Source organism: Abramis brama (assembly GCF_963993115.1).
Source record: "Abramis brama genome assembly, chromosome: 3".
Classification (NCBI taxonomy): Eukaryota; Metazoa; Chordata; class Actinopteri; order Cypriniformes; family Leuciscidae; genus Abramis; species Abramis brama.
The window spans coordinates 32,240,623-32,362,252 of record NC_139965.1 but is presented as its reverse complement, the minus strand read 5'-3'; the positions used below and the strand labels follow the sequence as shown (position 1 = coordinate 32,362,252).

The 121,630-nt window shown below is 36.9% G+C and overlaps 5 protein-coding genes across 5 annotated transcripts in view; 3 read left to right on the top strand and 2 right to left on the bottom strand.

The window, feature by feature from the left end:
- The first annotated feature begins 626 nt into the window (after positions 1-626).
- nom1 (nucleolar protein with MIF4G domain 1) lies at positions 627-9,212 on the top strand. Its single transcript, XM_084110163.1, has 12 exons — positions 627-1,799; positions 2,078-2,190; positions 2,274-2,411; positions 4,043-4,100; positions 5,329-5,655; positions 5,827-5,937; positions 6,236-6,400; positions 6,892-7,013; positions 7,479-7,611; positions 7,915-8,046; positions 8,144-8,253; positions 8,658-9,212. The coding sequence occupies exons 1-12, from the start codon at positions 849-851 to the stop codon at positions 8,833-8,835; spliced, it is 2,538 nt and encodes an 845-aa protein (XP_083966289.1). The 5' UTR covers positions 627-848; the 3' UTR covers positions 8,836-9,212.
- A 3,044-nt stretch (positions 9,213-12,256) lies between these two features.
- On the bottom strand, positions 12,257-14,510 carry mnx1 (motor neuron and pancreas homeobox 1; the record flags this gene model as incomplete). Its single annotated transcript, XM_084110413.1, has 3 exons — positions 12,257-12,535; positions 12,755-12,915; positions 14,012-14,510. The coding sequence occupies 3 exons, from the start codon at positions 14,508-14,510 to the stop codon at positions 12,257-12,259; spliced, it is 939 nt and encodes a 312-aa protein (XP_083966539.1).
- Positions 14,511-19,902: 5,392 nt separating this feature from the next.
- Positions 19,903-55,075, top strand: ube3c (ubiquitin protein ligase E3C). The gene is made up of 24 exons (XM_084108080.1): positions 19,903-20,026; positions 21,032-21,164; positions 21,372-21,425; positions 21,716-21,790; positions 21,902-22,048; positions 22,273-22,388; positions 22,519-22,676; positions 22,836-22,989; positions 25,432-25,652; positions 25,818-25,969; positions 26,067-26,254; positions 31,600-31,686; positions 31,787-31,944; positions 32,121-32,347; positions 35,666-35,770; positions 37,079-37,166; positions 42,619-42,716; positions 42,965-43,097; positions 44,219-44,466; positions 47,780-47,992; positions 48,883-49,071; positions 49,334-49,400; positions 49,827-49,957; positions 52,470-55,075. Exons 2-24 carry the CDS (start codon positions 21,099-21,101, stop codon positions 52,638-52,640), a joined length of 3,246 nt encoding a protein of 1,081 aa, XP_083964206.1. The 5' UTR covers positions 19,903-20,026; positions 21,032-21,098; the 3' UTR covers positions 52,641-55,075.
- A 4,303-nt stretch (positions 55,076-59,378) lies between these two features.
- Positions 59,379-89,206, top strand: dnajb6b (DnaJ heat shock protein family (Hsp40) member B6b). The gene is made up of 11 exons (XM_084107906.1): positions 59,379-59,675; positions 64,816-64,933; positions 66,788-66,897; positions 68,043-68,096; positions 68,178-68,291; positions 75,070-75,198; positions 75,318-75,474; positions 75,693-75,763; positions 87,114-87,269; positions 87,598-87,686; positions 87,973-89,206. Exons 2-11 carry the CDS (start codon positions 64,869-64,871, stop codon positions 88,096-88,098), a joined length of 1,071 nt encoding a protein of 356 aa, XP_083964032.1. The 5' UTR covers positions 59,379-59,675; positions 64,816-64,868; the 3' UTR covers positions 88,099-89,206.
- A 28,851-nt stretch (positions 89,207-118,057) lies between these two features.
- The window catches only part of ptprn2 (protein tyrosine phosphatase receptor type N2), a 253,693-nt gene continuing 250,120 nt past the window's right edge, over positions 118,058-121,630 (bottom strand). Inside the window, exons 22-23 of the mRNA XM_084108170.1 lie at positions 121,426-121,499; positions 118,058-118,791 (exon numbers count right to left, since the gene is read on the bottom strand). Coding sequence (XP_083964296.1) covers positions 118,720-118,791; positions 121,426-121,499 — 146 coding nt within the window. The 3' untranslated portion in view covers positions 118,058-118,719. The remainder of the gene's footprint in view (positions 118,792-121,425; positions 121,500-121,630) is intronic.

Sequence of the window (121,630 nt, the reverse complement as noted above, 5' to 3'; positions counted from 1 at the left end):
ATTGTGACTTATAAAACCAGTTGAATGAATGTAATTGAAAATATGAATTAATTCATATGCTGTTGGTATGCTAATCCAAGATCAGCATAGACTAATAAGAATGAAGCGCAACCTCTTGTGTACTTGTGAACTGTGTTTGTTTTAATCTATAGCTCCAAAGAAATTAAAATATTTGCATAATATCAGGTGTCTGAAGATCAAGATCTCAGTCATTCAAAGGTGATGTGTCTGAACAAAGTAAGATTCTTGTCTGATATGGACAGTGGGTCTCTAGTACTACCATTCCATCCTCTGTGTCAGCATCAGAATTTTGCTTATGGAAAAGTTTCTCCACTCCCTGGATAATGAGAAAGGAAATGTATTATAATCTAACAATTCAAACTGCTTTGAACTCCCACATAACAAATTAAAGACTTAAAATATTGATTTCAAACAAGTATATTGTTAAGGGATTTTACAGTACTAAATAAAATAATGCACCATTTATTATCTGTAATACTGTTGTGTAACCAGTAGATGGCTATATATTCCATATTTATCAGGCTCTCTCTCTCACACACACACACACACACACACACTAAACGATTCATACGATTAAATTGTTTGGTTCTCAACGAGTACGCTCCAACTCAGAAGGTGGCGATAAAGCCACTCAAATGTGTTTTCTCTGCTGTAATATCCTGATCATCTAACGACGAGTCAACATCAATGGCTGCCTCCAGCTTCTGCATGTGTTATTTTTCCAAAACCTATTTTATGCGATATTTAGCGAATTTCCGTCTGTAAACACGTAACTATCGACAATAAATAAAGAGTTTATGCACCGTCAGATATAGTTCGCTTTGAAAATGAAGGGAAAGGCGCAGCGCAAGAGTAAAGGCAAAGGTGGAAGGCAAAAGCACAAGGAGAAACTTCAGAAATTCATGGATTCAGTTAATAACTTTGTGAAGAGCAAAGGCGGCTTCGATGAAAATGAAAACAACCAAAGAGCAACCTTCGTAAAGAGGAAAAGCAGAAAAGAGCTGCGCAAAGAGAAACGTAAGTTAAAGAAATCTAAGATGAAAAGTCACTACATGGGTCAATCCCTCCTGAAGCCCAGCGAGGAGGAGGAACCTGCGCAAAATGAAGAAAATGCACAGAAACCAGCTGCAAAGCCGACTGGAAATCTTAAAAATGCCGCTCAGAGACAGCAGGAGACCAATAAAGACAATATTAATATGAAAGATGGTGTAGAAGAGACGACTAAAAGGAAAGTCCACTTCTCCGAGCATCTGCCAAAGCAGAGAACGAAATCTAGTCTGCACGAGAGCAGAAAGCGGGCTCTGTTAGAGGCAAATATCGAAGAGGACAAGGAAATAAAGAAATTAGAAAAACGCCTTGGACTGAATAAAAGAAAGAACAAAAAGAGCCTGCCTCAGTCATTCGCCAACGATGGACTCGATTATATTTTAGGAATCCTTGAGCCTGGAGCATCTGCGACAGGACTGTATGAGAGTGATGAAGAAATGGACGTTGACAAAGCGAAGGATAACTTTGATGAGTTAGAAGAGGACAGCGACAGGCAAATGACAGATGATGAGAACAACGGTGAGGATGAAGATGACGCTGATGAAGAGCTAGGAGATGGAGAGGATGACACAATTATGGAAGAAGAGGAGGATGTAGAAGAAGAAGACACACAGATAGAAGATTATGTGGAAGGAGATGAAGAAGAGGAAGATCACACAGATGCATCAGAGGAAAATGATCATGGGGAGGAAGTTGAATCTGAACAATATACACCTGAAAGCCAGGAACTAGTATGTCATTGTAAATCTTTCATTATTATTGTTTAGGTCTAAATTCAGTCTTGTTCTCTATTAGTCGAGTCACGTTTATTTATAGAGAAAATTCAGATTGTTTTAAAGCAGCTTCTCAGTAATAAACACACAGAACATGAACCGTGTTAATGTTGAAAAATTCATGAATTATAAAACTCAATTCAGCTATAGCGGCTCTAGTGTACTGTATGGCCATTACTCATTACTAATCAAAAGTATGTTTTGAAGCTGATATTTGTGGTTTCTTCTTTTTATAGAATTCTGTCACTGTGGGCAAATATGTTCCACCTCACCTACGAGAAGCCATGGACAGCAAACGCAAAGCCGAGCTGGAGAAACTGAAGCGCCGTGTAAAAGGTCTGATTAACAGGTAAGGTGCCGTGGAAGGTACTATGACTACATAAAAGCTTCATTTTTGTTGATCAGTTTGATAATCCGCCTTTTGCTTGGCAGATTAAGTCAGCCCAACATGGCTTCTATCAGCAGTCAGTTGGAAGAGCTGTACATGAGCACCAGCAGGAAGGACATGAACGATACACTCACGGACATTCTGCTGGCTGCCTGCGTCACACCTGCTCTCATGCCTGAAAGGTTACCTTATTATACTTCATTTTATAACCCAGTCTTTGATAATTTGTGTAGTGTTTAATTTAATTATGTTGACTTGAGAAAGCCCACGTACTGATGTTCTTCTTCTGAGACTAAAAACCCTAGTTCTTTCAAGCTACGTCCACCAGGGTCAAGGGTCGGATGTTCATTCTGTTCTGATTTAAAGCTGGAATCTGCTACATGACTTTCTCCCTGATGTTTTGGCCCAATTTGCAGTCAATACACATCAATGCTAGTTGCTATTAGTCAGTGCCAATCTGCAGATTTTAAACAGTCTAAGTTGACAGATTTTGCAGACAGATGCGTAGTGTATATGATGTGCACAGACTCAGATTCCATCCAGTTGGAGGATATCAAACATGTTTGATATTTTGAGCCTATTTTAGACCACATTGTTTTCATTGGTCATGCATCTCCTAGAGTTCATTGTGTTCTGAACAACTTGAAAGTCTGTTAGTATGTGATCCTCAGTCGTTTAATGTATGTTGTCTTGTTTTTCTCTATAACCATTTACAAAGTCGGCAAGTGTATGATGCCTGTATGATTTTAAAAGTTGTGTATTGTATTCCAGCATTTACTGTGCTATATCTTTTCTAACTGATTAAAAGAATCTATGTCCTAGCAACCACTCAGAACACCCCTGTGAGCACCCAGAACACACTAGCATCTCCCTAGCAACCGCCTTAAAAAACACTCAACTTAAACACTCAACTTAAAGTTCACCCAAAAAGGAAAATTGTGTCATTAAAGGGATATTTCACTGCTGGAAAGATGAATGTGTATTTAAATTGGGTCATTTATGTAGTAGAAATAAGAAATTATTTTAGAAGTTGGTGCCTTCTAGACTGAGAAAAGCCAGAAAATGTATTTTTGGCTCATGTGGATGAAAGACTCCCAGAATGCACTTGCTTCGCTGCCCTACAAGGCCACTCCCAAGCCACGCCTACCGGTTACAGAGGGCAGTATCGGAAGAAATGATACAACTAGGCTACTAGCTGACTCGAAAATGAAAAAATGAGGGAGGGAAGCACGGTCATTCGAAAATACTACCGGGTTTCTACTGATACAAAGCTTAATGCTAATTGGTGAAGTATCCCTTTAATTACTCACCCTCATGTCGTTCCATACACGCAAGATCTTCAGATCATGATACTTTAATGCTTCAAAAAGTTAATTAAGAGATTGTAAAACATATATATGAATCGAGCTGTTAAGTCCAAATTTTCTGAACAGACTCGGATCTCTTTATATGATGAACAGATTGAAGCCATCCTAGGTGTATATGACATTCTTCTTTCAGACAAATACAAGTTGGAGTTACATCAAAGTGCATCCATCCATGATAAAATTGCTACACGTGGCTCTGGGGTGGTTAATAAAGGCCTTCTAAAGTGAAACGATGAATTCGTGTAAGAAAAATATCCATATTTAAAACTTTACCAACTAAAATAACTAGCTTCTGGCTTGAGGGTGAGTAAATCATGGGTTAATTTTCATTTTTGGGTGAACTAACCCCTTAAATATGACCTCAAAATGTATCAGAGGCTCTGCTACAAACACACTAATAAATACCTGTAAATTATTATTATTAACACTAACACTCTCTCTTCCAGGCTTTTAATGGAGCACATCCTACTTGTCAGCATCCTCCACCATAGTGTTGGCCTGGAGGTATCTAATATTTACTTTACTACATCTCACAGATTCATACCCTTGTCATCATGGCAATATAGTCCACACTTGCTGCCAGGAGCAGACTTAGTGATTTGGGGGCCCTAAGCAATTCCAGATATGGGGCGCTAACACACCAATTATGCGCCCTGTTAATTTGTAGCCCTTTTTTTCTGCCTCTCTCTCCAAGCACAGAACCCCCTTTTTTCAAGCGTTTACACCAAGCTTAAGTGAGAGGGGAACAACTAAGCCTGACTAATGCGCACAGATACTCAATAATAAAGCAACTAATAATAAATGGAACACATTTATAAATAAACTGTAAATCTTAAAGGGCTTATCTTAAATTATGGCTATGCTAATTACATTACATTAAAGGGATAGTTCACCAAAAAATGACAATTCTGTCATCATTTACTCATCCTCAAGTTGTTCCAAACTTGTATGAATTTATTTCTTCTGCTGAAGACAAAAGATATTTTGAAGAACGTCGGTAACCAAATAGTTGACTGGCCCCATTGATTTCCATAGTTAATTAATTTTTTTCCAGACTATGGAAGTCAATGGGGCCAGTCAACTATTTGGTTACCGACGTTCTTCAAAATATCTTCTTTTGTGTTCAGCAGAAGAAAGAGAAACATACAGGTTTGGAGCAACTTGAGTGTGAGTAAATGATGACAAAATTTTCATTTTTTGGTGAACTATCCCTTTAATGTAATGTAATTAGCATAGCCATAACGTATAAGAACATTACAGATTCATTAAATAATCAACAATCATACAAATCTTACATGGATAGACTACACTAGAATATCATGTATTATATACGGCATATATATCCCAACTAATTTTTTACTAATATTAAAAAACTACTTTTTATTTTCTTATTATGGTGTCTTCACTGGTGATTGAAATCTCAGTGCATTATTTTTTTTTACTCCAAACATTTTATAATACACCTCATTGAATAGTAATGAACAAATGCGGCTGATTGACAGATAAACCGCGCCCTCTTACAGTGTTGTTCATCTTGTGGTTATTTCAGCAAACAATTTAATTCGTGCAGATGTAGTAATAATGTTGAATGTTGGGTTTTTTATGGGGCCTCCTGATTCCTATAAACACTAAGCGGCTGCTGTTTTCGGTGGCATACTCTGAATTTCTGTCATAGTTTGTAGATTTGCTTGACACCTGCTAATTTCTCACTTTCTCTCTTGTTTTCTTTGAGGTTGGAGCTCATTTTCTGGAGACTGTAGTCCGTCAGTTTGATAAAACTTACAGTCAACTCGATGCTACAGACAAAGAATGTGACAACTTGTTGTCCATAATTGCCCACATATACAACTTCCATGTGGTTCATGCTCTCCTAGTGTTTGACATTCTGAAGAAGCTGGTGACACGTTTCAGCTCAAAGGATATAGAACTAGTTCTGCTGCTGCTGAAGAACGTTGGGTTTGCTCTGAGAAAGGATGATCCGCTAGCTCTTAAGGAGCTGATCTCTGAGGCTCAGCGGAAAGCCAACGCTGAAGGAGAGCGTTTTCAGGACCAAACAAGGGTAAGACTCATTTGTCCTGTGAAGAAGCTGTCTTCTAGTGCTTAGAAATGATCATATTATATTTACATTTAATCATTAAACTCTTTTATCCAAAGCAACTTGAAGTCAATTGTTCTATAGTCGGTCTCAAGTTCTACAAACAGACGTTTGTTATGTTGGTTTGCTTGTCAGATTCGGTTTATGTTGGAGACTATGCTGGCACTGAAGAACAATGACATGAGGAAGATTCCGGGTTATGACCCTGAACCTCTGGAGAAATTAAGGAAACTGCAGAGGACTTTGGTGAGAAAATGTCTGATGTTACTTACATTGGTAGATTTATAACGTGGACTTGCGATGCAAAAGTGCTTAGAGGGGATAACTAGTTAATGTTCACATTATTATCAGCCCTAAATTCATTGGAGCCTTAATATTAAAATAAATGTTTGGTACCGAATTAACTTCTCGCTGTGGCCACTAGGGGTCAGACTAACTCCATACTTTGGTGTGGTCACACATTGATCTGAGTTTTGTCCAGTATTTTCAGAGAAATGTTGAATTGTTGCCCGTTAGTCATGCACTAACACAACCCTCTTAATAGATTCACAGCAGTGGCAGTGATATGAAGTTGAGAGTCTCACTAGACAATCTTCTGGAAGCTGAACGCGTTGGTCGCTGGTGGATTGTGGGATCTTCCTGGAGTGGAGCACCCATGATTGATGACCATGAGAACAAGACAACCACCACATCCACCAAAGGGGAACAAGTACGTTTTTTTTTTTTTCTTCTTTTTTTGCTTATTTAGAAATGTTTGAAATGTATAAAAATATAGGGTAACACTTTACAATAAAGTGTCATTTGTTAACATTAGTAAAGCATTAACTAACAAAAACTAACAATAAGCAATACAAAAAACATTTGTTAAAGTTGGTTAAAAAAAATTACATGTTGGTTCTGAGTGCATTAACTAATGTTAACAGATACAACCTTTTTAAAATATGTAGTAGTAAATGTTGAGATTAACATGAACAAAGAATAATAAATTCTGTAGACGTATTGTTTATTCTTAGTTCATGTTAATGCACGTAGCTAAGTTATGTCAACAAATAAAACCTTATTGTAAAAAACAAAAAAAGTGTTACCAAATATAGTTATTTCTGTTTATAGAATCTGTCACTTTTGTGTATAAATTGGCTTTATGAGAGTCAAATTGTCATCTGAAATGGATTATTCATGAATTTATTTATGAATTTGCAGTACAGCACAAAGATTTTGGAGCTTGCACACAAACAAAGAATGAACACTGACATCAGGAGGAACATTTTCTGTGTGCTTATGTCCAGTGAAGACTATTTGGATGCCTTTGAGAAACTTTTAAGGTTTGTCTGCATAGTTTCTGTTTCTCCTCATAGATTTTCAGCGACATAGGCCATGTTGACACATTTAAGTGTTGTTTTGATCACAGTGTCATGTAATGCCAGAATCTATAATAATGCACTTTTTATTTAGTTGCAGAATGTAAAATAATTATATAAAATGATTAGAAAAGTGTATTTACAGATTAACAGATCTGCTTTTTTAGCAAGATAACATTTATTTTATGTTAGGTTAAAAAGAGAACAAGAAGAATGTTAGATCTTCTGAAATGATATCCTTGGTGTGTGATGATACCACACACTTAAACATTTTAGTTAATGTTATCACACAAATCTTTCTTTAAATTACTTGCTAAGAGACCCGCCTGTTTTCTTCTTGTGTATTTCAAACATGATGTATTATATTTGTAATGTTTTTCATAAACCATAAATTACCCAATTCATACAGTGGATTATTTTCTGTCTCAGGTTAGGATTGAAAAACCAGCAAGAGCGGGAAATTGTTCATGTTCTTACGGACTGCTGCTTGCAGGAGAAAATGTTCAATAAATTCTATGCGGTTCTGGCAGAGAAACTTTGCTTGCATGACCGTCGGTTCAAGGTAGAGTAGAGCTGCAGTGATTCTTACAGTATGTCTCAGTCTGTTAGGAGTGTGCTTTTTTCACTAGGTGTTAGCTAAAATTGATATTGATTTTATAAATGAATATTACTCTTATCATGTGCAGTATGATAAGATCAGCTATAAGTTTTTAATATACAAATAATATGAGTCAGTCTGTTTACACCCATTTCTGCTCTATGTAATGCCTAGTAGCTTGTAGCTGTTTACTATAGATCAATTACAATTAAACATAACATCCATTTTGTAAATGTAAACCCTCTGTGCTTTTGTTCTGTTCTCTAGATGACCTTTCAGTTTAGTCTGTGGGATAAGTTCAAAGAACTGGCAAACCTTTCCAGTAGGTCTTTCAGTAACCTGGTCCAGATGGTCACTCATCTTTTACACAGGAGGAGTCTCTCTCTTTCTATTCTCAAGGTAATATTTGGTAAAGTTAAAGTTCCTCTTTATGAATCATTTACATATTAGTTAAAGGATGGCTTAATTTTCTGATGGTCTTTTGTGTTTTAATAAGGCTATTGAGTTTGGGGAGCTAGATAAGCCCAAAGTCAAATTCCTGAAGCAGATTCTCTTGAAACTCCTTAAAGAAACTGAGCCAGAAGATCTTGTGAATATATTTGGCAGGTGAGTGTTATTTGTCTACAAAAAATTTATATTAGTCATGTAGATAAATGTTCATAATGTTCAATGGTTTGCAAGCGTCTAATTTTTATAAAGGCATAAATCTATATTTTGTAATCAAAGGCAAAAGTGTGACATCGCTAATTATACATTAGTCTTGTTTCAGAGGCATTGTTCATAATGTATAAATGAACTTCAAAAGAGAAATGAACTTAATTAGCTATAACAATTCTTACATTAATGCTTAAATATTTATTTGTGAGTGCAAATTTTTTAACACTTTTTAATTTCAGTAAAATGAGTAAAAAGACCAGATGTGCAGAACAGCCTGAGTTCACCTAAAATGGCTTGTGTGTGGCCTAGTGTGTGGCCTAGTGTGTCAATATCTGTCTACCATTGTGTCCCAGGATTTCTGGAATTCCCGAGCTAGGAATGCTTCGGGAAGGCTTGAAGCTTTTCATCAGTCACTTTCTGCTCCGGACCATTCAGACACAAGAACCATCTGAGCAAGCCAAGGCACTCATGGACCGAGCCGAGGTCGCCACCAAAGCTATGGAGGCCCGAGACGCCCAGATCAAGCTATAGAGCACACAGATGTGCGCATAATTCATCAGACTTAAAAAAGTGACAATTTCTACACGAGGCAATATGCAAACCTGTATGCAGACTTTAAGACACATGCAGATCACTGACATGCATTGCATTTTCTATTAATGGCATTCTGTCGAAAAAATAAAAAGTAAAATATATAAATATGAAATTTGTGTTTTAAAAAGTTACATATAAGAAAACCTCAATGGCCAGCTCTTCTATTCTGATGTGTTATCACTAGTTTTATTTTATTATTATTACATACATGACTGCACATTGACCAGAACAGATCTCAAGTTTGGGATTTATATTGTATTGACTCGCATACCTGAGTAAGAGAAATAAGAATATAACATTTGTGTGATGCATAATTATGTTTGGTTTTATTACGTCTCTTTTAATAGTAAGTCAGGATTTCTGTAATGTTTATTTAATTGAAAGGGAAAAGTGATCTTTTATTTGAAAACTATAAGAGCAGAAAATGTAAATATAAAAAAAGGAAAGTAAAAATACCAAGTTTGTAACAGATATTTGAGTGCGTTAAATCACAATGGCCTGTTTAATATTTATTTGGGGGTTTATGCCAGAGTCTGTCTCAAGCAAAAAAAGAATAACTTTCATTCCTTTAATGCGCAAAAACATTCAATGTACATTAACTGTTGTGTTAACAAATTCAACCTGTGACTCTTGAGTTGAATAGCTTATCCCATGAAAACAAAACTGTATTAATTTAGAAAAGAGCACAAACATGCATTGTTTGCTTAATTTGAAATATGGATTCATTGCAGTTGTTTGGAACAAATGCAGCAGTCCTCTGGACGTGACCAACTAGCATTACATAGCAGAGGGTTACCGTTAGATTTGATGCCCATGGTTAATTCATTAGCAACATTGGCATTACTGACATCAATCCACAGCATGGAGTGATCAGAGGATGAGCAATCATCATCTGGGGTCAGGCAGAGGAAACATCACCCTTGCAGCTCTACAACAAAAGAGCTAAGTGTTCAATTATATTTGATTAATTAAAATCGGTGTGAGATCAAACAGACTGTCACGTTAGAACCTGTAATGATGACACATCAGTCTGGCTGTTTTTTCTCTCGCAGTTTTTGAGCTGGAAATGGGAGGGTTACCTACAGATGGTCTGCTTTTCCACCCTTTGACAAAGACAACATTGTCACCATATGTGAGGAGAAGCGTATAATGTGGGTCCAGCCCACTAAGACACACACAGGTGACTGTAAATAGTGTGTGCTATTGTCTGTCTGTGTGAGACCATAGGAAAGTTGATACTGACCTTAGTTTGAACTGGTAATAGGAAGCAAAGTTGCCATTGAACTGATAACAGCACAGTTAGAATACTGTTGGTGAGGATGTTACATGTTCCTGTGCAAAGGACCATGGGAGATTCATACATGTGCATAGGCCTGAGCCAAGTGTTAAATAAAACCATGTGCACTGGCCCCTACTGACAAATTACATAGCGCACAATTTTAACAATTTATATTATGTGGTTTATTATGCACTCATGCTTAGTAATGTATTTACCCCTCACCTTTAACTGTCTCATCCAGTCCTTCATATAGGCCTTCATTCTATGTGTCCCACCCTGCTCACTTTGGTTTTCTTTCCCAATGGTTAGAGGGTGATAGTGGCACTGATAAGGTTCTGAGTTCTTTGTACTTATGCAGCTGGGTAAACGTACAAGTAGGGTAAATTAGGCGTTACTTAAATCAGTAACTAATGTTTCAAATTGACTGCTACCTGTTCAGGGTCAAATTAATTCTGTATAAATCATTGCTAATTGTTGCCCATTAGAGTATATTTGGATAACATTATACATTTATGTATGTATGGTCTTAGTTCTCATAACCATCATAATGTTTTATATCTGCATTAAACTGAACCACATTTCAACATTCTTTAGTTACTTCACCCCTCTGAATTTCCTGTTTCTGTTCCTGACTACCCTACAAGCCTTTTAGGACCCAAGGATAATGCCAAGTTTAATAGATTAGCCAGATTTTAGTTTCTGCTATGCATTGCAGTCACATCATAGGGCAGGTAAATGCTATTTTTGAGTAATGAAAGGGGAGTCTGTCACAGAGAATTGATTCACCAGAATACACTGCATATTATTCCACTGAGAAGGTGTCTGAAAGTGGCTTAGTAAATGAAAACAAGAAGCATTTCAGATCACATTCAGTGTCCGAGTATAGTTCTCGTGGCCCTGGACTGATAGGAGTGGATAGTGATTATATTTAAATGTCCTCTAATTGATTCGAAGAAGCTCCTTGGCAAAGACCAGATGGATCTCTGGGTTTATTACCCAATAAAGCATGTCGTTATTAATAAAGGAGGGAATGCACTTATGCGAAATAGACCTCAATTAGATTGCCGAAAAGACCATTAAAATAGTCGTGCTGTAGAGTAATCCAGCATACTCTCTTTCTTTATCATTTTCATTTCATATCCTTCCTAAGTACTATCGCTCTGTCTTTAGCTAATAGCTACTATAGGCTAATTTTGAACATTACTCTGTGAACATGACAGAAACAGACTTCCGGATAGATATAACATGAAGTGTCTAAAATCAGCGGAAAGGTCAGTCTAATTTCACTTCACTTAAAGTCTAACATAAATATAAAAGACACTTAGAATAGTCCCTGTGATGTGCTCTGATGATGGATGGGCTTTGTCTCAAAGGTTCATTATTGGGTGGCCATTGCTGCAGTGGTGAGAAATGTTTGGCCATATTCGAGTATGCTTACTCGCACATTTGCACGGATATGAGAGCTCTATAAACAGCGATTCCCATGACCCGACCATGCCACTGACAAGAGACAGAGACCGCTTCACATCCAGCCTTGTTGAGGAGGGTTTTCCTTCACGCTTGTAATGGAATATAGAGTTCAACATTGTTACAAATAAAAAAGGCACCCCCCAAAATTACAAAACCAAAAAATAATTTTATTCACAAAGTGTAACTGATAAGCCTAAACAATAACATGCATTTTAAAAGCAATTTCGTTATAAATACATTGTATAAAAATAAACATCACATATGGTTCTGGCTGTAGATTATTATTATTTTTTTTATCCCACTCGAGTTCAGAAAATAATAATAAGTGGTTATCGAATAGGATCATCTTATTTTAATGATGCTAATTATTATTACCGATAGTGATAGGCCTACTCACTATGATGAGATGCGATTTTACCACATGCTCTGCAACCATACATCAGGCTATAGCCTACCTTCAGGAAAGTATCCAGTCAATGTTTGTAAATGGGATGCCTATACAAACAGCTCATGTGGACGCGTCCACCTCAGCATTTCCATAATGACTGCAAGATGATAACATGCATTTCACATACTTAGCTTTTATGGGTGTTTTTTGTAAAAGAAGTCTCATGGTTGTGGACTTATATCACTGGCATTGGTTCGTTCATCCTCGGAGGAACAATCAGATGAATTTAGCATGTAATTTTCTCCTTCTTCGTCGTCACTGTCTCTAAAGTCCCGTATTCTGTTACTTTTCACTGAATCTACCTTCTGGAAGTCCTTCTCTAATCCGTCCATTTTGTCCTGGTTTCCTTTGCCTTTCTTCTCGGCCTCCTGAGCGGCCTGTTCTTTAGCCTTTTTACTGCGCTTCCATTTCATACGCCTGTTCTGAAACCAGATTTTCACCTGGAAATAAAAACATGACATTTCTCATTCGTAAACACTTAAGTAGCTAATCGAATTTGGCATTTTTATTTAAATTTAAATTTAAATTAAACAGATTTATATTATTATTTATTAAAAACATTTAATAGCCTATTATTTATCACAAGACATTTTTTTTTTCATTACAGAAGTGTTTTTCCAGGCGAAGCGTAAAAAAAAAAAAAAAAATCTGAAGATTACCTGCGTCTCTGTTAGCATTAAAGATGTAGCCACTTCAAAGCGTTTTGGTCTCGATAGATATTTATTGAGCTTAAACTGATGCTCAAGTTCAAGGAGCTGCTGGCTTGTGAACGCGGTTCTTGGTCTTCTGCACTTCCCGAGTAAGTTTGACTGCGCCTGGCCTAGAATGACAAAATTTATAATTCATCATATTTAGCCTATATTTCATCATATGTTTCGTAAAACAGCATAAATAAATAAATTAAAAAGTTTATAGGCTAGCCTACTATGTTGCAAATATTGTTTTAAAAACAGAACTATTCCAATTAGAACCAACACATATTTAGCTACATGTTTATACAACATAATAACATTCTGCAAATAAATAAAATAAAGTTCTGCAAATATTTTTTGTAGCCTGCTCTAGGTTTTTTTATTTTTATTTTATTAAGAAAACCACCTACAAACTGATGCTGTAAAGAACCCAGATATACACAAAACTATAATGCAATACCAAGACATCAACATCAATTTTCGTAATCTCCAAAGAAAACCAGAAAAAAACTGTTAGGCTATTTGATGAAAATGCTACTGCACTGAACCGTTAAATAATTTCTTTTTGAGAGTGGTACGGGCAGGACTTCTTTTCTCATATATATATATATATATATATATATATATATATATATATATATATATATATATAATTATTATTATTATTATTTAGGCCCAGCAGCAGTGTTAGTGCGCACTCAAAACGGATTTTTTAACACACAATGCAATTTATACAATGGTACGGCAAGAAATGTTAAGAGATCTCATTCTTAAAAGCCCCCAGAGCAATTCCCAATCACACATAGCCTCTATGTGCCACGGCATTGTCAGTACATCTGGTAACATTTCCACCCTGTCTGATTTGTTTGGGAGAGGTTTGAGAAAATCTGCAGACGAGCAGCGGAACAGAGAGACAGTGTCTGCAGTGTACACAGTTGGCAGGCTGTGGTTTTCACACTCGTCCGCCACTTTCCCTCTGTCCATTATCTGTCCATTTTAGCCCCTCTTTGAAAGAGAGTGCTCGTTCAGTCTGTCAAAGAACAGCTTTACTGACCCTGCACGCGCTTGTTAGACCAAGCTACTGTTATCCGTTGCTCTGTGCAATCTTACATGATACAATTTGAAAATAATAATAATAATAATAATAATGGGCTAATAATAACTAAAGCCTATAGCCTACCTAAGACTATATATTTATCCACATGCAATTCAAATTGAACTCACCACTGAAATCTGCCATTTTGGGCAGCATCATTCCCGCAGTTGAGACCCTCAGCCAGTGATCGAGCTGAAAGGAGCTGGCGGTGAGTTTGAGGGGGTCATTGGGATGATGATGATGGTGCGACCCATGCGGATAAGAGTACGACAGCGCCGGGTGCTGACCGAGCGCTGCTGCTGAATATGTGTACATTGGATGACCGTAGAGAGCTTGAGGAGGAATCCCGGCGCTGCTCTGAGGGTGTAGTCCGACCATGCCCGAATGTGGAGAGTTTAAGAAACCCGGCTTAGGAATCAAGCCGCAAGATGATATCCTGGGGGGCGAAGGAGTCTCGTTCCGAAGTGCTTCGGAGTTCGTGTTCAAATCTGACGCCTGGACACTTTCGGAGGAGGATGATATGGAAGATGTGGGCAGGGAGGTGACCAGCGCCAGCGGCGAGGTCTGCACTTTTGGTGGATCGACAGCTAGAAGCGCGTCGATTCGAAAGTTTTTAGATTTCTCCATCTGGCCCACCTCACAAACAGATTCACGCGTCGTTCGCAACTTTACAAGGCTGTCACAAGTGTCACCGTTCCTCTCCTTAAAGTTATGATCTTGGCCAAGGTGTGCAAGCCAGGAGTGCACTTGTCAACTGCTGCCCGAAAGGGTGTGGATTGGTCATTCACGTCATCCTTGTGGATTTCCGATTGGACAGTGATTTCACCTTGTTCACGGTGCGCTTAGAAATTCAATAGTCCTCAAAAGATAAGAATTTTCTCGTATCGTCGTGGAAGTTAAGGGTGTGTGAAAAAAAACAAAAAACTGTGTTGACACAACACTATTTTATATCCATAATTGTAGACTAATTGTTTTAAGAAAGCATTAAAACGCAATTATTAACATGCTATCAAATTACAGATAGCCTACAGAACAGAAACATTTTCATTGTATCCCTTAAAAAGAGTTTAATACAGTGTAGCTTATTATCACGATATAGCCTGATTTTTTTTTTTTCGATGCAAAAAGCTTAAGTATAAACGAAGATGTCTAAATAAATGGCTAAAACTGGTGGAAGCCTAGTAGGCTATCCTGTTAATACGTGGATAATTTAGTCAAATATAGTTTATATCCTTATAAAGATAACGACTAGGCTATATGTGTTTGAAAAAGAGAATGACAAATACCAGAGCAACTGAATGGGCATGCAAAAACTATGGGCGTTTTTTGTTGTTGTTGTTTTTGTTTTTTACTTCGATGATAAGGCTAGGCCTATGAATTAATAACAAAAGTGGGATATAGGCTAGTCTATACGCATTTGATATTAAATATATGTTTAATTCTGAATCACAAGAGGACAAATTTGTGGAAAGTCTGTCCTCACACCAACCATATAGGGCAAACATTGTCACACTTTTTTGTACTCCAGTGAATATTTCTGAACAGCCAATGATAATTTTTCTGCAAAGATTGAAGCAGTAAAACAATGATGAAACGTAAAATAATTTGCCTAGGGAAAATGTGGTATCGGAGAAGTGTTTTGAGCAACAAATATTTAATAAATTATACATTTAATAATAGGCCTATAGATTTTTAAATGTAGCCTTAATTTAATAAATTATTTTACAATATTTAAAACTTGTGACAACTTGCCCGCCACATGATATATAAAATATCTTTGTCCTGAGAACACAGGTCAAACTTTCTTTTGAAATCGACCTTGATTTTATTTGACCCCTGCCTAAAAATATGCCAGTTTCGGTTTGACATTATTGTGATTATTTGTTTACTAAACAGCTACAGAAATAGCCTATTAGATGTTAAAATTCACAACATTATTTTAATTTAAGATCATTTTTAAAACTATAACCACTGCGAAAACACATTTTGACTTTTGACTCAAAACCTTGACAACTTTTCCGCGTGACACATAGCGCTGGTCTTTATTTATGCTGTAAAAAAAAATCGTAATTAGCCTACGTGATTATAACAGTTACATTATTCTGTTGTAGCCTATTCTGGATTTTTACATATTTTAGCAACTTTGCATCCATAACAACAAGATAATGTGTAGGTTATTTCAATGTTAGATTAGACCTATATTTAATAAATAGCCGAATAAGCTACAAAGTATAGGTGCCACACTATTATAATCAAACTGTCACATTTATCATGACAGCTAACTTCTGATAATATTGTAACATGTTGGTACATATATATTTTGTAGGTTATTTATTCTGCATAAACATTGGCAAATCAGACCTTTGTTAGTTTGATAAAATTTAAAGGAAAAAATTAAGAAAAAAAGATGGGACCTATATGGCTTTCTTATGTCTAATGCAAACGGTGGATCTCGCTCTTAAAATCTAAATTAGCTAGCCTATATATTTCTTCAAGCAGCTGGGCACATGGGATGGGGTGTGGAAGATCTGTGTCCTGTTGTGGGGTCTGTTGCTCTTATAAGCCTCTTTAAGCTAATGGAGAAAGAGGCCAGAGAGAGAATTATTGACACTCTGTTGCCCTTAACCTGTCTACCAATAAAGCGGATTAGTTTTCCTCAATTCATCAGCTAACCACTCTCTCGAGACTGCTCGCATGCGTTTATTTGCTCAGGGGAAATCAACAAGTCACGAACCAAAAGGAGAAAAATAACAGGGTGTCGTAATGATGAAGTTACCCACCATTTCTGAAATAATAGGACTCATATAGCCTCAGGTGTAATTGCTTCAACTGCAATGCAATGCATAGCCTGTATAACCTATTTAGACGATCATGGACTGCGAAAAAGAAATGGTTTTACGTGATTTACAACGCAACAATAACCACATTTATTTTTATTTGAGTTTATCTGGAATCTTCCTATTTGAGGTCTTCAACATTCCTCCCAATCAAATGTGCTTGTGTCTTTAAACGCGGTTAAACGTTCTTGTGTCTTGCCGCTTTGTCTGCTTCCCATCAGTTGTAATTTCATTAAGGGATCGCATGAATATTTCTATTAAAGCAGCAGTGAAATATGAAGCCATGGACCTGCAGCGATCAGAGAGATTTATGGCTCTTTTTCATCACATCAGGGGAGAGTAAAATTATTATTATTGCACCCTCAGATAGAAGGGCCTGAAACCAGGGACTCTCCTCAAAGCTGCTCATTCGTTCGGTAATTACTTTCACAATTAAGTGGAACACATATCACAATGACAAATCGAAATAGTTTATATATTAATTAGCCCTATCCATGGTAAATGTGTTCATTATGAAAAGCCAATTTATCGGGACCTCCACTGTCTCTTTTATTGCAATAGCCTAAATATTTTCGATTGTAATGGCACAAATGGGCAGTGTGATGAAATGTGTATAGCACTGCTTTTAAACACATTTCGGGCCCATAATCTTTTTATCAATTTAATTTGTAGGGAACGGTTACTTAAAACGAATGGCCCTACCAGTAGCCTATCAAAAATCATTAAAGGAAATCCAATTTCAGCGCTTATAGATTCATGATTCTGAACATGGAACTTGAATTCATTTTAAACAAGTCCTTCTTGGCTCTGGCTATATCGAAATTAGCGTTTTTATCAGTTTGCTTTGATAACCCTGATTAGCCTATACCTTGATTCACTGGACCAAACTGTGAACAAGCCCGAAAGCCAGGTGTCACTCAACCGAGCATACTGGTAGACTACACTAATGTGATGAACACACACAATTCAGTCAGTGGTGTAATTTAAAATGTGCTTTAAACGAGATGACCCACGAGTCCCCTCTCTCCGTGTCACGAGCCCGTGATTGACGATGTCACCAGATGTCAGGCTAATTCAAATGAATGCATTTCATACCTGTCAGAAGCACAGCAAAGAGTCAAAGATCTCGCTGTTTATTAAAACGAGTGCCCCACAAAACAAGCTGAGAACCGAGGAAATATTTTAAAAGGATATTTATTAAATCAACAACAACGCTTATGATTTAATATTCGGCTATAAAGTAGACAGGTGAGATAACAGTTTTGTAAAAACAACAACAACAAAAAAACAACAACTTTGTTGCAAAGTAAAACTGTAATGATTTGAATCTGCACACTTGGGCTTACATGATTTAAAAACAATAGGCCTAATAATAAAAGCTACAATGTTGCTTTAGATATCATTACTTATTGTAAGTCTTCTAAACCTGACCTCCCCAAAACATATCCACTTTTTTTTTTTTTTTTTTTAAATGTAAGGCAAATGTGACACAGTGATGGCTGTATTGTGTTTCAGAAAAGCACATGGCCACCACAAATTAATTGGAGGGTGTAATGTTTTTCCTTCTCTCTTTTTCATTACTTTTTCAAAAAAAGGGGGGAGTGAGGTGCATTTGGCCTTAGCATGTTTCAATTATCAACCAACATCACAAGAACTAAACAGCTTTTAGTCAATGAAAACAGTTGCCTGTTTTCTTATGAATGTTTCTCAAGCTCAGCTTTTACATTTGTCTCACTGACTGATTAATGATCAGTCTTGTTTTTGTAGGGAATTTTATCATTTAAACAATGACTGCAAAGTACAAAGCACATATACCTAATAAACAGATTTAATGATGAACATTCAATTGTTTTATAAAAAGTACTTTGGAGTCAGATATAAAATTTGCTCTGTGAATGTTTGTATAAATTAATTATTTATAACCCACATTTGTTTTGAATATTTTTAGTGCCTATTCTGGGTTTAAAAGAATATTGTACATGTAACTTGAACTATGTAAGCATAAGCATATGTAGTTTATATTTAAGACAAATTTAAAGGCAGCGTGATTCGGTGTTCATTATATATATATATATATATATATATATATATATATGTATATATATATATATATATATATACGTATATATATATATATATATAGAGCTATATAAATGGATGCAGGGAATAGCTTAACAACACTTTTTACTTAAGAATACAAGTCCTGAAAGGACTCTTGAACAATTTAGCAATTAACCAGACTCAACAAAGAGTTATGGAGACATATAACTCAGGGAGTTGACGTAAATGTGTGACCCTTTTTTGACATCTTTCAAAATTAGAGACCTTTTGAGATGATGAGACCCCCATTCTGTATTCTGAAGCAGCTCCAGAAGACTTGCTGTAGTGGCTCGTTATACCCTTTTCAGGTCTAAAAGGCAGGATATGATCAATCAATAACTCATAAATCCCTCTATAACATATATGAGAAACTGAGTGGTTTCCTGTCTTGCTACTGCTGTCCAACAAGAATCAGATGCCAAGCAATGAGTGTGAGACCTATTCTGCAATATTTAGCGGGATGTGTGTGAAGTGCCGATGAGTATTTGTAAGTAAAGTAAGTTATTTGGCTTCAAAGTTAGTTCTTCTCCATAAAACTGGAATTCTGTCATCATTTACTCACACATTCCAAATATACATGACTTTCTTTTTTTCTGTGGAACATAAAATATATTTTAAAGAATGTTGACTTCCATTCTATGGAGAGGGACAACAACAACAATAACAACAAAACATCTTATCTGTTCCACAGAAGAAAGAAGTAAGTAAGTAAGTAAATAATAAAAAGAGTTAGACATTTTGGGTGTAGGTAGGCTACTATGCATTTTAATGTTTCAAAACTTTATGTAAATGGTTGCTTTTTGTTTTGCTATGTGTTTGCCAATTCATTATTTACATCACTTACAAAGAAACCAATAAAGAAAGGTATTTTTATAACACTTTTTTAAGAATATGTAATATAAACACGATCCAGTTCAACGTATCGGAGATTAGATCCCTTTCACCGTCCGCAACTGGTTTCCTTTTATTGCTGGGATTCATCCAGGAAGTAATTGTGACATTTTTCACGTGATTGACCTCGTTTTTAACCAATCGTTTGGTAGCCAGTGTTGTGTTGTCCAATCACATTCCACCGTGCTTTTGAGTGGGCGGGCGATTCTCTGTGTTGTGTTTGTTTAGTAGAGCAGGAGCAACGATTTCGGTTTTGTTTTCTTTGATTTCCAGTAGCTGAACTGTATGGTTCGGCTGATCATTCAATAAAACCAGGTAAACAATTCGCATTCATTTACTAACACGACTCATCAGTAGAAAAAGCTGTAAAACCTCACTGAAATCACTAGGTGACTTTAGAAGCGATCAGAGCGACATATGACTGAAGTTTCTGTCAAGCTGAACTAACATATCAGAGCAGAGCAGAGCATTTATGTTTCCAAAATACTGTCTTAATTCTCGTTAAGTGTTGACAGACCCCAAATAACATACAGTTATACGTGTACGTTTCTGGGAAATTGGGAATTGTCGAGGTGAAAGACAATTGACCTGCTGCTGAGTCATTAGCTAGCTAGTCAAAGAACCTTTAGCCAAGAGGCTAACAGAGAAGTTCATTGGATCCGACTGAAGAAAATACCAGAACTCTGTGTCTTTCACAGCGCGAATGCTCATTTATATTTAAAACTTCAAAGAACACGTTCGTAAATTATGATGAACGTCTGATATAGTGATTCTTTACTGGTTCTTTATGTTAGCAAGCCAACTAACGTTAGCCTGGCTTGAGTCATAACAAATGTGTTTGTCTCCTTATGAAACAACCCTTTTCTTGAACATGTTTCGCTCAAATGAGGGTGCGTGGCAGGGCAATTGTTGAACACACAGATATTTGTACACATGTACAATAATGTGCACATAAATTTGAAATAATATTTCAGCGGTCATGTTGTGACATTTCTGATTGGAGATACGCTGGTGTTATACAGCTCTATTTAGTGTTGATCATCGCACCTGCTCAAAGCGGGGTGACAATTTCCATTCACGCCCACTGTAACCTTCTGCACCTCCTCAGTTATCTATCACAGGGATAAAGTTGCTTTAAATATCTTCATCATAACAGCCTGCTTTATTTCACAGTGGTATATGTTTAAGCACCATCTTTACCGGTGCTTATTGTTACAAGCAAACATAAATTCTGTTATGAGATAATGTTTCCGTTATGACTAGTTCATTGACTAGACTCCAATCTCATAATTTTTTGTTTTCTCTGTTTTGCCGGCTCAGACTGCACTTTGTTGCACTGCACACAGAATACTTGTATTGATTGCTGCTCAATGGGAAAATTGTAACCATGTTCAGTTTTGAGGGAGATTTCAGGAGAACACCCAAGGTGTCCCTTGGGGGTGCTAGCAGAAAAGTAAGTTTTCCATTCCTTACTTTCCAAGTAAGTTCTACAATGATTATTACTTTGAAACTGACCATTTTGTATATTTGTGAATATTTGTTTGCTAATTCAAAACTAGTGTAAATAATTTCCACATATGGACAACACAAATCTGGTAATTGTTGTTCCATATTGATATTGGATCTATTTTGATATGTCTAACACATTTTTTTTGTTCAGGAGGAAAAAGCATCTCTTCTTCATCGAACACAGGAAGAAAGAAGGAAAAGAGAGGTGAGTATCCGCCATTAGGGTATTTTACAGATGTTTAAAGCATTTTATTGTGAAAATAGGACCAAAAACTTTATTTTAGTTCTGAGAAAAGCTTGGTTTGACTTTTATTATCTAATGAAATGACATTCATACATTTTTAAGTGTGTCTTGAGTGTCCAAATACTTTTTGGTGTATCACAAAATTCCCATTATGTGTGTCTATTTTTTAGATTAGAGCCAGATATAAGAATGTGAATCTTGCAGTTATGAACAAATAGAAGATTATTTACTTATCTTTGTATTTTGCACAGGATGAGAGGAAAAGACTAAAAAATTCAATCATCATTCAGTCATACATAAGGGGATACCAAGACCGAAAACAGCAAGTATGTGGAATCACTTTAAACTCTACAAGTGTGGATGGGTTTCTTTGAACCCGTTCTTGTAGTTGATAGACAGATTGTTAAATTCATGAATTTTCTCTCTGTTTCATATAGTATGCCATTCAAAGGGGCTGCTTTGACCACTGTGTGTGTCAGTGCCAGTCAGGCTCTGGCCCTCAACTTACAGACAGTGCCATACTCAGCCAACTTGTTCGCCAGCTTCTCTTTTTTTACAGACAAAGTGAAGACAGAAACCGAATGGTAAGAACCAAAAATATGATCTGCATTGCTGGTTTAAAAAGCTTTTGTTATCATATGAGGGTCAATGACGTTTTGTTTTTGTTAATTGCCTTTTTAATGTGAATTGATGAAAAATAAAAAGAAGTTGGACAACTTTGTTCTATGGTGTCATTGTCTTTAATGAATCCAAGAACCTTCATTGGATTTATGTGCATTTAAGGATGTTAATGTCTTAACTGTTGTAGATCTGGATGTGTCAGAGTTTGGTAAAGCATCATGCTCAGTTCGTCAAGCTGCTGACAGGGCCAGAAAGACAGAGCTGCCTGTTTCAGATCAAGAGGATGCTGGGACACTGTTGCAGGTACAACATACGATGTTCCCCAGATACTGTTTTTTGTTGGAGCATCCCTAAAATAAAAAATTCTGGCATAGTAAAAATCTTTAGATCTGCTTGTTGGTTGGTCGCTAAGCATTTTCTCTGTCTCTCTAAGGTTATTGCAAGCACGTGAAGATAACAGTCTGAATGTGACAGTCCCGATGCGGATGCTGGAGGTGTTTTCATCTGAGAGAACCTACTTGCCCTTTTTACAGGATGAAAACTATGTCACTGCACTTATTGAGCAAATTTTGTGCTATATGGTACAGAAAGGTACATAGTTTTGCCCTATGTTTGATTTGTCTTAATCATACTTTGAGGCAATAGATGAATATATTTAGTAAGAGACTGTACACAGAATTCTCTTTTTAATTTAGCAAAAGTTTGCATCTGCTTTAATCATATTATTTTCAATGTCTTTCTGTCTTTTAGGATACTACAGATCTCTGTATGTTTTAGTGAATCACAAGTTGCCATCGAGTCTAGAATATAGTGATTCCCCTTCCATTCCGCTGGCACAAACGCTACTGGAACACACACTCAAGCCTCTGCACTTTACATACAGTTCCTGCCCCCCAGATACCAGGTACACACTTACATGCGTTCATACTGTAAAGAAATCTGACTAGTTCAAATTATTCACAGCCTTTTACACTATATATGCTTTGGAGAGGATTTGATTTAAGCTGTTCGAGGAATGTCTTTGTTTTGGTGTATGTGTGGTGCACGGGTCCCACCCAGTAAAAGGTTGCCCTTATTGCAGACCGTTAGCTTTATCCTTCCAGAGGACCAATGGACAGTAATTCCCTCACTGCTTTGTTTACAGAGAGTAGTAAAATGCAGACAGACTCATTCACTCAACATGTAATGTTTACACAACATTTACCCTCCATTCTAACACTCTGAGAGACGAACAGTGCTGTTTTCTTTTCTTTTCTCTCTGAAGAACGACAAGAGCGCGAGAGTATAAGCTTGTGCATACAGTCCTGTGTTTGTCCTCTCTCTTTCTCTTTCTCACACACACACACACACACACACACACACACACACACACACACTCATACATAGAGGCACGTATCTAGACAAACCAGCCAGATGTTGTTTCGAGTTATCACCTTTTGATTGAAATTAACAATGACACTTTTTTTATCTGTTCTTTCCTTTACATTTTTAGGGTTAATAATGTACACTACCATTCAAAAGTTTAGGGTCCGTAAGATAAAAAAAAAAGAAATTAATAGCAAGGATGCATTAAATTGATCAAGTGACAGCAAAGACATTTATAATGTTACAATGGATTTCAAATGCTGTTCTTTTGAACTTTCTGTTTATCAAAGAATCCTTAAAAACATGGACAATAATAAGATGTTTCTTGAGCAGCAAATCAGCATATTAGAATGATTTCTGAAGGATCATGTGTCACTGAAGTCTGGAGTAATGATGCTGAAAATTCAGCTTTGCCATCACATGAATAAATTACATTTTAAAATGAATGAAAATAAAAAAGAGTTATAACTATGTTATAATTACTATTTGTAATATTTCTGTATTTTTGATCACACAAATGCAGCCTTGGCATAAGAGACATCTTTTAAAAACATTAAAAATCTTACTGACCACAAACCTCTGAACAATAGTGTACATTGTCACCTTATATTTCATTTCAGTGTGGGTTGACTAATTGTGGAGGTGCCACTTCTATTTTAACAACTCTGAAGGCCCGTTCACACCAAGCACGATAACTATAAAGATAAAGACAAAGATAACTATATATGCGTCCACACCAACGAACGATAACGGTCTTTTTATTCTAAGCACGCGCGCGCGCGCCCCATTTTAAATGCGCGAGACCTTTAAATTAGAATGGATTCTGATTGACTGTCAGTGTTTTATCGTTTGACAGCTGAAAAAAAATCGTTCTGAAAGTGATCCCAACGATATCGTTCCTCATATCTTTATCGTTATAGTTGTGGTGTGAACTCTGTTATTCTTTAATATGGAGAACGATTTTTAGAATTATATCTTTATCGTTATCTTTATAGTTATCGTCCTTGGTGTGAACGGGCCTTTACTGTAGAGCAAATGCAAAATACATTCTTTAGAATTGCTTAATTACTGTACTGTTACTTTGAAAAAATATGTATTCTGTGCAGTACCGGTCAAAAGTTTGGAAATTACTATTTTTAATGTTTTTTAAAGAAGTCTCTTATGTTCACCAAGCCTGCATTTATTTGATCAAATAATTTCGATTTTAACAGATATAACAAACATATTTCTATTTTAAATAATTGCTGTTCTTTTTAATTCATCAAAGAATCCTGAAAAAAGTATCACAAGTTAAAAAAAAATAAAATTAAGCAGCACAACTGTTTCCAGCATTGATAATAATCAGCATATTAGAATGATTTCTGAAGGATCATGTGACACTGAAGATTGGAATAATGATGCCAAAAATTCAGCTTTACCATCACAGAAATAAATTATATTTTAAAGTATTTTAAAATAGAAAACCATTATTTTAAGTTGTTTTTGCTGTATTTTTGATCAAATAAGTGCAGGCTTGATGAGCATAAGAGACTTCTTTCAAAAAGATTAAAAATGTTTCCAAACTTTTGACTGGTACTGTATATGTAAGGGTGTAGTCACTCTAGGCGATCTGAACTGTACCCGAGCATGTTTGACCCCCAAAGTCTGGTTCATTTGACTAGTTTGATTGCTTCGTACCGTGCCCAGGCGCTGTTTGCTTAACCATCCATGGCCCGCTTGGAAGAGGTGGGCCAGAGCACGGTTCAGTCGGGCTCGGGTGCGGTACGCATGCAGTGTGATTGCTAACCGTGTCTCATAGATACACAAATGGCCAAAAGTGTGTGTAAATGTATGTTAGTATTGAAGTGGATCTATATTGTGATTATTTAGAAAATATGAAAGTTGAAGTACTTACTGCAGGCTAAAACATTAGCTACAGTTACAGTACATTTTAGTCAATAGAGTATTAAATTCACCAAATTTTCTCTCTTCTCATTCACAGGCAGTTTGTTTTTACAGCCTTCACTGAGGAGTTCATCTCAGCGCCTTTCACTGAACAAATCTATCATTTCTTCGTGCCAGCTTTGGCAGATCCAAAACTAGCTTTCCCATTTCAGAACTTCCTTTGGTCACTCCAGGCCACCATAGCCTCCTCTGCCCAGGCCAGAGCTCAGGCTCCTTGGCTCTTTTACTTTGTGCTGTCAGTTGGAGAATCAGGACTGGGTAAGTAGAGTGTGTAAGAAAGATAAAACTGCACTGCATGACTAGTATAACGTGTGCTTAAAAGGTGACTCCTTTAGAAATCGATTTGCAATTCTTTTTTTAGATATTTTTGAGAGTATATTTAGGGAATCAGGTTTGAGTATTTTGTCTGTTTTATTTGTATAGGTTCACTCTCAGAGGAAGGGTTGCTGTTGTACTTAAACGCTCTACAGACTCTGTTGCCATTGTTGCCAGTGACAGAGTGCAACAGGAGAGCTGACATCAACAGTGATTCAGAAGATGAGGAAGAAATGACTGTACAGCCTCTTGCTGCGCAGGTACACACATTATCTCTTATCCAAATCTTTGCACAGAAGAAAATATTCAGAGAGTAGCATACAACAGGTGGATATAATCCTGTTTCTTTTTCAAAAGGATGGGAGTTGGATTTCTGTGTATTACATAACAGAGGAATGTGTACAGAAGTTGGACACCAAGCAGCAGACTAATGCTCTGCTAACATTAGTGTGGAGAGACTCTGCAAGTGAAGACATCTTCACCATGATGGCTTCCATCTGTCACACGTTGATGGTGCAGCACCGTATGATGGTGCCCAGAGTCAGGTCAGATCACATCACAGACACGCATGCAAACAAAATGAATCACCTAGCATTTTGTGCAACACAACATTAAGGATAACCAATAGAACTAGATGTACTGCACAGTGCACACTTGTGCTCTATCACACTCTCATTGCAAGATAAGTTAATCATGCTGTACCTCTCTAATTGATAAAAAGAGATGCAGTCAAGAAAGTGCTGTAGATCGGAGTCGGATAGGATTGGGATGCACTTTTATAGTAGTATATAAAAGATTCCCAAACATCAAACTGTCCTCAAGTCTGTGACTCTGTTTTTCTGCTGGTTTTTAAAAACAGAAAACAGTAAAATCTCTAATGAAGCAGTCAGACGGTTAAGTCTCATCTTGCTGTGTTTTTTCTATTACCAGGGCAGTTTTAGTTGCTGTCACTCATCAATTAGTTTAATGAGCTCTCCTCTCAATTACCTTTGCTTTTTTCTACTTCTGGTTCTGCTATATTGACAAAATGAGAACAGGATTTCAGCAGAACTTGAGAAAAAAAGAAAGTGATGGAGAGAGGTGGTATGAAAGACAGGGAAGAGAAGAACGTCTAGTTTAATGAGGGAGAGGGACATATTTGATTGGTAAAGCCAGTGTCAATCAGCTAATCAGAACCTCAACACATGTCATGTGTTTAATCTCGCTAAATCATTTCTCGTAGTGTATTAAGCTAAGAACCCTGGCCTATACCTTTTATGTTCTCAGTATTGGTTTTAAAATCTTGTCAGAAAATTGTCTTCACAATTAGAGTAGTAGTTCACTTTAAAATGAAAATTGACCCATGATTTGCTCACCCTCAAGCCATCCTAGGTGTATGATGTGACTTTTTTCTTTCAGACGAATACAATCGGAGTTATATTAATAAACACCCTGACACCCTGCAGTGGATTGCAACCATCAGTTTGAAGCTCGAAAAAGTGAATTCATCCATCATAAAAGAACTCCACATGGCTCCGGGGGGTTAATAAAGGGGGGTTAATAAAGTTTGTGTATGAGAAATATTCATATTTAAAACTTTATAAAGTAAAATAAATAGCTTCCGGCCAAACGGCCATTCGCAGTCTACTTGCGCCTAAAGCGCAAGTTACGCAACTTGTGACGTCAGAAGTAGTGTAAATATCAGCAGTACGTCGCATTACTCGCATAAGTTGTGCTTTACACTTAAGTGGAATCCGTATGTTTGTTTGGCCGGAAGCTATTTATTTTACTTTATAAAGTTTTAAATATGAATATTTTTCATACACAAATTCATCGCTTTGCTTCAGAAGACTTTGATTCATTAACCCCCTGGAGCCGTGTGGAGTTCTTTTATGATGGATGGATTCACTTTTTTTCGAGCTTCAAACTGATGGTTGCAATCCACTGCCATTATCAAGCCTGGAAGCGTCAGGGTGTTTATTAATATAACTCCGATTGTATTCGTCTGAAAGAAGAATGCCATATACACCTAGGATGGCTTGAGGGTGAGTAAATCATGAGGTAATTTTCATTTTAAAGTGAACTACTCCTTTAAGGAGGCAGCATTCACAAGCCTTTCATATCTTAGAAAAAATGTTAATGATCCATCTTGCATATGCTGAAAAAAAGTCACTTCTTTTTTTCTATTTTTATTTTTACATTTTCACATTTTCTTTTGTTAATATTTGCAATGTTTAAATTAACATTGTTTAAAGACCCTCTGTGGTTAAAATATTTTTTGTTATATGTTGTTTATATTTCTATGTGCTGTTTTTTAATATGCTTTAAGACAAACCATGTGCAAATTCATAAGTTAACACCATTGCTGAGTATTTTCTCCTTAAAACTGTAGCGAAAAAAAGACAGTTTCTTATGTCACAAACTACCTTGTTGTAACCAATCACGTCAATGTGTGGGCAGGCTTTAGCATATCATTAACTATGCTCTGAAGCAGGGGAGTCTCAAGAGAAGCCAGGTTATCCCGGTATACTTTTCTGTTGATATGAAAAATCAGGTAGATTTATCAGTATAGCGGGTGAATTATGTATATGATGTATATTACAATATTATGATGAACTATACGGCTTTCTCCACTGATGTTCTAAGTTGTTCAAAGTGTTTCTAAGGATGCTGATTTTTAGAAAGCAGCTGTCGGACTCTGAGGTGACGAACGGGAACATGGTTTGTGTAACATTAGCAACACATTATTAGCTGTTTGATAACGTAGTCAAGCAAAAGGCTAATCATATTAATTACAGTTATGTGTCCGATGTTGTAGAGAGCGATCCATAAAATGCATTACCATTCTGACACATCGTCTTGTAGACGAGCCTGTATGAGCCAGTGGAGGCTGGGCTCATGTGCATATTAATGGCTCCGTGTAAACTAAATAAAGCAAGGTTGTAGAGTTACATTCAAGCTATTTTAAGACATGAATAAAAAAAATATACAGGATTTTTTTTTTTAAATATGACATTTTGGTGATCAAAGATGAGTTTTAAGGTACAAAATTATTGACTACAGGGGGACTTTTAACTTCTGGATAAATAGATTTCATGTTTAGGCTGTTTAACACACATTTAATAATTTTGCACATTATTGTCTAATTAAAATGATGCTTTCATATGCTAAAATTACTGCATATGGGATTTTAAACAAAGTAAAATTATCTTTTAAATACTATTTAATATTATTAATTGTTCTATGGAAATATAGAGTAATCAAAAATATATGAAAAAAATCTAACATGCATCCTCATTTGACTCAACACTCAAGTTTCTGAATGACCCTTTAGGCTTCCTTCTTAATCTTGCTCCTCTGACATCTTTAACATGTTTTGCCTGTTCCAATTACATACATGACATAAACCGCTTATTTCCATTGTTTTCTTTCATATTCTTTACTCATCCTTTTTTCCCTGAATATTTTTTTGGTGGTATTTTTATATTTTACAGCTTCGTCGAGAAGAGAAGGCTTTTATCATAAATCCTGCCTTCACTACTTTATCATTATCGGATATCTGTACAAAATAATTAGCTGGCCTAGGAAGATTAATTCTTGCAGGAGTGGATGGGATAGTTTTACAAGAGGTATAACAGCTGTCCCTGATTTACAACCTTTAAAGAAGCACCCAGTGCGCGTGCAAACTTGGTTGCCTTTTGAACATTATCATATTTTAAAGTGAAGAGTATGGCTGTATTTTACTCTAAACAGGTCATTAAAGAATCAAAAACTGTTAGTGTAAATAGAGTGCTTGCTTCCTGTTCATGGAAAGGTCTCATTAATGTTAAGCCTGCTGTATTTGGTTTGACAATTTAAAATTATCTTCATAGCGTTTTTAAATAATGATTAGATGCAAAGAACAGAAAGACGAAATAAAGAAAAGTCTCATTTTTCGTGTTAATAATAGATACAAGATTTCCAAGTGCAACTTCATTATCCTTGCATATCTTACTTAAATATGTAGTAGCTGGCAGACCTATTTTTTGTTTGTTTTTTAAACCCCCTATAGTCAGTGAAATTGGGTTTTTGTGTGATGTCCAGTAAGGCCATATAGCTTTGTTCACTTTTCAGGCAAACACGCACTGTAAAAAAAACCGCACTGTTTACAAATCTGTTTTTCCAGAATAATTCTGTAAACATACAGTAAACTTCAAACATATTTACAGAACAACCAGTAAATTTTACAATTTAAAACTGTAATTTAGAAGAAAAAAAATGAACCGGTAAATCCAACAGTCATGCGATGCTACTAAAATCTGTCTTGTTCTTTTTACATTTACTGACATCCACCATAATAACACTGGTGGTAAAGAGAAAACCACATGATGAATCATTGTTCATCGCAAGTGGCTTTTCCACAAGCTGAGCTAAATAATAATATATAGAAGCTGCATACAGTGTCATGAACACAAACACAAAACACCCTAATGGTAACACACAACACTAAAATAATGCAATAAACACTCTTTAAACAACATAAGATGTAACATAAAACCCTAATGTAACTGATGAGATAAAAACTAAGAAGAAACATAATTATTACATTTAAAAACCATCAAATGTGAAGTGTCACACACGGAATTCTAGGAATGTCAGTTTACAGTTGTTTTCACTGTAAATTATAAGATAAATTTGTTATTTTTACTTCCATTTAGTACGGGAACTTGCTGTTAACGAATTAACAGGGTTTTTCAGTCTTTTACTGTTAAAATTACAGTCATTTTTTTACAGTCAATTACAGTGCATGCTCTGTGAAGCATGTAAGCAATAAATAATAATAAAACGTTTAATTTAATGTTCTTGCCTAATTTCCCTTGAACCTGTGATGCTGAGATAACTGCTTAATTTGTAAACTCACTTTACTCTATTTGGTCCTTGATTGAATTTATCATAAACTGATATATTTATTTATTTATTTTATTTAGAAAAGACCGGATAGCATTTTGCTTTGTGTGTCAGTTGCACTTTTTTAACATTTGGTCTACTTATTTCCCAGTATTGATGGATTTAATTTGAATTTTTGGACCAGTTACTCTAAGGCTGCCAGCTTGTTCTAGAGTTACATCCATTTCTCAGTGAGAGTTCTGTAGTTGTTTTGATATTTTATTGTAGAAGTGCCACCTTACATATACCATATTGGAGACTAGTGCTTTGTGTGTGTGTAAGGTGCACGTACACATTCCTACCTAACCTTACCCCAACTTTAATCTTATTTTCTCCCTTAATTACTTGCAATTATGCTTTATTTATTCTTTCACCCCTTGACACAAAACAAGCATGCAGTAACCACCAGAGCGATTTCTCACACCCCGGTGTGACGGCTGTTAGGTTTAATGATTTGGGTGGCCTAAGCACAGTATCTAATTTGTGATGGCAGCACTGTTTCTACGGTCAGGCAATTGTAGCCGTGCTACATTGTCTCTCTGGCCGTCATTAACTTAAATGGAGCCCCCACAGGAACCACTGGTCTGTTTACGACCCTGAAGCAGACTGCTAGTTTACTAATGGAAGGTGCCTCACCTAAATAAAGCTTAATGGCTCATTTAATCTTTCCTGTGGTCACATACAAAGACTAGAAATTCCAGCTCACTGGGTTGTTTATATTTTTTTCTACTTTATGAGTCCTGCTGGAAATTTGGGAAGTTCAGGTTTTATGGGCAGGAGATGTGCTTATTTGAACATTTAGAGATGAGCATAGTTCCTGTAGCACCTTTGACTTAAAGTGTTGGTGAATTGTTTAGTAATGGTATTCTGTGAATTGTTTAGTAATGGTATTGTGTGTGTATATAGCCTAGACTACATAATGTTTAGTGGTAGCTTCTTAGCTGGTGTACTTTGTCTAAAAATCTTTATTCTGTGTTTTTTTTAGGCTTTTGTACAGTTTAGCCTTCAATGCTCGCTTTCTTAGACACCTCTGGTTTTTAATCACATCTATGAAGACTAAAATGATCACAGGGTGAGTTTTCCACATTGTTCTTTTCTAATGCATATTTCTTGAATATAATATTAACAAATCCATTTTTCTTTTCTCTTTATTCTCTGTCTCTTTTGTGTAGCTCTATGGTTCCCTTGTTGCAGGTGATGTCCCGAGGTTCTCCAATGTCTCCGGAGGACTCCAACAGGATCATACCTCTCTTCTATCTCTTCAGTTCACTCTTCAGTCATTCACTCATCTCTGTGCATGACAGCGAGTTTTTTGGCAGCTCAGCAGATGGTAATAATACCTATTTCTGCAGAAATGTACTAGAAATAGAAAAAACTAGAAAAAACTGTATAGAAATATTTTGAAGTATTTAACAGATCAGGTCATTTTGTTCTTTTTTGCCTTCTTTTTATTGTGGTCTTGTTAATACTATTACACTCCTAAATGTTTTTTCATTGCTCGGGCAGGTCAGAGCCAGTCGTCGATGATGCCCTTCTCTCTGTCAGAGTTGGTGACATTATCTCGGTGTTTGCGGGACGCGTGTCTGGGAATCATTAAGCTGGCCTATCCTGAGACTAAGACAGAGCACAAAGAGGAGTATGTAGCTGCGTTCCGTAGTGTCGGGGTGAAAACCAACAGCCAAGTACAGCAGCGCATCCAAGCTCAACAGAAACGATGGGTCCAGCTCTTTAAGGTGATTTCCTCTATTTCTCACACTCTCGTATTACCTAGTTAATGCAGAATTCACTTCCATTAGGTGTTGTAGTTGAAAGGAATTAAACTTAACCAGTACTGAGAAGATTCTCACTAGCACTACATTCATTAGCGGTGATAATACCTCCAGTGGATGATGTGCGTTACTTTTAACCGGGCGCTGTATTAGCAGTCCTAACAACGTCTTTGATGACCTAATTAGATGGGTTTACAATTAATGAGGCGAATAGTCTTAGCATCTGTTATGGCCATCAGTGCTGATCAGCCAGGCAGGAAGACCACTCACTCGGGAAATTAATAGGTTGTTTGCCAAGACTAAGTGAGCTGAATAACGGCATTAGGATATTAGTCAGCTGTCTTCACTCTATCCATCTCCATCCTCTTCCTCATCTTTCTCCATCATTTTCTTACTTCCATCCCCATGTCAAGTTTCAGCTTTTTCCTCATTATTTGTTTGTGGTTTAACCAGATCTCTTGCTTGCTTTTGACAGCTCATTTACCTACTTTTCTTTTCATTTAACTAAACTTATTTTCAATAGATTTGTAGAGTTTTTCAACACTGACAGTTAAACTTAGTGTTGTTCTTATTATAAAATAATGTGAATTTATGATTATACAGTACATCTCAGTACATATGTGTCTCCAGGAACATGTTGGTAACATCTACATTTAAAAAAGATGTTCCCCTTGAATGAATGACATCCATCTTTTTCTTGTACTGATATTACACATTTCTCCAAACTATGATTACTGCTATCTAATCCAGTTCACACAACTGTTAGTATAGACTCTTCATTTAGCAAATCAGTTTAAAAAAACATAAAGAACAATAGATTTGTCCACTATTGATTACATCATATACTAAGCTTTATATACTCACACAAGTATACAGATTCCACAATACGTTTACAAAAATTTGCTAAAAAAACCCCCCAGATAATTGTGGAGATCATTAATATTAATTTGGATAAAGTTTAAAATAAACTTGGATTAAAAAAAAAGTAAAAAAACAAGTTGTTATTTGCAAAATTCATTTTTCATTTTTTTGGGGGCATTTTCTCACCTTCCTCATTTGGAGCAACCCTCATTTCGATTTGCTTAGACATAAATGAACAGAGTAATCACGCTCAGATCCGGAGTAAAATAATCAGTCTGAGAACGCCTGAACGAGGGGGTCTTGGCCTAATTGAAAACAAACTCTGGAGCAGTTTACGTATGGTGAGAAAGCAATCTGACCTATTGGACGTAGTGAGCCTACGTTCTGACGTACAACCCAGAAGCGCTGCGCTGTTACACTACGTGAACTCACTCAGAGGCCCACACAGAAGAAAATGAATAGTTGAATAAAGTCGTTATTTTTGTTGTTTTTTGCACACAAAAAATATTCTCGTCACTTGATAAACTTAAGGTTTAGCCACTGTAGTCACTTAATTAAATTAAATGTAATTTATCATTCAGAGTGCTAATCCAGACTAATATACATTTATGCACATGTGTAACCACAACAGCTAGTTTGTGGAGCTAAATTGTCAATCCATCTTGATGGATGACCACTATGAGCAGAATCCCAGAACACAAACAGGTGCACTCTGAAATGAAAAATGTTGCCTTGTGAAAGTGAACCTAACCAAGGAAAAAACAACATTGTAAATATAGCTGCTTGCAGCGATGATGGGCCCAAGTCACTGCCACCTTTAGGACAGCTGTGCATGGTGGGCAATGTGCATTTAAAGCGGATAAATGTAAAAAAAAACTGTCAAAGTTGTTTGAATATGCCTCATTTACTGCAACAGCTGGTGCCATTATGACCAAGAACCACAACAGCCACATCCATGAGATCTTTTACATTTAGATGAATATCATGTCTTAAGATGTTATAGGTCACTTTCAAATAAGTGTGTAAGTTATCATTTGCAGTTAAGAATTTTGTACATTCATAAGTATTTATCTTAAGGTTTCTTTTATTAACCTTAATTAACCTTTAATTAACCTTATTATTAAACTAATTATATAAAACTATGTTGTCAGTGCAATACAAATAAGCTGGTTGTATGCCTTTATTTTGTCATTAAAACTGATAGAAACAAGTCAGGGACAGGCAACATCAGTCCTTGAGTGCAACTGTCCTGCAGAGTTTAGCTCCAAACCTACTCAAACACACTGGAATTTTCTGTACTATTCCAGCAAGACTCTCGTTCTGAGAAAAGCACTTTAAAATACATCTTATTGCTTGGGTTTCACTGGTTGAGTCAGTACAGCACACAAAAGGCTCTGAAAGATTTCCACAAAAGATGGCGGAAAACGCCTCCTGTCAGCTAAAACGACCCATTAAAGAAGTACAAGCAGGAGAAACGCATTTCCCAAATTGAATGTGCAATTTACAGTCAGCTCTAACGCAGTTGACCCCTCACACACTAATGTTTGCCTCCAGCCATGGGCCGTCCCTCCGGATGTTTTATCACTCCTATTGTCGAGCTATCTATTTAATTGAAAGAAGTTAATTGAATGAAAATGATCAACTAAGCTTGTATTAATATTGCTAATGGAACTTTCTTCTTGGCCCTGTTTGGAGAGAGATGTCACCACAGGAGTTTTGGAGAGACCCATTAAGGCCTGCACTTAACCCGATGGGCTAATTAACCAATGCTTATTCATTCCACTTAGACAGGAAGAGCCTTCGGACCCCCTGCCCCCTCAAGCCCACCAGCAACAGAGTTTTGCACTTGCCGTTATTACAGTGACGTTAACATTCCTTGGTCAGAGATTGATAGGCGTTCTCTAGAAATGGCCTTCCCGACGTTTGTTTGACACTGTAATCGGAGAAAATGAGTCTTAAACAGAAGTGTAGATAAGTGAATTCAGATGAAGTCAATTGACTTTAGATGTGACTTACCCAGTGTTCAAAAAGAATGAAGACTTAGAAAAGACATATTTGTTAAATGGTAGTGTGTGTGTTTTTTGTTATTGTTTTGCTTTTCCCTGCACAAGTGAGTGTGTGTTGTCATATTTGTGTCCTGATGCTTTGTTAGTTGTGCTGGCTGCTCCACTTTTGGTTGCACTATTACATAAGCTATGTCAACATAAACTAATTATACTTATTAAAGAAGTAGGACAAACACATGGGGCAGATAGTTTTTTTTCTGGTTGCTGAACTGTTAATGACTAAATCGTAATGTTTTTAATAATATTTTTAGAAGCTTCAAATATGCATGTTTTTCATATATTAGCCATTTTTTAAAATGTTTTTTATTCCTGATTGTGAATGCACATTGTGTTTTTCTTCTTCTAAATTTGTTAGGTGATTACCAACCTTGTGAAAATGCTCAAAGCCCGAGATATTCGAAGACCATTCTGTCCATCGGGTCATTGGCTGTCTGATGAGGTCAACATCAGGGCAGACAAGGTAAAAATAATTAAAGAAATTTAATCATATGATTAAAACCTAATAAACAGAATTACTAGTTTTGCTGTCTGATTAATTGACTGCAATGTATTTGATTGATAAACATTAAAGATCCAATGAAAGCTGGACTAGTTAGATTTTTGCTAATGAATGGCATGCATTTGCATTTTAAAGAATAAATACAATTTATTATGAAAATGTAATGGTTTTATTATTTAATCTAGGGGTGTACAGCAAAGCCAATATTTGTATCTGTGGCAATGGCAAAAATATTTGTATTTAGATAAGGCCAAATGTGGGTAGGACATAAACCGGGGGTTTGTCTAAACTATACGAAAAGCCTGTTTTAAATATAACTTTGTTCCCTTCATCATTTGCATATGCAAGTATACCTTGTATAATTCATAAAATATTTTTTTTCTTGTTTTTTATTATTTAATGTATTTTTTTATTTTTTACAAAATGTTTTAATGTTTTAATAATTTAATACAACAATAATTCAGTTATCCTTTAATTAAAACAATAGTACTAAATGTTAAATAAAAGGAATAAGTTCTTTAGGACAGTTTGTTTGTCTGTTTACCAGAGGAACTGCGGATTGCTCTCCCTCATCAATCATATTGCTTTAATAAGAAATCGCTCATATTGGTCAGAAACTACAAAAACCAACAGAACCCATTATAATTAGTTATACTGTCTGTCTACACTGCATGCGGTGCAGCACGACGAGTCATAGACACAAACGTTCTAATACTTTGACGCGTACAGGGCAGAAAGCCACATGCTGTTGCGCACGCCAGTTATGTCACACGTCTGCTTGCCGCCTCCAGCAAGACAGAAAAAACATAATATTATGTTTCTCTTTTGTAATGTATTATGTTTAAATAGATATGAAATAGTAGAAAATGTGTATATTGCTGTATCTTAGTTGATGTATCTCTTAACAAGCTCTAATTTCTGAGAGACACAATATACAGAAACTGCAACACGGCTGATGGCGCTGCGCTCATAGAGTTTACACTCATTAACTTTACACACTCAATATTGCATTGTAATTTTAATATTTTTCTATTAAATAAGGCTATCACCTCTCTCTGTCTAGCAAGCACAAGGAGTTTTTTCCTATTATTATGTATAATTTGTTTTGAAGTTATTTTTCATGCCTTTCTGAATAAAGCATATGGCTTCGGGCACATCCCTAATATAAACAAAAATACATGTTTCGAAATAAATATGTTTGAAAATGCATGAACTCACTAATAGCTTGTAGTGAACTGACTTGCTTTGTATATTATTGTTTGTGTGTAGGTGACTCAGCTCTATGTGCCCTCTGCAAGACATGTGTGGAGAACCAGGAGAATGGGACGTATCGGACCGCTTCAGTCCACGTTAGATGGTAAGACTTATACATATGGAGAACAACCACATCTAAACTGAAGTGTTGTGGAACACAAACAAAAACATGTTGTAATATTAACATGGCTTCTGTCAAGCAATTTCATTCCAAAGCAAGAACACTCAAGAGGGTCTTAATGTTAACTAGTACCGGTGTGTCTGATATTTCCCATGCCACCCTGGAGCATATGTGCTTAAAAATTCAATCAGCCTAAGGCTGGACACATCTGGCTGCCTGTTTGTCCGGACCTTTTTCATTTCCCTAAATGGACTTGCGAGGTAGTGACGAATGGCTCCTGTATTGACCATGCTGCGCCATATTTCTCCACCAAGATGGCCCCTTGATGGCTGGTTTGTGGAGAGAGGGAGAGAAAGGACTGACTAATTGAGTAGAATCGTTCCACCATGCAAGCAACGTATTAGATGAAAGACACTTCTCATCTGCTGCTATGGCAGTTTTTTTCCCGTGGTCGAAACGTTTGTATAATACAAAACAAACGTCCCTGTAATGGAGGGAGAGGACAGGTGGATGGGCAAATCGCTGCTGAGTTAATTAAAAGTGTATGGCAGGAAAGACAGAGGGGGATTGAGTGATCTTTAATGGGATGCTCTGTAAATATCGCTTTCAGCAAGGCTGGAAGGAGACCTCACTCAAGGTTGTGCAAGTGTACAGATGTAAATGAAGTAGGTCTTTTGCAACAGACATCATTGTCTTGTGCGGGTTAATTATCTCTAACAATTTACTGCCACATCGTTTGACCTTGTTGTGAATGGAAAAAATATGTGGATATACACTACCGTTCAAAAGTTTGGGGTCAGTAATATTTTTTATGTTCTTGAATGAAGCCTAAGGTCCCACCAATTTAATAAAAAAAACTACTGTAAAAAATAAATGAATATTGAATATTATTACTATTTAAAATAGGGCTGTGTGATTAATTGTTATTGATTTTCGATTTTGGCTTCCAACGATTATGAAAAAAAGAAAATCGAGGTAAAACAATTATTGTGCCGCTGCTGCACTTTGTCCAGCGCACCTTCCTTTCCTTCACAGTGGTGCCCATTTGTTCCTCCCTAAAAGCCCAACTTAACATTCAATATTAGCCAAATAAGCGAGTGTTGTAAAATGCATTCTACTGTTGTTATACTGCGGGACGTGCTTGATATTAAACAGTGTTATTAAAAGTGCATTAAGCCACGAAAGAGACACTGGCGGCTTTCTGTGTTAGCGCTGCGAGATGTAGCCAAACGTGGGTAAGCAAAGTATACTTTGAGCTTCAGGTGTGGGCCTAAATGGTCAAATACACACAAATATGCCGTCTTAGCGAGTATTCATGTAACCAGTCGTTGGGACAGTTGGGAGTAAATAGGAGGTGTATCAATATATTGGATCCGTGTAGCTTTTAAAGTGACAGCAGCCTAATAAACCTGCTGCCTTTTGTCTCGTTAAGAGAAAATCACTCACTGCTCTTGACTAAATAACTTAAGTAGCTTTATTAAAGCTGCAGTCTGTAACTTTTTTGGGTTAAAAATTATCCAAAATAAATTGAGCAAGTACATAACCAGCCAGTGTTCAAAACGATCTGCTTGCCTTAGCTCGATTCAAAACGGTAAGCTTGTAATAATGTTTTTAATTCCAGTGGTACTGGTGGATTTCCGTGGGAAATTCGAGCATGTCTTTGCGTCATTACGTCACATCTGTACACATAAAGAAGTGTCTCGGCTAGTAGGCTATGTTGCGTGTGAGGATGTTGGAGGTGGAGATTTATAGCCTTTTCTCACAGCACTTGATATAATTAAACTTATCAATTTGATGGCGGATCCAGAAAGGTTCAAACGACAATCACCAGTGACAACTGGAGATTCACCCGTTGTAAAATGCAAAAGACTTCGGAGTGGCTACATAACAAAAGAGACTGCAACCGGGCCCATGCGAAAACAAGGATAAATGTAAAGTTGATAATTCCGCAAATAACTGCAATTGCAGATTCGTTACGCAACAGAGCCTAGACGTATGATAAATGTCCTATCTTAATCTGCGCTCAGCACTGCCGCTCCCTCTATACACAGAGTATGTGCGATCACAAATTTGAAAGTGAAAGTAAAACACAAGCTCCCCGATGTGCGCAAATTAGGCTGCATACATACAATATGGTCTCTGTTTTGGTCTCTGTTTTCACTTAGAATATTGAGAGAGTACTGTAACATCTTAAGGACAACAGACAAGGGAGCCTCCGTTTCGGAACTTATAATCGGAACGCAAGAACAACTGTAGAGACAAACGCACCATCCTCGTTTCTCTCTATCCGGCCTTTCCGAACTCGCTGCATTAACCCTATAACTGCCGGTGAAAAAAAACACAGCAATTTCACAACAATTATAAAGAGTCTGTGCGCTACAGTACTTTGATTATGGTTGCACGTGCACTTATTGTTTGCACTTAATAAGACCAAAACTGTTATTTATTTTTGTTATTTATGTTGTTTTTATTTCTAGTTAGTTCAGTTAGGAGGTCACACACAGCTTCACTCAGAAGTTCTGGAAGCTCATAATTCATGTACAGTAAGGTCTGAATAGACTTATGTGAAATCATACAGGAGAAAAGCCAGTCAGTAAAAACCTTTTACAGTGCTTGTATATTGTTTTCTTTCAATGCATTTGATCATTCATACTCATAAAGTAGACCTGAAAAGACATGCATTAGAATATTATTAGTTAAAAATGCACCTGCAGAATATTTTTCCGGTCACAAATTTTGTCATTGAGGATTTCTGAAAAATTGTGCAAAAATTGCATCTCGTCTCGTTCTCATGAACCCAGTCTCGTGCCTCATCTCGTCTTGTGAGATAAGTGTCTCGTCACAGCCCTATTAAGTATTAATCTGTATTTAATGTAAACAGTGAAGACTATGCAGTGTTATTTTACATTTGATTATATTCCATTAATTTTTACATCTTCTTTCTATAATTGTTTTGAGGACCTTTACATTAGTTAACCTTGTATTAGTTTATGCTGAAGTATCTATAATTTCACTGATATCTATTTTCTGTATTTTCTGACTGCTAACAGCAAACAATGCCAAGTGTTTGAATGTCAAGCAGCAAGCTTATTGGCTGCTGATGCCACAGCAACCAATCAGCTGCGCTATATAGATAATGATGTGATCGCTAACAAATTGAGTTAAGGACCTAGCAGCCTGTGCCATCTAGAGTTTCATGACAGAACTTTGTATATATCTGATATCTGAAATAAGACTTTGATTAAATCACCCACCAATAATCTTGTTAAATAATCGTGATTTCAGTATTGACCAAAATAATCGTGATTATGATTTTTGCCATAATCAGGCAGCCCTAATTTAAAACAACTTTTCTATTTTATTGTATTTCTTAAATGCTGCTTTGGTGCGGAAGGTGAGGAAGAATTTTTGATTGACTGGTAGTATATGTGTTTGGATGGTGAATAGAGAAGCATTAGCGATCAACAGGATAGATGAAGATGGAGGATGAATTCTGTGCTTGAGTAAATTGCTTGTCAGTTTTATATCTTTTGTTGTCCTTGTAAATTGAACAGCAGATTAATAAAATATTGGGATTGATTCCTAAAGGCGAAAAACACATTGGGTGTTTCATAATTTCATTATAAATGTGTGTATATATACAGTGAGGAAAATAAGTATTTGAACACCCTGCTATTTTGCAAGTTCTCCCACTTGGAAATCATGGAGGGGTCTGAAATTGTCATCGTAGGTGCATGTCCTCTGTGAGAGACATAATCTAAAAAAAAAAATCCAGAAATCACAATATATGATTTTTTAACTATTTATTTGTATGATACAGCTGCAAATAAGTATTTGAACACCTGTCTATCAGCTAGAATTCTGACCCTCAAAGACCTGTTAGTCTGCCTTTAAAATGTCCACCTCCACTCCATTTATTATCCTAAATTAGATGCACCTGTTTGAGGTCGTTAGCTGCATAAAGACACCTGTCCACCCCATACAATCAGTAAGAATCCAACTACTAACATGGCCAAGACCAAAGAGCTGTCCAAAGACACTAGAGACAAAATTGTACACCTCCACAAGGTTGGAAAGGGCTACGGGGAAATTGCCAAGCAGCTTGGTGAAAAAAGGTCCACTGTTGGAGCAATCATTAGAAAATGGAAGAAGCTAAACATGACTGTCAATCTCCCTCGGACTGGGGCTCCATGCAAGATCTCACCTCGTGGGGTCTCAATGATCCTAAGAAAGGTGAGAAATCAGCCCAGAACTACACGGGAGGAGCTGGTCAATGACCTGAAAAGAGCTGGGACCACCGTTTCCAAGGTTACTGTTGGTAATACACTAAGACGTCATGGTTTGAAATCATGCATGGCACGGAAGGTTCCCCTGCTTAAACCAGCACATGTCAAGGCCCGTCTTAAGTTGGCCAATGACCATTTGGATGATCCAGAGGAGTCATGGGAGAAAGTCATGTGGTCAGATGAGACCAAAATAGAACTTTTTGGTCATAATTCCACTAAACGTGTTTGGAGGAAGAAGAATGATGAGTACCATCCCAAGAACACCATCCCTACTGTGAAGCATAGGGGTGGTAGCATCATGCTTTGGGGGTGTTTTTCTGCACATGGGACAGGGCGACTGCACTGTATTAAGGAGAGGATGACCGGGGCCATGTATTGCGAGATTTTGGGGAACAACCTCCTTCCCTCAGTTAGAGCATTGAAGATGGGTCGAGGCTGGGTCTTCCAACATGACAATGACCCGAAGCACACAGCCAGGATAACCAAGGAGTGGCTCTGTAAGAAGCATATCAAGGTTCTGGCGTGGCCTAGCCAGTCTCCAGACCTAAACCCAATAGAGAATCTTTGGAGGGAGCTCAAACTCCGTGTTTCTCAGCGACAGCCCAGAAACCTGACTGATCTAGAGAAGATCTGTGTGGAGGAGTGGGCCAAAATCCCTCCTACAGTGTGTGCAAACCTGGTGAAAAACTACAGGAAACGTTTGACCTCTGTAATTGCAAACAAAGGCTACTGTACCAAATATTAACATTGATTTTCTCAGGTGTTCAAATACTTATTTGCAGCTGTATCATACAAATAAATAGTTAAAAAATCATACATTGTGATTTCTGGATTTTTATTTTTTTTAGATTATGTCTCTCACAGTGGACATGCACCTACGATGACAATTTCAGACCCCTCCATGATTTCTAAGTGGGAGAACTTGCAAAATAGCAGGGTGTTCAAATACTTATTTTCCTCACTGTATATATATATATATATATATATATATATATATATATATATATTTATATTTATATTTATATTTATATTTAAAGAAGACAAGCAGTGACAAGGATACAAGGGGAAACAAGATTGGAAAATAAGGAGATATTCAGAGATGACTTGAAGAATAAAAGTTTAATAAAAGATTTTTGTCCCCCGCACAGTTGGACTGGAGCCTCCACCATTGTCAGTATCGGAGGAGAGACATTTGGCTATCCTGACTGAACTACCGTTTGTTGTGCCCTTTGAGGAGCGAGTGAAGGTAAGAGCCATTACTGGTATGATATGGATTCCGTTTCATGCTCAGCACTGGTCTAAAAATTCAATGATCTATGAATTAAAGAGAAGGTTGAAAGTTGTAATTAGTTGATAGCATTGGGTTTTTACAAACTCTTTCATGTGTTTTTGTGCTTTAGATAAGAAACTGAGAAAGTGAGAAATTAACACATGCTCAAATTCGGATCCGTTAACTGACTTTAATCAGCTAAACTTCTTTCATTCTGTTTTTAGATTTTCCAGAAGTTGATCTATGCTGATAAGCGGGAGGTGCAAGGAGAGGGCCCTTTTTTGGATGGCGTTAACGTCACTATTCGGCGGAACTACATCTATGAAGATGCATATGATAAATTATCCCCCGAGAATGGTAAACCAGGCAAACCTACCCCTTCAAATATGCTGAAAGCTCTTTTAATAAAAAGTGATTAGCACACAGAATGTGATGTTCATAAACACTGGGATGAGACATTAAAGGAATAAGATACAATAATTTATAGCAGCTGTTTTGATAATTTACCTGAGAAAAGTCTTTTTAGTTGTGTAGCACCAGACATTTATAGATGACAGAAGATTTTGTCAAATTTTAGTGTTTGCTTGTTTTAGGGTTAAAGGAAATGTAAACTTAAAGGGTTAGTTCACCCAGAAATGACAATTCTGTCATTAATTACTCACTCTCATGTCGTTCCAAACCTGTAAGACTTTACTTCATCTTCTGAACACAAATGAAGATCTGAGAGCTTTCTGTCCCTCCATAGACAGCTACGCAACTGACACTTTGGTGCTTCAAAAAGTTCATAAAGAGATCGTAAAACTAATCCATATGAATTGAGCTGTTTAATTTTATGAAGAGACTCGATCGCTTTATATGAACAACAGATTTTGAATTTAGGCTTTTATTCACATATAAACATTCATCTACTCACACATCAGTTGTGGTAAACATAAGCTTAAGCATGTTCGCTTGACGGGCGAGAACCAATGAGTTTGTTCTCGTGTTACATAGCACGTTTGAGCTTCAGCAAGAACCAATGAGGTTTGTTCTCACGCATCAAGCAGGTTCAGTTGAGCTTCTGTTTATGTTCACTGATCACTGTTTATATGTGAATAAAAGCCTCAATTAAATCTGTTCATTATATAAAGCGAGTCTCTTCCGAAAAATTTGACTAAACTGCTCAATTCATATGGATTTGTTTTACGATCTCTTTCTGAACTTTTTGAAGCATCAAAGTGTCAGTTGCGGACAGAAAGCTCTCAGATTTTATAAAAAAGATCTTCATTTGTGTTCTGAAGATGAACTAAAGTCTAATGGGTTTGGAACAACCTGAGGGTGAGTATGTAATGACGGAATTTTCATTTTTGGGTGAACGATCCCTTTAATGGATAATGTCCTGGCAGTAATTTATCAGTACCTTTACGTTTTTCTACAGATTTTTTTTTCTTACGGTGCATGTGGAGCATTCTAAATACGTTTGTTTATCTCCATTTCAGAACCTGATCTCAAGAAGAGGATCAGAGTTCATCTGCTCAATGCTCATGGGCTAGATGAAGCTGGCATTGATGGAGGGGGAATATTTCGAGAGTTCTTGAATGAACTGTTGAAGTCAGGCTTTAATCCTAACCAAGGCTTCTTCAAGACAACTAATGAAGGGCTTCTCTATCCGAGCCCCACTGCGGAGATGCTTGTGGGAGAATCCTTCACCCGCCATTACTACTTTCTTGGCAGGATACTGGGAAAGGTAAGACCGATTTCACAGGGATCATGTGATGTATTGCATTACACTATAACATTCTTTATCTCTTCAGTGGTGCAGAGACCAAAGAGCATTACGAAATCAGTTTGATCACCTGCTACACCTGTTCACGATTTAGTTAACATATTTCACTGCAAGTTAATAATTTAATAACACTTGCAGTGGCTTGTCTTTTAATTTTTTTCAAGGTGTCTCATTTGTCTTTGGGGTCAAATGGGGTCATTTGGATCAATGCTGAAGGTCAAAGGTCAGGTTCAATCAGTGGTCTCAGGCTGAGTAGCTTAGTTAACATTATAGATCATATGCTTTATATTTACGAGGTCACTGAAGTTTAAAGTCAAGTTTATTTAATTTTTCCTTTGTCTAGGTTTATTTTTGTAAGATCATTTAGTAAATTACCTTTAATAAACCTCCATCAAAATACTAGAAATTTATGGTTGCATGTAAATTAAATAATTTGCTCACAATTACATTACTTTGTCTAATTGTATGAGGCCTCAAAGTAGTTTAGGAGCTTTAATTTAGCGACAGAAATTACAGTTGACTGTTTCCAAGCATTGCAGGAATCTGTATATACAGTAGCAGTACATCGTTTTTGTTGGAGGATGGAAAGAATCTGATATAAGTGCATGCTAATTTCTTAATGGTTAGAATGGTTCACAATAAGTGGAAAATGTTTTACAATAAAACCCATCTTGATAACTCTTTGATTATCCTAATTTTGCCTAGTGTTTTCCTATAATGGCTCCACCTTGAGCCACAATTTATTGACGCTATTGTTTTTGCCATCTCTTTTGTATGGCCGCTAGCTGGTATTTATTAGCCGCTAATGTTTTTAAAGTTTCATTAATGCGTATGCCCAGGATTGTTTATCACAAAGCACATTGACTGGGGGAAGGGTAGATGAATTACCTCATGCCAAGAAGCTCGCTGCTCAATTAGGCTACTCCATTAGCCCATGATTTCCCGTCTCTGTTTGTGTAGCCATCGCATTTGGCCATGAACGCTAAATCAGCTAGCACCATAAATAACTGGAGCCGTGCCGCTGGTAATAGAGTTTTGATCTGTTTTACAGTCACGGGCATCAACACCACTTGTGAAGAGGCAATTCAGGCCACTTATTAGAGAGCTATAATGAACACACACACTTACACACACACCTTGTATGATGGAAGGGACATAACTGAGCTCCTGCCCTGAGGAATGGCTGGCCCCCTCCCTGCTACTTTCTTGATCTTATTCCATTCAATTGCCCCCACTCCTTAGTAATGGGCGAAGCAATTAAGGTGACGAGATTAATTTCAATTTGACTTTCAATTAACCCTCCTTCTCTCTCCATAAATATGTGAAGGAGTGGCAGACTGAGTGGATATTGATATTTGTTTAGTGCTGTTATAAAGACGATCTGTATAGATTACAATTGCGTCACTTTAACTGTGGCAGGGTCCAATGAAGAGGCCTGTCAATTTTACTTTTTGTGATTGCAATTTTTTATTTTGATGATTTGTCACCATGGTAAAGTTATCTAGTTGGCTTTGGTTAAAGGTTAAAAGGTTTTGTCCAAACCTGTCAGTAGGTTTTTTTTTCTTCTTCTTTTTTTTTGGTGGTGGCGTCATATATTACGTGAAATCTAAACTTCTTGCCTGACTGGACCAGCTGGATAAAACCCTGTTGAGCCCTATACTGTTAGCTTTGCAGCCCATATTTGTGTCATCAGGTTTAAGAGAGTTTAGACATCATTGCAAATGCAGATTTTGTGTGGTCCTGTTAACCGGTGATTTACACAGAATTGGAGCCCTAGTCATTTACAAGGGTCGACACATCACTTCACTTATTCATTAAATGATTTGATTAAGCTTTTGATTAATTTGATTATTCTTTCAGCTACCATTTAAGAAGTGTAGTACTCCCAGATCCATTCAACATATAATTCTATTTAACAATCTAGTTTTTGGCAAATGTTTTTGTTTTATTATCATCTTTCATCATTTCATGATTTTTTTTGATGATTTTTTTTATTAGGTTTAGTCTTGGACGCTGACCAGGTTTACATTTCACTGCAAGTTATATTCTATATATGACTGTGTAAGTGACAAATAAAATTTTCAATATTAATTTGTAGAATTGCTATTACACGTCTTTATCAGGAGGACATCATGGGCTGGGTGCATTATAGATCATGATGTAGAAGAAAATGGTGTTTTCACAATATTGGAAGTGGATACTTGAAAAATAAATGGTTTTTATTTAAATATCAAGGCATGCAACAGCCATTTAATTAAAGACCCACCCTTGTGTAGAAGACTCTACTCTACACTCTACTCTACACATGCCCTCAAATACGAACTGAGTCACACACACAAATGCAACGTGCTCTGCAGTTCAACAAGCAGTGCTTAACTGTCCCTCTTCAAAGGGCAACAGAGAGGAAAGAGAAGGTCAGAACTCCTGATTGATGGCAAGTGTGTTAAATTTTTTATTGATTCTTAATGCTGTAAATTTACAAATTTATTTGGCAGAAACAGAAGGCAGCTGCTAAGTTGTTGGCGTTTACTCTCCTGATGGTGCCACAATTTGCATTAATTGCGTTGCCACTGCACTCACTTATATTAAAAGTCCTGGCCATTCATTAATCCTTTTTATCCCAAATCATTTTGGCACAATTTCTGGCAATAAACACCCATAAATAACCTGAAGGTTTGAAAAATAGGCTGCGTTGTGCCTCCATATCCTTATTGCGGCTTCTTCCCGAGAGCAACGTTATTGATAGGTTTCAGGAGGGCGCAGCACATATGTTCCCACAACAGGGCTCGTGGGAAGAGTGTTGCTAAGTGGATTATTTTGCATAAAAAATGTCCCATGTTTGAAGTTGCATGATTAACCTGTGTTTAGGAAATGCTCTGATTTACAGCCTGCGTGTGTGTTTTAGATGCATGCATTATGGAGATTTGGGAAATTTATAATCCATTTAGCTTATGTGGCTGAAAGATTTTAGTGCAATCATTTATGCAAGGCCTGTATATTTTAATGACTTCAGATATGGTCTTTTTAGGACTGTTGTAGTACTTTAGCTTTTAGGACTCACCATCCTTGTTAATGGAACAACAGGTTAAGGATACAGTTGATGTTTTTAAAGTTTGAGCTTCTTCAATATAAAGTGTCAATTGTATTTGGGACAGATTAGCCCACAGTATATAGATATTGTCATAATTGTGCCACTTACTTTACATTACACAGTGTTTAACAGTCCTAGAGGTCATATTGTTAAATATATTTCTCTCCGTCTTCTGTCTCCCAGGCGCTGTATGAAAACATGCTAGTGGAATTGCCTTTCGCCAGTTTCTTCCTGTCCAAGATTTTAGGCACCAGTTCAGAGGTGGACATCCACCATCTGGCCTCTTTAGACCCAGAGATGTACAGAAACCTGCTTTTCCTCAAGAGCTATGAAGGTGACGTGGAAGACCTCGGCCTTAACTTCACTGTGGTCAACAATGATCTTGGGGAAGCACAGGTGAACAACACGTCTCCCCCCCTTTGTGCCCTTTTGTTTGTCTTTTGTGTCTCCTCTCTCCATCTCTTGTTCTCTGGCATTGTTAATGATTGATCTAACTGTTGTTAGTCTTGGCTGATGGAGATAAAGCACGTCTCTGTCTAGATCTTTAAAAGTACTTCTCTGTTGACCAGCTCAAACATACCTACTGGGAGAAAACTGTGTAGCATAGTATAAGGTCTAATCATCCAGCTTGATATCTGGTAGTGCCACTCCTCACTTCCAAACATATGGAAACCAACTCAACCTGTGGTTTATGGAAAGAAATTGTGTGTGCTCTCCACATTTGGTTCAAGTTTAAGTAAAAAAAAAAATATATATATATCTTATATATAAAAAAAGTAGTAATGAAAGGAGGTATTGAATGTTCAGAAAATTTTAATTGTCAACTCAGGTCAACTATTAGTAACAATTATATCCTTATATATATATATATATATATATATATATATATATATATATATATATAGTTTATATAGACAGGATGGGTAACAGGGTGGTAGATTTAGCCTAAATAGTAATTCAGTAGTGACTAGCTAGTTTAGGACCAAATGATAATTGATACTGATTTTTATTAAAAAAAACTTTTATTTTGCATGAATGGAGAAAAATAAATAGTTTGATAATTCTTTCTTATTACTAAGGTACCAAAGTACAAGTAAACTCTTATTTACTTTCCCCTTCATTAGGTAAAGGGTGTTCATGGGCACTCATTTCCATTATGTTCCTCAGTTGCCTTAAACACTTTCCTCTGCAGCTGTACTGTTTCACTTTCAACATGGAATTAAATCATCACTGAACCCAGGGAGACAGTGCCTGTCACACTTCCATCTATTTGTTTCTTTTTCCAGGTGGTTGAGCTCAAACCAGGGGGAAAGGACATCCCGGTAACCACAGCCAACAGGATAGCCTACATCCATTTAGTGGCCGATTACCGTCTGAACAAACAGATCCGAGCACACTGCCTGGCCTTTCGACAGGGCCTGGCTAACGTGGTCAACCTGGAGTGGCTGCGAATGTTTGATCAGCAGGAAATTCAGGTAGCAGCTTACCTGGACGCACATACACACATTCGCGCACACACACATACACACACACACATACACATACACATGCATGCTAAAAATGTGGGAAAGGGCACATGTGTCTAGACACAAACCAATCAGTTATGTGTCAGAAAGGATTAATAATAATAAGATCAACAGATATTATCACCAGATAATATTGAAAACTGTCTGTCTTTTCTCTTTTTTTGTTGTCATTAATTACATGTAAACAACTTAAGTCCACCTATATTTTCAGGTATTGATTTCTGGTGCACACGTACCCATCTGTCTGGATGACCTGAAGAAATTTACTAACTACTCAGGTACTACAAGCACATCCATCAGACTTTTTATCACTATAGATTTAGCTTGATTTACTAGCCTCTCTTACTTTCCTTCCAGAGATGTCATGTTGCTCTTACATTTTGTCTTGTATTTATTTATTAGTAATGGAGAGCCAAAACACTCACAGGTCAAGTGTGAATTTGTAGTTTATTAACAAATTCAGATTTTAAGTTGTGTAGTGTATTCCAGCTTTACGTGTTAACTCGGAAGCTTCAACTTTTCCTCTACTTAAACAGGATGTAGTAAAAAAGGTTTAAAATGTTTTTAACCATGTTTAGCACTAAAGCTCTATTATCTGATAATTTAGAAGGGTTTATTTATGAAAGACTTTAGATATATGCATTATATTTATTGTTTATTATGCATTATATTTTGTTTTTATTAACTGTTGCTGCACTACTCAGGTGGTTATTCAGCAAATCATCCAGTGATCAACATTTTCTGGGATGTGGTGGAGAGCTTCAGTGATGAGGAGAAACGGCAGCTTCTCAAGTTTGTTACAAGCTGCTCACGACCTCCGCTCTTAGGCTTCAAGGTCAGTGATATTGACCTAAAGCCTCTGAAAATATGATTTTAATTAACTTAGGGTTGTGTCTGAACTCTTTAAAGATGAGTTAATGTTTTATCTGAGATTGTAAGGGGCCTTAGGTGGGTTCACTGGAAAAGTGAAATGTACAGACATAACCCAACCCCGTGTCTGAGCTGCATCGATATGACTCGCACTTCTGTTAGCACATATGAAGTTCAGATGAAGTTCATGCCAACTCGCACCTGCTTATGATTTTGTCCTAATTTCTATATTTTTATTCAATAAAGTTATCAGGATCCCCACCACAAAGACGTCTACTCCCTGCAAGGTGTGCTGCCTTAACGGAGAAATAATGAAGTGAAAAAAATGTTTTGTCGCAGTATCTCGTCATTAATTTACACAAGGGTGTACGAGCAAACAGGCTCATTGTAACAAATCATTTTCATATTATAACAGTTATCAGGATAGGCCTTATCTTGGCCTCTATTTGTGCTAGAGAGGTTGTGACCCCTAGCATTGTAATGTTATTTGAGGCTTTTCCAAGTGCCACTGGGTGTGTGAAATCCATCTGACTGATAAAATGCCCTGTTGAACTTTAAATGGCTCTTGCTTGATGTTGACTGTATCTAGCGTGTAGTCAAAGGCCAGGAAATGAGGATGATAGCATCTGACAGTAAACACAGAAAATAAAATACAGAGCTTTCAAATTATTCTGACTACTTCATCCACTGACTATTTTCTTAGGATTAGTATTGTCTCAGTCTCCAGGAATTCAACCTTAAGTCTGTTTCTTGTATACCAGAGTGTGAAGTTGTGCTTATTACACTCAGCAGTATCTGGGGAACAGAGAAATCATTAAATGTGTTTTTATGCCTTCCTTAGATTAACCAAGGACAGTAATTGTCATTTCATTGACTTTATTGCATCTTTTAATATCTGTCATCAGTTTAAAGCAGATTACTTTAGCCTGAATGAATTTGGGTGGGGGATGGCTTCTGAGCAATTCCACAGATACGTGCTACTGCCAAAATTAAAGTGGGGCTGTTTAATGAATTTGACTTTGGTGCAGACGCTCTGAGGAACGGATGGAAAGGAGGAGTAAGAGGAAAAAGACGAAGAGAGACGGATCAAGGGGAGATGGCCTCCCACCTCGTCTGGCTCTTCAGCCAGCTCAGCCTTAATTAGATGCCGTTAAACATCCCAGAATTCATTAGGGGAGAAATAGCCCTGTCACAGTGAGCTATTTAAAAATCATGATGGATACCCTTTTTCCAAAATGATGGCTCCCATCATGACATTTTCTCGATAAGCAACGATACTTCAATACCTTAATTGTTAGAAAAATTGGCCCCTTAAAGCAGGTTTAATCAGGTTCATTTTGGGGTTGAGCCTCGCAGCCACGTGGAGAATTTTTCCAGTAGGCCCGTCTTGTTGTTCTTTCAGCAACCTTTTATAGATCTGAAAAGTTCTCTGTTTAGCTGTTGCTGTGATATTAGGCTGTTGTTTGTTGCATTTACCTGCGTAGATGCTGCCTGTTTAAAATGTTTTATAGCGCCTTTTTTTTTTTATAATCAGTGATAGTCTATACTGAATGGAGCGCAGTGTGACCAGATACTGACAATAAACTTGTGTTTTACACCATGTGCCTGCGCTACTTCTGACAACAGTACAGTTGGAACTTTGATTTTGACGCGTTCCTCATAGACAGTCTCAAGCTGTGGTTGACTACAGTTCACCTAGTGTAGACACAGTGTTAAACTGTTTTTACAATCCTACACTGATTTTGGCTATAATAATTATAATAATTATAATAATAATAATAATAATAATAATTTTTTTTATTTATTTATTTATTTATTTATTTATTTTTTAAATCAGTGATAAACAACTAGAGATAAATGAGAAAAATGAGATTCAACACTCATAATGCACTGGACTTGATCCGACTGTCTGAGTGGGATACAAAAATGACAAAGTACGAGTTTTCTGTAGTTTTCACAAAATAAACGAGGATATCTCCGTGCAGGTAAAATGGAAAAAGAGCACAGATTGTTCATTCACTTATACTACCGACATTGTAACAATGCAAAGCTGGCTGAAAATTGACTAATGTTCCCTTTAATTCAGTAACCGCCCTGACTGATTCAAGGAGTTCATTCAGTGATGGATTTGTCGGACTGATTCAACCCAGTAATGTCTTTAAGAATAATTCATTAAAAGAACTGGCTCATAAGAGTCATTTGTGAATTGGATGACACTGGTCACTCTGTGTTTTGTTTTGCATGCACATGCAGCCCACAAAACTTGATAGAAAGACATGTTTTTGTGTCTTCAAATTTATTTTGGCAATCTCGCATCTACAACTTGACTAAAATATGATTTTGTTTCACTGAAAAACGAAATGTTTTTAGCTCTTTTCCTCTGGTCTCTTCCAGATACTTTTTCCCCCTCAAAGTGTTTGTTGAGTATTGCTTTTCATAGATGTTCATGAGATTTTCCGCTTTCTCTTTGTCTCTAGGAGCTGTACCCAGCATTTTGCATCCATAACGGAGGCGCTGACCTGGATCGTCTCCCTACCGCTAGCACTTGCATGAACCTTCTCAAGCTACCAGAGTTTTGTGACTCTCAGCAAATGAGGAACAAGTTACTCTATGCTATTGAATCCTCTGCTGGCTTTGAGCTCAGCTGAGGAATACATCAACCCCTTGATGGCCTTGAAACGCAGACAAGAAGCTGCGACTTTTGTCATAGTAACCAGATATTAAATGATCAGAATGAACCGACAGTGTGTCTGCTGTGGATGTACAGTGATTTACAGGTGTTGGGACATAAAAAAACAAACAAAAGCAGAAGGACAGTTTGAAGTTGTGGCACGGACAAATATATGCTCAGTTTTATTTTTACTTCAAAAAGAGTAACCTTGTAAATAATGCATTTATAATCTCAAAGCAGCATCAGGGAAAGGCGTCCATTGATCAAAAGCACTATCGTTGAACAGGAATATCGGGATGTTTGAGATACTGAGGGAATAAAATGGCAGCGCAAAATTTACTTGTAGATTTTCCTTGGTTTTGCATTGCTTACATTGAAGTGGATGTTTTAAGACGATTCCATTTTACGATTTTAACTGCTCTTTGTCACAATAGTGCAGCACATATTGAGTGTCTACCAATAAAGATGCATGCTTTAGCCTCGCTGACTCAAGAACGAGATAAAACGTACGCTTCTCCAATGTAACAGCATGCCTGAAATTTCTTCAGCACAGTAGGGATACTAAAGTTTGTGCTTGGATTAAGGTCACACTGCTTCAGCTTCACAAATGTACATGCCTTGATACAGGGCGTGCTAATATTGTAGCTTTCGCTGAAAACTCTGAGCTATTAATTTTGCAGGCTAAATACTATTGTTTGGCTAATGTGCCACCAACAGAAGAATTGAATAGATTAGAATCATGGCAGGATGTGTGAGGTTAACAGGGGTGGTAGAACAGTAGCACAGGTGTGGAGTCATCTTGTTTCAATCATGTAGTAATGATGGCTTATAAAAAAATATTATTCCGTTTTAAATTACAACAATGGCTAGCTGCATTTCAGGCCTCAAGGTTTACTGTATGTTTCTATTGCATTTTACAAAAAAACTAAACAAAACAAAAAACAGATTGTGTAATTATGTATTCCACATATTGGGCCTTGTTTTTATAGCAATGGAGAGAGTGATGCTGATATTGTGCAATAATTAAAAACAGAAACTTTGAGGACATGCAAGTTTTAGATTAGTGGATCTAGGGTTTTTTTTAAGGTCAGACAAATTGATGAATGAAGGAAAAGTGTGACATGCCTAAGTTCTGCTGTAGCAAAGAACAATTTGGTAAACTGAAGAGGACTGAAGAATGTGCTGTCAGCATCCTCTGATTGCTTTTTTGCTGCTACTTACTGGGTTCAGCATGGCTGTATGGACATGTTGGTTGGTGGAAAGCTGATTGATGATGGATATGCGAATATGTATTTGTCTACATCTTTTAATGTTCACGCAGCATTTGTACAAGACTTTTAAATTCTCTCTTCACCTTGTCAGTAATAATGTTTCCCAACATCTGTTGAAGTAAATGAGTAATATGACAGCATACTGGTGCTGAATATCTGATCGTTTACAAACACTGATGTGTAGAGTTCGTCTTGATGTTCATGATGAGCGTGGACAAGCAGAGTTGTTTGTAAAGATGCGTTTACCGACATTTAAGTGTATGTGCCCTGAATGATTTTTTTTTGGAATGACAAAGACAGGTGTTCAATCTATGTATCATAGAATGTGTGGTAATGGTTAAATTTTTATTTTTTTTGCACCAGGGATATTAGCATCTTTTGTTAAAACATAATATTTAAGAAAAACTGGGATGTAGAATTTCAGTTCGAGTTTTATGGCCTTTGACATATAATTAAAGAAACATCCAGTGATGGAACAAGAAAGGAGGCTAGTCGGGACCACGGATGCATTATCCGTATAACATAAATTAAGGGTGTTCGTTTGACATAAATCTAATGGGGCCCTGCAATGAGAGCAAGTGATGGCCAGAGAGCAGGGGGAACTTTTTTTATTCCACCTTGGATCATCTCCATATATTCTCCTAGCCTCAGTCTCACCCTCCTCACTGGAATAAGTCTCTAGACTCCTCCCTCTCTGACCAAATTTCCAGCATTTTAGCAGCAATTTCAGACGTGGGTAATTGGGTCTTAAAAAACTAACTTGTCTTATAGCTATGAAGAATTGGCCTTAATTATGGGGAGATTTATTTGGGTCTATTACCTTATAATGGATTATAGCTGGCAAACTTAATGCCTCTGGCCATCAATCACACCCACGTGCTAAGATATACCAAAGGTATTTTATATAGCTTTTAGAAATGCTATTATTGCACTTAGGGCCAAGTCATTTCACGCCAGAATGTGAAAGCTTAAAGATTTAATTTCAGAGAATTCATTAAGAACAATTAATGGGTTTAAAAAACAACAACTTTACGTTTAGTCTGTTTTTTTTGTTTAGTTTTTTTTTGCTTTTTTCCCAGGAAAAGATTCTAATGTACATTGTCATCCATCGTGTTAAAGATGATTAAAGTCGTAAAAAACTCGTGTTTTTTAATGTGTAAAATAATTATAAAGATATAAGAAAAACAATCTGATACTGTACATAAGATGATTTGCCGCAAATCTGAACAGATTTGAAGTAAATACACATTCATAGTTATATAGCCTAGCCTAGGCCTACATAAATATAAAAAAGTAAGCTGGATGTATTAAATATTACCATGGTTTCCGTTTTACAGCTTGCTCAAAAATGAAAATACTGCTAACAACAGTAAATTGGAAAGAATTGACAGCAAAATGATAGCCTGTTAAATCGCTTTTCATGAAATATTTTCATGCAAGATCTCTGTCCATAGGCTACTATATTTTTCTTATCATCATTATTAATATTACATTATTAATAATAACAATAACAAATACTTTGATTTATTAATATTAGATTTTTCCATTGCTTTGTTGCTAATGTCAGAGCCGGACAGTAACTGAGTACATTTACTTGAGTACAGTAGCCTACTTAAGTACAATTTTGAGGGATCTGTACTTTACTCGAGTATCATTTTTGGGGAGTACTCATGACTTTACTCAAGTACATTTGAGAGGCAAATATTGTACTCTTTACTCCACTACATTTCTATCCATAACTGTGAGTACCCGTTACTACTTCTAAAAAAAAAAAAAAAAAAGGAAAAAATAAACATCTCGGAAACCCTCTCAAATGTGATTGGATTGTGCAGGCGCCACTGATTGGGACAGCCTATCAGCAATCACCTTCAGCTTTCCGCCAAAGTCAACTCCATGGTCAGATTTAGATAAGAGACGAAACCATGGACGAAACAATGGATGAAGACGCAGCAGGTCCATCCCGGGAGCGATATTTTTTTCCCAGGATGGTAGGGGAAGACTCATGAATATTCATTAGGGAAGTCATCCCTGATTGGTCTTAACCCCAGTGACGGGTAGGTTTAGGGGCGGGGTTATGGAGGTCATAAGACCCCCAGTGACGGGTAGGTTTAGGGGTGGGGTTAGGGGTAGGTCATCAGACCAATCAGGGATGACTTCCCTAATGAATATTCATGAGTCTTCCCCTACCATCCTGGGAAAAAAAATATGTGCCAAGCCGTGGCCCCACCTCGCCAGACTATTTCAATTTTCTGAACAAGTTAATGATAGTTTTCACTTCAAGTGTTTGCTGTGTTTACCAATGTAAGCACTGTGGCAGTAGTAATGCAATATTTAGAAAATGTACTCTTGATACTCAAGTACTTTTAAAAACAAGTACTTTAGTACTTTTACTTAAGTAGACATCTGACTGTAGTACTTTTACTTGTACTTGAGTAAAATTTAGCAAGGGGTATCTGTACTTTTACTCAAGTAATGTATCTGTGTACTCTGTCCGCCTCTGGCTAATGTATCCTAAACAAGTAACTACCGCATATAAAGATGAATAATCATTAGAAGACCACGAGTGCCTCCCTGTGGAGTTTTTTTGAAACTAACTAGAAATAACTTATGTAGTATCAGTTTTGATACATGCAGCATTTATAAATCATGACCTCTGTTATTACAAGATAAAAAGTCTAATTGAATCATTGGCATTGGGAAAAGGCACATATTGGTATTATCTCACTGTGTAAAGTTTAATAGTGCACTATGGGGGTTAAATGCGAACGGAATGATTGATCAAAGGAAAGGAATTTTCACCCTCTGTTGGCCAATACTGAGACATACAGCGCTTACAATAGAGCTTGAACTCTATAGCAGAAACACTTACACGTTTTACATAACACTGTCTGTCACTAGTTCTCAGTGTTCCAGTAAATCCCATCATGAATGCTTTATACTCTCCTGCAGTCTGTAACACACCACACACTTTACTCATGTCAGTTTAATAAATCAAACTTTTTTAAAATAAATAAAACATAGAGGCCTAGTTATCTCCCAGTAGAGAACAAAACAAAAGGGGAAAAAAAGGAGCAGCCTTACAAAATTTGTTTTAGTTTTCCACATTCTTCTGACTTTTTACTGCTTTTGAGAAACAGCATAATGCTCTCTTAAAGGGATAGTCCACCAAAAGAAGATTCTGTCATCTTTTATACCCTCATGTTTTTCCAAACCTGTTTCTTTCTTCTATTTAACATGAACCATTTTGAAGAATGTTCTTTTGTCATTGTATAGACTAAAAATAAAATAGAAGTCAATGGAAACCGAAACTCTTTTGTTACCTTCATACTGTACTTCAAAATATCTTCTTTTGTTGTTCTGCAGAAAAAAGAAAGTCAGAACAGACTTTCAGATTTTTTTAACTAGTATCCCTTTAACCAGTTAAATCATGTGTAATCTCTACATGGGGTCTAACAGGGGATACTACGGAGCCCCTAAAGGGACGTGGTGGTGGAAAAAAATTTAGGATGGGAGAAAAAAAAATTGTTTCAAATCTTTTGCGTTCCCCCGAGAAACTTTGCGTTCCCACGCAAAACTTTTGCGTTCCCTCGCAAAGATATTTGCGTTCCCACGCAAAACTTTTGCGTTCCCTCGCAAAGATATTTGCGTTCCCACGCAAAACCTGTTTTGAGCTCGGACAGACACTTCCTGTTTAATGTCCCGCTGGCAGTGTTTCAGAGCTCCGTACGTTAATGGAGCTTCTCATAGTGTTTGAACTTGGACTCAAATATAAAGATGCGGTCAGTGCTTAACTCAAGGAGTTCAGTGAAGCGGGCAATATTCACATAGGCTATTCGAACGTCCCTATTCTTGAGCTAAACGTTGTTAAAGCACAAACGACACCTATTTACAATCACAGTAACCTAGACAACGAGCTACAACCCAATTATCATCAAAACAAGCTTTTATAATATAGGCTAAATGGATCTCTATGAGCAGGTGGCTGAGAGGCAAGTTCAAAGGGACCGTCTGCAAAGTTCAATATAACCCAAAAACGACTACAGCATCAACTCATAGTCAAAAATAGTCATTGACTTCAATGTTACAAACTGTTGTGCCACCCAATTCAGTTTACATATCAATGGTGACCCACTGGTCATACTACACTGCTTTTGCACATTTTATATTATGAAAAATATTCAATAACTTCACTGTAACACACCAAATTTAGTTCACACATCACCGCTCTAATGTTGGTTATAGGCCTACAACACTTAGTTTGGGAAGTAATTGCACATAAAAAATAAGTAGGCCTATTCTTTACACAAATTATATTGGTACTGTACGCAGCTTTTGCATTATATTTGCTTACTGAATTTGATGGCATCACTGTATAACAGTGTGAAGTTATTTATAATATATTTTCTAAAAAGGGTGAAGTTATTGATTTTATTTCATAATAAATAATTATCGAAATTATGCATTTTTTAAAATCAAACTATGTAGTATAACCAGCAGGAGAGCAGTGATGTGTGAACTGAATTTGGTGACAGTACAGTGTGATCACAGTGAAGCTATTGAATATGTTCAATAATATAAAATGTGCAGAAGGTTTTGGGGATTTGCACTTTACAGACGGCCCCTTATTTGGACGTCTCTCATTCGTCTGGTTAGAGACAAATTAATATTATAAAGCTCGTTTTGATGATAATTGGGTTGTAGCTCGTTTTCTAGGTTACTGTGATTGTAAATAGGTGTCGTTTGTGCTTTAACAACGTTTAGCTCAAGAATAGGGACGTTCGAATAGCCTGTGAATATTGCCAGCTTCACTGAACTCCTTGAGTTAAGCACGACCGCATCTTTATATTTGAGTCCAAGTTCAAACACTATGAGAAGCTCCATTAACGTACGGAGCTCTGAAACACTGCCAGCGGGACATTAAACAGGAAGTGTCTGTCCGAGCTCAAAACAGGTTTTGCGTGGGAACGCAAATATCTTTGCTAGGGAACGCAAAAGTTTTGCGTGGGAACGCAAATAATTTTGCGAGGGAACGCAAAGTTTCCAAAATTTTTTCCACCACCACGTCCCTTTAGGGGCTCCATAGGATACAGACAAGAGCCATTCTCCATCTCGTATACGTGCTCCCTGCCAAGTTTGGATCAACAAGCTGAAGATTCCAGCACAAGCTTTTTGGCACATTCTTTGTCTACATTCTTCTACAATCCATTCTGTTTACTAATAAGGGTCTAGTTATCGTTATCAGAGTGGAAAACAAAAAACAAAAAAGTCCAGAAAGGACTAAAGAAACATTAGTTTATGATATGTTCTCAACAATCTCAATGTTTGAGATATGAAGATGAATCATTTTCCCTCAAGAAGTCTTTTGATTCCCCATATTACAACACCATTAGGCTACCTGTCACATCACACTTACTGAGCAATCTCCTTCAGCTGTTTGAGTAACAGGAAGTGACGAAATTGCACAAGAATCATGTCGCTTTATAGAGGTCGGCGGATGGTTGGAGAACATTAGTGGCAGCCCAATTTCATTGATAAAGGTTCATATATTCGTCCGCTCATCTCTGTCTTTCATATAGGGAAGTTACTCCGATTACCTGAGACTATTTTATAAACGGACAGACCTCGGACCAAACAGAGGCTAATTACCGCAGGAATAGTATTCCAAATAAAGAAACTCGACCTCATCATTGCAACACACTGATCGGAGGTCCGAATAAAGCACCGGGATAAGGACACATAAGGTTTGTAAGTTTAACCCTGAGATATGTTGATGTTTTTTTCGGTTTGCTATGAAAACGAGATGAAAAACATGTATGTCAAAACCTAGTTTCGCGCCTATAATGCCCAAATGTTTAGGCAGGCAGCTCATAGGATATGAGACACGTCTTCGGGATCACTGGAGCGCCTTTTCATATACAAAAACAACTGAGATCAACAGCAGCAGAGTTTTTAATGAAAATGGTAGTCAGAAATAAATAAATGTTTAATACTAATAATTTTACAAAAGACACACGGTTTGACTCACTGTAACCAGCAGCCGCATAATTTCTCTTGCCATCTAAAAGTTTTGATCAGATTTCCGATATAATTCTAAACGATTTTACGTTAGTGTTGAATAGTAACCTTTAATGGTTTAAGTATAGTTTTGTTCTTACTGCTTTTATTTCGCCCAATAAATTGACTAACAATAACAACAGAATGGTAAGATGATCAGTGTTGCATGTAAATGTCAAATAGGTTATTTTATGTGTGTAAACTGGCGTACGTAACGTTAGGTGAAACGATTAGTCACCGGAATTTGGTAAAATGTTCTTGACTTTCCAGTAGCCTACATTCCATGTCTTCTCACACCTGTAAACATGCTGCATTAAAAGGTCATGTATGAACCTGAGACGTGCTTGAGATTATTTCCACGATTAGTTTGGATAGTGTTCAAAGAGTTAAACTCTTTAAGACACCACGTTGCTCTTCAAGTACTTTTATTCTTGTAGAACAACATTAGGACAGGGAAAAATCTAGAAAAGGAGTTGAAGACTGCTCATGCGTGTTTGGCAGAAAGTTTTTCTTTCGGTTTTCTTTTTTATAGAAAGTACCAGCGTTTCTCTTTCTCAGGCTTCCGTTTACATCTGCTATGGATGTGGAAGTGATACTAGCATTCTTATTACATTGAGGTAATTAATTACATGTTGATGATGTTAATTAAATACATTGTTGATTATTTTGTTAGCTGTAGTTTAAGTGTTGGTCTGCAATTTCAAACTGACATTTTCATATTTATTCATGGTATGGTTAATATTTTTGTCTCATTTTTATTTGAGATCAGAGTTGACAGCATAAGTCTTACATTTCAGTAGAATGGAGAGTAGGCTAGTCCAAGTGGTGTTTGTTAATGATCTGGCTTCACTTTCATTTTGAAGTGAATTGCATCACTTTAAATTGTTCAAATCTTTTCATCAGGGATGCAATGCATAAGGTTAGTAGCATAACAAGCCAGTTTGACAAAGTTTTGAAATGGCATAATCTGACAGCCTTCATCTTCAAGTGGACCGACCAAATTCCCCTTTAATTATCTGTGCTTTGTCAATGTATCCCAGTGTTTTGAGATTAATGCTATTAAAGGTACTCATCGGTGTAGTTTTAACTTTGAAGAGGTACCAGTGTTCATTTCACTTTGTCTATCTATAAGCCGTAACTCTATCCAACTTGATTTAAACGCAAGAACAGCCCCAGTTGGTTTTAAACTTTTTGTGTAAGGCTTCCGGTCATCCACTTCTAGTTATTTTAGTTGTAAAAAATACTTAATTAGGCTGTTTGTTTTGCGGCTGAGTCTGACAGACAATATTTAGTATATTATATCATCATTATTATCATAAACGCATTGGTTTAGTCCAGGGTTCACCAATCTCTGTCCTGGAGGGCCGCTGTCCCTGCAGAGTTTAGCTCCAACCAGCTCCAACACGCCTGTTTGAAAGTTTCTAGTATGCCTAGTGAGACCTTGATTAGCTGGTTCAGGTGTGTTTAATTGGGGTTGGAGCTAAACTCTGCAGGACAGCGGCCCTCCAGGACCGAGATTGGTGAACCCTGGTTTAGTCCATAATATAGTTAGTGTATTACAGATTTTAATGTTCTGCCAGAATGATCAAATGTAAGATTTTACAGGAAGTTCATATAGCCTCAGCCTCATTTGTTACAGTCCCTCTTTTGGACAACAAGTTACTCAAGTCTTTGGTTTATGCAGGAAGTTACTGTGAATAAGTGTGTCTTTGTACTGTACTGTAGATGAACCCAAATGAATGTCGCTGAACTTGTTCAAAGATAGAAATATAAACTTAATTTAGTTGTCTTTTCTAATTGTATCAGTCAGAAACTTGGTTCAGTTGGCTATAAACCTCAAACACTGGAAGCATCAAGCTGTCCTCTGGTTCAGTCTGTCACACACTCTTGCCAAGTAATGACTTCCATTGCCCTAGATAGCAATGGCTCATCTGTTAATCGCATTGACAAGTCAAATACTCTCTCTTTCCTAAATTCGCAAAGAAAGAAAAGGAAGAGAAAACAAATGGCCACATGGACAAAATGTCTTGTAATTATTATGGCAACATCTGGTCAACATATCCAGCTATTCGGTTTGTCGAACTGATCCTTCATTAACACTGTACATCGACACATCCCCATACTATCATACTGACTTATTTTAGGACTGTTCATGTTGTGTAACTCTTTGCCTTTCACGTGTAGAAGTCTAATTTAGCTTTTTAAATCACTAAACCAGTTTTCACTAATTAAAACGGACTAAGCTGTGGTCATTTGGTGCAAGTGTGGCTGGAGTTATTGCAGTCAAGTGATCTGCTTTGAGCTGAGCTGACAGCCTCCTCTTAGTGCCACTATGAGAAGCCAGAAAACAACCTCCAGAGAATTCCGCAGCCATTTCACATCTGTTCACACATTTGTGAGCTTGCCCTGACTGCTGTTTCTTGACAAGTAGCAAAGGAATGTGCAACAGATTTTGGAGGAAGATATGGCAGAGGAAAGATGAGGGTGAAGAAGAGGGGACTGCTGCTTAAAAGTATATGTCCATGAAAAGGCTGTCTCAAAAAGGTGAAAAAGATTGACTGTAGCATGAGTCAGGAATGTTGGCTGTTGTGCAGTAGGTGTGGTTTTAAAGAAATGCACTTAAAGATCCAAAAGTGGGTGAAGAGAAGACTTGAAATAGTGGGTGTGTGTATTTAGAGAATTTGCATCTGCAGAAAGTGGATAATCAGTCAAAGTTCACAAAGTTCTTAATATCTTTCACCCTTGTGTTGTTGTAATTTAGTAAATATTTTTTTCTAATTTTGATTGTGCTTTCAGCTAAAAACTCTCCGCTGCTTTAACACAGTTTGTCGTATTTAAATCCATTCCACAGAATTCCTCGGATTATGCCCTAACACCATCACAGAAAAACTATTAAGTTTTGTGAATTATTTTTTTAAATAATTATTTATTTTTTATTTTGTCTTAATGGTTGTGGCCATTAATGTTCAGTATTAATTAGTTTTTGTGTTTGTGTACCATTTTTATGAAGTACAATACACTAGTAGATCTTACTGACTAAGCATTGCCAAACATTGTTGTGAAATTTGAGGATCCTGGGGTGGCCTGTAGGTGATATAATCTTTCTCTCTATGGGACAAAAGTTTAAATGTGAACTTAAATGGAAACCAAGTTCCAAGGTTTAAATGTTGCCAATACAAAATGTGGCTGCATCAACCTGGGTAACCCTTATTTAGCCATTTTAGCTATACCAATTTTGAACTAATTTTAAGATTGTAATATTGTATTTAATTTCCTTAAAGGGAAATTAATGCAAACCCAAAATAAAGAAATCAAAAACTAGGTTATATTTGTTGTACATATTAATTAATATTAAAGGGATAGTTCACCTAAAAATAAAAATTATTTCATTAAATACTCGCCCTCATGTCGTTCCAAATTCGTAAGACTTTTGTTCATGATCGGGATATGAATAAAGATCTTTTTTATGAAAGCTGAGAGCTTTCTGTCCCTCATAGACAGCTACACAACTGACACTTTGATGCTTCAAAAAGTTCATAAAGAGATCGTAAAACTAATCCAAATCAATTGAGCGGTTTAGTCCAAATTTTCAGAAGAGACTCGATCGCATTATATGATGAAACAGATTTAATTAACTTTTATTCACATATAAACATTGATCAGTGAACATAAACAGAAGCTCAACTGAACCGGCTTGATGTGCGAGAACAAACCTCATTGGTTCTAGAGGAAGCTCAAACGTGCTACGAAACACAAGAATGAACTCGTGCCCGTTAGACAGTCATTGGTTTTTACACGTTCAGTGAACATTTTTGCCCCAATTTGCAGTCTGGAGGAGTCTTTGCTGGTGAAAATCAGAACCAGTCTGCAGATTTTGTCCAGTCTTGAGTTGACATATTTCACAGAATATTGTGTAGTGTATGATTTGGCACAGACTTGTTTTAGCTTCATAGTATGATTTCATCCAGTCGGAGGATGGATTGATGTTTGATTGATATTTTGAGCCTATTTTGGAACGCATATTGTTTTCATTTGTCGTGCACGTCGTCTTTCTGTGTGAGTCTGTGTTTGGAACGACTTCACAGTCTGTTAGAGCGTGATCCTCATTTGTTTGGTATATGATGGCCAGTTTTTCTGACCATTTACAAAGTCGGCAAGTGTGTGATGCCTAGTGTTTTAAAATCTGCTCAGTTGTTAAAAGTTGTGTAGTGTATCCCAGCCTTTACTTGGACAACACAGAGGAAAGCCAGTGCTGTGCCATCACCTCTGGGCCTGTCCTGAAGGACACTGCAGATATAAATAACCAATGAGATCCAGCTGGAAAGCTATTGGAACTGGGTATTAGGCCCCTGTTTGTTTGAAAGCAGTTGACATTTTGTTCTTCATTAGAAGTTTAGATTTGAGATGACTCAAAGCGGTTTGTAGGTTTTAGGAGTTATATGGGTTATATACAGTAAATGCCGTAAGAACATCTGTAAACTGCTATATGAAAATGATTTATTTATATAATATATGTACTATGTTCATATCTTATTAGGGTTAAACCAAGCTGGAGTATAGCCATGTAGATTAGAAGATAATGTGATTTCCCAAAGGAAACTAAAATCTTACACAGGAGCCAAGAGTGAATAACAAATAGTCATGAATCAGTCGGTTCCTTATAAATGCTTTTTATGTAAGAGGTGTAATGTAGAACCATGTTTTCACATGACATGTTGGTTTGTTTGAGGTTGTCCCTCACAGTAGCCACACACCCACATAGCTACCAAAACACACCCTCTGTTTGCTGGATGTCTTCTTCAACTAGATTTTTCTCCCTCTTTCCAGGGCTACTGCTGAAAATTTGTCATCCAGTGGAGTGAAAAAACAAAACCTCAGCCATGGGGGATTATTACGAGATCCTGGGTGTGACGAAAAATGCATCCCGTGACGATATAAAGAAAGCGTAAGTACTCTGTGTCCTGTCATGGCCATCTATTTTTGTACACGTAGTGCAGTAATGATAACAGTGACTGTGCAACACAGCAGGGGTTAGTTGATACCATCCATGTGAGACCTCTTTGCTGCTTGCGTTATTAATGTGTGTTTGTCTCAATCCATCGCTTCTAATGTTCTCTAAACAGTAAATAAAAATCAGCTCTTCGTGATAATAACACTGATGCAGTTTGGCAATAGAAAAAGGCAGACACAGACATGACTGCCAAAAGAAGAACGAGTTTGTGCTCTCTGTGACACCGGTGAGGTCGAGACAGACACTGTGGTTTATATAAAGAGGGGGGAGAGAGAAATATACTGACAAACTCGCTAACCTCATGCCACAGGTTTATAGTTCTTCAGAAACTGATCAAATGCAGATGTTATTGGGGGAAGACGGCTACCCATTAATTGCTGCAAAATTCATTTTTCAGCTGCACACCATCAGAAACCATTTATTATTTTTATTTATTTTCATCTTATTTTTTTCTATTAATAAAAAGACCATCTATACATATTATTGTGTTTTTATTTTATTTTATACATTTCAATGTCTTGATAAATGTGTTAATAATAATAATATTAATAATAATAATAATAATTATTATTATATCCATATTATTTTATTAATATTTGTTTTATTGTTTGTTATATTGTATATTTCTTTCTCTTCTCATTACTTGTTTTGTGCATAATGCTTTGGCTGTATTGTATGTATCTAAACAGTCATGCCAGTAAAGTACTTTAAAATTAAAATTAAAAATTGACACAGAGAAAGGGAATGGAGTATATGGATAGATGAGGAGCGTACACAGCATTCAGTATTCAGACACGTTGTGTCTTTGCTTATGCCCCGTGCCTTATTCATCTACTACCTTCCTAGAAAAGGGTGTTTAGTCCTTTGTTTTTCAGGTAAGCAAGCATCTATTGAATCCTGATTCTGTAGGTCTTTAGAAATTCCCCTCATAACCATCAGCAAATTCAAAGCACAGAGCTACAGAGGGCAAACACTATTAAAAGATGTGCAAAGGACAAATCCCCTGGTGTATGGAGTGTTTGGTTTAGACCATTGACCCTGCTGTGTCCTGCTGGTCGGGTGTGTATTGCTGACTCAGGCTTAGTGTGCAGAGATGCTGACCTGTTGTCACGCCTACCGAAGTTGTATTGTGCAGCATGACCTGTATTGAAAGTGGTTGTTAAGTGGTGCATGACTTTGTAATGCAGTGATGTGCTAGCATCATAAATGAGGACAGTGCAGTACTTTACAATGAACAATTTGTGTCCTTGAACTGTTATGTATAAATATTATGTCTTATAACTGTTATTTTAAACCCATAACAAATGTGTGTCATTTAAGACCATAATATACATGTGTGTGTAAAATTAATCATTGTGTGGCATCAATTAATCATTGTTAGATAACAAAGTCTGGTTTTAAATCAGCATCAAGAATTTTGGTGGCTGGTCACTATTTCTTTTACAACCTCCCATGATTTTTAATTGTCTTCACTAGTGCATTTTAAATGGTCTGTTAATAGTTCATAAAAGTTGCATGCATAATAATAATAAATTAATTAATTAGCAGCATCCAAAAATATTTAACTCCAACTACTTTGTATATGTTTATTTTTAGATTTTAATTGGCAAAGGACCTTAAACTGAATATGTCAGAGGTTTTATTTAATGACCCTCTTATTTGCTGTACTTCTAAATGTTAAGCAATGTTGTTGTAATTTTGGATATACTAAGAATGAAGCAGTTTTTTGTGTTGCCGTTGTTCACTCTTAACAAGACTTGTTTTAATGAGTGTGTGTGTGTTTTACAGGTACAAAAAACAAGCACTAAAGTGGCATCCAGACAAAAACCCAGAAATAAAAGAAGAGGCAGAGATCAAGTTTAAAGAGATCTCAGAAGCATATGAAGTCCTGTCAGATGGTATTGGCTATTTATATGTTTGGCTGCACTTTCTTTTAAGGTGTCCATGTTACAGTGCAATTCTACTTCTAACTCATTTAAGTACTGAGTAATTAGAATTAACTACATGCACTTACTATAGGGTTGGATTAGGGTTTGGTTTGCATGTAATTATGTATAATTGATTGTTATTACTACAGTAACTAGATGTAACGCGTAACAAGGACACTGTAAAGTAAAGTGTTACCTTTTTTTTTTTTAAATAGATTTTTTTTAAATATGATGCCCTGTTCATTTTTATTTGAGAATGAATGTTTTAATTTACTAACATAAATGGGTGACTTGAGACATTAATGAATTGTTGTAGAAAGAATGCCCATTAGACAGTCCCTAACGGCATAAAGCTTAAAGAGCTGTATCCAGAATGATAGTCTAATAAGGCAGTCAGTAGTTGAAATGTTTGATTCATGAGTGTTTTAAACATGTTGTATGGCCACATCCTCAGAATAGGAAGGAGTTTGGAGCAAAACCGGAGTCACAATGCCCTGGATTAAATCTTGACTGTACAAGCCAACATTTCTGAACTGTTTGAAAATGGCCAGTTTCATTTGTCCTTCCTTGAGTGGTTGTCCTTGCACATCTGCTTCTGACCTTTTTATTGAATATTATTAGTTGTGTCCTAGCTGAATGCAGGCGATTTATAGATGGATATGTCATCTTTCCTTTTTTAAGCCCTGTAAAAAAAGCTGTATTTAAACATGCATGGTATGGATTGTCTCACGAGTATTAGAATCAGCTAAAATAGGTTTCCGTAAGCTTGCAAATGGTAACGGTGTGCCTTTCTGAGGTAAAGGTAATATTTGGTGTGTGTATTTACATGGGTGTGTGAAGGCTGCATATGTTGCATTATTTATAGACTCAAGTTCCTTGTGAGGAGATTGCATTTGTTGTTCATGTAGGTATAAATGTTTGCCTAAGCATAGATCATTGCTTGTAGTAACAATCAACTTACATTATGTTATAAACCATAGTTTTGGCACAGAACGGCACCCTTTTACTGGCTCTGATGTTGTGAAGGTGTGGTGGGAGGAGTGTGTAATTATTATAAACCCTATTAATCTGTCTGTTTTGTGTAAAACTAAAAGCAGCATTTTTCTTTCATACAGAAAACAAACGGAGACAGTATGATAGATATGGTAAAGAAGGCCTGTCTAATAGAGGTAAGTGAAGTTATTCCTTTGTTGTCGATTCACATTTTTACCTGTTTTTGGTTTTCCTGTAATTATTTCTTGTTGGGAAAGGTGGCCATTATGACGAGGATTTCATGGGCGGATTCACATTCCGTAATCCAGATGATGTCTTCAGGGAATTCTTTGGAGGCCGAGATCCATTTGCAGATTTTGCAGGTTTCTTTGGTAGGTGCATGCTTAATAATTTATATTGATTTAATGAAGTGAAAAATAAAGGTGGAATAGAAAAAGAGTACATAAAATAATTTGGTAACAATTTCTATGAAGCCCATGCTTATAATGAATTATAGTTTAATGAATTATATTTATAATTTAGTATTATTATTCTATAAATATATTTAGACTCATTAAGACCAATACTGCATTATAAGAACGGTTATAGTTACATTTATAAGTCATGCATTTGGTTTTTCAATGCGCATGCTCATAATCCATTATACACTGATTTAGAAATGTTAATTAGCCAGTCGTATAGTTCCATGAATGTATTTATAAAGATGCAACCTACATTGCTATAATGTTATTATATTATAGTTACAATTACTTTTAGTAATTCAGATTTATTTCTGTCAAAAAAGTGAATATATTGTTATTAATAGCGGTGTTGTTTTCTTATAAATACTTATTGTGAGGAATAATACAGTTACTAACCTCTATAAATGCATCATTGATGGCTTTAAGTAAAGTGAAAACATAGGATGCAATTTTCCTAAAGAATGTTCCTAAACAATAATTCCTGTAATAAACTAATTAAAAACAACAACAACAACACAGAAATCATTAATACAAACAGATTTTTTTTTTTAAATCTTTTTTAATGTAACATACAAGCATTCATATGTTACATACAACCATTCATATGGCTGAGGAGATACCCAGGTGAAAAAGACGTACTATTAAATATATAAAAAATGTACTTGAGTATGTTTTTAGTACAATACAAATATACTTTAATGCATTTTTAATACATTTAACAGTACGTCTTTTTCACCTGGGTATAGATTTTAAGTAATCAAAATGACCATTCATGGAACCATTTGACTGGTTAATTAATACTTATAAATCAGTGTATAATGGATTATGAGCATGTGCATTGAAAAAGCAAATGCATGACTTATAAGTAATTATAAAAAATAATATAAATGTAACTATAACTATAACTGTTCTTATAATGCAGTCTTTACAAATATATTTATTGAAGAGTAATACTCATAAATAAGTATAAATGGGGCTATAATTCATAAGCATGGACTTCATAGAAAGTGTTACCAATAATTTTTCTCTATTTCAGTCTTCAATGGCAAAAACACATTTAACCTGCATATTTCCAGAATAAATAGGTTATTGTCAGTGAAAAATGAGAACAAAATTCCCAAAGAGAGGAAAAGAAGGTCATTTAATCTCTCACAGTGTCTCTGTGAAAGTAATAACATGGTTTGAGTTATAATTAGGTAATTAGGTTTTGCATGAACTTATCGGAGCTTTGGTTCATTAGTCAATTAGCTTTCTGTTAATCTACCATAATTGTATTGCTCACTAAAAATATTCACAAAAATTAGCTCTTAACATGGGTGTATTATGGGAACAATTTTATTCACTTTATTAAAAGTTTTTTTTAAACCTTTTATACATAAAATATATTTTTACTTTGATGTCATTTCACACAAGTATGCTGTTTCATTCTTTGTTTAGTTTTTTGCTATAAAACAACACAAAGAATCTCAATTTTGACTCTTTTCTTTTTTTGTCTATACAACAGTTAATCACAGACTGTCAAGCTTAGAAAAGGACATAAAAGCACCATGCAAGCACGACTAGTGTGCTACATTCCAAGTCTTTTGAGGATTATCCAAGAATAATGGCATAATACATCATATAAATAGCTTGAGTCCGTAGTCACTATGATTTGATATGTTGTTGAATAACTTCTTAAAAAGCATAAATGCTGATATAGGTATTGATGAAATAGTAAAAAATTGTGATTGTTGGGCTGATCATAGATAACACACTTCAGTTATCCATTAAATACTGAAGTGCTATCCCATGCCCACTGACTCTACTGCTGGGAACAAATGGCTCAACCGTGCAGGGCTCGACATTAAGCCTTTTCATGTGCTTGTCCTTCGGACAAGTAAATCTGTCATTCACTTGTTCGAGTAAAAAAGTTGCTTGTCCGGAATTTGTTTTGTGTGTGTGTGTTGTAAATATAATTTATTCTGAAGCAATATTCTCATCAGTGTTCAATCAGCTTTGATATACTTAAATCTGCATATTGTAATATCTGCACTAAAGAACCCCCCCCCCCCCCCCCCCCAATCTTATTAAATGTATGCTTCATCTTTCATTTTAAATTCTTAAATTTGATCAGTAAATTCAATTATTCTAAATAATAAGTAGGTAGGGCTGATCAAATTAAATGAAAAATTACAATTGCATTAAATAATGTTATGAGATTGTTTTAAATATACAAATAAGAAACGTTGAAAGAATAATACTTTTAAACATAACACTAAACCACCAGTAGGAGGTGGCAGGCGACCGTCTTAATGCGCGAGTCATTGATTTGTTCATTCAAACGATTCGTTCAAATGACTGATTCATTCAAGAATGAGACAATGTTTATGAATGGGTCATTTAATCTTTGACTCAACCGATTCGTTCAAAACGTTCATTAAAAAATCATTCAGTAATGATAACACGTTTGAGTGTTGCCGTGAGATTCGTTATGGTTCTGCAGTGATCTTTGTTTGGAACTATTTTTTCGCTGCTGAAACAGATTGCATCTAAAATTTTGCGTCAATATTTAAGTGGCTTAATTTTAACTGTTTATTAAACTGTTGTATGAAATCAATGTCACATTTTCAATCGTGATGGTATTCAGGAAAACAGCTTGTGAGGTCAATTGTATCATACAGTTCTACTCGTCAACTGTATCATATGTTAAACATATAAAAACTCCACATTTCGATTTAAAAAAATAAAAAAAATAATTTATCGACAGTATGTTGTTAACTGAGTTTCTTGTGCTTCGCTCATTTGTTTCCATTTCTCCTCGAGGCTGTGCGAGCCTCAACAGCGCAACCATGTTACTGTCAGTAGGCCTAATACATTTATTATCCACTATCGATCACAACTTACAATAAATGTAATAAAATCAGAATAATTCTCTCGTTTTAGTGATTTCCTAGTTATTTTCTTATAAACGTTCTAATAAGGCTACTTTAAAATTATATTTTACTTGTCCCTTCAAAAAATTCACTTGTTCCGGACAAGCGTTAATGTCGAGCCCTGCTCAACGGCATATGTGTAAAACATACAGGCACTCTAAATATGGCGAGGGTGCTCAGACCAGTAGGACGAGAAGAGACTGTGCATCATCCACTAGGAATGTTCTCAGAAATAGCTTCTGAATAAAAGAGCAGCAAGAGAAAGGGAATGCTTATAGCTCTAGGCCGCTACAGAGAGTGGGAACGAGTTGTGTTCAACAACATTAATGTGTTTGCATGTGTGTTCATCTGTGAGCAAAATGTCAAACTATTTAGGATTATTTCTATACAGCAGTCAAATAGATGTGGGTATACATGTGAATGTTTCAGGAACACCATCCTTTATGATAGGTCAATGGTGTTTACTTGTGTTTATGTAGCCATGACAAAGTTGGGGGTGGGTTAGAATAACTGTGTGTGCTGTGCATGTGTTGGAGAAGATATCAGGCATGGTTCTGCCTGCCAAATCAAACTGCTTGAAGGAGCTGGGAAAAGTTCATGTGAAGGTGCTGAGTGCCTGAAAATGGAGAAACTTTGATTTGGGCATGTTTCAGCTGGCATACTGTATCTCTACATTGCAACACTCACAAAATTATGAGAAAGAATAAAGATAGACCTCTGTAGACACCAACGACCTAGTATTCCGATGAACAGGTCAGAAAAAAAAAAGTGCAACTTATTCAAAGCTGGAAACCGAAAATGTGTGTGTTCGAGCTCTGCATGAAAGGATCATGAGACATCACTGATGTGCCCTTGAGAATTGTACGTAGCACTTCAGTATTTAACGGATAACTCCAGGTTGCTTCAGGGAGATTCTCCCTGTTATAAGTCACCTGGGATAGAATCATTTACTTGAACATTTACTACTTGTTTGACAGTTACCGTATATTCACAACTTTCCTTAAACAAACTGACTAATTTTAAATTCATAGCGTACCGTACATTTATGAGCTCTTTCAAGTGGCTTATCTCTGACAAGTCAAAATGCTTATTGTTGTCATGCCACAGTTGTGAAGAAAACTGTGTTACGAGAGAAATTTATTTTAAAGCAATCCATGACATGAAAAACAGGTTCCCTTTAAATGCAGTTTCCTCACTCGGAGTGGCAAAAGGCCACTGTTGTTGTGGTGGTGGTGGTGGTGGGTGGGGGGAAATAAATATATCATTTCAGTTTACATCTTGATTATTGTTAGGGGCCAAGCACCGAAGGTGCGGAGGCACCTATTGTATCTGTTCCCGTTCTTATTCCGTTTCTGACTGAGAATCTTTGGCAGCCCATAGAACCGCTTGCAGGAAAGTTGTAATGGTTTTACATTCTGATAGAGGACAGTCCCAACATTAAATACACCAATTTTGGTGTTTCTAACTCATTCCCTCTAGCGCCACCACCTGTTCAAAGTTTCACTCATATTTATGCTAATAACTTTTGAACCGTAAGGCCTATCATCATATTTCTCATGACGATTCGATTGCATCCTATGACGTCATTTTCCGTCAAAAAAAAAGTCCACCATTTTGAATTGTTCAAAAAAGCTACTTTTTCGAACTCGTCCTAGACGGTTTGTCCAATTTGCACGAAAATTCAACCGGATCATCTCCAGACCATGCGACAAAAAGTTATGGAATTCATGTTGATTCGTCAAACCGTTGTCGAATACCGTGCCAATTAATTTTTTGTAGCACTTGCGAAAACAGACGCAAGGCTGTATCTCTGCAACGCTTTATCTTATTCAGACCAAACTTGGTACATGTCATCACAAGCATGACTTGAGGCTACATGCTGCGTTTCGGCGCAGCGCCACCTACTGGTCCAGAGATACGAAAAATGGCTATTTTTGCTTCTGAAAGGTTTGTCCAAAAATCAAAAAAGTGGTCTCATTAGATTCAGGGCGAGTCAAATGATATCCAAATTTCCCAGATCAGCTATTTTGACTGTCGGCCATTTTGAATTATGTGCTAAAATGCTGTATTTTCTGAACACATGAACGGATTGTCACGAAACTCTGTATGGGTCATCACCACGATGCCCTGAAGGAGCCTGAGAAGTTTCGAAACAGTGCCACCTAGTGGTGATTTCCCCCCCCCCCCCCCCCCCCCCCCCCCCAATGCTTATAACTTTGGGTGTGGTCGACTTATTCTCACGAGAGTCATGTCCTTAGACTCCTGAATCCTTGCCGAGTCCAACGATACCAAACATGCTAGGTTTCGCCATTTTTTTTTCATTGTAAAACCATATCAATGAAGGTAAAAAAAAACAGTAGAAACAGATAGTAAGGGGTAGTCAAATCCAATCAAAGTCAGGTGTCAGTCATTTTTTACGTGTTTTTTCATATAAATGTCTATAACTCCGAAGCGAATTGAGATAGTTTCACCAAAATTGACACACAGATGTATGGGCTCACTCTGAGGACACATAAAAAAAATGGTGGGATTGAGCCTCTTGGTGGCGCTATAATAGAACAAAACATGAAATTCCCATTGACTTCAATACAGTATTGTGATATAAAATGCTATACTTTATGAACGCATTAGCGTATCGTTACGAAACTCGGTATGAATCATTGGCACCATGCCTTGAAGGTACTCAAAGTTTCAGGGCAGTGCAACCTTGTGGTAAAAAAGTTATAACAAAATTTCCAAAAATGCTAATAACTTTTGAATAAATCTGCCTTTTGTAATGACACTGGTCTTAATAGTTTCCTTGGGTCAAGCCGAGAACATAGATACCAAGTTTACCTTATTTGGCCGAACTTCCTGTCCGCCATCTTGATTTTTATTCAATACCTACTTTTTCTAACTCCTCCTAGACCGTTTGTCCAATCTTCACCAAAATCGAATCGTATCATCTCCAGACTGTCCCGACTAAAAGTTATGGATTTCGTGTCGATAGACAAAATCTTTTTCGTATACCACAAGAGCAAAGTTGAGGCATGATGCCAAAATTACTTTTCAGGCTTTATTTCTGCAATGCCTTGACATATTGACACCAAACTTTGTATGTGTCATTGTCACTTCACTCCGGCCACATCACATCGATTTCGTAACTGCGCCACCTATTGGTCGAAAGTGATAAACCATTGAATCATCTTATAAGTTATTGTATATATGATTTTTCAGCCATTTGCCCAAAATCCTCTTAAAATTTATTTAATTGCTCCTTGCTGCAGTTGGTCTGACACTCCCAGCCATGTTGGCATGTCTTGTCGTCGTCTTGCGCTTGGCCCCGATAATTGCTGCTTGCAGCTATATTTATTATTATTATTATTATTATTATTTTATTATTATATATTTTTTTAATAATTAAACAATTGTAAGTCACGCTGTGGCCCCCTTGGAAGTTTGCTGAGACCACCTGTCAGCCTCGTCCCTCTGGCTATCCTATTCATCAATAAATAATCAGGAATTAATTTTCTTTACTTTGTTTTTTGTCCTGTTTTTGAATGGCAGAATTCAGAAAAGTGATTTTCCTCACTGTGTCCATATTTAGATGCTGTAAAGAGGTTCTGTAAAACATTATTGTGCTGTTGGCGAATGTTTCAGTGGTCTTTGTGAGATCTATCAAGCATGTGAATCTGTTGTTCAGTAGTTCTTGATTAATTGTTCATCTGGAACCACTTTATTCTAACATTTCTTACATTTACAGTCATGACAGTATTTCACTTTTTCTTTTGATTTAGCTGATGACCCCTTTGAAGATTTCTTTGGTGGTGGGCGGCGTCACAGGGGTGTGAGCAGGAGCAGGACGACAGATTCATTCTTTCCTGGATTTTCTCCATTTGGTCCTGCCTTTCCTGGGTTTAACACTGGTATGTTAATCTGTGTGTAGCCAGTGAAAATTTAAAAGTACTTCTGTGTATGATTGCCATACTTTTTGTGTATTTGAACATCATCATCATCATCATCATCATCATCATCTTTTCTGTAGGATTCACCCCGTTTGGCCCAATGGGTGGGGGTGGGGGTGGGGGTGGTTTCACCTCATTTTCCTCCTCTTCTTTTGGTGGTGGAGGTGGAATGGGAAACTTCCGCTCTGTCTCAACATCCACCAAATTCATCAATGGAAGGAGGATCACCACCAAACGGTACCAAAGAACATTCTGTAATGGCCTCTAATAGTGACTCATAACATCAAGCATGTTACGCAGTACACTTTTGCCTAAAGTTATTCAGTTACCACATATCTATGCAAATTGCTCATAAATCGTTGCTTATTTGACTAAGCCTTTACCACTAGATATGGTAATTATAATCTCACAGTTAATGTAATCTCACTGTACAGCTAAATTTTGTGTCATTACAGTATTGTAGAGAACGGTCAAGAGAGAGTGGAGGTAGAGGAGGACGGTCAGCTCAAATCTCTCACAGTCAATGGTAAGGAGTAGCTTCTACAACGGGACAACAAGTGATCTCTGAACTCTGCAGATGAACATTCAAAAAGTTTAAACCCAAACATTCCTAAAGATAAGCAACCCTCACGACCAGGCTGATGGCTACCAAAGCATCTGCTCTCCACTAGTCAGCAAACCAAGAGTAGGTCACATGTGACGCATCCAAGCGATGTGATGCTGTTACCCTCCTTGCAGTGAATTGCAGACATAAACAGGGTTAAACACTCATTCCAATGTGAGCATTCTTTTTTTTCTTTTTTCTTGGGGACCATTTATTCCTCACAAAACCTGGAGACCTCAGTTTGAATGAGTGCAATTCATTCCTTTCTGTCAGCTGATGGCTGTTCTTTCATCCATAAGGGCTTATTGTCTGATTGAAACTGGAGCGTAACACGTTGTATCTGCTTTCTGCTGTTGAGCCATTCAACTGTTCCAATGAAGTCTTAACCTCTCCACTCTAAAATATTTAATATGATCTAACCAATTTCATATAGCTACCATTTGTTGATAATATTAGGCTGTTGACAAATTTTCTTATTTTGCTTCACAACTAACTGTTGCATAACCTGAGACCTTTCCATTAAAAAGAATATTGTGTGACTTATTTATATATGCTGGAAATTTTGTTCTTTGTAAGAAAAAAGCAAAGATGGATAAAGTTTCAGGTTCAATAAATCTCACTTTCACATGTTTGGAATGTTGCACTCAGTTTCTTTGCTGTGGCTTCAAGAAACAGACTCGTCTCTAATTTGTATGTAGGTGTGTGTCCTTTTGCTTGGCGTATGCATGTCTCATCCCAGCACTCACAAAATTAAAAAGAGTAAAACATTGTCTTTCACATCACTTTATTACTACTAGCCTCCAAAATATCCACACATGCATGTGCACATACTGTACTTCACTGGTTTTATTTGGTTTCTTCTGTTACGTGCAAATTAATGCACACAAATACAAGATTTCATCTTTGATTAACTACAAGTATATGTAAATATTAATTGCTTCTGCACACTTTAACAGCCATGAAAAGCTCAACACATCAGCAGATGTTAATTCAAACCTTGTCCCTGAATAACCTGAATAATCATCAAAATTGTGAATGAAGAAGCTAGCTATCATAATAAAACGGAACTCTTTTCTAGATGTAAAGATTGTCTTTAGAAACTATGATTAGCTCATACACATAGTGCATGGCATTACAGTATGAGAATAATAGAGGATTTACTCTAAATCCATAACTACACTTAAAGGAACAATTTCTTCAAGATCTGAAGTTGTAGATAAGTATGTGCTTGATCAAACCTCATTATTTTGTTGATTAAGTTAATAGTTAAAATGATTCTTCTGACATATTACAGTTAAGCTATACTTGTGAGGGCCAAATGTCCTTACTAATATAATGACATATCATGAAAACCGACTTCCAGGTATTCAAAACTGGTCCAGGTATTCCCTTCAAAATGTTGGTCCCCATGATTAAAAAAGCTTATACATTTTATATAGGGGATAGAATATTATTATATAATAATATATATATTATTATATAGGGGATAGAATATACCATTTCAAACTGTACAGTTTGTATAGTATAAAAATCTTTGTCTATGGTATGTCCCCATAAAACACGGAAACCCAATGTGTGTGTGTATGTGGTGATTTTTATACTCATTAAGGTAAGTTGGAAAGAACTGTTGTGTTGAACATGACATGAGCAGATAGCTATTCATGCAAACGCTATCTTCCTTTCCTTTGTATTTTGATGTAATGTTTCTCTGTAGAATTATAGAATTACAGTATTTATTGATCTTTGTTAAGGTTAGTTAATAAAAATACAACTGTTCATTTTTTGTTAATATGGACCTGAGCTAACATGAACTGATGCAACTTTTGATTTTAATAATTAACATAAATGGGATTTAACATAACTGCTTAGTGATTTTCATTGATGTTAATGTTAAGTAATGTTAACAAATGGAACCTTGTTGTAAAGTGTTTTTGAAAGCATGGCTGCATTAATTTGATCTAAATTCTAAATTATAGTGAAAACAGTAGGCTACTATTACAAAATATTATTACAATAACAGTTTTGTATGTTTTAAAATTAAATTTATTCCTGTGATGATAGCTTAAGCTGAATGTTCAGCAGTCATTACTCCAATCTTTACTGCCACGTGATCCTTCAGGTCAGAAAAATATTTTATGCTGATTTGGTGCTCAAGAAACACCAAATTTGATGCTTATTATTATCAATGTCGAAAACAGATTTTTAGGATTCTTCAATTAATTTAAAGTTCAATAGAACAGCATTAACACCATCCTTACTAAATAAAAATAGTATTTTTTTTTTCAAAAAAATCTTACTGACCCCAAACTTTTGAACGGATTTCAGTGAGAGCACTGTCCGACAGGAAGCGGATGAAGCTGAAAGCTGTGTTGAGTAGTTTGTGGTCCACTGGCGCCCCCTGTTATCTACATGTTGCACTAACATGCCTTTCCATTCCTCAGTCTTGCCTTGTCCTTTAGTAAAAGTAAGCTAAATAGATTGGATTTTCTAATTATGAATGTCCTTTTTTGGGATGGTGTAATTTTCACCACATATTGTCAGCTGAAAGGCAAATGTAGTGTCTAACCCTCCAGGGGTGCTTCTCGTTTCTTAATTGTGCATCCTCGTTTCCTTTCCTCGCGTCTTAGCTCCACCTGTCTATCCTCGCTCGTGACCCTTCAGGAAGCAAACTCGCTTCCTCTCCTCCTCGCGGTGACAATAGAGATGCCCTTCAAGATGGCTGAATTCGATTGGTCACGGGCTGGAGGACAGAGGAGCGAGGAAACGAGGAAGCATTAGTAGTACTGAGAAGCACTTGTTGAGAAGTCCACTTTCGAGATCTTTCCTGCAGAATTGAACTGAAACCGTAATCAAACACAACTGTAGTAGCCTACAAGCTATTCAAGATATTCAGGATCACTATAAAATTACAGGCAGGTGAGTTTAATCAGGGTTGGAGCTAAATTTCAGGAATGTGGATCTTGAGGGCCAGAGTTACCCAGCCCTTGTCGAATCAGTAGTGACAGCACTAGAGGGCGCCATTTCTTCAGTGATATCGTAACGTATTTGATGTTCAGAAAGTCTGTTTATAACAGGGTTAGAAAGATGAATTTAACTGAAACCTTTTAACAGACAAGGTGTGGCAGAAATAACTGACCGTGTGTGTGTTTGTGTGTGCGTGCGTGTGTACCGGTGTGTACAGGTTTATATTTCATTGTGGGGAGTAGCCTAAAACCTGACATCACATTGCGGGGAGCAGCCTACGAGGGAAATGGCCAAATAAACATAATAAATTATGGGTTTTTTTTTTTGAAAATGTAAAAATGCAGGAAGTTTTCTTTGATGGGTAGGTTTAGGGGATAGAACAGTTTGTACAGTATAAAACCATTACGCCTCTACTACTTTTTTACATTTTTCTTTAAAAAAGAAAAGCTTATCAAATTTCATATTTTCATGAAATGCAGGTGTTCCCAAACATTTTTGTCAGCCAAACCTCTTTTGACCTAATACTTTAATTAAGTCAATAATTTAACAACACATTTGGATATTCATGGTTCTCTGATTAATTGTCATATGACATGCAGTTAAACAAATAAAGTATTTAATCTTTTTAGTATCTGATGTTGATTTGTTTTTTATTATTTATTATAATTAGACATTTTTTATGAGACTTAATGAATTATTAGCTTTTCATGAACTCACTACCCTGCTTGCAGTTCCTTTACAAACCCTAGTCTGCAAACCCTAACGTATATTGTAATGTTTAATGCCCTTAATGGAAAAAATAATAATATTTTTTTAGCTTTGTATTTTTTATATCAATATGGTACAAGATTGTCCTATTCAAATCAATATGATATATCATATCATATCATATCATGATATATCACATATCATATTGATTTATAAACAAGTTATGTAAAAAATAATCTAAAATTTTCATCATGCAATATGCAATCTGTAACTGACTACATGCAAGTAATCACACACACACACACACACACACATTTATATATATTGTATATAAGTGTTTCAATCAGACCCATTACCAAAGGTGTATAAAATCAAGCACCTAGCCATGGAGTCTGAATTTACAAACATTTGTGAAAAAAATGGGACGTTCTGAAGAGCTCAGTGAATTCAAGCATGGTACTGTGATAGGATGCTGCCACCTTTGCAATAAGTCAGTTTGTGAAATTTCATCCCTGCTAGATATTCCACCGTCGACTGTATGCTGTATAATTGGAAAGTGGAAGTGTTTAGGAACAGCAGTAACTCAGCCATGAAGCGGAAGACCACGTAAAGTCACAATGCCAAGTGTCGGATGGAGTGATGTAAAGCACTGGACTCTGGAGCCGTGAAAACGTGTTTTGTGGAGTGACAAATCACGCTTTTCTGTTTGGCAGCCTGATGGCTGAGTCTGTGTTTGGCGGATGCCAGGATAACGTTACCTGTCTGACTACATTGTACCAACTGTAAAGTTTGGTGGAGGGATAATCGGTCTGGGGCTGTTTTTCAGGGGTTGGTCATGGCCCCATACTTCCAGCGAAGGGAAATCCTAATGCTTCAGCCTACGAAGACATTTTGGACAATGCTATATGCTTCCAACTTTGTGGGAATAGTTTGGGGAAGGCCCTTTTCTATTCCAGCATGACTGTGCCCCAATGCACAAAGCAAGGTCCATAAAGACATGGTTGGATGAGTTTGGCTTGGAAGAACTTGACTGGTCCGCACAGAGCCCTGGCCTCAACCCTATTAAACACATTTGGAATGAATTAGAACGGAGATTATGAGCCAGGCCTTCTGGTCCAACATCAGTGCCTGACCTCACAAACGCTCTACTAGATGAATGGGCAAAAAATCTTAAAGAAGCACTCCAAAATCTTGTGGAAAACCTTCTCAGAAGAGTGGTTGTTGTAGCTGCAAAGGGTGGGCCAACTCCATATTAATGTATTTAGAGTGCAATGTTATTACAATCCCTGTTGGTGTAATGGTCTTGTCCATATAGTGTGTGTACATATAGTGTATGTGCATATGTGTATATATATATACAGTATATATATATATAGTATATGTATATATAGTATATGTATATAGATAGATATAAACAAAAAATCGCCATACTGTAGTTTAAATTAAAGCAGGCCACAGATTATATAGAGACACAAATCTATGTAGACAAAAATAGATGTTCATTTCCTTCATTTTTTCCTTGCCTTTTTCTTTGATGCATTATCCAAATTTGATCAAAAAGATCCACAGCTGTGAAACCGGAAGCTAAAAGCATCCAAAGCCTGATGAAGAATGTTTCCCCTCGTGTTTTACTGCTGTCCTCCCAATGTTTATTAAAGATGGTAAAGATAGGAGTGATAGAAGAGAAAAACATAAGGTTAGCTCTGGGTTTCTGTTAGTGCCTGCTGTGATGCTATCAGATTGTCAGAACAGTGGGAAGTGGTTGTTGACTGTGGTCTCATTTAAAGTTGGTGGTAGTTGCTTTCCTGGCTGTGTGAATGATTCTTGGTATTGCAGAATGGATGGAAGAGTGCTAAGCTTTACCGCAGAGATCCAGTCTAATTTCTCAGTGACTGCCATTTATTTTTTGTTTGTTTTCATATCACTTAAAAGGTGTAATTTTTTGCTTTTGTTGCACTGGCTAATATGGATGCTTATCCTGCAGAAGTTTTTCAGCCATTGAAGACAAACGTAACTAGCATTCTGTTTCATTACTGACCCATGGATGACAAATACCAACACAGTCATGAGGGATGCCACCCATCTGAAAAAAAAAAAAAAAACATTAAGACTGCTCCTGACTCACAGCATGATGAGCAGCAAAGCTGTCCTTATAAAACCTGGCAAAAATGTACAGAGAAGCACAAATAGCGACAGTGCAGATGTCCGTCAATGAGACTCTTCTAAAGGCAGCCCATGAAGAAGTGATGGGCCTAGTGGAATGACAAGTTAGACCCCAGGGCAATGGTTTCCCTGCTGCTTTTTAAGCCAGTGTAATCCTCTCCAGTATCCATCCACATCCTCTGCTTCAACACAGAAGCAGCTTTCTTCACACCACCATAGCAGACAAATAGCTGGTCTGACTGTCTGAATTGAGCATTAGTCTCCACAAAACACCTCAGGGCATGAACGGGACACAAAAGTTGGGCACTCGAATCAAACCCTGAAGATGTCTGAAAAGAGGCCAGCTCAATGTGCTGGTTTAACTGAGGACCATCCCGAAGCCATCCAACAACCAACGCAAGCATAACTCGCTAACCGATTGTGCGTGCACTCACTGATTTGATTTGCAGAAGCAACAGCCAACAAAAAAGCAGTTTTCAAGGACATCCATGTCATAATTGCAGGATCACAATGCTCTAGTGAATGGTCAGTGACCAGACCCAAAGCTGTAGACGGGCTGCATCTGGGTACCAGATTTCTGCCCTCCAACTGGGACAGGAGGACCTTCCTGGGGGGAAGCTTCCTAGGATTACCTGTGTCAGAAGTCACAAATCAAACCATGGTCTGGGTGGCCATTCTGGTGCCATGCAATGAGAATGAAGCCTCCATTCTCCTGGATGTAAGCATCCCTGGAAAGAGCATCCGCTGTTTGGTTGCATGTTCCCAAAATATGAGGCGCCTCCAGTCAGAATCTCATAAAAAAGCTGGGAAGACGAGCGGGATTTCGTGCCATCCTGGTGGTTCAAATGGAACACTGTCGAGGTGTCTGGCAAGAAATACCTTAGAGCCATGAACACTGCACATATTTCCAGAAGATTTATATGTTCTGATATTCGTCTATACAATACAATACAAAATACCTCTCATCCAAAGAGGAGACAGAGCTGTGCTCACACACCTCAAAATATGAGTAATTTTCAGCTGGTCATGTGACCTCAACATGGCAGCCCCCATAAGGGGACCTGATCCATGTAAAATAGTACAGCTTTTGCTACTCAAATGACTGGAGTCTTCATCCATGCGTATACACACACAAACTTTTATTTTAAACACATTTTTCTTTAAAAGTACTACCAATTTCTTAATGTGTAAAACCTTAATGAGGAAAACACTTGACTGCACATTTAAGAAAACTAACAGAATTATTTTAGACTTCATGGGTAACTTTATCAAACCCCAACGCATGGTAGTGTGCCATTTGCAGCTCAAACAACAAAGCATATCTTCTTTGAAACAAGCCATGTAATGAAAAAAAAAGAAGAAAAAAAAAAAGGATTTGAACAGAGAAAACATATCTTTACTAAATTGGTATTAAAAGCTTGTAGTTAATTAATTGTTCCCACCAAAAATATTTATTTCACCACACAGAGTAATTAAATGATAATGGATTACCACAGGGATAACCAGTAATCACCATAATATACTGATCTGAAAGCAAGGACGCTTTCAAACAATAAAAACACCACCTTGAATACTCCTGCTTCTTGAATACACCAGGCTTGCAAAAGCCTCTCTATTTCCTTTTTTATTTCCCCTCCATATTTAAAAAGCTAGATATGATCTCTCCCGCTGCCTTTCATGGACGAATAAACACTGCTTGTTATTCAAAGCTCGACGAGGATGAGAAACCTTAACGCCAAGGGTTTTTACTCCACTGAGAGCTAGTGAACGGGACACTTATTTTCCATGTACAGTCCCTGACTGGGATTTAGACAGTGTGCCTTGATTTGCGTGAATGCACATGTTTGCAGGGACGTGCGCCTTCGGTAACAGACTGTGATTTTACGACGACCCCGGGTAATAACACGTCCATCCAATCATTTGCGTGGACATTGAGACTGCTTTTGTCTCTCTGTTTTACCATATACTCATTACGCTTTGTGCTGACATTTGGGCCTCTTATACTTTTCTCACTGTCACGTTCTCTCTCATTTATATCACTACCTTCATCTTTCATTTCATGTGTCACTCTCTTTTGCCATTTTCCCCTCTACTGAGCCTTCATTTGTTTTCTTTTTAGAGATACATGAGCAAATTTCTATTGGTTTTGATTAGTAGGCTTTTGATTAGAGGTCTTTTGCTGCCCTCACATGCTTGTTCCTACATCCCAAGTTGCATTTAGAAGTATATCACATTTTATGTGATAGCAAGATGGCCAGTTTCCTATTTCCTGAGTATGTTGTCCAATACATGTTGTATTGTGCAACAGTGTGCAACAGACATTTATTTACACATATACATAAATGTATATGACCGAAACTGCAACAGCTAACAAGGTAGCTATATTTACAATAATTAATCATTAGCAAACATTCACTACTGAAACTGTCCTCTTTTGTGCCATGTTGAAGGTTTTCATCCACTGGAATATCAAAATGGTCTCTGATGTTCCCAGTCGTAATTATGATTCGAAGGGGCTCTCATGCGCATCTTGTTTAAAAAAAAACAACTAGGGATAGTTATGAAAGTTCTGTCATCATTTCACCAGCATTTCGCTCCAAACCTGTATTATTTTCTTATTTCGGCTGAACACAAAAGAAGATATTTTGAGAAATGTCCCAGTAAACTCAATGTTCACCAAAAGGGTTTGTTAGCAACTTTCTTCAAAATATCTTCTTTTATGTTTCTCGGAAGAAAGTCCAACAGGTTTAGAATGGCAGAGTTTTCATTTTTGAGTGAACAATCCATTTAACATAGTTCTGAGTGTGTTATTACTTAAACGAATGAACTTGTTTATGCTAAAAGCTTTTATAATATCCATATACTACAAACAATGACATTTCCCAGTGTCACCTTAGGCAGCTGCTGTTGTGGCCCGGGTCACAGTGATCCCCTACTCCAAGCTCAAATACAAGGGTCCGCCAGACAACAAGAGATGTGGTAAAAGCGTGTGGCTTGTCCTCTAAATGTATTCTATTTTTCATCTTTTCTTTGGGGGATTGTTGGTTGGTAGAGGAGGGTGTTGCAGCAGACGCAGGCCTTTTCCGGAGATGAAAAACGGTTTGGTAGTTTGAGAAGCAGCATCTGTCCCTTTTCTTCTCCTCTCTCCCCTTTAATTACACAACACAATAGCCACGAGATGTGCCCATAATCTGCACACATAATCAGCCTCTCTTTTCTCTCTTCCGAGCCCCTATTCCGTACGCTAATTCAATATAAATGTAAATTAACACGCGAAAAGAATAAAGAAATCTCAATCTATTTACATGACTAATCACAATAAACGCGTTCCACATGAAATATGAATGAATGCATCTCGATTAAGGGGAAAAGGGGGTTGTGGGTGTCAGGCAAGGAGCACTTAAGGAGCTGTTCAAAAAAAAAAAAAATATATATATATTTTTTTTTTAACAGTTTTCTCACACACTTTTGTGTTTGTGGAGTGTCTGTAAAAGGCAGGTTAAGTGTGATATGAAAAAATTTACAAGACTGTGTTATTAGTATCATTGGAGACAACACTTACAATAGTGAATACAAAGTCTGGTGAATATAACCTTAACTTAGGATCATGATGGATTAAATAATTATACAAAAAAAAGTCATATTTTTGTCAGTGTCAGATAGTGTTACCAGCGTTACTCCTTGCTAAACTGCAAAATTAATAAATTGAAAGAAAAAGAAGATACAATTTTCTCCAAACTTCATGGTTGAACTGATATCTGAGGTACTGGGCTACAACAAGAAGAACTAATGATTGGATTAGTAGAATTATTTGATGTTCATGGATTCAAATCTTTAAAATACATTCAGAGTTAGTTTGAGGCAATTAATAAAACTTGGGGTTTGCTTTGTTTTATGCCTGTGAAATTATCAGGAAATTTTGATCATCCTATATATATATATTTTTAAATACTGTTATGGTATCATCTGTGTCAGATTTACCCGATTCTAAATGGTAGATAAAAGCTAAATAAATGGTGATGATCACTTTATTTGTCAGATGGACTGTCAGGCGGTTCTCTGGCAGAATAATGTGACATGATCAGACTTTATAATGATAGTCAAAAAAAGTGACTTAAAATGAGGATTGTGTGAAAATAAAGCAATACAATACAACCACACAGAATATTGTCAGTAAAATGATAAACACATTTTGGTAACTTTGAACAGAAACAGAAAACTTCTCAGTCAAAAAATCTAAATATAAAACAAATCCAATATAAAACAAACTCAATACTGTATTATAACAAACAACCATAACTTGTTTTCAAAAACTTAATTTGAGGGACTAAGCAGGTGACAGATGAAATTTAAGAAGTTTTTTATTTATTATTTACTGTCAGATTTACTTATTTTGCACCTCACAACTTTTGCCTAGAAGCACGTAATGGAATCAGTTCAGTATAATAAATGGAGGTGGTTTGGCACAGAGAGGAATGGTTCAATGAGAGTAAAGCCTTGCATGTATCATAATGACTAATACATGCAAGGCATGATCTGATATAGATAAAACTGATTGTGCCTTTCTGAAACAAGCAATATTTCTGATTTGTATGCTTTTTGGACATCTCAGGAATTCAATAATAATTTACTTGATCATGTTTGTTTTATGACTCTAGGTGAGCACTGACAGATTTTTCACATGAATGAAACATTAAACCCAATGTATTTATTATAAACTGCTAATGTTCCATATCATTTGTCTGTTTTATTCGGTACAGTAAGTTGCAGTGATTAAATTAACATAATTCATGAAGGTTGACTAAATGATTGATTGTGTATTGAATATTATCATCTCAAATTATGATGGAGTAGACATTGAATAGTTTTGTCTTGTTGTGTGTGTTGTTACACTGATGTCATATAAAAATTATGTTTTTCTATTCAAATTTAAGCCCTCTGTCTACTTTTGTTCATAAACAATGCAGAAAAATATGAGAAGGAATTGATGCCCTGAAGTAAATCGAATGTCAGATTTTAGAGAAATAAATAACTGCCCAGAGATCACAGCGGAGCCTGTGCTTACATAAAAACTGCATTTTAGCAAACACAACACCGAGCTTGTTTGGGTTTACTTGTACTATTAACCAGCCACAGAACTCCTACAGTACATCTGCTTGTAAACCACATATTGATCTTTACTGATCTCAGTATTATGTTTTTTCTGAGGTGTTATCTGTAACACATTTTCATTTTAAGTACTTGAAGTACTATGACTTTCGATGACTTAAATAGCCTTTGCCAACTTTACTGAGAGAAGAATTCTTGTAATCATAATGACTACATTATAAATAATAGTAGGTGTGTCCCAGTTTGCGTGCATTTAAAGCAGGTAAATAATAATAATAAAGAACATTTAAATCAAATTCATCTGAACTGTGTCTGGTCTTGCTCACAGGTATTTCTGATGACAATGTATTGGAGGAAAGCCGCAGACAGAATGCTCTCTCTAGCACCGCCCCACACAACCGTTACCTCCGAAATGTGGCCCAGAACCCTTCAGAGGAGGAGAAAGAGGAGGACAGAGGCCTGCAGAATCTGGGACTTGCCAAAGGTTTGTGTCCCAGCTGGACGCTGTGGTGGAGGCGACACTTACTCATGAAATGTATTTCAGCAGGCAATTTTTTTTAGCCAATACAACTTGCTTTTGACTGCTTTAAGCTCTCAACAGTATCTGGAAAAGAATTTCAAGGTTACAAAGATGTTCCAGTTATTGATTTAAAGTAATTGAATTCTTCCCTTCTCTTTCCTAGAGCCACGGTTAATATGTTTTCAAGTATTAGTCAAGTTGTTTTTATTCATTTTGTGTTGTTGTTTTGTGGACTTAATAAAAGTCAAAGCTCATCAGATTCCCTCATAGTAACTAACTTTCATTTCTATAGGTTTTTTTGACACTAGGAGAAATAAACTATTGCTGAAGGAGTCTGACACCAAAAAGAAGCGGATGCCAAGACTGGCTCCTCGGATTGGGGTGTGGTTCTAACAATTTTTACAATATACAGTATATTTTGTGTGTGTTGTCTTTACTGTTCATTTTCTAAAAAAATTGGGGATTTAAAGACATGCCTATTAAATACTGTCACACAAATTATTCAAATTATTATTTTTAAGTAGCCCACATAGAAAGCTTCTTTCTAATTGTTCTGCTTTGACATGTTGCATTCATGTAGTGTTGTCAAAGTCTGTATGGCCCACTATAAATCGTAATCACATCTGTTTAGTGTAATTATTGTAACCTTTTCTATTGTGTTTTTTAGCAATGCCCCAAATTTGGAACAAGCCAAGTTGCATTTCACCAATTCATGATTTTTCCAATCTTTCATTATCCTGATCTGATGTATCCGATTGTAAAAGCAATCACACTCACTTTTGTACTTACTTAATTCATGGTTTTTAAGCATATTGTAGGGCATCCCCCTCCATCGCTGTGGTGTTGAAAACAGTCCGTTCATGAAGGGGCCTAAACACATCACTCACATCATCATTAAATAATTAAACCCAACTTTTTAAACATTAAACAGATCTCTTCATTATTCTGTAAAAGTATGTTCAAGTTACTTGCAAGTCTGTTTTCAGCACTTTGATATATTTTTGATGAAGAAAATAGTTCATTATAAACATAAAAGTGAGGCACTTTAAAGTTTGTGTGTTTGCTGGTGAATTATGCATTTTGTATTAAATGATGGAGTACAAACTCAGGATTGACGTGTAAAAGATGCTTGAAAGAGTAACCATGGAAGTGACAAAAAGAGGCAGGATGATGAGAGAGAACAGGCCGGACTAGGGTACTGAGGAAGGAAAGTGAGCAGGACAAGGGAGAAAAATAGGGGGAAAGGATTTTTAAATTATTCATTTACCAATGTGAGAGAACAGGTTTTCACCAGTCTGCCTTTTGATCCAGTCTTAAGCACTGTATGAATATTTCAGAAAATACTGCAGATGTGGTATGTCCTACCAGAACTGGGAGCATGGCTTTAATTTTACTCTGACTACTGCATGTGTGTTTCGTTTTGTTTTTCAATATGAAACAGAAACCCAAATCTGTGCAAACGCATTGTTCCCATATAAAAAACAAATTAAAGAGATGAAGAGCTACATAGACACATTTTTAGTAATACATTGAAAAGCTTCTACTCTGATGTGTTATAGTACATTTTTGCTGATGCCTAATTAATATGTATTATTTGTTGATACATATTTATGCTGTTAATTGGTATTGGTGTGAACTGAAGCACTTTGTTTTAATCAAATGCTGTTTCATTTTCAAAGCCATGAATGTCTGTTCATGCTGTACAGAAATAACTAATAAATTGTTTTTGGGGAAAAAACGCTCAACACAAAACATTTTAACCATACTAGAAAATGGCTTGCTGTTTACTTACAGCTGTGAAGGTTTTACTTTGTAATGTTGACAGAAAAGGCTTATTTCGGATGCGTGTGTGTCTGGTTATTTCCTTTTTTAACATACACAAATAAAGCTTAAAGTTGCACAATTTTTGTATGTTCTGTAAATGTATGAACACTAATTTACAGCAAAAAACCCCCAAAAATTACATTTTTGTGTATTACAGAAGATTTATAATTGCCACTGTATTAAAGCAGCTTGTGGAGTGCAGTATTATTCATGGAAAGGTATGCGCACATGACCTGTAGAGTAATTTGGGTCTGGTTTGGTTGACTGAAGTCTCACAGGGCTTAATTATAGCACAGCACCAGCTATATCAGTGGCCCACCTTCCATTGCTTTCAATTTGCAAGCTGTCTCAACTCAGATTAATATAGATCCTGATGGGAAGGAATGCTTCAGATTCAGGTGGTTCTTACTGATTGAAAGAAATCAAATGTACTGGTCATAAATGTGCCATGCATGGACCTTTGAAGTGGGTGTTTGTGATGGTCACGGATTGATCACACATTTAACATGGACTTGAGTTTATCAATACACACACACACACACACACACACACACTTATTAATCGAAATGAGTGAATGAAATACACGGGTGCTTCTGAATTCTTATTTTTGCATCCTCGTTTCCTTTCCTCACATCTCAGCTCCACCCCCTGTAGAATGCGAGGGAAGGCTGCAAGGAAAGAAAATGAGGATCGAGGGATCGAATGAAAGCTTATTTGTATATTGGAATATTGCTCTCGAGCATCACTTCACTGCATCATCAGCTGCTCTCAAAGGATCTGCCCTTATGTTGTTAAAGTTTGGTTATTTAAGAAACTAATAAATAATAAAGATAAAGCGAGATGCCCTGTTGATATATGTGTGATATATGATTTATTTAAACTGCAAAGGTAAAGCATAAATGAAAATTATTTCAGATGTGAAGAGGGAGAAGAATTTATTTGTGTGTCAGGTTTCTCGACAAGAAAGACTTCCGCATAGGATACACCTCGCTCATAACTCTGGAAGCTTCCTCACTCCTCGTTCCTCGCCTCCTCGTGGTGCATTTAGAGAATTGAGATGTCCTTCAAGATGGCTGAGCTCGATCGGTTTCCGGGTCATAGGATGGAGGACGGAGGAGCAAAGAAACGAGGAGGGATATTGAGAACATAGACAGTAAAAGAAATGTACACAGCGACCCCATGGACTTCAACGGAGACAAGTGAAGTCAATTAGAAGCACTCACTTCCTGATAACTGAGCGTAATACGCAGCCTCAAACTGAGCTTGACAACGTAGTGAGCAACCTGTCTGACAGTTGTAAGTCTTCTAGTAGCTGTGTCAAAAGAAATCTGAATCTTGCAGAGACGGAGAGCGTGAGTAGGAGCTGTCCATGAGCTAGGAGCAGGAGCAACTTTATGACTCTCTATGGGCTTCTCCCTTGACTTTATCGGACTTTATGCCTCCACGTTCCCCGATTGCCTGCGAGCTTCTCCTCGTGTCTATACGGTAATTTCTCTACTGTGCGACAGTTTTTACAAAAACGGCTTCTATGGGGCCATAGTGTAAGATACAAGGTAATGGAGCCTTTTATACGGACAAAAAGGGGAGTCTTTAAAGGGGTGGTTTCACTTTTCTAACTTTAGTTAGTGTGTAATGTTGCTGTTTGAGCATAAACAACATCTGCAAATTTACAACGCTCAAAGTTCAAAGCAAAGGGAGATATTTGCTTTTAAAGAAATCGCTTTTTAAGGACTACAACAAACGGCTGGTAAGGACTACACGAGCTTCCTCCCGGGTTTGTGACATCACTAACCCTAAAATTTACATAAACCCTGCCCCCATGATTTATAGATTATCAAGACAGAATATGCTAATCAATAACAAGAAGATAACTACACATAAGCTACATAAATTCACCAACTAACCATTCAGAAATGTTGTCTATATGTTGTCACTTCTTCTTGAGTCTCCATCTTTCTGACTCCGGTTTGAACATGAAAAGGCTAAAAGTTTTTGAAATTTCCATTGCATGTGTGTGTGAGGTAAAAGGACACAAGCTCTTGAAGCTCCGCCCTCTGTGCTGGGAGCCACAGCTCATTTGCATTAAAAGGAACACACACAAAAACGGTGCGTTTTTGCTCACCCTCAAAAAGTGACAACTTTAAACATGCTATATAAAAATATCTGTGGGGTATTTTGAGCTAAAATTTCACATACACACTCTGGGGACATCAAAGACATATTTTACATATATTATATATTATATCTTGTGAAAAGGGCATTATACCACCCCTAGCCTTTAAACGCCTCAAATGTAAAGTTATTCGCTGTCAAAGTGATGCCAAAATGAATGGGAGTCAATGGGATGCTAACAGGTGATGGCTTGTTAGCCAGGGGATGCCCCCATAGAAGGTACGCTTTCCGAGTGCTGGATTACCCCCTTGATTGAGAAGCACCCCCTGTTGTCTTTATGCAGTATTGTCTGTCCCATAATTTTAGAGCTCCAACGCGGAAATGGTGGCAGGAATCTTTGGTTCCACTAAGGTTGGAATTCTACTATTTATTAATTGAGCGTGGCTGTTTCAGGGACAATGCGGCCGAGTTGCATCTGTTATTTCCTGTTCAATGTATTGTAAATGATATCGTCTGTTGCATAAGAGAGTATATTATTTATTTTGAACATTATGACAAAATGTTTCTTCTAGACTCTATATTTAAATGAATCAAATGCTATCCATGGGTATCATTGAGCCATCTAGAAGTCAGTGGTGTAGCCCAGTAGTCTTGGTACCTAAAAAAGATGGAAGTCTACGCTTTTGTGTGGACTTCAGATATCTGGGCCCGTATGTATAAAACTTCTAAGAAATGCTCTTAAGAATAGTCTTAAGCTTTGACTTAAGTGTCTTAGTAAAAAGTAGGACTTCTCTAAGGGCCCTTTCACACCTACCTTGTTTGGTCCGGATTTTCGGACTTTTCAGATTGGTACGAATCAAAATTACAGGTGTGAAACCTCCCCCAGACCACGGTCCGGACCAAACAGACAAAATTTGGTCCGACGAAAAGAGGTAGTCTTGGTCCGGATCAAACTGAACAAAGGTTTGGTTCATTTCTAGTGTGAAAGCATTTTCTGATTTTCTGCACTTTCAGACCATTTACAGGAAGTTCTGGAGGTTCCCGCGTAACCAGCTTAAACAACTGAAGAAGAATATTTATGTGCAGATCTGTCAGTCCTGCCCACAGCGTTTCTTCCAGATGATTCTCTCTTGCGCGCGCACACACACACACACACACACACACACACAACGAGGACGTTCATTTGGTGAATTTGAACTAGCCTCGAGCATAGTTGGTGCTGCAGGGAGTAATGCCATAATAATAAAAGTATAGTGGCAACGATATGCGTCTGTTCAATCATTCTTGTCAAAGTTGCCCGCCGAATTGACAACACGCTGACGTCAGACGCACGTCCATTTACAAACCAGTCAATGTCAAGATGCAGCCCATATAGATGATGACGACAGGACACAATTATGTCATGTAAAGTTCTTTAGTGCGCTCGCATAATTGCAATGTGAAACCAAACCAAAACGAACCGAATGTATACAATGTATCAAAACATGAACTTTGGTTCGGACCTTGGTGTGGACTTTCAGGTGTGAAAACACCCTAAGAGTAGGACACTTTTATAAAGAAACTAAAAGCAACTTTTTAAGAAACAAAGTCTACAAAGTTTAAGACTGATTCTTAAGTGCTGACTGAAGTGGCACTTAAGTGCTGCAAACTAAGGACTACAATGATGTCAACCCAAAATGGCCGCCCTCAACTACTGAATCAGCCAATAGTGAGCCACAAAAAGTGTGAGGTCACAGCAGCATGACACCAATCATTTAATGTAATTATAATAAAATCATTTAATTAAGACACTGAAACTTTAATATTTAAATTTATTTTAAAAAAATTGCTTTGCATTGTGGAAAATTATCACAAATTAGTACTGATGCTGTGTGAAGGGGGTGGACTGGAATTCACTGCTGCTTCAATGTATATGTAATGAGTGATTATAATCAAGGTATTAATCAATATTTTTCCTTCTAAATATCAAATGAGTTGAATGACTTCTCTGGAGATTTTACTTTGTTATAGAAGTTACCAGTGTGATCACTGAAATGTTATTTTCATGTATTCTTTAATGTCTGTATTTGATATCTGAATGCAGTAACAGAGCTTGCTTATTCAGCCCGGCTTCCAGAAATGAAATAGGGACTTGTTTGAGAAAGGTCTTCAACGTGTTAAAACATATAGGGGTCATTAAAGCCAATAGTTTAAGGGACCATTTCTTTGTTAAAGCCTTACTTTCCAGTTAGACTAAAGTGTTGCTCTACTTGAGAGAAAGAACGCATTATCTTGATGTTTTGAGAGGACTCTCCTGTTTATAGTTAGAGCCTGGCCAAATCCAACCTTGGAAAAGCTGTGTGTCGGTGTGAGTGTTAGTCTTCTTGGTTACAGGTTAAGGAACCACTGGCATTATTGTAGATTGACTGAGTTGTAGCTCTGGACATGTTAGCCCCCAGAAACCCAAATCTGCGACCTGGAAGGTTACGACGTGCCTAACTTCGTCTATCTGTATATGTGTGGAAAATTACTGTGTTTATCTATTTCTTAGCCAATGAGAATCATTCAACCTGTACGCAATGACGTAGCTTAGACCTTGGTGTAGGGTATAACTGCTGTGATCTTTGTAACTGTAAACAGGGCGGCCTACGAACTCCTGTGTGAGTCTTGAAGCTGACTTCTGCTGATGAAACTGCAAACTATTTTCAGTAAAACTTTTCTTCAATTTATTATAATTCTGACTCCGGGTCTTCTTTCAAACATCTTCAGACATCCTTGGGTCCTAAACTGTTACCCCCTAACATGTGGAATCATTTTCTATTGATATATGTCTCCTCATTTACAGTTGGAGCGATAATGCAAACATGGGTACCATCAATGGATCCAACAACTCCAGGGAAACTTGGAATCCTCATAAAAATGGCTTGATTTTGCTGCAAGATTTGAAGATCAGTTGGAAAGTCAATGAACTGCCATACAGTAGTGGCCAAAAGAGATGTCCGGCAAAGGAAAAATGACATATTCCATACTTTGACATACTTTGTGCTTGGAGTGAATTGTTTATTTGTGATAACACAATGAAACATGCCAAATTGTACAGACATAATTTTTAGCCAGGCTGTCATACAATGAAATTATGAACACATGAAAAAACAAGAGAGGACAATGAAATATTAATAACTAACTACAATATGTTGCAGTCAATGTATGATTTTTTTTTTTTCCTGTGAGCTTTTTAGTTTTTCTAAAGCCTCTAGCTGTAGTTTGCCTTTTTTGTCACTTAATATTCAACAATATTATTGATCTGCCTAAATTGACGCCTTTGTCTTAGAACTGAACTGAGCTGGACGATGACATCACTGTTTTCTCCAGAGCGGCTGTATAGATAAATTAACTAAATAGATAACAAATTATTTTTTACAATGGAAATGAATCAACACTGATCTTATGCTGGACAATTACACTATTTTCTTCTTGAGCTGCTGTACAGCCAAAACAAACTTTGTTTAATTTTTCCTGCAATCAATAAGCTTCTTTGAAACAATCTGTATTGTAAAAAGCGCTATATAAATAAAGGTGACTTAAAATAATTTTGTCAGATAAGTTAAGCTAAGTTTAGTGTTTTGTTCTTCCCTCATATTTTAAAATATATATAAAAAATATAAATATAAAAATATTTTCCTTATAATTTGATGGTTTAAGCAAACTTGTAGGGTCATTTAAAAAAAAAAAAAAAACCTCCGCACATCACTTTTGGCCACTACTATGTTTGGTGTGGTAGGTGCCACAATAGTGCTATTAAGACCCTGCTTACAGTGGACTGATGAGCTCAAGCCATCACTGATGCACTGCTACATTTTTCCAGTCGCCAAAAATTTAATTATTACTTTAATTTCTGCAGTTAGAGAATTGATTTGTAGAGTGGGAGAGGCTATTAAATTTCTTAAAGGTAAGTTACAAAAATAATACCTTGATGACATCATTTAACTCCTCATTTAACTCCAAGACATTATATTTTCGTTGAAAAATGTACGGCCTCCTCCTCTCTGCTGCCGTCTTGTTACTCCTAACTAGGTTAAGATACCTCTCAAGCACTCTTAACTAACTTAGGAGCTGAGCTCCTTTACACTGTTGGAAACGCGGAGAACTTAGTGAAAAGTGCTGTCTGTCGTGGCATTCACACAGTTTACCTGGCGCTCAAACAGTTTTGTGTTTTTTCCAAGCCACTTAAGACTCCAGTTTGTAAAACAGAGTTTTTTCGCTATTGCAGGTACATTGTAGTTGTTAATCATGCAATCATGACCATGCCAGTAAATATGATTTGATTGTCCCCCAGACTTCCCTAATGTGATTGGTGCCATAGACTGCACACATATTACCATCAAGGCCCCATCAGGTCTCAATGAAGGGGATTTTGTTAACTGAAAGGGGGTTCACAGTATAAATGTGCAGGTGTGTTACTATTATGATTCTTAATATTTTAGATTGGTAATATATAATATAAAAAGGCTTGTATTCAAGTATACTAATCAAATCTCTTAAATGATGTGTGACTCTATGGGCCCTATCTTGCACCCAGCGCAATTGACTTTGTACACCGACGCATGTATCATTCCTATTTTGCACCCGACGCACAGCGGACTTTTCCCTCCACAGACGCATGTCGGTAAATTAGGGAATGAACTTGCGCTCCGGGGGCGGTTCAGTGAAAAGAGGAGGCGTGTTCCGGCGCAAACGTTCCCTGGTGCTATTTTGCAGTTCCAGAAAACAATTCCGCCACAACGTAATCCATCACTCAGAACTAAAGATATTCCTCATGGAGTTCTAATACACAAAAAATCCACAAACACACGTAGCCAAGCAAGGTAGCTTAGACTTGGCCTTTTTACTCGTATCTTCATGAAACATACATCGATCATGAAAAATGACACATCGTTATTTTCAATATATTCCATCAATCAAATCTAAAGATATTCCTCATGGCGTTCTAACACAAAAAATACCTCAGACGCACCTATCCTAGTATATACTCATGAAGCACTCGCGTTTGGTTTTCACTTATAACTTCACGAAGCATGCACAGATCGTAGAAAACTGCACAAAAGAAAGAGCCCAAACTCAGCATAATCCATCACTCAGATCTAAAGATATTCCTCATGGAGTTGTAACACACGAACCCCCACAGGCGCACAAGGACTTTATTATAGATAGAACTCAATGAAGCATGCATAAATTGTGGAAAATGGCACATCATTATTTACAGCAGATTGTTAAGATTAAAAAGAGCCCAAACTCACCATAATCCATCACTCAGATCTAAAGATATTCCTCATGGCGTTCTAACACAAAAAATACCACAGGCGCACCAAGGAAGTAGCAATAGCAGTGATGCTATGTTGTTTTGATGTGACGTTTCAGCTCATAACTCAATGAAATGGATTGTGAAAAATTGAACATCTTTATTGACAGCAGATTCTCACGATTACAAAGAGCCCAAACACAACATAAAACATTGCTGTGATCACGAGATATTCCTCACGAAGTGATGCATACTTGGCTAAAAACCAAGTCTCTCATCCTTCCGGGGTGCAAAGTCTTTTCCAATTTTCCCGGAACCTTCCGTGCTCGTTTTCAAATGTGGAATAACACAAAATATGTATAATCTCCGCTTTTTAAAGCATCCAACCACTTCGATCACCTCTGGACGAGAGCTGACTAGTCGCGCTAAACCGGAGTGTACCGCCCGCGGGCACCACCTAGCTGCGAAAATATTCATTATCATATTTTTCAAAAATATTGCCTCGATTAACACAAAATTGGTGTCATTTGAAAGTTTAGAGTCTGAACTTTACAGTGAATGTAGCCAATTTGAAAAACTCCTAAGTATTGCTGAGTTATTTGCTGATAAATAAAATATTTTTTTTCATAATCTATAAAATACTTTTTTGTACTATGTACTGCAATGTGTCAAAAACATCATACATCTCATGAAACATTAAAAAAATCATTGAAAATGGCACTTCATTTTTTACAGCATATTAATACAATTAAAATGAGCCCAAAATGAACTTAATCTATTGCTTTTATTACAAGATATTCTTCATGGTGAAACAGTTTTAAAAATGCCCATGAGGGGGCGTCAAGGTCTCAACAAAAAGGCTATCTTGGTTCCAAATGCTGTAACTTTTGATTCCTTTATCCAATCACCACATTTTATCCAGATGCAGCTCATATTTTATTTCCTTCCTGAGTTATTCCATGTCAAATAAGAAAGATATGCATTATCATTATAAAAATTATATATATTTTTTGTCTTTTATCAGCAGTTTCTCGGCAGGAGAATGTCCAAATGTAATGTAATGTATATTTTCAAAAAATTTGAAAAGTGTTCTTTCAAATGATACCTACCTTTTGACTCTCCTTGCTATAGTTTTGAAGTTATGAGTCTTTAGTTTTGTGTGTGTCTCTCAGACAAAACAACTATAAAAATGCCTTCAGGGCTTAAGGGGTTAACCAAAGCTTATTTGGGTGGGTTTCTCCCATCCCCATACAATGTCACCTCTCTGTCTTTTACGGCCCTGACGAGAACGTCGGTCTCCTCGGCTGTGAACTGCTCCTGGCGTGCGCGTGGCAAATCCGCCGTTATAATAGCAATCCGCCATGGAACAAGCGCGCCTGCTCTTAAAGGGAATGTGAGATGATGCTCTGATTGGTTTATTTCACGTTACGCCCAAACCACACCTATGAGTAATGTAGCTACTTCAGACCAACCCATTTTAGATTTGTGTCGGGCGCAAGAGTCATTTATCCCGCCGGTATAATAGCAACAGCGCCTGAGATCCGCCCACAAAGTTACTTGCGTTTTGCATTTGATACTTGCGTTTCAGATCGCTAAAATAGGGCCCTATGTGCCATATCACCAATGTGGAAGCCAAATGGCCAGGATCTGCAACTTTAATTTGTCTCTAATTTGTCTGCAACTTTTTGCCAGCCCTCTCTCCAGGCTTTTGCAGCTTTCGAGCTGTTCCCTGGTGTTTTAATGAAGGTTTGGAATTCTGCATAGCCTTCCAGCAAAAGCTCTTGTTCTGCCGCAGAGAAAAACTGAGCACGCTCTTTGGCCATTGTGAGCAGCCAATAGCAATGTTCCTGATCAGTTACTCTACTATCGATACATAGCCCCTTTTAAACCAACCCATGAACGCGCGATTATCTCATTCTCAGATAACTCAATCCAGCCATACTAATCATCAACAACAGGTGCGTTTGAAAAACCGAATTAGCCAGATCATGATTAGTGCGATGATATCATCTTGGATGTGTCATTTGCAACGTACGAAGAACGAGCCCCTAGTCTTATCACTTAGGAACCTTTATGAATCACACTTATTCTTAAATCTAGGAATAAGAGTAAAATTATGTCATTCTTAGAATTTTGACAGACTTAAGACTAAAATTTTACTCTGAGTGGCTTCATACTTCATACTGAAATTCAGGTCCCTGAATTTCAGTGTCCAAATTTGACTCCTATCCTACCCCACGAATTGATGACTTGATTGATCATCTTGAAATCTTAATCCTAATCTTAATATTAATCTTAATCCTAATCTTAAAGGGGCTATGTGTAGGTTTTTACTTAAAAAAATCTTTAAGATAGAGTTTTCATTTGTACATTTATGAGCCAACCATAATGTAATAGAAATAATGACACCTTGACTGTCCACCACGGTTGCCTCTATCAGCCTGTAGGCTCAATTGTGTGTGGAGGAGTCGGGTCCGAATTGGCGCGAAAATTCACAAAATGTGACGTCATGCGTGTTCTCGTCTACTTGGGCTTACATCCGTATGGCAGCCATTAGTAAGCAGCGGCAAGCGCTAGCAGTAGTGTTTCAAATGGACCCTGTGGACGGAAAGAAGCGACCAGCCTCCAGCACAATCCAGACACCCATGGAAACTCCTTGTAAGTAAAAAAAAAAAAAAGCCTTATCTAGTGCGGCCAAAATAGAGAGTGACCGGCGTTGGGCAAAGACAAGAGTCAACATCGGAGCGGCATTTGATTCTTGGAGGGAGCACCGGTCAGCGCTGGGTATAAAAACAGACCCCGAGCTGGGTTTCTTTTTACTGCAATGGTAAGACATAGTTACAGGCCATTTACCTCTGTAAACATGCTGGTGAATCTCGATGAGCAGTCTGTGGTTGCTGCGGCAACTCTCTGGTTGCTGTGGTTGTGCTCGTACGAGCGTGCGCACCGAGAACGAGCATGAGACTGGCTGCAGTTTCTCTAACGGCCACTGATGTCAGTAACGGTTAGAAATTTCAGAATTTACGCAATGCTCCTTTAATCTTAATCTTAATCTTAATCTTAATCTTAATCTTAATCTTAATCCTAATCCTAATCTCAATCTTAATCCTAATCTTAATATTAATCTTAATCCTAATAATAATCTTATTCCTAATCCTAATATTAATCCTAATCTTAATTTTAATCTTAATCCTAATTTGAATCTTAATCCTTATCTTAATCATAATCTTAATCCTAATAATAATCTTATTCCTAATCCTAATCTTAATCCTAATCTTAATCCTTATCTTAATCATAATCTTAATTCATTCATTCACTTTTTGTTCAAAGCATTTTGCCGATATTTCTCAGGGTTACCTGCAGTATCCTGGTTCAGTATTTTACAACATATATAGTAGTTGGTTTAATACTACTGACATGACATATTTAAGGTAAGGATTATATGGGCTATAGGGTTAATAATTTTGTTGGTATACCTAAGTTTTCAAATAGTTTTTATTTCATGAATTCATGATCACTGACACTACCTAGAATAAGACCCTCTGGTGGTTAAATGTTTTACAGCTGAACAGTTGAACAGCTTCTTCAAGAAAGAATATTTTCTCCAGACTGAATTCATTAAATACTGCCTCTCATGACTTACAGCTCTCTTAAATGCATGATTCTGGATGGTCAGTTGCAACATTTGGTACCACAGCACGATAATTAAAATGTAAGAGTAAAAGTTTTTGCAAATGTTTTCTGTACACTATAGACAAACATTGTGCTCCACTTAAAGTATACCAACAGGCATTTGGCATAATCTGAAAACTGATTTAGAATGATCTCCTGTTGTAAACTGGGCGATGACTAAGACAGTCTGGTCAGCGGATAGCAATAACTGCCGTAGGCTTACAATGTTTTAAAAAAACATTGCCTTTGTGAGATGGAGAATGAGGGAAAGACAGACACAGAGAGTAGTCTGCCCCCTCACCTCCCACACATCGACCCATCTCAGGTAAACAATGCTCTAACACACAGCTCTCCGGTGAGATCTTTCTCTCTTACTCCTGTTTGCTTCCATTCTATCCTATCCTCCAGAGTCTTTTTTCTTTTCTTTTGCTTAGTCTCTTTTCTCCCCACCTTTCTTTTGTCTATGCCTGAGGACAATATGCTTCTACATTATAACCCCAATTGGTTTCAACCATCTTCAGATCTCTTTAGCATAGAGACACACATGATGTTTTCCATGTGAAACCGCTTTTAAAAGAAACAGTCTCTGTATAGCTTTAATCATACTGTAACAGGTCTGGGCTACACTGATACCAGTGTCCAGATGCTTCCATGTACCTACCCAAATATTATATCTTAAAGGAACACTCCACCGTTTTTTGAAATAGGGCTTATTCACCGTCTTTCCTACATTTAGATAGGTGGGCAAACACATTTTTGTCTCATTGCATGCATTATTTTAGTTTGGCAGTGCCACCACTAGCTTAGCTTAGCATAATGAATGGAATCCTTTGTTGCCAGCTAGCATGTCGTGAGTAAAAGTGATTAAAAAAATCAAAAATCAAAAATGTATTACTTCTTGTGGCCTGCATATTCACAACGAATAGAGTGTCTGTGCTGTGGCGAGTGGGACAAGGTACTGCCATCGATGACCATTCTCAACGTGGGGGAATTTCAGGTGTTGCAAGATATCTCTGCACCCAAGTAGCAGTGCTTCGCCTGTGCTTCACCCCAATATAGTCCCAAGTCAATATCTGCCTAGGAAATCGCCTAGTGTTAATCTGCATCGCTATCTGTGAATACGCAGGCCACAAGAAGTAATACGTTTTTTTTTTTTTAACGACATGCTAGCTGGCAACATTCCATTCATTATGCTAAGCTAAGCTAGTGGCGGCGCTGCCAAACTAAAACAATGCATGCACTGAGACAAAAATGCGTTTGCCCACCTATCTAAATGTAGGAAAGACAGTGAATAAGCCCTATTTCAAAAAACAGTGGAGTGTTCCTTTAAGATATAATATTTGGATAGGTACAAGGAAGCATCTGGACACTGGTGTCTGTCACGGTTTGGGTGTTCTTGTCATGTTTCTGTGTCTTGTCATGTGATTCCCTGTTTGTCATGTGATCCTGCCATGTGTCTTGTCATTGGTTAATCATTTGATCATTGTTCACAGGTGTTCCTTGTCTTGTAATTAGTCTATGTATTTAAGCCCTCATGTTTGCCCTGTGTCCTTGTCGAGTATTGTTTGTTCTATGTCTCGGTTCCAGTTTCCTGTTTTCTAGTTTAATGCTATGCCACGCATGCTTTTGTTTTATGTTTGATCTTGTTTTTGAATTGTTTTGTTATTAAAGTTGCGTTTGGGTTCTCAACCAGCTTGCCTCCAGTGAATACATCGTAACAGTATCAGTGTAGCTCAGACCTGTTACAGTATGATTAAAGTGTTCCTTTAAAGATTTCACTGGATGCACACATTTTTCTTTTACCCAAAATGAACAACCAATAAGAAAGACAGACGAAATGTACACACACACACACACACACACACACACACAGATGAGAAAATCATTAATTAATATGGTCACTTTAGCTGAAGAAAAATATAAATAAATTAAAATTAATTTATTTAGCAAAAATACAGGCTTAAAGTCCGTTAAGTCATTTTCCCTTAACCAGTGTTAAGATTGTACCCAAATTACCACATTATAATGTTCATCTTCATTAAGCCATTAAGCCAACTCATGAAACAAAGGCCCTAAAAACTCCCTAAATAGTGTTATCTGTGCTTGTGCCTTCAGTTACACTTTTATTTACTGATCATTAATAGCAAGCATTGCATTAATTTGTTTTTGCATGTCTCGTAGTTAACACACTTGTGCAAAAGAAAACGTTGACACAGCATCTCGTGAGGCATTAGTTCAATATGAGCAGACATGATTTATGAATGGGTTTAACACAGTAATTAGCTTGCTGTTTTATGTATCCAAGGGGAAACAGCCTGCCGTGGCCACAGCTCAATTCACGATGTGGAGGAACAGCTAAAGTGCTACACTGCTAAGGGAAGACTGATCTGTGACTCAACATTTCTCAGTAACATACTGCATGCTTCAGGGAAATAAAATATTTGAAGATTAAATGCTATCTTAAAAGATAAAATGAGGTAACACTTCATTTTGGTCCACTTTAGACATTCTAACTATAAGTAACTTTTCAACTACATGTCAACTAACTCTCATTAGAGTATACGTAAACTGTCTCTGCTTAATATCTGCTAACACTTTATTTTGATGCCCCTACAGACATTCTACTGACTAAGTAACTTTGAAACTACATGTCAACTTATTTACTACCCTAGTGAAAAAAGATTACTTTATTGTATTTGAAATATATTCCCTTTTTCAAAAGTATATTGCAAATATACTTGTACTATCTTTAAATATATTAAAAGTATATTAGGATCATGCTTTTACCTATTTTCACAAATAACTTTTAACACACTTTAAAATAATTGTACTTTAGTATATTTTTCAAAAATATATTTTAGAAAAATATACTTGAAGTGAAAATTCAGTTTATTTTTTAAAAGTGTATTTATTTGCACTTTCTTAAAAATATATTTTAGGTGTATTTTAACTGTGTGCTGGAAATGATCATTGTAACAATGCATTGAAAGTATACTTTCAAAATACATGATTTTTTTGTAGTATTTTGTACAGAGTATAGCTAAGTTTTATTTGTCTAATAATGTACATTTGTTATTGAAGACAAAGTATGAAATCTGTGGTATTTGGAATAAGCCAAAGGTATTAATGAGCCTATAGTTTTTACTCAAATATATAACACCACGATAACCTCATGGGCAAGTGTGCTGACGTGCTTCAGGAGACTTGAGTTTGAGACCCGTGGATCTTCCCTGATCCTCTCTCTCTCTCTCTCTCTCTCTCTCTCTCTCTCTCTCTCTCTCTCTCTCTCTCCCTCCCACCTCACTTCCTGTCTAGCTACTGTCCTATCCTACTAAAAGGCGAAAACGCCAAACATATACAATATATATATATATATATATATATATATATATATATATATATATATATATATATACTTATGGTATATTGCTTATACGTTTCGAAGACACTCGAAATGAATTTGTAATCTAACACTATACTCAAGTATACTCGAAGTTGGTCCAATTTAGTATACAAAAGTACATTAAATACACTTAAAGTTATGCTTTACTACAATTTAATTACAATTAAAATATACTTAGTACAAAATTAGTTGTTTCAAAATAGCACACTTCAAGTTAACTAATCATGAACACACTTGAAGTATACTGATAATTAGTCTGGCTGCAAGTATACTTAGTATATATTTTTTTTCACCATGGTAACCTGAACCCTAACACCTATCCCTAACCTAACAGTCTACTACAGTCTACTAATACTCTGATGAGAGTTAGATGACATGTAGTTGCAAAGTTACTTATAGTTAGTAGAATGTCTAAATTGGACCATCGAAATAAAGTGTAACCTAAAAGGATTTTAAACATTTAGCGCATTATGCAGGATTGTGGAACTCTGTTGTGTGTTACAGCATTAGAAGGAGTGAAAGATCTTGTCCGATGAACTGAAGGTTCAAAGTTGACAGGAGTTTTTTCTTTCTATAACATACACTATTTCATAGATTTCCTTTTAATTTGTTTAGGAAAACAAATATGCAAAATTGATTAAAATGATTTGATCAAATACATAAAAGTTGTGTCTGCTATTTTACTTTTCTAAAATAGCGCAATGATCACAAACAAACAACCATATTATATTAAAACATAACATAATGAGTTCCAAAAGCTTTAAATACCTTCAGCATATATCAATATTGCTTTGTCCTGTTGTGTGACACATCCTAAAGATTTAATTTTGTGCTTAATTCTCTCACAATTGTCTTGCAGTTGCCACTGGGGATAAAAGCAAAAGTGATCATGCATAGACTCAATTATTGTATGAAAAACTAGTCACTCACAAAATTGCGATAATTGACATGATAGCCATAGCAACACTTTGAGTTCTCACAGCCACCATAAACTACAAACGAGAATGAGGTCCAAAGCAGTCACGTCATTGCAGCAACTAGGTGTTCAGTTCAATTCAATTCTGTACACATAACAATGCAGGTTTTATGCAAACATCATAATAAATAACTTATGCTGTCACTATACCTGACTTTTCGGGAGTAAACTCAGTTGTAGATTGCGGTTCACTGCTGTGAATTACTGAAATATCTGTGATCAGAACTCAGTTAAGAGGAGTGACAAACGTATTCAGCTGTGGTCCATAGGTAGGCATACTTAGAACAGAGCAGCTGAACTATTTTTAAAGGACAACCAACTATTTTGTAAAATTCACATAACCCCTCAGGTCCTACTTGCCCTCCTCTGTGCGGGCCTCGAAGCCAGATCTGGGAGGTCCGGCGTGGGAGGCGGGCGCTCAGGAGGCTAAAAACCACAGTTTCTAGCATCAGTTGGTAGAGCGCCTCTTGAGATCAGGGGAGTGAGGTTTTTCACTCACACAGCTCTTACTAGCTGGCCTCCATTATACATGTAGGGGTCAGTAAATCTGAAATCATTAACAATTAACATAATAATAATAATAATTTTTATAATACACTGGAATTCAACAAAATGTTTTTTTTTTTATAAAATAACATTCGTTGTAGGATTGCCATTTGTCACAACATCTTTAAAAAAAAATATTTTACTATGATTGAAGCACTGCTTTGGTTTGATTTTATTTATGTTATAGTACTTCAACATGCTGGAACAATATTTACATGTGATTTAACGTTTTTGAAGCTCTTTGGTGGTTGACTGTCCCGATTCCATCGTTTTTCGAGTCTTGTAAATTTGCACCCTCCATATGCTTTATTATAGAACACAGTTTAAAACTGTCTGTATCTCGCTGAAAGTGTCAAGTCCTTGATATGCGTCCAGACCATGAATACCTTTCCAGTAAGAGTTTCATGCATTTGAGGAAATTTTTCTAATGGAATTATCAAAATACATTAGTTTAAAATGTGATTCATTACTTCTCTGTTTTTCCAAGTCTCTCATGAACAGCACATTAATAGTAAATCTGTTCATCATCAGCATAAATGTTTTTGAATATTGTTTGCAAGTCTTTCAGCTAGTTTTATTTCATTATAATAATAATTATAATAATTATTTGATCCCCTGCTGATTTTGTAAGTTTGCCCACTTACAAAGAAATGAACGGTCAATCATTTTTATGGTAGGTTTATTTTAACGGATAGAGACAGAATATCAATAAAAAAAATCCAGAGAAAACACATTATATAAAGGTTATAAATTGATTAGCATTTGATCGAGTGAAATAAGTATTTGATCCTCTACCAGCCAGCAAGAATTCTGCCTCCCACAGATTGGTTATGTGCCCATGTGAAACACAGATTAGCCCTGTCACTTTAAGAAAGTACTCCTAATGTCAGCTCGTAATGTGTATAAAAGAAACCTGTCCACAGAATCTGTATCTTCCATTCCGACCTCTCCACCACCATGGGCAAGACCAAAGAGCTGTCAAAGGACACCAGGGACAAGATTGTAGACTTGCACAAGGCTGGAACGGGATACAAGACCATCAGCAAGAAGCTTGGTGAGAAAGAGACAACTGTTGGTGCCATTATTAGGAAATGGAAGAAATACAAAATAACCATCAATCGCCCTCGGTCTGGAGCTCCATGCAAGATCTCACCTCATGGGGTACGGATGATCATGTGAAAGGTGAGGGATCAGCCCAGAACTACACGGGAGGAGCTTGTTAATGATCTCAAGGCAGTTGGGACCACAGTCACCAAGCAAACCATTTGCAACACACTACGCCGCAATGGATTGAAATCCTGCAGCATCCGCAAGGTGCACTTGAGCACCTGGTCAAGAAGGCACATGTACAGGCCCGTCTGAAGTTTGCCAATGAACATCTAAATGATTCCGAGAAGGCTTGGGAGAAAGTGATGTGGTCAGATGAGACCAAAACTGTAGCTCTTTGGCATCAACTCAACTCGTCATGTTTGGAGGAAGAGAAATGCTGACTATGACCCCAAGAACACCATCCCTACAGTCAAGCACGGAGGTGGAAACATTATGCTCTGGGGCTGTTTCTCTGCTAAGGGTACAGGACGACTTCATCGTATTGAGGGGCTGATGGACAGGGGCCAAGTACCGTAAAATCTTGGACGAGAACCTCCTTCCCTCAGCCAGAACACTGAAGATGGGTCGTGGATGGGTCTTCCAGAATGACAATGACCCAAAACATACCGCCAAGGCAACAAAGGAGAGGCTCAAGAAGAAGCTCTTTAAGGTCTCCAGATCTTAATCCTATAGAAAATCTGTGGAGGGAGCTGAAACTTCGAGTTGCAAAGTGACAGCCAAGAAACCTTGAAGGTCCCATGACATGCTACTTTTTGTAGGCTTTAATATAGTCCTTAGTGGTCCTTAGTACTGTATCTAAAATCTCTTTCCAAAAATTCAGCCTCGGTGCAGAATTATAGCCACTACAAGCCAGTCCCAGAACGAGCTTCCTTCAGACGGGCCGTTTCGGTGTCTGTAGCTTTAAATACTAATGAGGAGGAGAAAGGCGGCGCAAGGTGGAGGGTGGGTGTGGCCTTGACCATCTTGCGCAACGGTACCATGCATGTTTGTTTATGTTAGATATATTGCAATGGCACGAAGACACGCAGTCGTTCAAGCATTTCAGTTTGACCCAGAATCTGATCCAGATGGAGAAGCAACGGATGAAGAAGTTGCAACACAGCGGCTCCAGCAGGACGTTTCTGAATGGTTAGTTTAAAATGGTACTTTATTCGGATGGTTTACAGTTATCATGTAAGTTAGCTAACGCTAACCTACTGTTGCCTTTTCATGAGAGATCTGTAACGTCTGTAATTTATCTTATTACAATTACATCAAGCTCTGCAATCTTGAAATGCGGATATCGCGCGCGCCATATAACCAACAGGAAAACGGTTATCCAAATAACAAAGAAATGTACAACACTCGCGTTACAGTGTGTGTAACTTGATGCTGTCTACCTTTACATTAGCGCTAGTAACTGCATAGCTAATGTGACAGCCACATTCTACGTGTAAGAAGCTAGGTAACCATAAACAGTAAAGCAACACACTTATATATCATTTGTTGACTTACTTGTCCGACGTTCAGCAAGCCCAGCTCTGTGTTGACCATTCGATGTTCATTTGTACATCCAATTTTTGAGCAATTATTATGCTTCGCTCGCTCAAAAGCCATGATATCTCTCGTGGACAAACTAAAATCGCGCGCGCGTTCTACTTCATAGCTTATTTTCTCATGGGCGAGAAATATTCTCTGGGCGGGCAAAGCAGAGAAAGGGGAGGTAACATTTCTCCTTATAACGTCATAAGGAGGAGATTCAAGATCAGCCCGGTTGAGCTTCCATTTTCTCAAAGGCAGAGAAAAATAGCAAAAGCTTGATTTACACCGATTAAAATTTCTAGAAACTTGGGGACCATATACAGGCTAGGGGAACTCATATTAATGTTAAAAACCCCCAGAAAGTGGAAATTTCATGTCATGGGACCTTTAAGGATTCAGAGAGGATCTGTAAAGAAGAATGGACCAAAATCCCTCCTGAGATGTGTGCAAACCTGGTGACCAACTACAAGAAACGTCTTACCACTATGCTTGCCAACAAGGGTTTCTCCACCAAGTTCTAAATAATGTTTTGCTTGGGGATCAAATACTTATTTCACTCACTGAAATGCAAATCAATTTATAAAGTATATATAATGTGTTTTTTTCTGGATTTTTTGGTTGATATTCTGTCTCTGTCCGTTAAAATAAACCTACCATAAAAAATATAGACCCTTCATTTCTTTGTAAGTGGGCAAAATAATTATTTTCTCCACTGTACAATCAGCTTTCCATTGTACATTATACTGTACCAGGAAAATACAACTTGCCACGATTGAAAAGGATCAAATTGATGTTGTGTAAAAAGATAACCTGGAGGGTCACCTTTAGAAATTAGACCTTCTTGGTGGTCCTGGCCACAATGACTAATGCTAACATTTTATTTTCTTACAGATATCTGGATTTTTGCTGCATACAGAGAGAACATGACCAAAATAAATAGGCTACAATAGTCAATAATCCACAGAATCCTCAGGTCAGCTCCACATTTCATGGTGTAAAATATCTCTTGTAAGACAGGGACAGTAATGACTGTATGCAACTCTTGGTTAGCACCAGTTGCGACAGCTGGTTGCCAAAAACACCATAGATAAAATCTGATCAAAGTTACACTGGCTGGAACCCAATATAGTGAACAAACTCTCCCTGCTGTTTAGATGTGTGGTTGCCTCTAAAAAATATCAACTGACCAAGATTCTTTATTAATGTCCTGGCTGATGGACCAGTGTACACTGCAACATCTGTACACCTCAACTTTACCACCTGCGGATAGACAGGATGGGTGTGACTGCATGGAACCTCATTTGTCAAGATACTGTACACATTTATAATCCTTTTATAATTAATGCCTTTTGATATTTGCATTTATCATTGTTTTTCCCCTGCTGTCTGGCTGATCAGAAGAGGCCTGCATTTCGGGGTCTTCAGAAATCTTCACATTCAGTTAACAAATGCAGTGCTTTAATTTTCATTGGAGAGGGAAATTGTTGATGTGCGTTGTTCTGGTCTTCTTGTCATATGGTTAATGGCATATTTTTAACAGGTCAAGTGGTCCAGAAAAATATTAATTATCAGAATTAATTATTCTGTACTAGCGTTGTGTGTTCCTGTAAGATCTTAAATAGTCCTACAATAAGATGATATAATATTTCAACCTGTATTTAGGAAGCATTTTAGCAACTAAATTAATAACATTAATAAAATAGATTAAAGACCTAACTGTTATCTATCAAAATATGTGCCCTTGTGTTTTTATTTAGGCTATGTAAATATTTAGTTTAGTGCAGAGAGAAAATAACGGAATAAACAAAAAAATAAACGTTTTCTCATGCTGAGAGATAAGCTATGCTTATTTGTGTGAGGAAATTTCACAAATATTGTGTTGTAAAAAATAAAAAGAATGAGACAAAGTTTGAGAACGGTTTGTTGTTTTTATCTGAGCTTTCATGCATATTACACATTGGAACGTTGTTGTTCACGGTCAGGGACTATTTTTTTCTAGCGGAAGGAATGCTTTTATTGATTTAACTTCATGAAAGTTGCACTAATACATTTTTTTTTTACTTTAATATTGTGTGGTAACCGGAGTGCCTGCAACCCTTCAGCCGTTACTTATTCACGATACAGCACAGCCTTTCGTACCTTATTGCTTACATAAATGGCATTGATATAATAACATAGTAATTACATCAATATATAATTTACAATTTATAACATAAAACATTAGTCTGGCTATCACCAGACCAAGTTCAATCTTTTAAGATTGAACATTAGTCTGGGGTGTCTGCTCTGTATTTTCTACTGCACAAGAGGTGTGATCAACGGGCATAGTTCAAATGACTCTGTACGCAATTGGATAGTCCTTCAACCAATCAGACCAACGATCCACGTGATGTACTTTGCAGCGAAAACTCCAGGCAGGAAACGTGTCAACAAACATGTTGGTTTGTAGCATTGATCAGCGTTTTGCAGAAGCAGCAATGGCATCAAGCGATTTTTGCAGGTTGTGCAAAAAAACAACAACATTAAAGTGAGTGGTATTTACACCCACTCGAGCGATTTGTTTGCTAAACTAAAGAAGCCATTGAGCATTGTCGAGAGGTTAAAAAGGAACTGGATTGGATTAAACCCGCCAATAGCGCGCCAGGTGCATAAGCCAGTTTTTGATTGGTCCCCGCAAATTTATAACGGAAGCAGGATAGAAAAATTGACTGGTTTCAGAGAATGTCTAATAGGAAGAGAATTGGCACTCTCTGCTTACTTCCGGTTTCTGGACTGGCTGCAGTAACACGTCTCTGTCCATGCGGGGGCGCTCGCAGGCGAGTGCAGAATGAATGGAGGTCTATGGCGAAAAACCCTCAAAATCCACTTTTCTCAGGATATAATTTTTTGTCTAGTAATTTGAATGTTGTATTCGAAAGGAGATGCAAAGACATTACACATTGCTGGGTGTTAGATTTTTTAGAGTCACTTATTTGGTTTAAAAAGTCTTTTAAAATGTCAATGACGTCAGAATGCTGACGTCATTAGCAGAATGCTAGCGTGTTATGGGCAACAACAACTCAACCTGTAAGAAATCGAAAATAAATAAGTACTCGTTCATTCAACTTTCGACCTATAACCCATGTTGAACTTGTAAAACCTACAATAAAATCTGAGATTTCTCAACGGCAATCGGGTGAAAGAGACACATTTAGCCGTCTAGCCCCATAGACTCCCATTCAGTCTGCACTCGCCCGCGATCACCTCCAGTGGAATTCTAATGGAACTGCAACCAAGATCGATACAATGGGGCTAATAGGAAGTGCCAAGGCTCTCCGTAGACGGGCTCTGCTGGTTTCCAGTCTGAGCTGCAGGGCGGAATCAAATCGCCGGCAGATCGGACTGGGTTTGCCCAGTCTAATAAAACATTATAAATCAGAAAATATAAATCAACATGCTTGAAACCTTTTATTTGGTGAAAATGTTGCAATGTTCAATACGTAAATAAATGTGATGTGTCTTCATAAATGTTGTGTAACCCACGGTCATACATTGTAATGGACACATATCTTAAGTGATTTATACTCACTTAAGATGAATCCCTCTTGAAATTCACTTTTCAGGGCACTATTGGACGATTGGAACACACTCTGACTGTGTAGCAGTTGTCTAGAAAAAACATATTCTCCCCTTCACTCCTCTCCTCTCCTCTCTCACCCTATTGGTTGAATTTGATGAGATTTGAAAGTTCCCCATAGGCTGAAAGCCGAGTGGCGAGTTGTTGCTGTTGCTAGGTTCCTGTTACTAGGATGGGCTGTCGTGCCGGAAGGGGGGTGGGACACACACAATGAATTATGGATGAATGATTTTTTTCCCCTCTTTTTTATGCAGAGTAGAGAGAGAGGACTCATCTGTGATGCAGATGAGAGGGGAGTAAGTGAGAGAGAGAGAGAGAGAGAGAGAGAGAGAGAGAGAGAGAGAAGGGGGGTGTCTCAAACCCTAGGGCAGGCATTTGGCAGAGTCCTGGTTGCTGTGGTAACCAGCTGCAGAAAAATGATGTTGATTCTCATGCAAAGGCGAGGTTCAGAGTTCACTATCTTTTATTTGTTCAGCAGGAGCACCAGAGAGTTGGCCTCTTGATCTTACCTGACCTCCACTAACCTAAGAGATTAGCCACTGATGAGTGACAAGGCACTGAGAGAGGGAGAAAGGACAGTCAGATATGAGAGGTCCAGAGGAAAATTGGGGAGGGATGAATAGGGATGAAACGAGAAGAAAAAACATATGGAGTACGAAGAGAGAAGGATGTGCCTAACAGCAAATGTGAAATAGGATGAGACCGTTATTTGACTTTGGCTGTCAATATGAAGAGCAAAGTTACACACAGACATGTCCTCCACATTTAGCCGAAACAATTGTCTGAGAATCAGAGCAGCCCTTTCCAGTGTTTTATGCAACTTTGTCAGAATGCAGATATAGTTGTTGCAGCTTATTGTTTGGCATGACACATTTTGTTTTTCAGTCTTTTATTCACCTTTTTCTTGCCGTGAATCACAGTCTCATTAAAATGCGTAATCAGCTCTCCACCTCGGTCTGAACGTGCGGGTCGTCTTTACAATGGCTGCGAGCATTTTTAATAACACGTTATTGAATTTTCGCACAATGAACATAGGGAGGGATTTTGCCGTGACAAGCGCATGATATTTCATCCTTTATATAAGAAAAGGAAAACACACACATGCTTTGATACAAAGGTTTTTTTTTTTTTAACTAGTGCAGCTGTTCCCCAATAAAGCATTTGAACCTTTCGTATGGAATCGGGCCGACTAGCCTCCTGTGCTGAGAAGGTACAAAAGCCATAATTACCATAAACAGATGAAGGACAATATGGAGCCTGCTGTTTCAATGTCACTAACACAGAAACACATGCACACCTACACGGTGACAGCACATGGTCTCACAAAAAAAGCTTAAAAAAAAAAAAAAAAAAAAGAGCTCACTTGCAACAGTAGGGTGGAGAATAAGGTCACACGCGTATTGTAAAACCTACCAATTATCTGGAATACAGCCCCATATTGAAACAAATAGTGACACATGCAGAAAAAGGCAGCAGGAACATAATTATTGCCTAAATTACACATCAGCACGTTTCTGATTTTCGTGTACTGCTGCTGCTTATGTATACTGCTGCTTGTTTGGTGTTTCTGCAGAGTCACAGATCTTACCATACAGTATATGATAATTTGTTAAAGGTGCAGTATGTAATATTAACAGCTAGCGGTTGAAATGGGTACTGCAGTCTAAATTCAAAATATTGGAGAGAGTTGTTTCCCCCGCCACCTCCTCCTCAGACTTGATGGTCATGCGGGTTGCCAGATTGAGGACATGCAACAGGAACGAACGTTGACAATGGAAGGCAACAAGCACTTGCACTGTAAGTTGATGAGTTGATTTATCCGTGTTTAATATGTGGGACTACACAGACCAAAACAAAAATAGACATTCTGACAAGGAACACACATTTCATAGTAGAATAACTGGCTGTAGCATTGCTTTTTCTGTGAAACGAGTAAGTGAACTTAGTGTTTCCTAAATATCTGCAAGCATATTACGATCTTTTTTATGCTTTAGTACAGTCAGAAAATTACATACAGCACCTTTAAGTTTCAGAATTGTAAATAACCTCTTGAGCCTCCCATATCATCGTTGACCTCTGACTTTCAACTACAGAATCCATATCATTTAGGTGTCTAAATGCGTCTGTGACACTAATATACCATGACATTCTTGTTAGCGCCGCTCTTTATCGTTGATAATTATGCGAGCACAGGGCGACGCCTCCTCGACTCAGAGCAGGAAAAGGAGGGAAAAGCCAATCTCAGTATGCAGATGGTTAAAGTCCCTGTGGAGAGGCTGGCCGATTAGATGTGTGTTGATAAACTCACTTACTATGAGTGACAGTTTGCAATATTGGGGTCACGGAGGTGACCTCCGTTGACGACACTGATGAAAACGAGGAAAAAAGAGGAGACAAAATGCCAGAAGTGTCCCCTGATGCATGATGGGACAGAGATGAAAGCTTGTGAAATGTCAGTCTGTTTTTTCTTTCTTTCTCCTTGTTTGTGTTGTCAGCCCCTCCTTGTGCTTCCTCCATGGTTAATAACCGTGCGAGAGCATGAGGTGTAATGAGAGGGGATTCTTATTCAGATCAGGAGATTACCCTTATCCAATTCTCACTTCCTCAACAAGGAAGTCACCTTGGGTGTAAAATCATCTAGTGTAACCAAAATGTATACACTGTATATTTGCAGGATTTTCAGGATTCTTTGATTAATAGAAAGTTCAACAGAACAGCATTTATTTGAAACAGAAATATTTTGAAACATTATAAATGTCTTTACTGTCACTTTTGAGCTATTTAATGCATTCTTGCTGTGCAAAAGTATTAATTTCTTTCCCAAAAACATTTTGGAATTTGGAATTGGTTATAATGCAAATGTTATGTATGTTTTTAATAAACCTGGCTATGTAATAATACCAATAATACTAATACAATTAATGGTAACACTTTATTTTAGGGTCCAATTCTCACTATTAGTTGCTTATTAGCATGCATATTACAAGGATATTGACTGTTTATTAGTACTCATAAAGCATATATTAATGCCTTATTCTGCACGACCATATTCTACACCCCTTAATCCTTCCCAATACCTAAACTAACGGTAACACTTTATTTTACAGTGTCCTTGTTACAAAGCTACATGTACTTACTATAGTTATAACAGTTAATTATGCATATTTACATGCAACTAACCCTAAACCAAACCCTAATCCTACCCAAACCCTATAGTAAGTACATGTAGTTAATTAATATTACACTGTACTTAAATATATAATTACACTGTAACATTGACACCTTAAAATAAAGTGTAACCCAACTACCTTACTAACTATTAATAAGCAGTAATTAGGAGTTTATTGAGCAAAAGTTATAGTTAATAGTGAGAATTGGACCCTAAACTAAAGTTAACCAAATTAATAATACATTTTGCTAACCTTTTTTTTTATAATTCTAAAATCAACCTAATTTGTTTTGTATTACATTGTCTCTAAAAAGTCTGTTGAGGGCATGAAAGATGCTTCATAAAAAGCTCCATCCATATTCTAGCATATTAAGGCATTGGGTGAGTGGGAACGCTTGAGTGTGTGTGTGTGTGTGTGTGTGTGTAAACTCCTTTTCATGTTTCCTCTATTCACTAGGTTCATTGCAGTGGAGAACATGGTGAGAGTCTCTGCCTTGTAGCACCATGTTTAAAAAGCTTGTTTGTGTTTTATAGGAGATCAAAGCGAGCAGGGGTCCTGGCCAGACATGAGACGCTACTGCTGCAATCTGCTCCCCTCTCATTACAGATGGGAGAAAACAAGCCCAGCTTCAGTCAGCCATCTCAAGGAGACCTGGATCACTTCCCACATGCTTCTTCTGGAAGTCGTCCAAGCCAAACACAACCAGGGTTCACCATTGTTTTTTAGGCGTAAAACTGGCTACCTGTGCAGATACCTATTGATCTAACAGGTACTTTTAAAAGCAGCCCGTTTTCAGAAATGTTGCTGGTAAATCAAGAAGTGCTTGCTAGATTATCTAAAGACCTTCTGATTTAAGACCAACAAATTAAGTCAGATCTTTTGCACAATGCCTAAAGACATTTATTGGAAATATGCATCCTAGTCTCCAAAAAGGAAAGTCACACAGCCTAGCATTTCAGACAGACCCAATTGGTTATTTGAATAGCTCTTATATAGGTGGACATACTATTAAAGCTGTTTTATATGTCATTACGTGTGTCTTAATCATTTCCACAGCAAGTTTGTATATACCAAACTGCACTTAAACATGAGATTCTCTTTGTCATATTTTTTGGTTTGACTCAGCCTATTTCTTATCAGCCTATTTATTCCTAGGGTAACGGGTGCAAAGACATGATTATGAGCTGGATTGGAACTGAGTTTGAAGTACTATTGAAGGGAATCTCCAATTGAAAAGGGTCCTCTTAAAGAGCTGGGATACTGGGCCAGTGGTTGTCAGAGGGGACTTGGGAATAATATAGAAAGATAATTGGGTTTCTAAGTGAGCTTCACTACAGGGCTCTGATTGAGTCATATACTCTTGAGGACTTCTAATCGTAACTTTTAGTCCTTTCACGATGAAAAATTCTGAGCTGGGAAATCTCACTTTCTTCACATCAGAATATTGTGGGAACCCTTACACATGAGATGAACTGACCATATTCATAATATCTGTAATGGCGATGAACTCAAGAGACGGAGAAGAGTAGGATTCAGAAGCAAGAGTGTTATTTAATAACAGCAACAAAAACCGAGGAACAGAACTGTGGACAACACCGACGGAACATCCATAAAAGAACAACACCAGATAATAAACACAGGAAACACAAGGGTTTAAAGACACAAGACTATTAGATGAGAGACTAAGACAGGAACTAAGCAAAACTCCAAACTAAAAGTCCAAAAGCAGAGAGAACAGAGGGAAACATATCACAATCTAAAGTGATTGAAATATTTGTGAAATATTTGAACATAAATGAGCATGAACCAAGGAGTTCTGTGTATTTATAAAAATACATGGAACAGACATGGCACATAATGATGTTTCCTAACATTTTCCTTTCCTGCATGTCAATGGGTGATGCTGTAACATTCACGTTTGTATGAAATAATGACACTTTTAAATGATATTACATTGTGATTTACTTGCTAAGAACATTGTCACTATATATTCAAGCCTAAAACTATCTAAAATCAAGACACGGCAAAGGCATTCTATTATTAAATGGCATTAAAAACATTAGTAATAAAACATTTACCTATGCTTCTAGTCATGTGCCACAAGTGTATCTCTGCCTTCAATCATATTTAATAAGTTGTGGCCAGCATTACAAATTCCCAAAGTATTTTAGATAAGACCCGATTAGTCTTTGAATTGTTCTATCAGTCAATGTGTGTGTTCTGTGTAGTTTTATGTCTTTCTGCAGTTTCTAGCTTCCTTTCTATCCTCTAATGCAGTGGTAGGTAGTAGTAAGCTCTTAAGAGAAACACACAAGGTCATTTGTGATCACTTACAGTCAAATGCTTATGTACTGATTTAACTTGTGTTAAACCAATTAGAATGCTGTTTTCATCTCTCCGCTCTGATATATTCCACAAAAGTCCGTCTTTTAGTTTGAATCTGTATTTTTATTCATTCATGCAAATTACGTAATTCTGAGGATACTAAGCTTTGAATTTTGTTATGCTTGTGACATCTAACATCAATTCCCATAACTTCCAAACCAAGTTTTGGGGAATTTTGGATGTTTTGGGTCACTTGAGGTCTTTCAAGCTAAACATGCAAATTCTTTGCATTTCTAGTGTGTCAGTGAATGCAATGCAATCAAATCATTTAGAACTGATAGTATTAATAGTAATATCTCTTCTTTGACAGTGTGTTGGTAAAAATGAGAGAGAGAAAAGAAAATGGATAATGACACTCTGATTTAAACAACTTGGAACAGATGAGAATAATCAGAATGCAAATTATCAAGGACAATTTAAATGGATGAATTCTAAAATAAATGATAGTGAAACTAAGTTAATTAAAAAATCAGCTTGAGTTAAACTAGTTGTCGCCAAACGCAATAATTAATCGTGTTAGCAGTGCTGAAAGATATATGAATTCCCTGAACAGGAGACGAAAGCATATCACAATCCTGCATAATGCTCTAGTTGCTGCAGGAAGCAATTACCATCCGTAATTTTTTTCTAATAAACTTGTATCCCTCTGATGACGACCAATTAAACATGCACAATTATGGTTACCATATAGTTATTCATAAGATGATTAGCATGCCCCCCTTACATTCAGATTGGTTGCATACTGATAAGACGCAGGTTAAGCGACAGATACATATGCAAATAGCATGCAAATCAACACAGAAATAGCAGGAAGGCACATGGACGTCATAAGTGCTGTCAATAATAGCACTGCAGACAGGAAATTAAGAGGTGTGAATATTTATGTATGCATCTAGGAGAAAAGTTTCTACATTTGTATTATGCATACATTAGTCTGCTGTATTAGTTGTTCAAGGATGAGTAAAACGGAAAATGGCCCTTTTTTCTCATTTACCTCCAGATATTCCCAAATCAAGCATTCCTGAACAGATTTAGGAGATTCAGGAGTGACAATACATTTGAAGAAAACTGTTGGTTCAATATCTCTCATTCTGTCTTTCTCCTTCCATTATACAATGATTCATGAATGCAATTATCACTCAAGCTTCAGCATTTTGAGATTTATTACGTTACTTTATATATTTCACACACACAAAAATAATATGTACAATAACATTTTGGCAGACCATTTTTAATCACATGGTTCATTCTGTATGTATAATCAATTAATCTATATGTAATAAAATCTGTTTATTAGTTGATCTAGAAACAATATATCACAACAACGAAAGTTGATCCCAAGGAGATCACAACTGTAGCACTGTAATATACTATAGTATTCTCATTTTCGCATTAGTATTTCTCATCCATAACTATAAAGTGTAGTCACATGAACTCACTGTATAAGAACATAACTGCAGTGGACTAATACAGTGTAATACAACACCGCTGAGATCACATCTGCTTCACACAAACACTTATATTTCAGATATTTCATATGCACAACTAGTGGGTATGTAAACACCAATTCGAGCTGCAAATACAATCTATGATTGCATGCCTTGTTGGCTAGTTGAATATCGTTCTAAATAATTACTTCAATGCTATAGAATTGTAGACACACTTAGTACAAAGAAATGTCTTATGCAATACAATGCGTCTGAATCTGGATAGAGCTTGACATTGTCCATTTTCATAATCATCTAGATTACACAGAGAAGAGAGGAAGAAAACAGGTTGGAAGTGTTTGTGAAAGTTTCTTTCACTGAGGCAGAGCTTTCAGGATGGCGTTCACCTCTTCTGCTACAGCAGTCAATGCAAACTCAAACTGTTCCTGAAGACAGAAGGAGAGAAAGCAGAAGCTAAGTACTTGGAAAAACACCGACATTTTACACTAAGCACAACGGATGCCAGTGATATATTTAGCAGAATAAAGGATAATGGAGAACATAATAACAATAATAAAAAAGGACAGACAGAAGAAGACGAAGAACACCAATGTGTGCACTTTCCTTGTGTAGATGTGTGTGTTTAAAGCTGCAGAGAATGTGTGACTCAATGTGCTCTGTTCAAACTATGACTCAAAGTCTGTCTCTTCCCTGAGGGCCGGCCCGTGAAGATCGATCATTGTCTGAAGAGCGACCCTCAAATCTAACGTTTGAAACTGAAGCCTCCCACTGCAGGCCAATAAACAAGCTAAAGTGGGCGTTAAGTTAGATGCAAAGCTTCACAAAACAAGAAACTGATAAAAAAAACCCTCTTGAATTAATGTTTACATGCACTTTTCAGTATTTTGAACCAACAAAAATGAAGCTCTAAAAACACAAAGTGTAGAGTGAAGGTAAAGGTTTGTGAGGTCAGTAAAAAAACTAAACAACATGAATAAATATACTATTTTATTATTTCACTTTGTAGCAGTAATAGCTTGTGCTAGAGACATGAGAAGATTTTGATCATTTTCACAAATATCATTCACTGTCATACAAGGTGATTTAGAAAGAAAAAAGCAACTGCATAGGAAAGTGTAAATGTGACCATCTTGCCACTAGATGGTGTCACATTAATGCCTCAATGTTCTCCAGACATGATGCGGAATTGTTGTGGATATTTATCTGATCAGTCAAGCCGTTTATTGAGGTTCTATTCCAAGGTAAACAAAAGCCGAGAGCTCAAGTAGCTGCAAATGCACAAAACATTCCTATTCTGGGCCAGGAATGGAGAGGGGAGAATGGATTTTAGATGGCAGACCAATTTCACACACGAGTACCTGCTTTGAGAGTGTTCTAAAAGTGGAGGGTGAGGGGGCATCCTTTAGACATATGTTGCCTTTTGGAAGTATTGACTGAGCAGCCCAGTACAGTAAAGAACAAGATTACTGTACTGTACAGTCCAGAAATTAGCACATTTAACAGAACTTGAGAACAACCTGTTATGTTAGGCTTAAGGTAAGTAATTAAATAAATGATGTTTTTCTTTTTTAATTGAATTTTTTCACGGTTAATTTAAAAGTGACTCAAAACACAACAGTGTACAAGAGCAATCATTAGTTTAAATTACACGATTAAAATTACAATGCACTAGTAATATTAATACTATTTTGCTATTAAATAAGTGCAAAATAGTGAGCCACGTATTATATCACAGTCAGAAAATCAAAAATATACAGTCACATACTAACTACAATGTGACTCTGAACTGATAAAAAAAAAAAACGCATCAAGTTGTTTTCATCGTTCTATTATTACTATTTTAAAATAATCTTTTACACTCTGATGGTTGTTGGTACATTTTGTTAATTTGCCATTTCTTTAGAAATCCATCAAAATTTACTGTTTGTGAGGAAACAGCGCTGACTTTTATTTGTATATAACGAATTTGTCGAACATCATGATAAATTAACCAAAAAAAAAAAATTAACAGAAGAGTAGCTGATTATTCTGTAAAGTAGGTTGATTTCTCCAAATAGCTTATAATATTCACTAACCTGAATACATGAAAAATGGATAAAAATCCTAATAGGGAGAAAGCTAATATAATACTAATATTTACAACTTATATAATATCACTTTCATTATTTTTAGTATCCTCTAAATAGATTTGCATACTGAATGCTATCTCTCCGCCACAATCCACGGAGGCTCAATATCTCAGTTTACAGTGTCTAACCAGGTATGGTCTTTATCTTTTATAAACAGCAGCTAATGTAATTCAGTTCGGGGGGGTTGGGGCTGCTATATCTTACTATTTCCAAACACAAGACTGCTAAATATATGTTTCTTTAACACAGTTTATATATAAAAAAAAAACATAAACATAAACTGTGTGAGACTATCTAGGCCCTGCTGGCTGATGTTCAAATCATTGTTGCTTGCGGCATCAACAGGACACATTTGTAATGGAAGAAGTGATCAATTACAAGATAATTTTCTGAGCCTGGCTTTTGGTGCTTTATTGACTACGTGGTTTTAGATTACAAATCGATGTTAATTGTAGCAGTGTGGTTAGTGTCGCATTGTGCAGGACGTCTCAGGATGATATGTGCAGGTGAAATTGCAATTCTTGCTTAAAGGGCAGCTGACTGAACTTTCCTTTCCAATGAAGTTATCATAGCATTACACTGAATAATAGTATTGGCATTAATATTGAATTATTGTTATATGAAAGAGACATCCAACCTAAAAATGCTTTATCTGCCTTGAACAGACATATTCATGAGGGGAAATTAAAGCAGTAGCAGTAATAGTAAAAAAAAAACACATCTACATTTAGATTTTAAAAGACACATTTTAGTTTTCTCACAGAACATATCTTTAATTTTTTTAATTTTAAATAATATTTTTTACATTTTATTTTGAGAATTCTTTTATTTTATTCTGGTTTAAGTACAAAATCTTTACCGGAGAACCTAAACACCTGACGTCCTCCATCATCTCGCACTTTTATGCTGTTCTTTAAGCGGAGAGCTTACCTTGGTCTGTACCATGCCTGATCTCTGGTCCCTCAGGTGCTCCAGGGTAGCAGCAATATCAATCTCCTTAGCACCTGCAACAGAGCCACACAACATGAGTTCAAAGTACTGCGCGTAATCATAGATCATCTTCCACTCTCTCCAGCGCTCACTCTTTTTCTATGGAATTACATTCGCCGGACAAAGCTTATAGACTGTTTCTTGT

Coding starts and splice junctions, on each gene's coding strand:
- ube3c (XM_084108080.1), top strand. CDS start 21,099: ATGTTCAGTTTTGAGGGAGATTTCAGGAGAACACCCAAGGTGTCCCTT. Junction 22,990..25,431: donor TCCTGCCCCCCAGATACCAG/GTACACACTTAC, acceptor TCTCATTCACAG/GCAGTTTGTTTTTACAGCCT. Junction 25,653..25,817: donor AGTTGGAGAATCAGGACTGG/GTAAGTAGAGTG, acceptor TTATTTGTATAG/GTTCACTCTCAGAGGAAGGG.
- nom1 (XM_084110163.1), top strand. CDS start 849: ATGAAGGGAAAGGCGCAGCGCAAGAGTAAAGGCAAAGGTGGAAGGCAA. Junction 1,800..2,077: donor CACCTGAAAGCCAGGAACTA/GTATGTCATTGT, acceptor TTCTTTTTATAG/AATTCTGTCACTGTGGGCAA. Junction 7,014..7,478: donor GCCTTTGAGAAACTTTTAAG/GTTTGTCTGCAT, acceptor TTTCTGTCTCAG/GTTAGGATTGAAAAACCAGC.
- dnajb6b (XM_084107906.1), top strand. CDS start 64,869: ATGGGGGATTATTACGAGATCCTGGGTGTGACGAAAAATGCATCCCGT. Junction 68,097..68,177: donor AGAAGGCCTGTCTAATAGAG/GTAAGTGAAGTT, acceptor TTGTTGGGAAAG/GTGGCCATTATGACGAGGAT. Junction 87,687..87,972: donor GACTGGCTCCTCGGATTGGG/GTGTGGTTCTAA, acceptor TGTGTTTTTTAG/CAATGCCCCAAATTTGGAAC.